The 144,179-nt window shown below is 46.4% G+C and overlaps 1 protein-coding gene and 1 long non-coding RNA gene across 4 annotated transcripts; one reads left to right on the forward strand and one right to left on the reverse strand.

Moving 5' to 3' along the window:
* The first annotated feature begins 14,585 nt into the window (after positions 1 to 14,585).
* On the forward strand, positions 14,586 to 111,994 carry LOC147017174 (uncharacterized). Of its 3 annotated transcripts, XR_015049382.1 has the most exons (26): positions 14,586 to 14,718; positions 15,858 to 15,968; positions 20,271 to 20,381; positions 22,180 to 22,290; positions 27,188 to 27,349; positions 28,634 to 28,723; positions 34,015 to 34,176; positions 39,418 to 39,528; positions 40,806 to 40,913; positions 41,719 to 41,829; positions 50,398 to 50,559; positions 51,968 to 52,057; positions 60,629 to 60,790; positions 62,199 to 62,288; positions 67,651 to 67,812; positions 68,942 to 69,070; positions 69,920 to 70,015; positions 71,121 to 71,169; positions 82,586 to 82,651; positions 83,748 to 83,813; positions 92,719 to 92,942; positions 103,699 to 103,759; positions 106,163 to 106,434; positions 107,429 to 107,577; positions 109,994 to 110,098; positions 111,272 to 111,994. XR_015049382.1 is itself a non-coding variant. In XM_085846613.1 (23 exons), the coding sequence occupies exons 1-23, from the start codon at positions 14,662 to 14,664 to the stop codon at positions 106,291 to 106,293; spliced, it is 2,622 nt and encodes an 873-aa protein (XP_085702739.1). In that variant the 5' UTR covers positions 14,586 to 14,661; the 3' UTR covers positions 106,294 to 107,415. The 3 variants fall into 3 exon arrangements, 1 of the variants encoding a protein (XP_085702739.1); XR_015049383.1 differs by lacking the exons at positions 107,429 to 107,577; positions 109,994 to 110,098; positions 111,272 to 111,994 and adding an exon at positions 106,536 to 107,416; XM_085846613.1 differs by lacking the exons at positions 107,429 to 107,577; positions 109,994 to 110,098; positions 111,272 to 111,994 and having other exon boundaries at positions 106,163 to 107,415.
* On the reverse strand, positions 78,287 to 79,517 carry LOC147017175 (uncharacterized). The gene is made up of 2 exons (XR_015049384.1): positions 78,970 to 79,517; positions 78,287 to 78,917 (listed from the first exon to the last, which is right to left on the reverse strand). It is a non-coding gene; the product is annotated as an uncharacterized LOC147017175 (long non-coding RNA).
* Positions 111,995 to 144,179: the final 32,185 nt, after the last annotated feature.

The following is a 144,179-nucleotide window of genomic DNA, read 5'->3' on the forward strand; positions in this document are numbered from 1 at the left end:
TAGATGCTCTGACTGAGGCAAGTGATCTCAATGCGAAGGATGCATTCTATGCCATCCAAGAGTCTATGACTGATCAGTGCCCCAGGTGAGATACTCTTCTAGTCTTGGGGATTTCAATGCATCAACTGGAACTGATACGGATGGTTATGAGACGTGTGTTGGTCCCCATGGGTCTGGAACTGTGAACCACAATAGCACAAATTTCCTTGACTTTGCAAGAAGTCGTGGTCTTAAAGTGGCTGGTTCATGGTTTCGGCACCCACAGGCCCATATCTGGAATTGGAATTCCAACAATAGCGGTGTGGCAAAGGAGATTGACAATGTGCTCGTTGATGGTCGCTGGAGGATGATCCAGAACTGAAGGTTCGACTGAAATGCTCAGTTCCTCAACACCGACCACCGGCTTGTTGTAGCAACTCTGAAGTTGCAGCTTAAATCTGGGAGAATGGGACCATCTCAGCCGAGGCTGGATGTTGGCAGTCTCAAGGATGAGGGGGGCAGCTGAGGAGTTTGCAAACAGGCTAAGTGGGGATTTAGTGGGTCTGGGTGCTCTGGGGAATCCTGAAGAGTTGTGGAGTGCCTTCAAGACTACCGTCCTTGATATTGCCAGTGGATGTATTCGAACTCACAAGAGGGTGAAGAAGAATTTTGTCTCTCAAGGGACACTGGATACCATTGACCATAGTCGCAGAGTCAGGCTTGATGGCAGAGCTGAGCTGTTCAGGGAGCCGAGCATAAAATTGTCCATGGGCTAAGGGTGGACAAGGAGGCATACGTGTGAGAAATCTGTGAGAAGGAAGAGCACCACCTGTGGTCAGGTGATTCTCGTCCTGCATACAGGGGAATTCGTGTATTGCGTTCCTCCAAGCCCTTCCCTCAGTGCACTGCAGTCAGAATGGAGGATGGTGGACTCTTGACAGAGGAGTCCAAAGTGAAGGCTCACTGGGCCGGTTACTTTAAGTGGCTGTACCAGGCTGATCCACCAGCTGTCGAGTTGGATGTCAGGGGTGTTACTACCCCTATTGCTGACCCTCCAATCAATGGGATCCACCTTTGTTTGTGGAAACACAGGCTGTGGTGAACTGGTTGAAATGGGGTAAATCTCCAGAGATCTGTGGCAACCACGCTGAACTTCTCAAGGCTGGTGGAAATGCTGTATTCATGTCAATGCATGCAGTTCTGTGCTCTGCCTGGAACACAGGCATCATCCCGCTCAAGTCCCTGATTGTCCCTCTCTGGAAAGGGAAGGGTGATCGCCTAGACTGCAACAACTACCGAGGGGTGACGCTGCTCTCATTGCCAGGCATGGTCTTTGCTCGGATAATTATTGAGAGGGTTCACCGTCACATGCTTGAGCACCAGCATCCAGAGCAGTCAGGCTTTACACCAAAGAGGTCAATGATTGAACGTATTCTTGCTCTTCGGGTTGTTACCTGATGCAGACGAGAGTTTCAGCAGGGGCTGCTTGCAGCCTATGTTGATCTCTGCAAAGCATTCACTTCAGTAAATTGGGATGCCCTCTAGAGGATTCTTGGTCTTCATGGGGTACCACCAAAACCGATCAATCTCATGTGTGAACTATACTCTGGTACTGAGAGTGCTGTGAGATGTGGTGATGCCATCTCTGACTTATTTATAGTTGTTGCTGAAGTTCGTCAGGTGTGTGTCCTGGCGCCCACATTTTTCAGCACTTGTGTAGACTGGATTCTGGGGAGGATGTTGGAGATCAATCTGCGGTGCATCATTTGGGAATGTCAAGATCTCTGACCTTCATTTTGCAGATAATGCAGTAATCTTTGCAGAGACTCCAGATATCCTTTTGGGGCCCTCAAAATATTGAATGAGGGAGTCAAAGCCACTGGGACTATGGGTTTCCTTTGTCAAAACTAAGATCCTGGCTTTCAATGACATATTGAATGCTGCTATCTTGTCTCTTCCTGTTTGTGGTGAGGATGTTGTGGTCACGGAGAGATTCACTTTCCTGTCTCTGCTGGCTTTGAGCCAGAGGTCAATGGATATATGGGTTGGGCCTGGGGTCGCATGGATTCACCGGATCATGTGGTGTGACTCTGCCAGTACCTGTGCAAGTGGATGGAAGCCTGAGTCTTCAGGTCCTTGGTGCTTCCAGTCTTGCTCTATGGATGTGAGACTTTGACTCTGACCAGGGATCTGAGATGGAGACTTAATTCCTTTGGTACCAGGTCTATTCAGAGAATCCTTGGCTATCGCTGTTCGGACCTTGCGTCCAATGAGCATTTGCTGAGAAAGATTCAAATGAGATTTGTTATTTGCACAGTCTGTGAGCACCAGTTGTGGCTGTAATGACATGTGGCTCATTTTCCTGACGCTGATGCTGCTCACCAGATTCTCTCAGCGAGGGAGCCTCGTGAGTGGAGGGAGCCTCGTGAGGCCAATGGGCCGACCACATGCCTCATGGTTGCAGCAGGTTGATCAGCATCTCAAGGAGATGGGGATGGGCCAGGCATTTGCCTGGGGGATGGCCAGACAGAGGCCCCTGGAGTGCAGTGCTCCACAGGAAAGTGGATGGAGGCGGAAAGTGGAGGCAGCGATGCATTGCTCCAGTGCATGCTCCCATACCTGATCTGACCAGGCCAGTGTTCAATATGCTGTATTTCTTTCCAAATGCAACTAAAGTCACATTGGACAACTAATTGCTTGCTTAGCTAAAGGTGTAGTGACCCTCTTCGGGAAATTTACCTTTTTTGCACTTCGTCAATTTTTTTATAATGCTAGTGATACCTTGCCTACTCCTGCAAATGACTCCATTGGATCCTCATAGTTACTCCTGCCGTTTACCTCGCCTCTGTGGATCTCTTCTTTTTGACATTCTGAGAAGTGGGCAGGAATTACATCACATCAACACTCGGTAACCAGCCATCGCGATGCTCTGTTTTTATGAAGCAGTCGTAATTCCCAACATCCACAAACTAATGCCAGCAGACGGAACATCCACCCAACATCCATCTGAGGGATGGCACACACGTTGACGTCTTCTTTGCCTGTGAAACACAAGGATTACAGTCTCCAGCTCTGCTGAGATTCAAACACAGGCCAGACAGTTTAGTGGAGAGTGTGCCTGTCTTTCGACTAACAGGCCACCTCAAGACTACGATTTATGCATTATTTATATGATTTCATTTTTATAACTACCTGAGCAATGATGTTCATAAAAGGACCATCTATACATATGCAAATTTGTGTACTCACATCACATCATCACCTCCGCTCCTCAAGGTGGACGGTGGTTACGTTATCACCCCTGCTTGCCTGTCTGTTTGTGATCATCGGACCCACGTCTCCGGTCTGATGTCCCCCACCCACAGCCAAAGCAACGTGCAGTGAGCGTTCAAGAGAAGGGGAAGGTTTGAGATTATTTTATTATTTTATCAAGTTCCAAGTCCCTCAAAACATTTGAATGCACGGATTTCCAAAACCCGATCTTCAGTCTCCAGCTGATTATTCAAACGAATTGTCCCAGACTCATGTCACCCAGTCGGTTTAGAGGCAAGGCACACAAGTTGGTGGATGCAAAACCAATAAAAGGGACAGAGAAAGGGATCTCCATCCAGAACTCCATTTTCCTGCTTTCTTAAGTGGCCACTTGTGTCAGCATCGCCTCATGAAAAATCACCTCGTTCTCCTCTCCTTCTGGGATATTGCGAATGCTGCCCGACTCTGCCAAAATTTGTGGTGGAAAACTCAAAACCTTATTCAATGCAAGTGATTGCTTTCTGGCTTGATGTTCCAAACAGAGTTTCTTCTTTAGGGAAGAGAAATGGGGAGGGTGGTCCACTCACATGTAAGATAATTGACCAATCACATTCTGATAAGAAACAAATAGAACGGTTTCAAGGACGTGGTCATGACTGTTTCAAATGCCAATTCCGATGTTATGTCCTCAAGCACTTTCAAGCTTCATCAGATATTTGCATTGCTTTGCTGTCCTCCCCCTTCATGACTATTGCATTTTTCATTTCAACATCACAATGCCCTGTGTATGCCTTGTGTTGGCTTAATGGTTAGGGTGGTGGGTTTGGGATCCTCGGATCCTGAATTGAAATCCCACTTTGCTGTTGAATTAATACCAGGTGGGGTTGACTCTGCCTGTCATCCTTCTGAGGTTGGCAAAATGAGTGCCAGGTTGCTGGTATCCTGTGTTGGAGTGGAAACTTATCCAGGATTGTGCCCAATCGTCAAAGAGACTGCTTAGGCAGCACCAATGCTCTGTACAGAGGATGGCCCCAATGGATGGGTGGATGTCCTGTGTTCACAGCAAACTTGTGATTAGAATTAAGTGTTTCTGTGCCTCACTGGTCCCAACCAAAATGGCTTTATTTAATTTAATTTGCTAACCAAGTGAAATAAAGAAAATATAACATTGTTACACAGTTAACCAACACACTATATTCATTGTAAAACAACCATCAGGATGCAATGATCCAAGATCAAGTATATTTTAAAGTATCAGAGCAGCAAACATAACAGAGGGGTACACATTTAATTTAACTAAGCATGGACTAACAATCAGATCCTCCACCAGGCCAGGACGGGGATTATACATTCGTCATTATTATTGCCATCTGGTTTGAATTGTTCACTTTGAGTGGTACAGTGGTGGTGTTGAGCATTTATGACTGGATTCAGGAGTGCAATTTCTCTACAATGACAAAGGCAAACAATATATGAATCAATGATCCGAAATTTAAAAAAGATATGTGACAGTATTATGGAATTAACAAGACCACAGTATATTTGAACAGATTCCATTCCACTCACTCATGGCCTGTCAGGCAAACATTGCAACAAAGAAACTCACAAACCATGGGCAGTCCACTCTGCAAACGTAATGAGTTCTGATGAGACAAGCAAACAAAGAAACTCACAAACCATGGGCAGTCAGTCCACTCTGCAAACGTATTGAGTTCTGATGAGACAAGCAAACAAACTCACAAATCATGGGCAGTCCACTCTGCAAACGTAATGAGTTCTGACTTTCTCATTATCTGAGACCTAATAAGCATGTTTTTATGCTGCAGGCAATTCAAATCTTCATCTCAATTCTGTCTCAGTAACTTTACTCATGATCTTTTCTGGCAAACCATTCCTTACATGGTGACAAAGTGACTTTAGCCAATACTTTACAACAGATTATATACCTCCAGATTGTTTCGTATTTGAAAGCAAATAAAGAGACATGAATATGTAATTTGTGGACAAAGAGCAATTATCCCAATGTGAAAAAAAGTGTCTCAGCATAATCAATACAGAAACACCAATGCTTTGTGATTGTCATGTGATCCAAAGAGCTTGCTGACACCATATATGTCCATGTTCACATTTCACAAGATGGGATTAATGATTTTACTTCCAGACACTCTTCCACGAACTAAGATCATGTAAAAAAACAAAAATTATAACAAAAAAAAAAACAACCCCCCCTCCCCCCCGCTAAAAAAAATGGCCTGACATTCGTGGATCCAACATTCATGGATCTGACATTCGTGGATCCGACATTCACGGATCCGACATTCGTGGATCCGACATTCGTGGATCCAACATTCGTGGCATTTTTCAGGAACGCATCCTCCGCGAATGTCGGGGTCTGACAGTACATAATATGTATAATATGTGTACAATCACAATCGTGCATGTGTTTTTGTAAATCACGATTTGTGTGTGCAGTGTGCGTGTGTGTGTACAGTTGTAACTCTGTGATAATACATTAAATCCACGAGGGAGTAAAGTCTGATTAGTGATTTTACATTGATGGGTTGACTGACTGCCTGGATGAAACTGGTGTTGTGGATCTACTGATGTGGATCCATGACCAAGGTTGTGGATCCACCGTTTGGAGAGGTCCTGTGCTGAAAAAGGATCGAAACCTCGAGGAAGAACGGTGCCCAGCTGATGATCTGTGTGGTGGGGAAACCAGTCAATTGCTTACAGGTTAAGGTTCTTACTGTGGGTGATGGAACTATGTTTTGACGTCAATGAAACGGAAGCCCAAGAAGAAACCCAAAGAAGTAAAGAGCAAAGATGGAGTCATCAGTAGGAACATGAATCAGAGTGGGATGATTTCCAGCAATCTTCTAAATTAGGGATTCTTAACCTGTGGTCCTTCTTCACAATCCTTCGGGGTCCGTGGATGGGCTTCAGGGGGTCCATGAACTCGGCGCATAAAAATTGCTTAAAATTTATTTTCGCTACCTTTTTATAAAAAGTTTTATTTTTTGTCAATGTACAGGTTGTTATGTACTTATTCTTGCTTATATTACTGAAGACTAGTATATCTGGAAGGTAAGTTGAAATGGGATGCCACTTAATGTACACAGTCAGGTAACATACAGTCGTCATCGTCATCAAGTTATGACTTCTAGAATAATTCCCATGGATAGAAATTGAAGAAAATGTACCCTGCTACAGATTTTAGCACTGACAGCTCGACCTCGTGTTTACAGTTTGGTATTGTCGTCTGCACGACCGCCACCCAGTGCCACTCCATAACTAAGTGCTTATTTCTCACTTTCCACGGCTTGTCATGACTCAGGAATCTTCTCATTTGCTGGTGAGGTTTAAAACTTTATAGTATCTTCAGATCCATGTTTTATTTTCTATACAATTATACTGTATATTCAATTACCCATCAATATAATTTTTCCATCTACCTGCGTCACGCACTGGCTCTGATTTTCCTTCCTGCTTGCCATGTTTTTATCTGCATTCATTTTCTCCATTACAATATATTGTATATCTTTCATCCATATTTTAATCGATAAATAATGCATGAAACTGAATATAAATATTGGGGTACCATGTTTTTCTCCATTTCCTTCCATTCGAATATATTTACATACCCCATACCCAGGTATTATCATTAATTTGGAGTAGAATCAGTGAGCTTGTCTCATATTTCAGGGGACTCAATCTTAATGTATGCTCATGTTGACATATCATGTACCCAGGATGAGTGAACAATTCCTTTGAGCATGCCATTGTTGTTGTCTTTTGACCCAGTCACGAAAAAATGTGTTTTTGTTTTGTTTTGTGTGTGACCAGCAGTTGATCCAGCAGATCCGAGATTTAATAAAAAGAATGCCTCAATTATGTTTCGTACACACAGCTAGCCTAAACTTATTAATTTAATTTTTGTTCACTGGTTACTGTTTTCCAGAAAATTACATCACAGTGTTTTATTTATCTTAGTATTATTATTATTATTATTGTTTTTTTTTTGCAGACCAAGCTCAAGTTGGAAATGTCGAAAAAAAGGAAGTACGATGAAGCCTACGTATCATTTGGCTTTACTTACATCACTGAACGTGATGGGAAACAAAAGCCACAGTGTTTCTTGTGTGGCAAGGTTCTTGCCAATGGAAGCATGAAGCCAACAAAGCTGAAGGTGCACCTCACGTCTGTCCATCGTGAAAATACATTGGACAGTGTGAATCTTTTTCGTGCAAAGAAGGCTCGATTAGAAAAGGTTGGAACTTTGCCAAAACTTGGAATTGCCCCAACACAAAAGTCTTGTCTTGAAGCATTCGACAAGGTTGCTTATCACATTACCAATCAAAAAAAGCCACACACAATTGGAGAGACTTTAGTAAAGCCATGTGTCCCTGGACATGGTCAAGCTGGTTTGTGCATTTGAGCCGAGGAAGAAAATTGAAGCAGTGTCTTTGTCAAATGATGTCATACATTCCAGAATAGTTGATATTTCTTGTAATATTTTGAAGCAGGACATGGAGGAATTGGCAGCTACGCCATTTCCCTTCAGTATGCAACTGGATGAACATACTGACATCTCTCAGTGGAGCCAGCTCCTTGTTTTCATCCGTTTTGTGCATGCTGATGCCATCAAAGAAGAATTCCTATTTTGTGAGCCCCTTGTGGAAACTACAAAGGCCATTGACATCTTAGAAATGTTGAAAAATTTCTTTGCCAAGCAAAACTTTGACTGGAAGAAAAATTTGGTACTCTGTGCACAGATGCAACACCTGCGATGCTTGGCAATACATCTGGTTTTACTGCTCTGGTGAAGGAAGAAGCTCCTCACGTCATCGTGACTCACTGTTTTCTACATCGGCATGCACCGGCATCAAAGACTCTGCCAACAATCCTGAAAGAAGTCTTGTCTACCGCCGTGAAAGTTGTCAACTTCATTATTGCCAGGGCTCTGAATCGTCACGTTTTCAAGAGGTTTTGTCACGAAATGGGAGCAGAATATGAGGTTTTTCTCCACCACACAGAAGTTCGCTGGCTTTCCAGAGGACAAATCTTGAAGCGCTTGATGGAACTTAGGGCAGAAGTTTCACTTTTTTTGAGAGAAAAGGAAAGTCCACTCTCAGAACAGTTTGCCAGGGAGGAATTAATTCACGGCTTGGTTGATTTGACGGATATTTTTGGCCATATGAATGTGGTAAGTCTTTCGATTCAAGGCCCTGCAGTCACCATTATGGATGCTGCTGAAAACCGACAAGCTCTTTTGGCCAAGCTTCCACTGTGGAAGAGGAGATTGGAGGCAGACAACTATGCAAACTTTCCAATGCTGGAGGAAGTGCTTCCGCAGGATGGAGTCGAGAGAGACAAAGCCCTGTCAATTTCTCTGCAGGCAGAAATGTGCAGACACCTGGAAACACTGCAGAACCCTTTCGAAGGTAACTTCTGCTCAGATGACCTTAAAGTTTAAACGTAGATTCGTAATCATTTCCTTGCTGATAAAAACTGTATTACTGATGCAGACCTTGCCAAAGATTATCTCATTGACCTGAGGACAAAGGAAATGATACGACAAGAGTTCAACTCGAAGAGTCTTGGAGAATTTTGGTGTTCCTTGACTCAAGCCTTCCCTCGTCTGGCAGAGCGAGCTATGGGAGTTCTGATTCCGTTTACAACCACATATGTTTGCGAGTCAGGATTTTCAGCACTTGTTCCCATCAAAACGAAAAGTAGAAATTGATTGGACATCAAACATGACGTGCGTGTTGCCTTATCAAAGACCACTCCACAATTTCGTCTTTTTATTGCAGCCAAACAACAACAGCCTTCTCACTGAAACGTACTTTTGAGCAGAATTGAAGTTTATTTTTTGTTTAATTTGCACAATTTGGATATATTTCGTTTCATTCAGAGAATGGTCGTTGAATTTTTTCATGAAAAAGTGAGATATATTCTTTGTAAAGATTGTTTTTGTATTCTGATTATGACTGAATGTGAAGAAAATAATTTTCCTTCGCAATAAAATTTATTCATTGTTTGCAAAATTTTGTGTTTATGTGTTTAAGTGTATTTTTCTGGGGAGGGGTCCGAAGCTTTCACGAGATTCTCAAAGGGGTCCGTGACTCAAAAAAGGTTTAGAACCGCTGGTCTAAATTATCTTATATTTCAGGAATAGACGAGACTGTGCAATTAAGGGTGTGCGTGTGTGTGTGCGTGCTTGTGCATACGTGTGCGTGTGTGTGCGTGCGTGCGTGTGTGTGCGTGCGTGTGTGTGTGTGTGTGCTGCTTGTGCGTGCATGTGTGCTGCTTGTGCGTGCGTGTGTGTGTGTGATGGAATTGTTATGAACAGAAAATGAAAAAACGAGATGTGTTTGCGCCGTCGTCCCCGTCGTCATTCACTCGTGAGTCTCTCAGACTGAACGGAGCCTTCCCTGGTTCAAAAACACTTTAACTGCAAATCGTTTGTAAATGATACTTAGCACAAAGTAGAGTGTACGAGGTGCAGTGGGACGCAAGAAGCACGCGGGCCAGCATCTACTCCGCTTTATTGCGCGACCAGAAGCACACTCCTGCCACCCCTAGCGGACGAGGCATGATATACGAAAACCCAATCACGTGACACAGCACACTCCTCCCCTCGTAAAATGACCTGTCACACGATGAACGGACAATCACAACATGACCATCTGAAACCCATCAACACTCATAATCCTCCAAGTACCGCGGCCGCACCCTCACCCGCCTCGGACGGGCAGCGCCACCAGACAGCCCAGGCTCAGACGCCTCCCGGCTCGGTCGAGGTGACACCCTCGCCGGACTCGCACTTTCCGCAACACCAGCCACCCCTGACCGCCCAGCCTGCTCGACGTCCCCGGGTAGGACGGCATCAGGCGATGACCCCCTTGGCGTCGGCCCAACCAGCCCCGGCGATACAACGTCAGGTGCCGGCGATACTACCGGTGGGGGTCCCGCATCGTTCGGCCCGGGGAGGTGTGGGGGGGGGGTGACGCTGAACAGCGATCATGCATTTGGTCCACGTGCCGCTTCCACACATCCCCACCATCAGTCCGCACCATGCAATTCGCCGGCCCCAGCACCAAAGAGACCACCGCCGGCACCCATTTGGAACCGTGGAAATAATCGCGCACCATTACCCGCTGCCCCACCTCGAAGCTGCGCAGCCGCGTCGGACGCGACATTGCCCCACTCCCCGACCCTCCAGGTCGCAGCAAATCCAGCCTGGACCGCAAAGCCCGTCCATAGAGACGAATGGCAGGCGAATCACCCGTGACAGGATGAACTGCGTTCCTGTAATGGAGCAAAAAGACATCGACCACCGTCTGCACAGGTGCAACACCCCCCCTGCGCAAAGCCCGCTTCAACATCTTGACAAACGACTCAGCTTGGCCATTCGTCTCAGGGTGATACGGTGCAGACCTTAGATGTCGAATACCATTCTGGCGCATAAACTCATCAAATACACCCGCGATGAACTGCGGACCATTATCAGAGACCAGGATCTCCGGCAACCCTTTATTAGCAACGATCGTCCGCAGTTTCTCTACTGTAATGTTTGCTGATGTATGCTGCATTACTACAACCTCCGGCCATTTAGAGAATGCATCAATCACAATCAAAAACATTTTGCCATTAACCGGTCCCGCAAAATCTACATGGACCGTCTGCCAAGCTCGGTCTGGCACAGGCCAGAGACCCGAAGCTCGACGCGGGTTATCAGCATCTGTCTGGCACGTGGCGCAACGCTTAACCAACTGCTCAATGTCTTTGTCCAACCCCGGCCACCACAACAGGCTACGAGCAAGACTCTTGGTCTTCACGATGCCAAGGTGACTGACATGCAGTTCTTCCAAACACCGCTGCCTGAACCTCGGTGGAATCACCGTCCTCATTCCCCACATTACGCACCGTTGGACCAACGACAGCTCCGCTGCGCGTGACGTGAAAGGTTGAAATGCCGGTGTCGAAGGTAGATCGCTCCAATTCCCCGTAGAAATCGCCTGGACGACACGGGCAAGCACCGGATCACGAGCCGATTCCACCGCGACCTGCCTGGCCGTGACCGGCCCGCTTTGGACCTGGCCCAGTGCGAACACATCGACCCGGTCGCCCAACTCAGACGCTGCTGGACCCTCCCCACCGGCAAGCGTGAGAGCCCGTCGCAGTTAGCATGCTTCTCGGTGCTTCGGAACTGAATATCATAATCGTAAGCACCCAGAAACAGACACCACCGCTGTATTCGCGCGGCTGCTACCACCGGCACCCCGCGTTCGGGTCTCAGGATGAATTGAAGCGGTTTGTGATCCGTCTGCAAAGTGAAATGCCGCCCCAGCAGATATTGATGAAACCTCCGCACACCCCAGACGAGGCTGAGAGCCTCACGCTCAATCTGGGCATATCCGCGCTCTGCTGTGGACAGGGTCCGGGATGCAAAACAAACAGGCCGCTCGGAACCATCGTCCATCCTGTGGGAGAGCACTGCCCCGATGCCATATGCAGAGCTGTCGCATGCCAATAGGAGCGGACGCGCAGGCTCGTAGTGCACGAGGACCGTATCCTATGTGAGCAGCCGCTTGACGCGGTCGAACGACGCCTGGTGTGCAGGCCCCCAAGCCCAGCGCTCGTCCTTCTTGAGCAACCACGTTAACGGCGCAAGTTGAGAGCTGAGCCCGCGCACGAACCTTTGGTAATACTGGGCCATACCAATGAACGAGCGCAGCTGCGTCTTGTCGTGAGGCGGTGGCATGTGCTGAATCGCCTCCACCTTCCGAGGACCTTTCAACAGCCCCTCCGGCGTGATGATGTGCCCGAGGTATTCCAAGCGCTGCTTGAAGAACGCGCACTTGTCCCTGTTCAAGCGCAGGCCGCACGCTTCTAGCTTTGTCAGCACTTGGGCAATGTTCGCAAGATGCTCGTCCGCTGTTTTCCCCGCAATGAGCACATCGTCCAGGTAGGTCTGAGCGGGCAGGCCAATGCAAACCTGATCCATAGCTTTCTGCCACAAGGCTGGGGCCGAAGCAATCCCAAAACAGAGTCGGGTATATCGATAGAGTCCTTGACACGTGTTGATTGTCAAAAGCTCGCTACTCCCGGGATCCATCGGCAGGTGAAAATATGCATCACGCAGCTCTAGCTTCGTGAAGTATCGACTCCCCGCCAATCGCGCATATATTTCATCGATCGACGGCAATGGATATTGCTCCACGCTGAGCCCCCTGTTAACCGTGGATTTGAAGTCCCCGCACAATCGGACGTCTCCATTCCGTTTCAGCACCGTGACAACCGGGGTGGCCCAATCCGAGCACGACACCCGTTCGATCACTCCACAGGCCTCCAGCCTATCCAGTTCACCCTTGACCTTGTCCCGCAGGGCATACGGCACCGGACGTGGTTTACAAAACCGAGGAACCACCCCCTCCTTCAAGAAGAGTTTCGCCTCCATGCCCTTGAGTTTCCCAAGGTCTTCGCAAAACAAACCTTGATGTCTTTGAAGAATCTTCTCCAACTGATTCTCCCATCGGCTCGGCACGGGTTGCACAAGGTGAACGGCGGCCCAGTCTTGCCTGATGCGGGCCAGCCAATCTCGGCCGAGGAGAGACGTTCCCCTCCCCCGCACGACGTACACCCGAAGCGTGGCGACCTGGCCTTGGTACCGCACAGACACGTCTGCCATCCCGACTGGCGTTATCGTCTCGCGGGTGTACGTGAACAGCGTGAGGTTTGACCTGATAAGCTTCAGGCCGTTGAGTCTACGTGCGGTCTGTTCGCCGATGATCGACACAGCCGCTCCCGTATCGACCTGGAACGTGATCGGCGTTTCGTTCACTTCGACTTCCACCGTCATCGGGCGCGCCGTCGCCGGGCCAATTGAAAACAGGTCCATCAACGGCCGCCGGTTCCGCCCCGAGTCGCCTCGCACATCGCCGTCCATGACCTTAACGGTGGCCGTCGCCCCACGGCACACACGCGCCAAATGACCCACCTTGTGACAATTCAAACACACGGTGCCTTTACACGGGCACGCACGGCGCAGGTGTCGACCTCCACATCCCAAGCATGTCCGCGGGGTCACCTCTCCGCACGCGCGGCCGCGCGGCGATGTCCGACCCGCATCGAAGGTCGTGCGCGCGTCCCGGGGTGCTCGCGACCCCGCGTGGCCGGTGATGGCTCGAACATCCCCGCGGGTCTGCTCGACCGCTGTAGCCGTGCTGATCGCCGAGTCGAATGTAATGGCTTCATCCTTCAGCCGTAAAACCGCTGAAACCATCTTCGCACCTCGTAAACCAGCGATAAAACGATCTCTGAGCCGAGCTGGCTCCGTATTCAACTTTTTTCTTTGTAAAATTTGTCTGTAGACTTGGGTCGATGGATTATAAAACGCCAATGGACTCCACGCTCGGGACAAACAAAGCATTACATGCAGTTGTTATTTTGGGGGTCTCAAGATGGCGGCGCGTTGCCTTCAACATTCAGCTGTGACAGCCAATCAAGTTTGGAGAGAAATCGAGGGGTATTGAAGTGTTCCATCACAAATTAGTTTGCTTTTGCTTGCCAATCCAGCCGTGCGTGAGAAACCGTTGCATTGGAATGCTTGCTTGAGTTGCTTAAGCCACTTGGCGAGCGCTATACAAGCTGACTGGTAATGGAACGCACCTCAGACAAAGCGATAAACGGAGTTTACTTTATATAAGTTATTATTTGACACACACGAGGCCAAGCTAACGAGCTGTGAAGAAAAATCGCAATCGAAATCCGAAGAACACTACCTCGAACTACTTCATCATGACGACAGATAGTGTACCAATTGGAAACAAAAACGACGATAATTTGAAATTATCCAGTGCACCAACCGAATCCATTTACATATTTTGAAGGTGACATCTGGTAATTTCGGTAAATTAATGAGTTTTTATTGAAGATGTCAGCTTAACATGACAATATTATCAAGCGAAAGGAGAAACTCCACAGTTGCAGAAATGAAAAAGCAAAAAAGGGACAAATTCCATCAACTGAACAGAATTAATTTTTTTCATATTTCCCACCATTTATTGATTCGACAAATAATTTGTTTCTTTTTCACCGGATTACCTCAATATATGGATAAATAAGCCTCCGATGGGTGGGGCAATATATTTTTTTGTGTTCTTTCTATTGCGTCACACGCTTTCCGTTTTGTAACCACGGGAGACAATGAAAAGTGGGCGGGACGAAGAGGCTTGTTCCCTTTGTAACCATGGGAGATAATGAAAAGTGGGCGGGACGAAGAAGCGCGTTCCCTTTGTAACCATGGAGACTATGAAATGTGGGCGGGACAAAGACGCTCATTGGCTCATTTGAGTGGAGGATGCGTTGCTGAGTGGCGGCGTTTTTGAACGTTCCGTGTAAAAGTTTTTCTTTTTCATTCAAATGAGCATGGAGAGAGAGAAATTATACAAGTTGAGATCTCGTCCTCAGGGACCCAATGTGAGTTTGTGGGGTTTTTTTGTTTAAAAATAAAACATGTTTCCTCACAACGATCTTCAATGTGGAAAGAGGCCATGAGGCCCGTGAAAACCTGTGCGATGTTTTCGAGCTTGTTCGTCGTTGTTTGTCCGTTTTTATATCCTTTTTCAATGTTGGGCGACAAGCAAGGAAGGAGCTCGTACCATTAATTGTTCGAGTGTTGAATGATTCGGCCGTGGTTCGAACCCTTCCACACTCAGAGTGGACCTTTTAACCACCACCACAACCACCACCATCGAGTGTGGCTTCATAGTTATCATTATAACACGTTGTTGTAATTGTATGGTGTAAAGGAATTCTTCTGCCCGCTCGCTGTGGTGAAATATCCTATGGGAATAATTGTAGGGAATGAGGAAAGATTGAACATGACTGAACGTTCATGGCCTCTGTGCTTCGGATTTCAGAGATCAATCCTCGTGTGAACAACATCAAATTTACAAAATGAACACCGATGCACAACCCCCATTGTGTATTCCCTGTCGAACACCACGCTTAATGGACACCTACCATCCTTTAGAAGATGGTAAATATCTGATTAATCGTCACCAGTCGAACTTCACAATGCCATGTCGTCATCAGTTCCCGAATACTGGTTTATTTTACTTGTTTGTTGTTGGGTGCACAAGGAATCCATGTGGAGCTCGTGCTGGTGGTTGTACCCTTGTACTTGCTGCGGCCAATGGTAGACTAATGTGAGATTGTTGTGTTGTCACGTAAACGAGACACCACAATGGGGATCGATGATGACGCAATGTTCAAAATGGTGGTGACGAGGAGTCCCTGCTGGTTCTGAGCTAATGCTGCAGGTGAATGTTCTGAACCGATGTCATCCTTGTTCACCCACAATGAAGTGGTTCGCTGACCTTGGGCAATACAATGACAGCAATGACCTTCCACGAGAAGAGGAATCGGATAATTTAAAATCCCAGCTGTCACAGTGTGTCTGTCCCGTCACTCATTGGTTCACGTACTTGGTGTGGCTTTTCATGTTCATGGTTGTTTTCTGTCTCCTGACTGTGTGAATTGGCCATTTATGTAATGAAGATTTAATTTGATCCTCATCCCACTCACCGATTTGTTATGTTCCTCTTGCTGTGCAGAAACGTCCAAAGCATTTCCTTCCTCCCATTGACAATCAGCCGATGGTTGCGAATGGTCGTGTGAAGCCGAAGCCACGGGAAATATATTCTCCTGCTCACCTCACTCAAAAGGTAATTTTCGTTCTATTTTTCTCCTTCACACACGTCAAGGCTCATGGGATAAGGAAATGACTTGGTGCTTCTGTTTCTTCATTTTTCCTCTTTTATTAACCTCCGCCATCGAAGATCAGAGGTTACTGTTTTCACCCCTTTCTGTTTGTTTGTTTGTTTGTTTGTTTTTGAACAGTATTACGGAAAAACTCCTCGACGGATTTCGATGAAACGTGGTTGGGGGTTAGGTATGGTCCAAGGATCATGCCATTAGATTTTGGACTTGGTCCAAAATCCAATATGGCCGCAATGGCGGCCAATTTGAAAAAAATTTGAAATTTTTTTTTTGGATTTCTACATGTTTTAAGTGATTTCCAACCCCCCCCCCAAAAAAGAAATTGTTAGAGGAAAAAAATTTTTTGCAACTTTTTTCAATAAAATTTGGATTTCTTTTTTTTGCATTTCTACATGTTTTAAGTGATTTCCAACCCCCCCCCAAAAAAAAATTGTTTGAGAAAAAAAAATGTAAATTTTTTTTAACAAAATTTTGGATTTTTTTTTTGCATTTCTACATGTTATAAGTGATTTCCAACTCCCCCCCCCAAAAAAAATTGTTGGAGAAAAAAAATGCAAATTTTTTTCAACAAAATTTGGATTTTTTTTTTGCATTTCTACATGTTATAAGTGATTTCCAACAAAAAAACATGCCAAAATTATAATTGTGGCTGATTTTGGAACTTCAGGTGGATATACCCACGTAAAATCAATTTCTGTCTCAAGGAATCTAGTTATGACGAATTAATTGAGTATGAAAAGTTAAAATAAAAGCAAAAGGGAAAGTTGCAAACTATAACTCTGTGAGCACTGTTGACGTCAAATTGAATGAATAGGATATCAGGTTCACTTGAGTGACCTCGCAGTATTGGCGGCAGAGGTTTTGCACTCTACCGAGTGCTCCCCCTCTAGTCTTTTGTTTGCTTTTAATTTATCTCCTTAATTCTTAAAGTTCTGGACGGATTCGAATGAAATTTGATGGGCAGGTTGGGTGTGTGACAAGGACAAATTGATTCGATTTCGGTGAAGATCCGAATCCAGATCTGGATACGATAATTATTTATTTTTTGAAGTGATTGTTATGTCACTTTTGTCCATTCTCTTATTTAACTTTCATTGCATCTCTGACTTCAACATTGTTAAACTCCCAGTTTGTAATGCATGTTCATGTTCCATCAATCGTCATTTTTTTCCAACTTCAGTGTCAATTCACCCCACCGACTTAAATCTACCTCCTCCTAACCCAGCGTTTCTCAACCTTTGATGGCCCATGGCCCCCCGACTGAGACGCTTAACATTCCTGGTCCCCTGCCCTTCAATAGAAGATGCAGATTTCGTTTTATGAAATTTATTTACTCAGTCTTAAAAGATAAATCAGAGTAAACATTTTTCTTAGCAACACAATCAATGAGACACTTGCTGTTGGGCTTGTCTGACGAAGCCTCTTATGTCCGGCTCTGTCTTGGACACAGCAAGGCGAATGTCGTCCCCAACGTCAAGACGGTTTCTGGACTTCGTTTTAATGGTCGCAAGGTCAGAAAATCCAGATTCGCAAAGATATGTTGTGGCGAATTGAATGAGCATTACGGATGCCTTCTTGCTGAGTAGTGGATACGCATCCTGAACAGACAACCAGAAGGTGGAGTGGTCTTCTTTGTTACTGAAGACCAGCTTCATTGCTTTTGAAACCTTCAACTCTGCCAGCTCCTCTGCTTCGTCTTCAGTCGGTTCGATTTTGGCGTTAAACGGGTCTTTGTGCCACGGAACATCCAACGGTGCATCGTTGAAATACGATTTGAACTCAGCAGAGAGATTGTCGAGATGTCTAGTGATGCAATCTTTGATGCCGACGGGAAGCTCAATCCTCTGCGTCTGCAGGTGCTCGATCAAAAAAGGAAACGAGGCAGTGGACCCGGCCTTGATTCGTGCCTGCCAGACTTCCATTCTAGCAGACAGTCCGGCAAGCTTGTCTTGAATGTCACTGACTGTCACATCACGGCCTTGCAAGGACTGGTTCATTTCGTTGTCGGCCGAATATATCGGCCAGGTAGGCGAGCATCATGACGAACTCTTCATTGTTGAAGTGGACATGGATTTTGTTTTAGTTGTCTCGCAGGAAGATTTCCACCTCAACCCAGAGTTCATACAGCCGAGAGAGGCATTTCCCCCTCGATAGCCAACGGACTTTGGTGTGGAACAGAAGTCCAACATGTTCCGCTACCATTTCGTTGGCCAGGAGTTGGAAGAGCCGATGATTTTTGGCCTTCGCACGAATGAAGTTGATCACTTTGACCATGATGTCCATGACTTCCAGCAAATGAGGCGGAAGAGTCTTTGACGCAAGAGCGTATCGGTGTAGCGAACAGTGGGAGGACGTCACATGGGGCCATTCGTTCTTCACAAGCGTGACAAACCCTCCTCTGACGCCGACCATCGCTGGGGCACCATCAGTACAAATGTGCTTGAAATTCTGCCAACCGAGTCCACTAGCTTCAAAAAAAGAATCCACAATAGCTTTGATATCTGCCGCTGTGGTTGTGGTTGGTAGGATACTGCAGAACAAGAACTCTTCCTTCATCTTTCCCTTTCTCTCGTAGCGAGCGAAGGCGATCAACTGGCTCTCCAGGGCGGTGTCGGTAGACTCGTCTAATTGAAGGCTAGCCTGGAGCGTGCTTTGTTTGATTTCGGAGCAAACTTGACGGCACACATCAGCAGCCATGTCGTCAATCCGTCGTCGGATCATGTCATTAGAGAGGGAAACTTGCTGGATCTTCTCTTTCGCCTCTGGTCCGATCATCAATTTCACCATTTTCTCTGTACATGGCTTAATAAGGTCCTCAGCAATAGTGTGCGGCTTCTTGCACTGCGCAATTCGGTATGCCACTTCGTAGCTAGATTGAAGAGCAGGTTTTTCTTCTGGCCAGAATCCAAATTTGGGAAGTGTCGCTTCACGGTCATATCGTGATCGTTTCGCAGACAGAGCGTCGATATTATCTTGCTTCCTTCCGGGATGCATCTTGTCGCGATGGTTTGAAAGTTTGGAAGGACTTAGTGATGAATTTGACATCACGACTGAGCAGTGCAGACATTGCGTGCAGTCCACGCCATCTCGACTGACATTCGTGAATCCAAACTTGACATAGCTGTCATTCCATTTTCGAACCTTCGACATCTGAGAAAAAAATTGAAAAAAACAATTCTTACGTTTTTGTAAACATTGGTTTACTATGAATGCTCTGTGGGCTCCGCCTTCTCTTTTAAAATCGTGGTTAAACTCATCTACCCTTTTTACTTTCATACTATGACCGGAGAGTCGTCACCTTAATTGTACATTACAAGCTTCTGCATTCTGAATCGCAGTTTTTTGGCGTCCGCCCATGGCCCCCCGGTCAAAGGCCGATGGCCCCCTTAGGGGGCCACGTGCCCCCAGTTGAGAAACGCTGTCCTAACCCCTCACGTGTTATCCCCACTCCTTATACTTCCCGTTTTGCCCTCATCCTACCTCTGCTCTTGGCATCTCTTCACTGTCTTCTATTTCGGTATCATCTCCTCCTCTATTGTCCCAAAGTGTGTGGTGTTCTTACATGTGTGGGCTCCATTCTAACCTCACAGATATCTCACTCTCTCAATCAGTACACTCATCACCACAAACATGCTCCTTCCTTCTTGTCAGCACACCTCCCCCTCTTCCCAACCCCTCAAATCTTGTACCTCTCCCTGTCCGCTCCCTTCTTCACCAGACCTCTCCCAAGTCTCATCCTTACCTTCTCCTCACCTCTCCCAACAACCTCCTGCAACTTGGCCATGCCTGCTCTCATCAGTTCCTCTCCTTCTCAAAGAAACCGACACACTCTTCCCCTTCCAAGCTTCTCTCTTGCCTTTCACAAAAACTTCCCCCTCACCCTTCTGCCTCAACTCTCCCCTCTCACTTTTCTGCCTCCAATGTTCCCCTCACTCCCCCTTCCCAAAGTTGACCCCCCAACCATGTTCTGAACCGGCATCCTTTTTCACCCACAATGAAGTGGTTCACTGACCTGGGCAATACAATGACAGCAATGACTTTCCACGAGAAGAATAATCGGAGAACTTAAAATCCCAGCTGTGACAGTGTGTCTGTCACTCATTGGTTCACTCACGTGCTTGGTGTTGCTTTTCATGTTCATGGTTGTTTTCTGTTTCCTTCCTGTGTGAATTGGCCATTTATGTAATGAAGATTTAATTTGATCTTCATGCCACTCACCGATTTGTTATGTTCCTCTTGCTGTGCAGAAACGTCCAAAGCATTTCCTTCCTACCATTGACAATCAGCCGATGGTTGCGAAAGGTCATGTGAAGCCGAACTTACGGGATATATATTCTCCTGCTCACCTCACTCAAAAGGTAATTTTCGTTCTATTTTTCTCCTTCACACACGTCAAGGCTCATGGGATAAGGAAATGACTTGGTGCTTCTGTTTTTCATTTTCCTCTTATATTAACCTCTGCCATCGAAAATTGGAGGTCACTGTTTTCACCCCTTTCTGTTTGTTTGTTTGTTATTTTTGGAACAGTATTACGAAAAACTCCTCGACGGATTTTGATGAAACTTGGTGGGGGGGGGTTAGGTCTGGTCCAAGGATCATGCCATCAGATTTTGGACTTGGTCCAAAATCCAATATGGCTGCTATGGCGGCCAATTTAAAAAAATATTTGAATTTTTTTTTGCATTTCTACATGTTTTCAGTGATTTCCAACCCCCCCCCAAAAAAAATTGTTGGAGAAAAAAAAATGTTGCAAATTTTTTTCAACAAAATTTGGGGTTTTTTTGCATTTCTACATATTATAAGTGATTTCCAACAAAAAAAAACATACCAAAATTATAATTGCGGCTGATTTTGGAACTTCAGGTGGATATACCCAATTTCTGTCTCAAGGAATCTAGTTATGACGAATGAATTGAGTGTGAAAAAGTTAAAAGTAAAAGGGAAAGTTGCAAACTATAACTCTGTGAGCACTGTTGACGTCAAATTGAATGAATAGGATATCAGATTCACTTGAGTGACCTAGCAGTATTGGTGGCGGAGGTTTTGCACTCTACCGAGTGCTCCCCCTCTATTCTTTTGTTTGCTTTTAATTTATCTCCTTAACTCTGCCACTGATGGTCGACAGAGGTTACGTTTTCACCCCTGTTTGTCTGTGAACAGGATGTCTCAAAAAGTTGGGACGGATTCGAATGAAATTTGATGGGCAGGTTGGGTGTGTGACAAGGACAACTTGATTCTATTTCGGTGAAGATCCGAATCCAGATCTGGATACGATAATTATTTAATTTTTGAAGTGATTGTTACGTCACTTTTGTCCATTCTCTTATTTAACTTTCATTGCATCTCTGACTTCAACATTGTTAAACTCCCAGTTTGTAATGCATGTTCATGTTCCATCAATCGTCATTTTTTTCCAACTTCAGTGTCAATTCACCCCACCGACTTAAATCTACCTCCTCCTAACCCAGCGTTTCTCAACCTTTGATGGCCCATGGCCCCCCGACCGAGACGCTTAACATTCCTGGTCCCCTGCCCTTCAATAGAAGATGCAGATTTCGTTTTATGAAATTTATTTACTCAGTCTTAAAAGATAAATCAAAGTAAACATTTTTTTAGCAACACAATCAATGAGACACTTGCTGTTGGGCTTGTCTGACGAGGCCTCTTATGTCCGGCTCCGTCTTGGACACAGCAAGGCGAATATCGTTCCCAACGTCAAGACGGTTTCTGGACTTCGTTTTAATGGTCGCAAGGTCAGAAAATCCGGATTCGCAAAGATATGTTGTGGCTAGAATTTCATTTTTTGACAATTTCATTGTTGTATTTTCTCCCGTATGCGCACGTATGTATTGTATTAAAGATTCTCTTTTGCGTGCTGAACCAGTGTTGAAATTGAGTTCTTTTCCACCACACTTGTAATCACAATATTTTCCTCACATTGTACTTCATTGCTCTCATCCATTTTGGCAATTTAATATCCAATCTTTCATACAGTATGAAATGAATAGCTCATTGGAAAAAGTACCTGATGAACTGCTTGATGTTGATGTTCATCTTATGTTTTCCCACTCATGCAAAATGGATTTTTGTGTTTTGCTGGTGGAGTTCAATCTCTGAACCATTGACCGAGTGTTAAATCCCCTTTGTGCCGTGCAGAAACGACCAATGCAGTTTTTACCCCGATTGGTCAATGAGCCGATCGGTGTGAAGCTGGCGGTGAAGCCAACATCGGAGGCAACGTTTTGTCGTGCTGGATTGTCACAAACGGTAAACTCCTTTTTATTTATTTATTTGTTTATTTATTTATTTATTTATTCTATCCCTCTTTCTTTCTCTATCACTCTCTATCTCTTTCATCTCCCTCTATCTCTTGATGTATCATATATATATATATATATATATATATATATATATATATATTTATATATATATATATATATATATATATATATATATATATATATATATATATATGTATATATATATATGTATATATACACGAGGTGTGTTCAAAAAGTATTCAACCTTAATTTTTCGTGTGTAAACAAATGAAGCTAGGTAGTCGTGGTTTGGTGCACGTATGTAGGCGATCCTAATCTATATGCGTGAATATTTTCCCGCCTGCAGAAGCTGTCAGTCGCCGACAGACCGCCGATGAGTGAGGAAGTGTAAGTGAGCGCCGTCGGATTTTCGTTTTTGACAAAATGACGGAAAAACTTGAACAACGCTACTGCATCAAATTTTGTGTAAAGCTTGGCGATTCCCAAGTGGAAACGATCCGCAAGATTCAACAGGCCTTCGGGAACGAAGCAATGGGCACCACACAGATAAAAGAGTGGTACAACCGCTTCAAAGATGGTCGCACATCAGTGGAAAGCGAATCACGTTCTGGTAGGCCCTCAACATCCCGAAATAAGATCGTCATTGACCAAGTGAGGACCCTGTTGATGCACGATCATCGAATCACGATCAGAGAACTTGCAGACGAGGCGGGCGTCAGCAATGGATCCGTTCATTCCATTGTGACTGAGGATTTGGGCTCAAGGAGAATCTCAGCGAAGTTAGTGCCAAAGCTGCTAACGATCGAGCAGAAGCAACTCCGTTTGGAGATCGCACAGGACATGCTGGAGACTGTGAACAGCGATCCCAACTTCTTCAACACAGTGATCACTGGCGATGAGACCACAGTGATCCGTCATTTTGTCAAAAACGAAAATCCGACGGCGCTCACTGACGCTTCCTCACTCATCGGCGGTCTGTCGGCGACTGACAGCTTCTGCAGGCAGGAAAATATTCACGCATACGGATTAGGATCGCCTACATACGTGCACCAAACCACGCCTCCCGAGCTTCATTTGTTTACGGACGAAAAATTAAGGTTGGATACTTTTTGAACACACCTCGTATATGTATACATATATATATATATATATATATATATATATATATATATATATATATATATATATATATATATATATATATATGCTGGCCATTCATATCTACTGCCAACTGTGTCTGCGAACATCCTCCTGCAGTTTGGTTACTTTTTTATGAGGAGGTTGGTGGCAGGATTTGCATTCCGGCCACCGTAAAACCCTTCATTCCGCAAAAAGTACCAAAAGCAAAAATAAATCTGAAAAACCATTCCGTCGGAGTACCTCGTGTGTGGCTGCCGTCCGCAGGACAGCTCACTGGATGACGGGATTGGGGCAAAGCTTTCGGGACCACCACTCTTTGATGAAAGGAGGAAAACCATGGGGTAACCTTCCCTGGTCAGATTGCGGTAGTGTATGTTGGCGTAGTGCTGAAGTGTCGTTCACCAGACAGTGGTCTCCTTGGGTTAACCTGTGGCAATCCTTTTGGTTGGAAGCCTGGAATGTGCGATCCCTCAGAGAGGATGATCACCTGCCTCTGTTATCATCTGAGCTCAAGTGTTCGGACATCGGTATTGCAGCACTCTCTGAGGTTCGGAGAACGGATTGCTTCGAGATCATGGTGTGTGGTTCCACCTACTCTTTCCTGGTCACTCTGGTGGTGACCATGTCCTTGGAGTTGCTGTAGCTGTGTCCAAGAAGCTGACTCCAGTGATAATTGAGGTAACAGTGGTGAACGAGCGTATTATAAGACGAAGGATTCGTCACTCCTTGGGTGTGATTTCCCTGGTTTCTGTATAAGCTCCGACTGAGGTGACTGATCTCACCGTGAAGGACACATTCCATGCCGCGCTCGAGTCTATGGTTGATCAGTGTCCCAGGCGAGATGCTCTTATACCCCTGGGGGGATTTAAATGCATCGACTAGACTTGATACGGATGGTTATGAGACACTTGTTCATCCCTATGGGTCTGGAACTGTGAACCAGAATAGCACTAAGTTCCATGACTTTGCAAGAAGTCATGGACTGTGGGTGGCTGGTTCATGGTTTCAGTGCCCACAGGTTCATCGCTGGACTTCTAACGCTGGTGGTGTGGCAAAAGAGATTGACCATGTGCTCGTTGATGGTCGCTGGAGGATGATCCAGAACGGCAGGGTCGACTGGAGTGCTCTGTTCCTCAACACTGACCACAGGCATTTGGTGGCAAATCTGAAGTTGCAGCTTAAATGTTGGAGAATGGTACAATCCCAACCAAGGCCGGATGTTGAGAGCTCAAGGATGAGGGTAGCTGCTGAGGAGTTTGCGAACAGGCTAAGTGGGGATTTGGGGGTTTGGGTGCTTTGTGGGATCCTGAAGAGTTGTGGAGTGCCTTCAAGACCACCGTCCTTGATGTTGCCGATGGATGTTTTTGAACTCACCATTGGGCGAAGAAGAATTTTCTCTCTCAACGGACACTGGATACCATTGACCGGAGTTGCAAGGTCAGGCTTGATTGCAGAGCTGAGCTTTTCAGGGGGTTGTGGCATAAAACTGTACGTGTGCTTAGGGTGGACAAGGAGGCTGATGTGCGAGGAATCTGTGAAGGGGTGGAGCATCACCTGTGGTCAGATGATTCTCGTCCTGTTTGCAGGAAAATTTGCGCATTGCGTTCCTCCAAGCCCGTCCCTCAGTGAACTGTAGTTGGAGTGGAGGGTGGTGGGCTGTTGACAGAGGAGTCTGCCGTGAAGGCCCGCTTGGCCGGTTACTTTGAGTGGCTGTACCAAGTTGATCCACCAGCTGTTGAGTTGGACGTTTGGGGTGTTGCTATCCCTACTGTTGACCTTACAATCAACTGGGATCCACCTTCGTTTGTGGAACCACAGGCTGCAGTGAACCGGTTGAAATGGGGTAAAGCTCCGGGGATCTGTGGCATTCCTGCTGAACTTCTCAAGGCTGGTGGAAATGCTGTACTCATGTCGTTGCATGCAGTTCTGTCCTCTGCCTGAAACACAGGCATCATCCTAACTGACTGGAAGAGGGGCCTTGTTGTCCCTCTCCCGAAAGGGAAGGGTGATCACCAGGACTGCAACAACTGCCAAGAGGTGATGCTTCTCTCATTACCAGGCAAGATCTTGCTGGGCTAACACTTGATAGGGTTTGCCACCATCTGCTTGAGCACCAGTGCCGAGAACAGTCATGCTTTACACCAAAGAGGTCAACGATTCATCGTGTCCTTGCCGTTCGGGCCCTCACTGAACGCAAACGAGAGTTTTGGCAGGGGTTGCTTGCAGCCTTTGTTTATCTCTGCAAAGCGTTCAATTCAGTGAATTGGGATGCCCTCTGGAGGATTCTTGGTCTTCGTGGGGTGCTAATAAAACTGATCAATCAGATGTCTGAACTGTATTCTGGTGCTGAGTGCTGTGAGATGTGGTGATTCCATCTCTGACTTATTTCCAGTTGTTACTGGTGTTCGCCAGGGGTGTGTACTGGCCCCCGCACCTTTCAGCACTTGTATGGACTGGATTCTGGGGAGAATGCCGTGGAGATCAATCTGCGGTCCATCGTTTGGGAATATCTAATATCTGACCTTGATTTCACAGATGATGCAGTCATCTTTGCGGAGACTCTGGCTATCCTTTTGGGGTCCTTCCTTGAAGTGCTCAACGAAGAGTCGGAGCTGATGGGATCATAGGTTTCCTTTGTCAAAACTTAGATCCATGCTTTCAGTGTTAAATTGGATGCTGTTGTCTTGTCTGTACCTGTTTGTGATGAGGATGTTGAGGTTATGGAGAGATTCACTTATCTTGGCAGTGATATTCATGTCGCTGCTGGCTGTGAGCCAGAAGTCAAAAGACATCTGGGTCGGGCCTGGGGAGTCATGGATTCACTGGATCATGGGGTGTGGTGCTGCCGGTACCTGTGCAGGAGGACAAAAGTCTGAGTCTTCAGGTCTTTGGTGCTTCCAATCCTGCTCTATGGATGTGAGACTTGGACTCTGACCAGGGATCTGAGACGGAAACTGAATTCCTTTGATACCAGATCTCTTCGGAGAATCCTTGGCTTTCGCTGGTCAGACTTTTCATCCAATGAGCGGTTGCTGAGAGAGACTCAAATGAGATTTGTTACTTGCATAATCTGTGAATGTCAGTTGTGGCTGCATGGACATGTGGCTCATTTTCCTGATGCTGATCCTGCTCACCAGATTCTCTCAGCGAGGGAGCCTCGTGAGTGGATGTGGCCAGTGGGCCGACCATGTGCCTCGTGGTTACAGCAGGTTGATCGTCATCTCAAGGAGATGGGGATGGGCCAGGAATCTGCCTGGGGGATGGCCAGACTGAGGCCCTGCAGTGCCAGTGGAAAGTGGATGGAGCGAAGCGCTGCTCTGGCCCATGCTCCCAGAGCTGACCTTACCTGACCGGAGCTTGGTCTTATTTTTCACAGGGGTTCCAAGAAATGTAACCCCCGCATAAAAGAATGGTTTGGTGTGTGTGTGTGTGTGCGTGTGTGTGTGTGTGTGTGTGTGTGTGTGTGTGTGTGTGTGTGTGTGTGTGTGTGTGTGTGTGTGTGTGTGTGTGTGTGTGTGTGTGCGCGCGCATGTGCGTGTGCCTCGAAACATCTTTAAATATTTGTACAGAAGTTGAGACTGATTAAAGAGATAAAAATACAGAGGAGAAAGGAAATGGGTGACAAAATTTCACTGATGCATTACATGAGTGAGCAAATAATTCACTGGAAGGAAAAGGAGTGAACACTGAACCTGTCCACAAAATTTCAATAATGTTAACTGTTCTTCTTCCATACTTTACAGCTCCACAAGCCTTCAAAAGGATTCAACCTTGAGGATCCGAACATGTTCTTGTTTAAGCCAGTATATAACAAGCTGCATGATAAATTTCTTAAGGAATATGTTCAGAATCCGCAACAGATGAAATTTTTGAAAAAGGAAGGCGACCTAACAAGCGATAACAAGGTGGGATGATATTCCCTGCACCAACATGAATGTGCTATGACTTCATGTGAATTGCAGTTTTGGATGTGTAATGTTTATTTCCAGATTTTTGGATGTGTAATGTTTATCAGCTTTAGATGCTATGCTTATCCTGTGTTGTTCTTATTGTGTGTTTACATTTGATTTATAGTATGTTTAATTTTTGTGCATTTCTATTCGGCATCCCGAAGATGCGTTCTATGATGTAGACTTGTCTCGATAAATTGTTATTTCTAAGAGTGACATTCGTGTTTGTTTCACAGCATTTTGCCAAGTTGCGTTAGTGTTTCATCGGATTGACTGGGAGAGGAATAAAATAAAGATAATCTTAATAAGTTGCCAACGTTATTTAGATCATGCTGAAGGATGGATCAACAGAACACCGCTCACTACCAGTTTGTGGTTGGAATACCTCATTGGTCATTCACAGGCTCTATTCCCCCGGCTTGTCCGCCTTTTGCCTGACATTGGTGAAGCTGATTTGGTGTGGGGTTCATAAACGTGACAGTGTGAGGTATTGAAGCCTGCGCACTGGGGGAAGTGTCTGCACCCAACATGTGTGCCTCCCATACATTGTGTTCAAGCTTCCACAGGGTTAAATTTAGGATTAGTCCCAAAGAATCCATTTGTAAAACTTTGATAGGACTTCTTCAGTTAGTCCATGAAACGTTTTCCCTTTTAATCAATCTTCCGTACTTCATGCGCAGAATACGCTTTCCATTCGATGGTGGTCTCCCCCTCCTGTATGCTCCAGTTTTCCTCATTGTATTAGTCTGGAGCTCATTTCTTGTTTGGTTTTGGGGCAGACAGCACTTCTTCAGCTTTATTTTTCAGTTTCAAGCTCTGTCTCCTGGTGATTTGGAATCTTCTTCACTTGTGAAGGTGCAGTCTTTATTCGTTTTGGCACACATACTGGCTGCTCGGTGTGGTTGCATCGACTTAAGTCTCAGCCTTCTAGGAGGAGTCTTTACCCTTTTAGTGACTTTATGTCATGGTTTCCAGTCAATGATGGACATTTTTGGTTCCAGCCAGCCAGACGGCTTTTCCACAATGGTTGGTGGAGCCCCAAATGCTCATGGGTCACTGTTGACACTGGGTGGTCGTACCATGAAGGTAAATGTGTGAACCTTGCTGAGCTGATTCGTAACATCACTCTCCTATAATAGTTTCACGGGGAATGCAACAATATTCAGCGTAAGTGTTGCAATATGAATTTAGAGTAAATGTGCACATTCCCTGACAGTTTTGAAACCTCTTTCATTTCAGGTCACTTGTTCATTAGCTGAATATAACAAGTATAACGATTACTTGAAGAGAGTGAAGGTGTTCAATGCACGAAAATGTGGAGGAACTCAGGTGAGTTAAAACTCCTATTTTAACCTCTGCCACTGAAGGTGGATGGAAGTTGTGTTTTCTCTCCCGGTCTTTCTGTTTGTTTGGTTGTGTGTGAGCAGGATATCTCATAAAGATATGGAGGATTTGAACAAAACTTGGTGTACAGCTTGGTGTGTGATAAGGACAAATTAATTCAATTTTAGTGAAGATATGGATCTGGATTTGGATACAAGACTTTTTAAAGTGATTCTTCACCACTGAGATACGGGGCCAAAAACGATAGACATCACGAAATCTCAAAAAAACTGTGGACGAGTTGTGACAAAACTTTGGTGGATGAGTTGGGGAGGTGACAAAAACAAGCCGATTTGATTTTGATGTCCGAAAGCAGATCCGGCATCTCAGTGGGATACAAAACGTAAACTTCAACCTGTCGGAGGTGTGTGCTCTCCTGAGTGCTATTCTATTTATAACCTGCATTCTGTCCAAATGGAAGGGTGAAAGTTTAAGGAGCTGGACCGGAGAAGAGGCAGCACAAAACAAAACAGGAAGGTGACCAATCTGTCGGCAAAAGATCAAGAAATCAGAAGGAAAATCTCGCACTCTATTTCCATCGTCCACTTGTCCTTTCCATTTCTATATTTCTGCACATCTTCCTATCCCAATCATTCCATCAAGCTCTTTCTCCACAGTCAGACACTGGAAGAGTTTCCCTCTCTTGAACCTTTAGACGATGAATTTCATTTTCAGGGATGTATGTTGCCTGCATGTTAAATTGATTTGAAGTTGCGTTGTTAATCAATCGGTAACCAGGCTTTGGATTACGTCTCCTGATATCGAAGTTAGGTCGTACAAGTCACGTGCATTGGCTTTTTCCGTCGCCAATTTTCCTCTGCTGCCCAGTCTCACGCCGAGACGTTGAGATCATTGACGTCATGAAGCTTGCAGACACACACACAGCCACACATGCTTTGCCGTTTCAAGACATGTTGGCATGTACCTGTAGTCCTGTGTGGTATGGAATGTAAATTTAGACTGATTATGCAGCACTGCAGTTGGACACTGTGCCACCATGGCTGATGTTCATAGTCTTTATTATTGTCCACCTAAAACATGGAAATTTCAATTTCCACCACAAACTACAAATGGCAATTCAATTCATGAATTTGGAATCCACGCCCGCACAGTGAGGCTCGGCGCGTGTGGCCCGGCGTGACAGAGGTTGAAAACGATCCATGCCAGGGAACCATCCGAGTGCAGACTATTGAAAAAGTTAACTACTTTTGGTTCTGGTGAGTGCAAACCACCTGTCTGCGGACGATTGGAAAATTTTAAATTGTAAATGGGTTTTGTTTTGATGCCGGTCCCAGGGGATCAAGTGTGCGATGAGCAGGGGGTGAGGGGGGGAGCAACGGTGTACTGCAGGGCTTAAGCAGTGAAAGAGTCAGTGTGGAAAGGCCTCAAGACTGCTCGTGTGCGTAATTGTTGTGAGAAAGGCCTCAAGACTGCTCGTGTGTGTAAGTGGTGTGAGGAATGACGCGAGAATGCTTGTGTGTGTTCGTGGTATGAGAAAGACTACATGGGGCGACCGTGTACAGAAAGCGGGAGGAGCAATAAGCATGAGTAACACGGCTGGATTCTCCGTATCGTGGGGGAATCCCAGTCGGGAAGAGGAAAGAAAGAAAAGGTTTGGAACCCACATGGGGCACTCGTAAATTTGTGCCTTAATGGGAGTACAGTAGCAATAGCCTTATGGGGGAAGGATTGCATTAGTTAAATGAAATTGGAGATTAGATTAGTATTATATGGGAGTGTTAGCGATGGGATGGAACATAGTGGATTCGAGATTGCTGACCTTTCGTGGGTACGTGGAGAGATTAGTGACATAGTGTTAAAAGGAGTGTGCATAGTTTATGGGATTCACTATAATAAAATTATTTGAACTTTTTACTGTTAAAATATGTGTTGGAATGAGTGTTTATATTGTCTCTGTTTATGGCACAAAAGTAATATCACAGACGACATTTACGACATCCCCCACCCAGCCTTATTCCATTGATGTATTTCTTATGGAAAAAATTGATTCAATTTAAGTCACATATTTCAAGAACGCATCCTCGATGTAAAGTGAGGTATCCCTGCAGTTGATTGAGAAAGTGAAGTATGGAAAGGAATCCAGATGAAAATCAGAATCTGTGGGACTTGGGAGATGCAGAAGATGTGGTGTTGCAGGCTGTGACAATTACAGAACTTCCAACTCACCTTGGAAAGATCAGTGATGAAAGTCAGAAATTTGGTTTGAAGTGGATTGTGGTGACAAGGTGGAATCAAAGTGGAGATGAAGAATTGAAGAGCCTGCAAACCAAGATGAGGTTACACAATGCTGCAATTTCTGTGTTGAGCTGTATGGGTCGGAAAGTTTGACTTGCAAGAAGTAGGGTAAAAGCAGACTAATTGATTTTGATCCTGGATGCTTGAGATGAATGCTTGGGATTCACTGGATGTAGAGAGTAACCAACAAGGAAGTGAGGATAAAAGCTGGACAGAGGAAGTTGTTAGCTTGCCGAAGAGCAGTCTGACGTGGTCTGTTCCTGTGTGGACAATGGAGGAAGATTGGAGAGCCAACTCCAGAGAGATGGTTACTGGAAGGAAGGAGACCAAGAGGAAGGCCAAAAAGAAGATGGAAGGATGTGATTAAGGAAAGGCCTAATCAGAAAGCAATCCAATACTTAGAAATGGAGGCTCAGAATTGGAAGCTTTGGAGATGAAGGATTCACAGACGGCGACACAGCGCTGAACCGGTGGCAGCGTCTTACATGAATGAACCTTTATGTCCGTATGTTCGTCCGTCATACCATGTGTTCCTAAACGGTTGTGCAGAAATACTCCAAACTTGGTAATTATGATCACCCCTTGCCACATGGCAAGAAGGTGTAAAGCAGTTATTTTGGCTCCACCCACTGGTGTGTTGGTTCCACCCCCTTAGGGTGGAGCAAAAGGTCAAATACCAAAAAAATGCAATTACGGGCACATTTTTAGATGAAATTTTGTATATGCAATCAACATTTGGAGACGCATGGAAGATATAACGAATTTTTTTTTTATTTGACCCCTGGTTCATGCTCCAGAGGGTGAGGACTTGAGATCATAGGGATCAAAACAGGAAAAAAAAACTAAAAGGGCAATCGGTGTCACGCATACCTCAACCATGTAATGCCTGATTCAGTAGAACATATCAGGCACAATAGATTTTTGAAATTTCATGCTATACATAGTTTTTGACCCGATCTCTCAATAGTGAAGAATCACTTGAAAAATTCTAGTCGCCGGATCCAGATCTCAACAAAATCTCATCAGTTCGTCGTCGTTACGCACCCAACCTGTCCACAAAATTTCATTCGGATCCGTCCACAACTTTTTGAGATATCCTGCACACAAACACACAGAAAGTGGTGAAAACATCACCTCCTTCACCTTCTGTGGTTGAGGTAATTAGATGTCGGGTTATTCCTGGTGGAACTTTTCACCATCTTTCAACTCTTCTTTCGATGGGAAGTGTGATTTAGCATTTGCGATGGCGTGCCATGGACTTCATTGTCGTTTTGATTTGGGATCATGTTTTTATTTTTCACTTTGTACACCAGAAAGGCATGGGGACTGATAAATCTGCAGTCTTCATACAGACCTGGAATCAGCAATTCTCATTCCTGCATTTGTTTTGATCTTAATCATGTGATTGTTTGCACAAACCTTCCAACCCATCATGGCATGAATCTCACCATCAACTCTCTTCTTTTGGCATGATTCACTTAAATTTTTAACACCTTGTATTTATGGGAGCTGCAGTGCAGAAACAGGACTCAGTAATACTATGTTTACCTCCACAACCGGAGGTCGATGGAGGTTGTTTTCACCCCTGTCTGTTTGTTAATTTGCAAAAAAGATGTTTTTGCCAAGTATGTTGATCTGTTCAGTTTGTTTGTTTGTGTCCGCTCACCGACTGCCCAAACTGCTCAGCCAATTGTTCTGGAACTTTTGGAGATTGTTGGGTCCGTCCCATAAGGTTAACATCAGCCAAAATATGCCATAAGGTTAACTTTGGCCAAAAGGTCAGCATCGGCCAAATATCTAAAATTGTCAAATTTCATCGTGAAATTTGATTGACGTGAAATTTGAACGGGATTTTCATTTCAGCTCACTGAATTCAACCACCAATTATTGTTGAGGTCAAAAGGTCAACGTAGGCTGCATTTCGAAAATTGAGAGATGGGGCCCAAAGCTATACATTATACTGTACACAAGGAAATACAAGGAAATGAGACACAGGTGGAGTCCATTCAGCCCATCATGCCTGTGCGAACACCATACTAATTTGATTTATGTTGATATGATATCTCAAAAAGTTGTGGATGAGTTTGACAAAATTAGGTGGATGAGTTGGTTTGGTGACAAGATCAAGCTGTTCGATTTTGGTTCAGATCCAGCCCATCAGTGGGATCCAAAACGTAAATTGTTCAGTCTGGTGGAGGGATGTGCTCTACCTCGTGCCGTTCCAGTGTTGCAATGAAATCTTGGTTCATGGGTGAGAAAAATGACACGGCAGCAGGTTCACTATCTGACAGAGCATCTTTGGGGAACAGTGAGACAAAGACAATTGATGTCTTGCCCAATGATCTGTGATGACTGACTGTAGATGAGATGACTGCAGAGTTGGGCTGACTGACTGCAGGTGAGAGTTGGGATGTCTGACTGCAGGTGAGAGTTGGGATGACTGACTGCAGGTGAGAGTTGGGATGACTGACTGCAGATGAGAGTTGAGATGACTGACTGCAGGTGGGAGTTGGGATGACTGACTGCAGGTGAGAGTTGGTATGACTGACTGCAGGTGAGAGTTGGGATGACTGAATAAGAGAGGGTCAATGGAGTAAAACTTTCGTGCAGAACATTTTCTTTCGCCAATGATGTCAAGGCCGCTTTGAAGCGCTGCTTTCGTCAGCAGGATGCATGGTTCTATCATGACACATTCACTAAACTATTTGAATGTTGAGAGAAACGTGCAGACCGCAGTCGTGATTATGTTGAGTAATAAATTTACACCGTATTAAAATAAATATTAATGTTCATATCAGTGTTTGTTTCATTAAAATATGTTTCCCTCTTTTGGAAAAAAGAATAGGAGGCATTATTTCTCGACACGCCCTCACACATCTGTATTTGCAGTGTGATGATTATTGGTATCCCCGATGATAACTTTTTAATTCAGCTTCCTCGATTTCTACACCTGTTTGATCATGCTGTTAATGTTCCAACAGCATTCTCTCACCAAAAGCGATGTGAGGGAGAAAAATTCAGAGGTTGTAAAGGTTGTGGAAGCATCCAGAAATGAATTGGTTTCCAAAAAGCTGTTGGAAAAGAATGGCAGCTCGAAGGTGAACTTGGATTCAAGTGACATTACCTGCAGTAAAGGGAGACAGGTATTCCTTTTATTATTTGCTCTGAAAGTGAAGAAAATTGTTTTCTCTTTGCACTCTTGGAGATATCTTCATGTACAATAGGATGAACTTCTTCTGCTTTGTGAGGCCCCTTATTGGGATTTGCACATTGCAGTTGTGGAGAGAATAATTATCTTGGATAGTTTATTGGAAAATTAATTTGTCATACTAAACTGTTTGTTCTTTACTTGTATTCTGTGTTCGCTTGTTCATATGATTACACTGGTCAACAACAAATTTGTTGTCTGCATTTTTTAAGCTGATTTAGGACGAATCTGATGCGCTGAATCCAAAACTCACATTAGTTTTGTTCAATCAGGTCAAGTTTTTGAGATATGGCCACATGTCGTTTTTTACATTTTTGTTCACATGTACGCATGTGTGGAGCATTTTAGAAGAAGTTGGTGGGGGTAAAATGTCATGTCAAATAATTGTTTTGATTGGAAATAATTATTTTAATGACAAGAAGTATTCAGGTACGATAGTTCTGGGTGATTATGTCGAAAAGGGATCAGTTTGAAGTCATAAAACCTCAAAATCTTCCAAAAATTGGTGAGGCAAAGCATAAAGTTCGTGGATCAAAACTAAAGTTAATGGGGCAGATTTTGTAATAATGTGATACAAAAAAGTTGTATTTCTTGAAATAACGAACTCTGAAGAATAATAACGAACAGAGACAGAATACTCTTCCCACCGCTGCACATCAAGCTCGGCTTAATCAAGCAGTTCACCAAGGCTCTGGACAAAGATGGTGACTGCTTCACTTACTTGTGCCAGGCTTTTCCAGGATTGACCATGGAGAAGTTGAAAGCTGGCATCTTTGATGGTCCTCAGATCCGTCAGCTCATCAGAGATCCAGAGTTCAAAAACTCAATGAACGAAGTGGAACTGGAAGCGTGGAAGACATTTGTTTTGGTAGTGAAGAACTTTCTTGGCAACAATAAGGCCAGAAACTACGCAGAACTTGTCAACAACATGCTGACTGCTTTCAGAAACCTGGGCTGCAACATGAGCATCAAGATGCACTACCTATTTTCACATATGAACCGGTTTCCTGAGAACTTGGGTTCAATGAGTGACGAGCAGGGGGAGAGATTCCATCAGGACATGAAGGAGATGGAGACCAGGTATCAGGGTCGCTGGGACGCAGTCATGATGGCTGACTACTGTTGGAATCTGAAGAGAGACCTCCCTGCCGCTGAACATTCCAGGAGTTCGAAGAAACGGAAGTTCAAGCCCTGAAGTTTGAACAGTGGTGACGCAACATGCAATTTACTTGTACTTACCTTTATCAATGCCCACCATTCAGATGACAGTAATCGATGTTTCTATCATGTAATCAATAAATGTTGTTGGCAAAACATTTTTTTTTCTTAAAAACATGTTTAGGATGATATGTGTTGACAAAAATCAGCTGATAATGCCACAAAAATGTAATTGATTTTGTCACAAGATCTGATTTTTTCAAATCAACTTAGCACAAAAACCTGACCTGATGGAGAGAAACGGATGCCATTTCCTGATTCAGCAGTGCCAGAATACCCGAATTCACTTGTAGAAATTTAGACAACATTCAGAAAGTAAAAAATTGTTGACCAGTGTTATTAAGAACCCAGCTGTGACTGTGTTTGTCACTCATTGGTTCACGTACTTGGTGTGGCTTTTCATGTTCATGGTTTTCTGTCTCCTGACTGTGTGAATTGGCCATTTATGTAATGAAGATTTAATTTGATCTTCATCCCACTCACCACCCGGTGTGTACCCCGGTCAGAATAGGTACACCGTATCCCTGCGTGTCATAAAAGGCGACTAAAAGGGTTGGCGTCAGGAAGGGCATCCGGCCATAAAAACATCGCCTCAAAAGGAAACCATGATGAGTACAACTGATGGGCAGGGTACAGCCCGAAGTACCCCGTGGGGGTCCTCACCCCCTCTCGTTAAAACTCAAGGTGGGGAACCCGATCGAAGCAAGGGAGGAAATTTTTCCATTTATGATGACCAATCGTCTGATGCCCCACGTGGAGATCGGTTTCTGAGGTTTGGTACATGGAATGTAGGGACAATGACACAAAGATCTGGAGAAGTGGTTGAAACATTGGTCAGAAGAAGAGTGGACATATGTTGTGTGCAGGAGACACGGTGGAAGGGAAGTGGTGTGAGAATGGTGAAGGGAAGGCAGGGGCAAAAGTACAAGTTTATGTGGCAAGGGTGCCCGGAAGGCGTACATGGTGTTGGTGTAATGTTTTCTGAGGAGTTTGTAGACAGTGTAGTGAGTGTGACTAGAGTGAGTGAAAGGTTGATGATGGTGAGAATTGTGATCGGAAATCTCTTGGTGAACGTCATCTCGGGATATGCCCCGCAGGTCGGTCGAAGCGATGAAGAGAAGAACATGTTCTGGTGTGCGATGGAGAAGTTGATGGAAAATGTGAAAGATGAGGAAGTTGTTGTGGTTGGAGGAGACTTGAATGGACATGTGGGAAGGAGTCCAGACGGTTTTGAGGGAGTCCATGGGGGTTATGGATATGGTGTGAGAAATGGAGAAGGTGAAAGGATCTTGGAGTTTGCTGATGGAGCTGATTTGTTGCTCTGTAATACTCAATTCCAGAAAGCGAATAATAAGCTTATTACATACACGTCAGGTGGGTTGACGACAACCATTGACTACCTGATGGTGCGTCAGCGAGATAGGGGAAACCTCCGGGACACAAAAGTGATCCCAGGGGAGGAGACTGTTTCGCTGCACCACCTGGTTGTCTGCGATTTAAGGGTGAAAGGTGCGCGGAGAATTTGGCGGGTGAAGTACCAACCGAGGATGAAGGTGTGGAGGTTGAAAGAGGCGACAGTGAAGGAAGCATTAAGAGAGAGGCTGAGTATGGTTGAAGATGATGTGGTTGAGCTTGAAAGTGGTTGGATGTCAATGAAAGATAGTCTATTGGGAGCCGTTGGTGAGGTATGTGGATGGACAAAAGGACCACCGAGGCACTCGGAAACATGGTGGTGGGATGATGAAGTTGGAAAGACGATTGAAGAGAAGAGGAAGAAATTCAAGGAATGGCAAAAGGCAAAGGATACGGTGGAAGAAGAGGCAGCACATGAAAGTTATAAGGAAGCCAAGAAGGCTGCAAAGAAAGAGGTTGCAAAGGCGCAGGAGGCCCATAGGAAAATGTTTGGAGAACGCTTGGATTCGGAGGAGGGTAAGAGAGCGGTATTCAGGATTGCAAAGCAGATAGCGAGAGAGAGATTTGATGTGACGGGGGTGAGTTGCTTGAAGGATGAAGTGGGACAAATTGTTGTGGATTCAGATGGAATTAAAGGAAGATGGAAGAGATATATGGAAAGGCTGTTGAATGTACAAAATGAATGGGATAGCAACATCGAGAGTAACCCAGTTTTAGGACCAGCAGAGAAGATAACTGAGAAGGAAGTTGAGGAAGCTATAAGAGCAATGAAGAGTAGAAAAGCAGGAGGGCCGACGGGAGTTGTGGGAGATATGTTGAAGGCAGCGGGAAGTTGGGGTGTGAAGAGAATGACAGAGATCTGTAATCTGGTGGTGAAAGAAGGCCGCATTCCAGTGGATTGGGAACCGAGTACCCTCGTCCCTCTGTACAAGGGGAAAGGTGACCCTCTGGACTGTGGCTCCTATAGAGCAATAAAGTTATTGGAGCATGGAATGAAGGTATTGGAAAGGGTGTTGGAGAAGAGGATAAGGAAGAAGGTAAAGATTGACGAAATGCAGTTTGGATTTATGCCAGGAAGAGGAACGACAGATGCAATTTTTATTGAAAGGCAGGATTGTTTTATTGTTCACCAGTTGCAGGAGAAGTACATGGAGAAGAGGAAGAAGTTGTTTTTTGGGTTTGTTGATCTGGAGAAAGCATTTGATAGGGTCCCACGCGAAGTAATGGCATGAGCATTGAGGAAGTTAGGAGTGGAGGAATGGTTGATCAGAGTAGTGATGGCCATGTACGAGAGAGCACGCACAGCTGTAAGGACGAAGGATGGGAACAGTGGTGAGTTTGAGGTGAGGGTAGGAGTGCACCAGGGGTCGGTACGAAGTCCACTTCTATTTGTAGTTGTGATGGAGGTGCTGGCTCGGAGGGTAAAGGAGGGTTTACCGTGGGAGCTGCTGTATGCAGATGATCTGGTGTTGATTGCAGAGAGTATGGATGGACTGAAGGAGAAGATGAACAAGTGGAAGGAATGTATGGAGGCAAAAGGTTTGAAGGTGAATATCGGAAAGACGAAGGTGATGGCAAGTGGTAAAGCATGTGGTGAGGTGGAAAGGACTGGGAAGTGGCCGTGTGCTGTGTGCAGGAAGGGTGTCGGAGTGAACTCCATTCAGTGTACAATGTGTGCTGAATGGGTTCATCGAAAATGTAGTGGGGTGAGAGGGTCATTAACCAGTGTGGCAGCTACATTCACGTGTAAGGTGTGCATCGAGGGAGCAGCAGATGAAGGAATTGTTGAGTTGGATCTTGGAGATGGTGTGAAGCTGGAAGGGGTGAAAACATTTTGCTATCTCGGAGACATGCTGAATGGAGAAGGTGGATCAGACTCTTCGATGGTTGCTCGAGTGAGATGTGCATGGAAGAAGTTTCGGGAACTGAGTGGCGTGCTGACAGAGGGGAGTGTCGTTGAAGCTGAAGGGAAAGGTGTATGCTACATGTATGAGGAGTACGATGATTTATGGGAGTGAGACATGGGTACTGAACATGGAGCAGCAACAAAGGATGGAAAGGGTGGAAATGCGAATGGTTCGGTGGATGTGTGGAGTATCGTTGAGAGAGAGGAAGACAAATGATGACTTGCGGAAGATGATGGGAATAGAGTCTGTGATGGATGTTGTGAAGAGAAACAGTTTGAGATGGTTGGGTCATGTGTTGAGGAAGGATGAAAGTGACTGGGTGAGAGGAGTGTTGGAAATGAGTGTAGTCGGAAGTAGAGGACGGGGAAGACCGAGAAAAACTTGGCTAAATGTGGTGGAAGAGGAAATGTGGGCAAGGGGATTAAGAAGGGGAGATGCAGAAAACAGGGTAAAGTGGAGAAGATTGTCATGGGGCCCGCAACGCTAACCCCCGCTTTAGCGGGGAAAATGGCCTCTAAATGCTTGTGTGTGTGTGTGTGTGTGTGTGTGTGTGTGTGTGTGTGTGTGTGTGTGTGTGTGTGTGTGTGTGTGTGTGTGTATCCCACTCACCGATTTGTTATGTTCCTCTTGCTGTGCAGAAAGGTCCAAAGCATTTGCTTCCTCCCATTGACAATCAGCCGATGGTTGCGAAAGGTCATGTGAAGCCAAAGCCACGGGAAACATCTTCTCTTGCTCACCTCACTCAAAAGGTAATTTTCGTTCTATTTTTTCCTTCACACATGTCAAGGCTCATGGAATAAGGAAATGACTTGGTGCTTCTGCTCTTCATTTTCCTCTTTTATCTTTTGATTGCTTTTAATTTATCTCCTTTACTCTGCGACTGAAGGTGGACATAGGTTACGTTTTCACCCCTGTTTGTCTGTGAACAGGATGTCTCAAAAAGTTCTGGACGGATTCGAATGAAATTTGATGGGCAGGTTGGGTGTGTGACAAGGACAAATTGATTCGATTTCGGTGAAGATCCGAATCCAGATCTGGATGCGACAATTATTTAATTTTTAAAGTGATTGTTACAATGTTACTTTTGTCCATTCTCTTAATTCTCTTTCATTGCATCCCTCATGTAATGTCTTAAATTGCATCTCTGACTTCGACATTGTTAAACTCCCAGTTTGTAATGCATGTTCGTGTTCCATCAATCGTCATTTTTTCCAACTTTAGTGTCAATTCACCCCACCGACTTAAATCTACCTCCTCCTAACCCCTCACGTGTTATCCCCATTCCTTATATTTCCCGTTTTGCCCTCATCCTACCTCTGCTCTTGGCATCTCTTCACTGTCTTCTATTTCGGTATCATCTCCTCCTCTGTTGTCCCAAAGTGTGTGGTGTTCTTCTATCTGTGGGCTCCATTCTAACCTCACAGATATCTCACTCTCTCAGTCAGTACACTCATCACCACAAACATGCTCCTTCCTTGTACCTCTCCCTGTCCGCTCCCTTCTTCACCAGACCTCTCCCAAGTCTCATCCTTACCCTCTCCTCACCTCTGCCAACAACCTCCTGCACCTTGGCCATGCCTGCTCTCATCAGCTCCTCTCCTTCTCAAAGAAACCGACACACTCTTCCCCCTCCAAGCTTCTCTCTTACCTTTCTCAAAAACTTCCCTCACCCTTCTCCCTCAACTCTCCCCTCTCACTCTTCTGCCTCCAATCTTCCCGCTCACTCCCCCTTCCCAAAATTGACCCCCAACCATGTTCTGAACCGATGGCATCCTTGTTCACCTTCAATGAAGTGGTTCACTGACCTGGGCAATACAATGACAGCAATGACTTTCTGCGAGAAGAATAATCAGAGAACTTAAAATCCCAGCTGTGACAGTGTGTCTGTCACTCATTGGTTCACGTGCTTGGTGTTGCTTTTCATGTTCATGGTTGTTTTCTGTCTCCTTCCTGTGCGAATTGGCCATTTATGTAATGAAGATTTAATTTGATCTTCATGCCACTCTCCGATTGTTGTGCTGTGCAGAAAGGTCCAAAGCATTTGCTTCCTCCCATTGACAATCAGCCGATGGTTGCGAAAGGTCATGTGAAGCCGAAGCCACGGGAAACATCTCCTGCTCACGTCTCTCAAAAGGTAATTTTCGTTCTATTTTTCTCCTTCACACACGTCAAGGCTCATGGAATAAGGAAATGACTTTGTGCTTCTGTTTCTTCATTTTCCTCTTTTATCTTTTGTTTGCTTTTAATTTCTCTCTTTAACTCTGCTACTGAACGTTGGCAGAGGTCACGTTTTCACCCCTGTTTGTCTGTGAACAGGATATCTCAAAAAGTCATTCCATTGATCTGTGTAACTGTCTGTACCTAAAAACCCTGGGGGACCTCGAAGGGGCTGTTGTGCTCTTTTCTGATTGGCTGTACTTGGGCCTTGTCTGCATTGTTTAGCATGTTCTCACTCCTTTCTCAGGAGCAGAAAGCAATTATTTTGATTTTGAACTGTGGGAATAGTTACTCTTTCACAGATGAAAAGCTTTTTCTCTTTTATCCTGCTTGTTCAATCATCTCCCCCACTCGTCCCTGTTTCATGTGTTGGGCTTGCATTGGTGTGGTTTATTGTTTGACAATTTCATTGTTGTATTTTCTCCCGTATGCGCACGTATGTATTGTATTAAAGATTCTCTTTTGCATGCTGAACCAGTGTTGAAATTGAGTTCTTTTCCACCACACTTGTAATCACAATATTTTCCTCACATTGTACTTCATTGCTCTCATCCATACAGTATGAAATGAATAGCTCATTGGAAAGAGTACCTGATGAACTGCTTGATGTTGATGTTCATCTTATGTTTTCCCACTCCTGCGAAATTGATTTTTGTGTTTTGCTGGTGGAGTTCAATCTCTGAACCATTGACCGAGTGTTAAATCCCCTTTGTGCCGTGCAGAAACGACCAATGCAGTTTTTACCACCATTGGTCAATGAGCCGATCGGTGTGAAGCTGGCGGTGAAGCCAACATCGGAGGCAACGTTTTGTCGTGCTGGATTGTCACAAACGGTAAACTCCTTTTTATTTATTTGTTTGTTTATTTATTTATTTATTTATTTATTTATTCTGTCCCTCTTTATTTCTCCATCATTCTATCTCTTTCATCTCCCTCTAACTCTTGATGTATCATATATATATATATATATATATATATATATATATATATATATATATATATATATATATATATATATATGTTGGCCATTCATATCTACTGCTCAACTGTGTCTGCGAACATCCTCCTGCAGTTGGGTTACTTTTTTATGAGGAGGTTGGTGGCAGGATTTGCATTCCGGCCACCATAAAACCCTTCATTCCGCAAAAAGTACCAAAAGCAAAAATAAATCTGAAAAACCATTCCGTCGGAGTACCTCGTGTGTGGCTGCCCTCCGCATGACAGCTCACTGGATGACGGGATTGGGGCAAAGCTTTTGGGACCACCACTCTTTGATGAAATGAGGAAAACCATGGGGTAACCTTCCCTGGTCAGATTGCGGTGGTGAATGTCGGGGTAGTGCTGAGGTGTCGTTCACCAGACAGTGGTCTCCTTGGGTTAACCTGTGGCAGGTCCCTTTGGGTGGAAGCCTGGAATGTGCTTTCCCTCAGAGAGGATGATCACCTACCTCTGTTATCATCTGAGCTCAAGTGTTTGGACATCGGTATTGCAGCACTCTCTGAGGTTCGGAGAACGGATTGTGTCGAGATTATGGTGTGTGGTTCCACCTACTATTGGTCTGGTCGCTCTGGTGGTGACCATGTCCTTGGAGTTGCTGTAGCTGTGTCCAATAAGCTGACTCCAGTCATAATTGAGGTAACACTGGTGAACGAGCGTATTATGAGACGAAGGATTCGTCACTCCTTGGGTGTGATTTCCCTGGTCTCTGTATAAGCTCCGACTGACGCGACTGATCTCACCGTGAAGGACACATTCCATGCTGCGCTCGAGTCTATGGTTGATCACTGCCCCAGGCGAGATGCTCTTATACTCTTGGGGGATTTCAATGCATTGACTGGACCTGATACGGATGGTTATGAGACACGTGTTCGTCCCTATGGATCTGGAACTGTGAACCAGAATAGCACTAAGTTCCATGACTTTGCAAGAAGTCATGGACTGGGGGTGGCTGGTTCATGGTTTCAGTGCCCACAGGTTCATTGCTGGACTTCTAACGCTGGTGGTGTGGCAAAAGAGATTGACCATGTGCTCGTTGATGGTCGCTGGAGGATGATCCAGAACTGCAGGATCGACCGGAGTGCTCAGTTCCTCATGTTGGAGAATTCCTCATGTTGGAGCAGCTTAAATGTTGGAGAATGGTACAATCCCAGCCAAGGCCGGATGTTGAGAGCTCAAGGATGAGGGTAGCTGCTGAGGAGTTTGCGAACAGGCTAAGTGGGGATTTGGGGGGGGGGTTTGGGTGCTTTGTGGGATCCTGAAGAGTTGTGGAGTGCCTTCAAGACCACCGTCCTTGATGTTGCCGATGGATGTTTTGGAACTCACCATTGGGCGAAGAAGAATTTTCTCTCTCAAGGGACACTGGATACCATTGACCAGAGTCGCAAGGTCCGGCTTAATTGCAGAACTGAGCTTTTCATGGGGTTGAGGCATAAAACTGGATGTGTGCTGAGGGTGGGCAAGGAGGTCGATGTGTGAGGAATCTGTGAAGGGGTGGAGCATCACCTGTGGTCAGATGATGCTCGTCCTGCTTGTAGGAGAATTTGCGCATCGCGTTCCTCCAAGCCCGTCCCTCAGTGAACTGTATAGTGAAGCAGACTGGGGCTGAAAAAAATGACCTACCCCTCCCTAGTGGTAGAACAAAGGGAAACCTGTTTTAAATGGAAGGTATGGATGTCTAGTAATAGAAAATCATGGTTGGATAATTTTTAAAAGTGTACAAACGTGAATTAACCCCTTGTTTGCCACATACCGTTAAATGTTGATTTAATCAAATTAATAAAAAAGCTCTATATGGACTACTTTAAAGGCATGTATACTGCCTTCCATTTAAAACCGGTTTCGCTTTGTTCCACAACCGGGAGGGGTAGGTCATTTTTTTCAGCCTCAGTCTGCTGCACTACAAGGAATACACTCCTGAGATTGTTGAGGGCTGACAGAGAGGCAAACTTTCAACTCCACCTTGACGCTGTTCTAGAAGCAATTCCATTCTTTCATTTCGCCGGAAGGGTCAACTACGCTAGATACACGCCCGTCTACGTGTCCGAGATGAAATCCCTGGAAACTGCACAACCAGACATGTTCCAACATCTAATGAATGGAGGGTTTGTCGTAAGACGCAAGCAAGAGACAACTTTCAACTGCGTGCCAACAGACCAGGCACTCGAGCAGGCTATAAACCGGGAGGCGAAGAGCGATAGAGGTATAATAGGTTTTACACTCCGGAAAGGGGCCTTATTGCGTTGGTTGTTGACACGACATATAACAGGGGAATATGCTGAAAGGTACAAGGAAATGTGTTTGTCAAACCCCCAGAGTCGGCAGCATGAAGAGTTGGGACACGCAAGAATGATAACAGATGTAAAAAATGTCAAGCAAGTACGAGATTACATTCTGAATCATTGCTAGGATCCATTTGACCTATCCGATGTCCCAGAAAAGCTGATCAACATCGTGAGCGGGCAAGTCGCATCAGCAGCTGTCGAAAAATCTCTGGCTTAATTCCTATCAACAGGTAAAGCCTTGTCCCAGGGATTTGTCGACGAGCGATTGGTCGAAGGAAAAGAGAAAATTAAAGGTATCTGGGATGCTCTACCACGGAAAACGGCTTTGACATTCGCAGACATGAAAAAAAATGTTACCAACGACAAAGGCAAGAAAATCACTATGAACACAGAGGTCCTCTTCAGGCGCTTGTTGGCAGTGTCCCAAAACAGAGAAGTTGATTTGAAGAAGGTGCTTGCCTTCGAGCTGGCAGCAGTACCTCCTATGTTTCACGACGATGGAGCTCTGAGAAAAACGAACAAGGCAGACCTGGCGAAGAAGATAGAGTCGGTCTCAGAAGAGCTAATCGAACTTCCACCAGACAATGGCAGAGATACAGCCAACATCATTGATGGAATGGCATTGGTTCAGGCGTTGAATGACGACCATTTCAAGACATTCAACGACCTTGCCGAGATCGTGCAGAAGCGCCTGGTGAGAGTTCTGAAGAATACGCTCTTTGACACGGCAATAGTCACCTTGGTATTTGACAGGTACCAGGAAGCCTCTATCAAACCTGCTGAGCGCCAACGCGGGGAGCCACAGACAACGTGACAACTCACCAAATCATTGGAAATCGGAATGTGCCAAATTACAGACAAGTTCTGAAGGGAACAGGGAACAAAGTTGACCTTGTGCAGTTCGTTAGTGAATACATCATGGAAAACTCCAAGGCCACAGTTCCACACGGCAAATCAATCGTGATTGCGGGAGGATTCCAAAATGGAGAGTAAGTTCGTAGCATCTCTTCTGTTGCTTTGGACAATGTAGAAGACCTATACAGCACACACGAAGAGGCCGATACACGTATGATACTGCATGCGATTAGCCTTTCTTCCCTGTACCAACGGATCATTGTCCGATGTGATGACACGGACGTTCTCGTTCTCCTATTGCATTATATGAACAGAGGATTGTTGGCCAAAGAGACCTTTATGCACACAGGTCATAGCGGCAAATGCGTCACAAGAGAACATTTTATACCAATCCACATCTAGGCGACGAACTTGGGGATATGTTCTGCCAGAGTTTGCCTTCAGCCCATGCCCTCACTGGCTGTGATTCCACCAATGCATTCTTCGGAGTTGGTAAAAACACTGTCTTCACTGCCCTTCAGAAGCAGATTGAATCTGGGGCAGTTGATGGATTGGCCGATCCTGGTGGTCCAGATTGGATTGAAGCAGCGAGAAAGCTTGTCCTTGGCTTACATGGAAATAAGGGACAAAATGTGCTACACTTAATGAACTACGCTACCTCCTTGCCACCACAAGTGACAAGCAAGCCAGCCAACTGCCCCCAACAGAAGATGCGTTCAAGCAGCATTCCTTCAGAGCTCGATACCAAACAGTGATCTGGTGCAGCAGCTACATCGCGAAACATGAGTTGGAGAGTCCAGTTGGCAATGGTTGGTACCGCGATACTACAGGACTGCACACAACCATGTTTACACAAGAATCCGCACTGGCAGAAGTCAGGGACCTCACACATCTCTATTGCAGAAATGGAGCCTGTACAGATGGCACCAAGTGCACATGCCTGATGGCAGGAGTGTGCTGTATTGACATATGTGAATGTGACCATGAAGCGTGTCAAACCACCATCCCTAATGATGCAGACTCAGACGCAGACGATCAGTAAGAAAGTAGACTCATATATTACTATTCCCCAACTTTGACTGATCTGAACTTTGACACATACAAGTGTCTTCTATCTGGCATTGATGCATTGTTAACCAAGTGTATGAATGTGCTCTGATGCGCATGCATACCAGGGAGATAATAATCTAAAGATGATCGTGTTTCGAGGCATTTGACATTTTGGAGTGTATTGTCTCAATATGATGAAGGGGTTAAATGTGTCAAAAGGGGTTAATAAAGGTTTAAATAGGGGTTAAAATAACAATAGACATCATATAATATGACATTTCTGCTTTTACTAATCTACTGTGGTTCACCTTTGATGAACTGGATTGATTTCAACATTTGTTCTTCAAGATACATAAAGAGCCGCCTTTGGTCAGAAAAAGTCTTTACTGCCAAATAGGGCCACATCGTCCCTTAAAACCACAATAGCATAAGTGTAAGTGATATATTTTTAATGTCGTATATAGTGCCATCAATACCATATAGGATAACTCAAAAGGAAAGTATGACATTTCTTTATATTAGTTATATGGTGTCTTTTATAGTTAATGTGCACAAAAATGACAAAATGTTGTGGTAAAAAGGGGGTTAAAGTCTTTTTAAAGGCATGCATACTATTGAATAAACATTTAAACATATTTTATGTGTTGTTCCTCATTCAAAAATACCTATGTAGTGAATCATATAACTGATATTCAGTTACAAGAGCAAGTAATATGCATTAATTTGATTATATCAACATTTAACGGTATGTGGCAAACAAGGGGTTAATTCACATGTTTGTACACTTTTAAAATTTATACAACCATGATTTTCTATTAGTAGACATCCATACCTTCCATTTAAAACAGGTTTCGCTTTGTTCTACCACCTGGAGGAGTAGGTCCCCTTTTTAGGCCTCTTTTCAGCCCCGATATGCTGCACTAGTAGTTGGAGTGTAGGGTGGTGGGCTGTTGACAGAAGAGTCCAACGTGAAGGCCCGCTTGGCTGGTTACTTTGAGTGGCTGTACCAGGCTAATCCACCAGCTGTTGAGTTGGACGTCAGGGGTGTTGCTATCCCTATTGCTGACCCTACAATAAACTGGGATCCACCTTCGTTTGTGGAACCACAGGCTGCAGTGAACCAGTTGAAATGGGGTAAAGCTCCGGGGATCTGTGGCATCCTTGCTGAACTTCTCAAGGCTGGTGGAAATGCTGTACTCATGTCGTTGCATGCAGTTCTATCCTCTGCCTGAAACACAGGCATCATCCTAACTGACTGAAAGAGGGGCCTTGTTGTCCCTCTCCTGAAAGGGAAGGGTGATCGACAGGATGCAACAACTGCCAAGAGGTGATGCTGCTCTCATTACCAGGCAAGATCTTTGCTGGGATAATTCTTGATAGGGTTCGCCACCATCTGCTTGAGCACCAGTGCCGAGAACAGTCATGCTTTACACCAAAGAGTTCAACGATTGATCGTGTCCTTGCCGTTCGGGTCCTTACTGAACGCAGATGAGAGTTTTGGCAGGGGCTGCTTGCAGCCTTTGTTTATCTCTGCAAAGCGTTCAATTCAGTGAATTGGGATGCCCTCTGGAGGATTCTTGGTCTTCGTGGGGTGCTAATAAACTGATCACTCTGATGTCTGAACTGTATTCTGGTGCTGAGTGCTGTGAGATGTGGTGATTCCATCTCTGACTTATTTCCAGTTGTTGCTGGTGTTCGCCAGGGGTGTGTACTGGCCCCCGCACCTTTCAGCACTTGTATGGACTAACTTCTGGGGAGAATGTCGTGGAAATCAATCTGCAGTGCATCGTTTGGGAATGTCTAGATATCCGACCTTGATTTCGCAGATGGTGCAGTCATCTTTGTGGAGACTCTGGCTATCCCTTTGGGGTCCTTCCTTGAAGTGCTCAACGAAGAGTCGGAGCTGATGGGATCATGGGTTTCCTTTGTCAAAACTAAAGGCCCTGTCACACCTTGACGATTTAGCCAGCGTATGCCTGACGTATGCAAAATTTGGCTAAAACGCTGGCACACGTCGAATACATTATGGATCAGTTTGTATACGTTAAGAGCACGCTGGTATACGTCGTAGTACGCTGGCATATGTCTTTGTATGCTGGCATACGTCGTAGTACGCCGAGGTGTTAGACAAATTTTCCATGCTTGAAATTTTTCGACGTATGCCAGCGTATGACTCACACATTCCGCATACGCTTGGCCATAAGTTGTAGGCACGTTACGCGATCATTGACACACGTCGACACACGTTACTTGTAAGTTACTCAAAAGTCGAAACACATCGAGGTAATGTTTAGCGTACCCGAAACTTATTTCTAACCTATGAGTAACGTGTTGTAGGCATGTTACGCGATCGTTGACACACGTCAACACACGTTACTTGTACGTTACTCATAAGTCGAAACACATCAAGGTAATGGCTAGCGTCAGTGTTCCAGGCTCCCTGTTTTTTTTTTATTCGGTATGACTGTGATGTTGACACTTTAATTTCTATTGCTGTTATGATATAATATAATTAATAGGCTGCCGCTCAACGATTTAAATCATAACCGCACTAGAAATCGAAGTGTCAACATCACCGTCATACCGAAGAAAAAAACAAGAAAAAAACCAGGGAGTCTGGAACACTGACGCTAACCATTACCTTGACGTGTTTCGACTTATCAGTAACGTACAAGTAACGTGTGTCGACGTGTGTGAACGATCGCGTAACGTGCCGACAACTTATGCCAGCTTATGCGGAACGTGTGTCATACACCGAGTACGTCGAGAAATTTTCAACATGCTGAAAATTTCTCGACGTACTCGGCGTATGATGACGTATGCCAGCATACTACGACGTATGCCAGCTTGCTATTAACGTATACAAAACTTACCCATAATGTATTCGACGTGTGCCAGCTTGGTTCGGCAAATTTTTCATATGCTGGCTAAAACGTCAAGGTGTGACAGCGGCTTCACACTTCGATGTCTAGTGCGGTTATGATTTGAATCGTCGAGCCACAGCCTATGAATATCCTACGCCACGTGATCGTCGGCGATATGCATAAGTTAGACTATCGTTGGGCATAGGTTCTGAACGCCGACAACACGCTCAGCATTCGTTGGTATAAGTTATCTATATTTGATTGAAACGTTTTGTGTACGTTACTAATACGTTATGCATACGTCAAACACGTTACTATACGCCCAAAACTTAAAAAAAACATCAATAGTTCAGCATACGCCAGCGTTTTACATACATTTTGATACCTTGCCATATGCTGGATAAAACGTCAAGGTGTGACAGGGCCCTAAGATCCATGCTTTCAGTGATAAATTGGATGCTGTTGTCTGTGCCGGTACCTGTGCAGGAGGACAAAAGTCTGAGTCTTCAGGTCTTTGGTGCTTCCAATCCTGCTCTATGGATGTGAGACTTGGACTCTGACCAGGGATCTGAGACGGAGACTGAATTCCTTTGATACCAGATCTCTTTGGAGAATCCTTGGCTATCGCTGGTCGGACTTTTCATCCAATGAGCTGTTGCTGAGAGAGACTCAAATGAGATTTGTTACTTGCATAGTCTGTGAACGTCAGTTGCGGCTGCATGGACATGTGGCTCATTTTCCTGATGCTGATCCTGCTCACCAGATTCTCTCAGCGAGGGAGCCTCGTGAGTGGATGAGGCCAGTGGGCCGACCATGTGCCTCGTGGTTGCAGCAGATTGATCGTCATCTCAAGGAGATGGGCCAGGAATCTGCCTGGGGGATGGCCAGACTGAGGCCCTGGAGTGCCAGTGGAAAGTGGATGGAGCGAAGCGCTGCTCCGGCCCATGCTCCCAGAGCTGACCTGACCTGACCGGAGCTTGGTCTTACTTTTCACAGGGGTTCCAAGAAATGTAACCCCCGCATAAAAGAATGGTGTGTGTGTGTGTGTGTGTGTGTGTGTGTGTGTGTGTGTGTGTGTGTGTGTGTGTGTGTGTGTGTGTGTGTGTGTGTGTGTGTGCGCGCGCGCGCGCGTGCGTGTTTTCTGTGTGCCTCGAAACTTCTTTAAATATTTGTACAGAAGTTGAGACGGATTAAAGAGATAAAAATACAGAGGAGAAAGGAAATGGGTGACAAAATTTCACTGATGCATTACATGAGTGAGCAAATAATTCACTGGAAGGAAAAGGAGTGAACACTGAACCTGTCCACAAAATTTCAATAATGTTAACTGTTCTTCTTCCATACTTTACAGCTCCACAAGCCTTCAAAAGGATTCAACCTTGAGGATCCGAACATGTTCTTGTTTAAGCCAGTATATAACAAGCTGCATGATAAATCTCTTGAGGAATATGTCCAGAATCCGCAACGGAAGAAATTTTTGAAAAAGGAAGGCTACATAACAAGCGATAACAAGGTGGGATGATATTCCCTGCACCAACATGAATGTGCTATGACTTCATGTGAATTGCAGTTTACATTTCCAGATTTTTGGATGTGTAATGTTTATCAGCTTTAGATGCTATGGTTATACTGTGTTGTTTTTATTGTGTGTTTACATTTGATTTATGGTATGTTTATTTTTTGTGCATTTCTATTCGGCATCCCGAAGATGCGTTCTATGATGTAGACTTGTCTCGATAAATTGTTATTTCGAAGAGCGACATTCGTGTTTGTTTCACAGCATTTTGCCAAGTTGCGTTAGTGTTTCATCGGATTGACTGGGAGAGGAATAAAATAAAGATAATCTTAATAAGTTGCCAACGTGGTTTAGATCATGCTGAAGGATGGATCAACAGAACACCGCTCACTACCAGTTTGTGGTTGGAATACCTCATTGGTCATTCACAGGCTCTATTCCCCCAGCTTGTCCGCCTTTTGCCCGACAGTGGTGAAGCTGATTTGGTGTGGGGTTCATAAACGTGACAGTGTAAGGTATTAAAGCCTGCGCCCTGTGGGGAAGTGTCTGCACCCTACATGTGTGCCTCCCATACATTGTGTTTGAGCCTCCACAGGATTAAATTTAGGATTAGTCCCAAAGAATCCATTTGTAAAACTTTGATAGGACTTCTTCAGTTAGTCCATGAAACGTTCTCCCTTTTAATCAATCTTCTGTACTTCATGCACAGAATAGGCTTTCCAGTTGATGGTGGTCTCCCCCTCCTGTATGCTTCAGTTTTCCTCATTGTATTAGTCTAGAGCTCATTTCTTGTTTGGTTTTGGGGCAGACAGCACTTCTTCAGCTTTATGCTTCAGTTTCAAGCTCTGTCTCCTGTTGATGTTGAGATCTTCTTCACTTGTGAAGGTGCAGTCTTTATTCGTTTTGGCACACATACTGGCTGCTCGGTGTGGTTACATCGACTTAGGTCTCAGCCTTCTCGGAGGAGTCTTTACCCTTTTAGTGACTTTATGTCATGGTTTCCAGTCAATGATGGACATTTTTGGTTCCAGCCAGCCAGACGGCTTTTCCACAATGGTTGGTGGAGCCCCAGATGCTCACTGGTCACTGTTGACACTCTGGGTAGTTGTACCATGAAGGTATTAGTGATATTGGCAGTGATATTCATGTCGCTGCTGGCTGTGAGCCAGAGGTCAATAGACATCTGGGTCGGGCCTGGGGAGTCATGGATTCACTGGATAATGGGGTGTGGTGCTGCCCGTACCTGTGCAGGAGCTCTGTGTGAACCTTGCTGAGCTGATTAGTAACATCACTCTCCTATAATAGTTTCACGGGGAATGCAACAATATTCGGCGAAAGTGTTGCAATATGAATTTAGAGTAAATGTGCACATTCCCTGACAGTTTTGAAACCTCTTTCATTTCAGGTCACTTGTTCATTAGCTGAATATAACAAGTATAACGATTACTTGAAGAGTGTGAACGTGTTCAATGCACGAAAATGTGGAGGAACTCAGGTGAGTTAAAACTCCCATTTTAACCTCTGCCACCGAAGGTGGATGGAAGTTGTGTTTTCACTCCCGGTCTTTCTGTATGTTTGGTTGTGTGTGAGCAGGATATCTCATAAAGATATGGAGGATTTGAACAAAATTTGGTGTACAGCTTGGGTGTGTGATAAGGACAAATTAATTCAATTTTAGTGAAGATATGGATCTGGATTTGGATACAAGACTTTTTAAAGTGATTCTTCACCACTGAGATACGGGGCCAAAAACGATAGACAGCACGAAATCTCAAAAAAACTGTGGACGAGTTATGACAAAACTTTAGTGGATGAGTTGGGGAGGTGACAAAAACAAGCCGATTTGATTTTGATGTCCGGAAGCAGATCCGGCCTCTCAGTGGGATACAAAACGTAAACTTCAACCTGTCTGAGGTGTGTGCTCTCCTGAGTGCTATTCTCTTTATAACCTGCATTCTGTCCAAATGGAAGGGTGAAAGTTTAAGGAGCTGGACCGGAGAAGAGGCAGCACAAAACAAAACAGGAAGGTGACCAATCTGTCGGCAAAAGATCAAGAAATCAGAAGGAAAATCTCGCACTCTATTTCCATCGTCCACTTGTCTTTTCTATTTCTATTTTTCTGCACATCTTCCTATCCCAATCATTCCATCAAGCTCTTTCCACGGTCAGACACTGGAAGAGTTTCCATCTCTTGAACCTTTAGACGATGAATTTCATTTCCAGGGATGTATGTTGCCTGCATGTTAAATTGATTTGAAGTTGCATTGTTAATCAATCGGTAACCAGGCTTTGGATTACGTCTCCTGATATCGAAGTTAGGTCGTACAAGTCACGTGCTTTGGCTTTTTCCGTCGCCAATTTTCCTCTGCTGCCCAGTCTCACGCCGAGACATTGATATCATTGACGTCATGAAGTTTGCAGACACACACACAGCCACACATGCTTTGCCGTTTCAAGACATGTTGGCATGTACCTGTAGTCCTGTGTGGTATGGAATGTAAATTTAGACTGATTATGCAGCACTGCAGTTGGACACTGTGCCACCATGGCTGATGTTCATAGTCTTTATTATTGTCCACCTAAAACATGGAAATTTCAATTTCCACCACAAACTACAAATGGCAATTCAATTCATGAATTTGGAATCCACGCCCGCACAGTGAGGCTCGGCGCGTGTGGCCCGGCGTGACAGAGGTTGAAAACGATCCATGCCAGGGAACCATCCGAGTGTAGACTATTGCAAAAGTTAACTACTTTTAGTTCTGGTGAGTGCAAACCACCTGTCTGCGGACGATTGGAAAATTTTAAATTGCAAACGGGTTTTGTTTTGACACCGGTCCCAGGGGATCAAGTGTGCGATGAGCAGGGGGTGAGGGGGGGAGCAACGGTGTACTGCAGGGCTTAAGCAGTGAAAGAGTCAGTGTGGAAAGGCCTCAAGACTGCTCGTGTGCGTAATTGTTGTGAGAAAGGCCTCAAGACTGCTCGTGTGTGTAAGTGGTGTGAGGAATGACACGAGAATGCTTGTGTGTGTTCGTGGTATGAGAAAGACTACATGGGGCGACCGTGTACAGAAAGCGGGAGGAGCAATAAGCATGAGTAACACGGCTGGATTCTCCGTATCGTGGGGGAATCCCAGTCGGGAAGAGGAAAGAAAGAAAAGGTTTGGAACCCACATGGGGCACTCGTAAATTTGTGCCTTAATGGGAGTACAGTAGCAATAGCCTTATGGGGGAAGGATTGCATTAGTTAAATGAAATAGGAAATTAGATTAGTATTATATGGGAGTGTTAGCGATGGGATGGAACATAGTGGGTTCGAGACGGTTAACCTTTCGTGGGTATGTCGAGAGATTAGTGGCATAGTGTTAAAAGGAGCGTGCATAGTTGATGGGATTCACTTTAATAAAATTATTTCAATTTTTTACTGTTAAAATATGTGTTGGAATGAGTGTTTATATTGTCTCTGTTTATGGCACAAAAGTAATATCACAGACGACATTTACGACATCCCCCACCCAGCCTTATTCCATTGATGTATTTCTTATGGAAAAAAATTGATTCAATTTAAGTCACATATTTCAAGAACGCATCCTCGATGTAAAGTGAGGTATCCCTGCAGTTGATTGAGAAAGTGAAGTATGGAAAGGAATCCAGATGAAAATCAGAAACTGTGGGACTTGGGAGATGCAGAAGATGTGGTGTTGCAGGCTGTGACAATTACAAAACTTCCAACTCACCTTGGAAAGATCAGTGATGAAAGTCAGAAATTTGGTTTGAAGTGGATTGTGGTGACAAGGTGGAATCAAAGTGGAGATGAAGAATTGAAGAGCCTGCAAACCAAGATGAGGTTACACAATGCTGCAATTTCTGTGTTGAGCTGTATGGGTCGGAAAGTTTGACTTGGACGAAGTAGGGGAAAAGCAGACTAATTGATTTTGATCCTGGATGCCTGAGATTAATACTTGGGATTCACTGGATGCAGAGAGTAACCAACCAACAAGGAATTGAGGATAAAAGCTGGACAGAGGAAGTTGTCAGCTTGCCGAAGAACAGTCTGACGTGGTCTGTGCCTGTGTGGACAATGGAGGAAGATTGGAGAGCCAACTCCAGAGAGATGGTTACTGGAAGGAAGGAGACCAAGAGGAAGGCCAAAAAGAAGATGGAAGGATGTGATTAAGGAAAGGCCTACTCAGAAAGCAATCCAATACTTAGAAATGGAGGCTCAGAATTGGAAGCTTTGGAGATGAAGGATTCACAGACGGCGACGCAGCGCTGAATCGGTGGCAGCGTCTTACATGAATGAACCTTTATGTCCGTATGTTCATTCGTCATATCATGTGCTTCTAAACGGTTGTGCATAAATTCTCCAAACTTGGTAATTATGATCACCCCTTGCCACATGGCAAGAAGGTGTGAAGCAGTTATTTTGGCTCCACCCCCTAGTGTGTTGGTTCTACCCCCTTAAGGTTGAACAAAAGGTCAAATACCAAAAAACTGTGGGCTCCTAATGCAATTACGGGCACATTTTTAGATGATATTTTGCATATGCAATCAACATTGGGGGACGCATGGAAGATATAACGAATTTTTTTTGGGATTTGACCCCTGGTTCATGCTCCAGAGGTGAGGACTTGAGATCATATGGATCATAACAGGAAAAAAACTAAAAGGGCAATCGTTGTAGCGCATACCTCAACCATGTAATGCCTGATTCAGTAGAACATATCAGGCACAATACATTTGTTATTACACAATACATTTGGAGCCACAGACAACGTAACAACTCACCAAATCATTGGAAATCGGAATGTGCCAAATTACAGACAAGTTCTGAAGGGAACAGGGAACAAAGTTGACCTTGTGCAGTTCGTTAGTGAATACATCATGGAAAACTCCAAGGCCACAGTTCCACACGGCAAATCAATCGTGATTGCGGGAGGATTCCAAAATGGAGAGTAAGTTCGGAACATCTCTTCTGTTGCTTTGGACAATGTAGAAGACCTATACAGCACACACGAAGAGGCCGATACACGTATGATACTGCATGCGATTAGCCTTTCTTCCCTGTACCAACGGATCATTGTCCGATGTGATGACACGGACGTTCTCGTTCTCCTATTGCATTATATGAACAGAGGATTGTTGGCCAAAGAGACCTTTATGCACGCAGGTCATAGCGGCAAATGCGTCACAAGAGAACATTTTATACCAATCCACATCTAGGCGACGAACTTGGGGATATGTTCTGCCAGAGTTTGCCTTCAGCCCATGCCCTCACTGGCTGTGATTCCACCAATGCATTCTTCGGAGTTGGTAAAAACACTGTCTTCACTGCCCTTCAGAAGCAGATTGAATCTGGGGCAGTTGATGGATTGGCCGATCCTGGTGGTCCAGATTGGATTGAAGCAGCGAGAAAGCTTGTCCTTGGCTTACATGGAAATAAGGGACAAAATGTGCTACACTTAATGAACTACGCTACTTCCTTGCCACCACAAGTGACAAGCAAGCCAGCCAACTGCCCCCAACAGAAGATGCGTTCAAGCAGCATTCCCTCAGAGCTCGATACCAAACAGTGATCTGGTGCAGCAGCCACATCGCGAAGCCTGAGTTGGAGAGTCCAGTTGGCAATGGTTGGTACCGCGATACTACAGGACTGCACACAACCATGTTTACACAAGAATCCGCACTGGCAGAAGTCAGGGACCTCACACATCTCTATTGCAGAAATGGAGCCTGTACAGATGGCACCAAGTGCACATGCCTGATGGCAGGACTGTGCTGTATTGACATATGTGAATGTGACCATGAAGCGTGTCAAACCACCATCCCTAATGATGCAGACTCAGACGCAGACGATCAGTAAGAAAGTAGACTCATATATTACTATTCCCCAACTTTGACTGATCTGAACTTTGACACATACAAGTGTCTTCTATCTGGCATTGATGCATTGTTAACCAAGTGTATGAATGTGCTCTGATGCGCATGCATACCAGGGAGATAATAATCTAAAGATGATCGTGTTTCGAGGCATTTGACATTTTGGAGTGTATTGTCTCAATATGATGAAGGGGTTAAATGTGTCAAAAGGGGTTAATAAAGTTTTAAATAGGGGTTAAAATAACAATAGACATCATATAATATAACATTTCTGCTTTTACTAATCTACTGTGGTTCACCTTTGATGAACTGGATTGATTTCAACATTTATTCTTCAAGATACATAAAGAGCCGCCTTTGGTCAGAAAAAGTCTTTACTGCCAAATAGGGTCACATCGTCCCTTAAAACCACAATAGCATAAGTGTAAGTGATATATTTTTAATGTCGTATATAGTGCCATCAATACCATATAGGATAACTCAAAAGGAAAGTATGACATTTCTTTATATTAGTTATATGGTGTCTTTTATAGTTAATGTGCACAAAAATGACAAAATGTTGTGGTAAAAAGGGGGTTAAAGTCTTTTTAAAGGCATGCATACTATTGAATAAACATTTAAACATATTTTATGTGTTGTTCCTCATTCAAAAATACCTATGTAGTGAATCATATAACTGATATTCAGTTACAAGAGCAAGTAATATGCATTAATTTGATTATATCAACATTTAACGGTATGTGGCAAACAAGGGGTTAATTCACATGTTTGTACACTTTTAAAATTTATACAACCATGATTTTCTATTAGTAGACATCCATACCTTCCATTTAAAACAGGTTTCGCTTTGTTCTACCACCTGGAGGAGTAGGTCCCCTTTTTAGGCCTCTTTTCAGCCCCGGTCTGCTGCACTAGTAGTTGGAGTGTAGGGTGGTGGGCTGTTGACAGAAGAGTCCAACGTGAAGGCCCGCTTGGCTGGTTACTTTGAGTGGCTGTACCAGGCTAATCCACCAGCTGTTGAGTTGGACGTCAGGGGTGTTGCTATCCCTATTGCTGACCCTACAATAAACTGGGATCCACCTTCGTTTGTGGAACCACAGGCTGCAGTGAACCAGTTGAAATGGGGTAAAGCTCCGGGGATCTGTGGCATCCTTGCTGAACTTCTCAAAGCTGGTGGAAATGCTGTACTCATGTCGTTGCATGCAGTTCTGTCCTCTGCCTGAAACACAGGCATCATCCTAACTGACTGAAAGAGGGGCCTTGTTGTCCCTCTCCTGAAAGGGAAGGGTGATCGACAGGATGCAACAACTGCCAAGAGGTGATGCTGCTCTCATTACCAGGCAAGATCTTTGCTGGGATAATTCTTGATAGGGTTCGCCACCATCTGCTTGAGCACCAGTGCCGAGAACAGTCATGCTTTACACCAAAGAGTTCAACGATTGATCGTGTCCTTGCCGTTCGGGTCCTTACTGAACGCAGATGAGAGTTTTGGCAGGGGCTGCTTGCAGCCTCTGTTTATCTCTGCAAATCGTTCGATTCAGTGAATTGGGATGCCCTCTGGAGGATTCTTGGTCTTCGTGGGGTGCTAATAAACTGATCACTCTGATGTCTGAACTGTATTCTGGTGCTGAGTGCTGTGAGATGTGGTGATTCCATCTCTGAATTATTTCCAGTTGTTGCTGGTGTTCGCCAGGGGTGTGTACTGGCCCCCGCACCTTTCAGCACTTGTATGGACTAACTTCTGGGGAGAATGTCGTGGAAATCAATCTGCAGTGCATCGTTTGGGAATGTCTAGATATCCGACCTTGATTTCGCAGATGGTGCAGTCATCTTTGTGGAGACTCTGGCTATCCCTTTGGGGTCCTTCCTTGAAGTGCTCAACGAAGAGTCGGAGCTGATGGGATCATGGGTTTCCTTTGTCAAAACTAAAGGCCCTGTCACACCTTGACGATTTAGCCAGCGTATGCCTGACGTATGCAAAATTTGGCTAAAACGCTGGCACACGTCGAATACATTATGGATCAGTTTGTATACGTTAAGAGCACGCTGGTATACGTCGTAGTACGCTGGCATATGGGTTTGTATGCTGGCATACGTCGTAGTACGCCGAGGTGTTAGACAAATTTTCCATGCTTGAAATTTTTCGACGTATGCCAGCGTATGACTCACACATTCCGCATACGCTTGGCCATAAGTTGTAGGCACGTTACGCGATCATTGACACACGTCGACACACGTTACTTGTAAGTTACTCAAAAGTCGAAACACATCGAGGTAATGTTTAGCGTACCCGAAACTTATTTCTAACCTATGAGTAACGTGTTGTAGGCATGTTACGCGATCGTTGACACACGTCAACACACGTTACTTGTACGTTACTCATAAGTCGAAACACATCAAGGTAATGGTTAGCGTCAGTGTTCCAGACTCCCTGGTTTTTTTTTTATTCGGTATGACTGTGATGTTGACACTTTAATTTCTATTGCTGTTATGATATAATATAATTAATAGGCTGCCGCTCAACGATTTAAATCATAACCGCACTAGAAATTGAAGTGTCAACATCACCGTCATACCGAAGAAAAAAACAAGAAAAAAACCAGGGAGTCTGGAACACTGACGCTAACCATTACCTTGACGTGTTTCGACTTATCAGTAACGTACAAGTAACGTGTGTCGACGTGTGTGAACGATCGCGTAACGTGCCGACAACTTATGCCAGCTTATGCGGAACGTGTGTCATACACCGAGTACGTCGAGAAATTTTCAACATGCTGAAAATTTCTCGACGTACTCGGCGTATGATGACGTATGCCAGCATACTACGACGTATGCCAGCTTGCTATTAACGTATACAAAACTTACCCATAATGTATTCGACGTGTGCCAGCTTGGTTCGGCAAATTTTTCATATGCTGGCTAAAACGTCAAGGTGTGACAGCGGCTTCACACTTCGATGTCTAGTGCGGTTATGATTTGAATCGTCGAGCCACAGCCTATGAATATCCTACGCCACGTGATCGTCGGCGATATGCATAAGTTAGACTATCGTTGGGCATAGGTTCTGAACGCCGACAACACGCTCAGCATTCGTTGGTATAAGTTATCTATATTTGATTGAAACGTTTTGTGTACGTTACTAATACGTTATGCATACGTCAAACACGTTACTATACGCCCAAAACTTAAAAAACATCAATAGTTCAGCATACGCCAGCGTTTTACATACATTTTGATACCTTGCCATATGCTGGATAAAACGTCAAGGTGTGACAGGGCCCTAAGATCCATGCTTTCAGTGATAAATTGGATGCTGTTGTCTGTGCCGGTACCTGTGCAGGAGGACAAAAGTCTGAGTCTTCAGGTCTTTGGTGCTTCCAATCCTGCTCTATGGATGTGAGACTTGGACTCTGACCAGGGATCTGAGACGGAGACTGAATTCCTTTGATACCAGATCTCTTTGGAGAATCCTTGGCTATCGCTGGTCGGACTTTTCATCCAATGAGCTGTTGCTGAGAGAGACTCAAATGAGATTTGTTACTTGCATAGTCTGTGAACGTCAGTTGCGGCTGCATGGACATGTGGCTCATTTTCCTGATGCTGATCCTGCTCACCAGATTCTCTCAGCGAGGGAGCCTCGTGAGTGGATGAGGCCAGTGGGCCGACCATGTGCCTCGTGGTTGCAGCAGATTGATCGTCATCTCAAGGAGATGGGCCAGGAATCTGCCTGGGGGATGGCCAGACTGAGGCCCTGGAGTGCCAGTGGAAAGTGGATGGAGCGAAGCGCTGCTCCGGCCCATGCTCCCAGAGCTGACCTGACCTGACCGGAGCTTGGTCTTACTTTTCACAGGGGTTCCAAGAAATGTAACCCCCGCATAAAAGAATGGTGTGTGTGTGTGTGTGTGTGTGTGTGTGTGTGTGTGTGTGTGTGTGTGTGTGTGTGTGTGTGCGCGCGCGTGCGCGCGCGTGCGTGTTTTCTGTGTGCCTCGAAACTTCTTTAAATATTTGTACAGAAGTTGAGACGGATTAAAGAGATAAAAATACAGAGGAGAAAGGAAATGGGTGACAAAATTTCACTGATGCATTACATGAGTGAGCAAATAATTCACTGGAAGGAAAAGGAGTGAACACTGAACCTGTCCACAAAATTTCAATAATGTTAACTGTTCTTCTTCCATACTTTACAGCTCCACAAGCCTTCAAAAGGATTCAACCTTGAGGATCCGAACATGTTCTTGTTTAAGCCAGTATATAACAAGCTGCATGATAAATCTCTTGAGGAATATGTCCAGAATCCGCAACGGAAGAAATTTTTGAAAAAGGAAGGCTACATAACAAGCGATAACAAGGTGGGATGATATTCCCTGCACCAACATGAATGTGCTATGACTTCATGTGAATTGCAGTTTACATTTCCAGATTTTTGGATGTGTAATGTTTATCAGCTTTAGATGCTATGGTTATACTGTGTTGTTTTTATTGTGTGTTTACATTTGATTTATGGTATGTTTATTTTTTGTGCATTTCTATTCGGCATCCCGAAGATGCGTTCTATGATGTAGACTTGTCTCGATAAATTGTTATTTCGAAGAGCGACATTCGTGTTTGTTTCACAGCATTTTGCCAAGTTGCGTTAGTGTTTCATCGGATTGACTGGGAGAGGAATAAAATAAAGATAATCTTAATAAGTTGCCAACGTGGTTTAGATCATGCTGAAGGATGGATCAACAGAACACCGCTCACTACCAGTTTGTGGTTGGAATACCTCATTGGTCATTCACAGGCTCTATTCCCCCAGCTTGTCCGCCTTTTGCCCGACAGTGGTGAAGCTGATTTGGTGTGGGGTTCATAAACGTGACAGTGTAAGGTATTAAAGCCTGCGCCCTGTGGGGAAGTGTCTGCACCCTACATGTGTGCCTCCCATACATTGTGTTTGAGCCTCCACAGGATTAAATTCAGGATTAGTCCCAGAGAATCCATTTGTAAAACTTTGATAGGACTTCTTCAGTTAGTCCATGAAACGTTCTCCCTTTTAATCAATCTTCTGTACTTCATGCACAGAATAGGCTTTCCAGTTGATGGTGGTCTCCCCCTCCTGTATGCTTCAGTTTTCCTCATTGTATTAGTCTAGAGCTCATTTCTTGTTTGGTTTTGGGGCAGACAGCACTTCTTCAGCTTTATGCTTCAGTTTCAAGCTCTGTCTCCTGTTGATGTTGAGATCTTCTTCACTTGTGAAGGTGCTGTCTTTATTCGTTTTGGCACCCATACTGGCTGCTCGGTGTGGTTACATCGACTTAGGTCTCAGCCTTCTCGGAGGAGTCTTTACCCTTTTAGTGACTTTATGTCATGGTTTCCAGTCAATGATGGACATTTTTGGTTCCAGCCAGCCAGACGGCTTTTCCACAATGGTTGGTGGAGCCCCAGATGCTCACTGGTCACTGTTGACACTCTGGGTAGTTGTACCATGAAGGTATTAGTGATATTGGCAGTGATATTCATGTCGCTGCTGGCTGTGAGCCAGAGGTCAATTGACATCTGGGTCGGGCCTGGGGAGTCATGGATTCACTGGATAATGGGGTGTGGTGCTGCCCGTACCTGTGCAGGAGCTATGTGTGAACCTTGCTGAGCTGATTAGTAACATCACTCTCCTATAATAGTTTCACGGGGAATGCAACAATATTCGGCGAAAGTGTTGCAATATGAATTTAGAGTAAATGTGCACATTCCCTGACAGTTTTGAAACCTCTTTCATTTCAGGTCACTTGTTCATTAGCTGAATATAACAAGTATAACGATTACTTGAAGAGTGTGAACGTGTTCAATGCACGAAAATGTGGAGGAACTCAGGTGAGTTAAAACTCCCATTTTAACCTCTGCCACCGAAGGTGGATGGAAGTTGTGTTTTCACTCCCGGTCTTTCTGTTTGTTTGGTTGTGTGTGAGCAGGATATCTCATGAAGATATGGAGGATTTGAACAAAATTTGGTGTACAGCTTGGTGTGTGATAAGGACAAATTAATTCAATTTTAGTGAAGATATGGATCTGGATTTGGATACAAGAATTTTTAAAGTGATTCTTCACCACTGAGATACGGGGCCAAAAACGATAGACAGCACGAAATCTCAAAAAAACTGTGGACGAGTTATGACAAAACTTTAGTGGATGAGTTGGGGAGGTGACAAAAACAAGCCGATTTGATTTTGATGTCCGGAAGCAGATCCGGCCTCTCAGTGGGATACAAAACGTAAACTTCAACCTGTCTGAGGTGTGTGCTATTCTCTTTAGTGCTATTCTCTTTATAACCTGCATTCTGTCCAAATGGAAGGGTGAAAGTTTAAGGAGCTGGACCGGAGAAGAGGCAGCACAAAACAAAACAGGAAGGTGACCAATCTGTCGGCAAAAGATCAAGAAATCAGAAGGAAAATCTCGCACTCTATTTCCATCGTCCACTTGTCTTTTCTATTTCTATTTTTCTGCACATCTTCCTATCCCAATCATTCCATCAAGCTCTTTCCACGGTCAGACACTGGAAGAGTTTCCATCTCTTGAACCTTTAGACGATGAATTTCATTTTCAGGGATGTATGTTGCCTGCATGTTAAATTGATTTGAAGTTGCATTGTTAATCAATCGGTAACCAGGCTTTGGATTACGTCTCCTGATATCGAAGTTAGGTCGTACAAGTCACGTGCTTTGGCTTTTTCCGTCGCCAATTTTCCTCTGCTGCCCAGTCTCACGCCGAGACATTGATATCATTGACGTCATGAAGTTTGCAGACACACACACAGCCACACATGCTTTGCCGTTTCAAGACATGTTGGCATGTACCTGTAGTCCTGTGTGGTATGGAATGTAAATTTAGACTGATTATGCAGCACTGCAGTTGGACACTGTGCCACCATGGCTGATGTTCATAGTCTTTATTATTGTCCACCTAAAACATGGAAATTTCAATTTCCACCACAAACTACAAATGGCAATTCAATTCATGAATTTGGAATCCACGCCCACACCGTGAGGCTCGGCGCGTGTGGCCCGGCGTGACAGAGGTTGAAAACGATCCATGCCAGGGAACCATCCGAGTGTAGACTATTGCAAAAGTTAACTACTTTTGGTTCTGGTGAGTGCAAACCACCTGTCTGCGGACGATTGGAAAATTTTAAATTGCAAATGGGTTTTGTTTTGACACCGGTCCCAGGGGATCAAGTGTGCGATGAGCAGGGGGTGAGGGGGGGAGCAACGGTGTACTGCAGGGCTTAAGCAGTGAAAGAGTCAGTGTGGAAAGGCCTCAAGACTGCTCGTGTGCGTAATTGTTGTGAGAGAGGCCTCAAGACTGCTCGTGTGTGTAAGTGGTGTGAGGAATGACACGAGAATGCTTGTGTGTGTTCGTGGTATGAGAAAGACTACATGGGGCGACCGTGTACAGAAAGCGGGAGGAGCAATAAGCATGAGTAACACGGCTGGATTCTCCGTATCGTGGGGGAATCCCAGTCGGGAAGAGGAAAGAAAGAAAAGGTTTGGAACCCACATGGGGCACTCGTAAATTTGTGCCTTAATGGGAGTACAGTAGCAATAGCCTTATGGGGGAAGGATTGCATTAGTTAAATGAAATAGGAAATTAGATTAGTATTGTATGGGAGTGTTAGCGATGGGATGGAACATAGTGGGTTCGAGACGGTTAACCTTTCGTGGGTATGTCGAGAGATTAGTGACATAGTGTTAAAAGGAGCGTGCATAGTTGATGGGATTCACTTTAATAAAATTATTTCAATTTTTTACTGTTAAAATATGTGTTGGAATGAGTGTTTATATTGTCTCTGTTTATGGCACAAAAGTAATATCACAGACGACATTTACGACATCCCCCACCCAGCCTTATTCCATTGATGTATTTCTTATGGAAAAAAATTGATTCAATTTAAGTCACATATTTCAAGAACGCATCCTCGATGTAAAGTGAGGTATCCCTGTAGTTGATTGAGAAAGTGAAGTATGGAAAGGAATCCAGATGAAAATCAGAAACTGTGGGACTTGGGAGATGCAGAAGATGTGGTGTTGCAGGCTGTGACAATTACAGAACTTCCAACTCACCTTGGAAGAATCAATGATGAAAGTCAGAAATTTGGTTTGAAGTGGATTGTGGTGACAAGGTGGAATCAAAGTGGAGATGAAGAATTGAAGAGCCTGCAAACCAAGATGAGGTTACACAATGCAGAAATCTCTGTGTTGAGCTGTATGGGTCGGAAAGTTTGACTGGACGAAGTAGGGGAAAAGCAGACTAATTGATTTTGATCCTGGATGCCTGAGATGAATACTTGGGATTCACTGGATCCAGAGAGTAACCAACAAGGAATTGAGGATAAAAGCTGGACAGAGGAAGTTGTCAGCTTGCCGAAGAACAGTCTGACGTGGTCTGTGCCTGTGTGGACAATGGAGGAAGATTGGAGAGCCAACTCCAGAGAGATGGTTACTGGAAGGAAGGAGACCAAGAGGAAGGCCAAAAAGAAGATGGAAGGATGTGATTAAGGAAAGGCCTAATCAGAAAGCAATCCAATACTTAGAAATGGAGGCTCAGAATTGGAAGCTTTGGAGATGAAGGATTCACAGACGGCGACGCAGCGCTGAATCGGTGGCAGCGTCTTAAATGAATGAACCTTTCTGTCCGTATGTTCATTCGTCATATCATGTGCTTCTAAACGGTTGTGCATAAATTCTCCAAACTTGGTAATTATGATCACCCCTTGCCACATGGCAAGAAGGTGTGAAGCAGTTATTTTGGCTCCACCCCCTAGTGTGTTGGTTCTACCCCCTTAAGGTCGAACAAAAGGTCAAATACCAAAAAACTGTGGGCTCCTAATGCAATTACGGGCACATTTTTAGATGATATTTTGCATATGCAATCAACATTGGGGGATGCATGGAAGATATAACGAATTTTTTTTTGGATTTGACCCCTGGTTCATGCTCCAGAGGTGAGGACTTGAGATCATATGGATCATAACAGGAAAAAAACTAAAAGGGCAATCGTTGTAGCGCATACCTCAACCATGTAATGCCTGATTCAGTAGAACATATCAGGCACAATACATTTTTGAAATTTCATGCTATACATAGTTTTTGGCCCGATCTCTCAATAGTGAAGAATCACTTGAAAAATTCTAGTCGCCGGATCCGGATCTCAACAAAATCTAATCAGTTCGTCCCTGTCAAGCAACCAACCTGTCCACAAAATTTCGTTCGGATCCGTCCACAACTTTTTGAGATATCCTGCACACAAACAGACAGAAAGTGGTGAAAACATCACCTCCTTCACCTTCGGTGGTTGAGGTAATTAGATGTCGGGTCATTTCTGGTGGAACTTTTCACCATCTTTCAACCCTTCTTTCGATGGGAAGTGTCGTGATTTAGCATTTGCGATGGCGTGCCATTGACTTCATTGTCGTTTTGATTTGGGATCATGTTTTTATTTTTCACTTTGTACACCAGAAAGGCATGGGGACTCTGATAAATCTGCAGTCTTCATACAGACCTGGAATCAGCAATTCTCATTCCTGCATTTGTTTTGATCTTAATCATGTGATTGTTTGCACAAACCTTCCAACCCATCATGGCATGAATCTCACCATCAACTCTCTTCTTTTGGCATGATTCACTTAAATTTTTAACACCTTGTATTTATGGGAGCTGCAGTGCAGAAACAGGACTCAGTAATACTATGTTTACCTCCACAACCGGAGGTCGATGGAGGTTGTTTTCACCCCTGTCTGTTTGTTAATTTGCAAAAAAATGTTTTTGTCAAGAATGTTGATCTGTTCGGTTTGTTTGTTTGTGTCCACTCGCCGACTGCCCAAACTGCTCAGCCAATTGTTCTGGAACTTTTGGAGATTGTGGGGTCCGTCCCATAAGGTTAGCATCGGCCAAAAGATGCCGTAAGGTTAACTTCGGCCAAAAGGTCAGCATTGGCCCAATATATAAAATTGTCAATTTTCATCTGAACAGGATTTTCATTTCAACTCACTGAATTCAACCACCAATTATTGTTGAGGTCAAAAGGTCAACGTAGGCTGCATTTTGAAAATTGAGAGGGGGCCAAAAGCTATACAGTATACTGTACACAAGGAAATACAAGGAAATGAGACACAGGTGGAGTCCATTCAGCCCATCATGCCTGTGTGAACACCATACTAATTTGATTTATGTTGATATCATGATATCTCAGAAAGTTGTGGATGAGTTTGACAAAATTAGGTGGATGAGTTGGTTTGGTGACAAAATCAAGCCGTTCGATTTTGGTTCAGATCCAGCCCATCAGTGGGATCCAAAACGTAAATTGTTCAGTCTGGCAGAGGGATGTGCTCTACCTCGTGCCGTTCCAGTGTTGCAATGAAATCTTGGTTCATGGGTTAGAAAAATGACACGGCAGCAGGTTCACTATCTGACAGAGCATCTTTGGGGAACAGTGAGACAAAGACAATTGATGTCTTGCCCAATGATCTGTGATGACTGACTCTAGATGAGATGACTGCAGAGTTGGGCTGACTGACTGCAGGTGAGAGTTGGGATGACTGACTGCAGGTGAGAGTTGGTATGACTGACTGCTTGTGAGAGTTGGGATGACTGACTGCAGGTGAGAGTTGAGATGACTGACTGCAGGTGAGAGTTGAGATGACTGACTGCAAGTGAGAGTTGAGATGACTGACTGCAGGTGAGAGTTGAGATGACTGACTGCAGGTGAGAGTTGGTATGACTGACTGCTTGTGAGAGTTGGGATGACTGACTGCAGGTGAGAGTTAGGATGACTGAATAAGAGAGGGTCGATGGAGGATAACCTTCGTGGAGAACATTTTCTTCCGCCAATGATGTCAAGGCCACTTTGAAGCGCTGCTTTCGTCAGCAGGATGTATGGTTCTACCATGACACCATCACAAAAGCATTTGAATGTTGGGAGAAATGTGCGGACCGCAGTCGTGATTATGTTGAGTAATAAATATACACCGTCATAGAATAAATATTAATGTTCATATCAGTGTTTGTTTCATTTTAATATCTTTCCCTCTTTTGGAAAAAAGAATAGGAGGCATTATTTCTTGACACGCCCTCACACATCTGTATTTGCAGTGTGATGATTATTGGTATCCCCGATGATAACTTTTTAATTCAGCTTCCTCGATTTCTACACCTGTTTGATCATGTTGTTAATGTTCCAACAGCATGCTCCCACCAAAGGCGATGTGAGGGAGAAAAATTCAGCGGTTGTAAAGGTTGTGGAAGCATCCAGAAATGAATTGGTTTCGAAAAAGATGTTGGAAAAGAATGGCAGCTCGAAGGTGAACTTGGATTCAAGTGACATTACCTGCAGTAAAGGGAGACAGGTATTCCTTTTATTATTTGCTCTGAAAGTGAAGAAAATTGTTTTCTCTTTGCACTCTTGGAGATATCTTCATGTACAATAGGATGAACTTCTTCTGCTTTGTGTAGCCCCTTATTGGGATTTGCACATTACAGTTGTGGAGAGAATAATTATCTTGGATAGCTTCTTTGAAAATTAATTTGTCATACTAAACTGTTTGTTCTTTACTTGTATTCTGTGTTCGCTTGTTCATATGATTATTAATATCCTGTTCACTGTTAATTGACAGTTCAAAATAGTTCTGCTGAGTTAGCACATTGATCTTTGTATTATCTTTTCTGGGTTTGATTCTGGGTTGATGCACCGTTCCTCGGATGGATGTTAACCTGGGGATTTGTTGATTCGCATGTGGTGTTGGATAAATATGATCCCATGGTATCTTTCATTACAGAGCTGTGAGTTATTGTCAGTACCCTTTCTTAATTCAGAAACTGTAGATTTAGTTGTTAAGGTTATCCATCTACCTGAAGTGGCAATGATGTAACCATTGTTTACCACTTCTGTGATGATATTTTATCGTCCCAGCTATGAAATGTCGTCCTGGTATTTCGCAAGCAGGGTGAGGCATCATTGTGTGCTCTATCCCTCGCATGGACGTTAACCTGGGTGTCCTGCCTGCTGTGATCATTTTGTGCACGTTAAAGATTTCATGATATTTTCGCGGAGTAGCAAGTTGTCACCGGCATCCTGGCAAAATTCCAAATCCCTGTCTTAACCATTCATCTTGTCTTCATGTAGTTTCTCGACCCCAGGTTTACATGTCTTGCTATCTCAGAATATGGTTGCTTACCGGGCAGCAACTTCTTTACTGTGAACAAATTGACACAGTTCATTTCATGTGACTGGCTGTCTTCAGCTATGAAGTGCAATCGACAATGATTCCGTCTTTCTAACACGCTGTCAGACAAACAAAAATACATGACGGCCTATTTCATCAATATCGTGTTGAAGATATAACCCTGTGTCATAATTATATGTTTCCCTTCCACCCTGACCTGTTTTTGTTTGAATATAATGCCCAAGTAAACATTTTTTGTTGCCACTGAAGTATGAGGTGTTGTTGGTTCACGTGAAGGTTGTTTACATTCCAGAATTTTTCCCATTTGGTGATGGCAAGACGGAAGGAGGCTTTGAAAAAAAAGGCACTTCCGAACATAGACATGGAAATCAAAGGAAAGGTTTTAAACATTGAAGAGGACATCAAGGAAAACGATGTCAAGGTAAAGTGAAAGAGCATGGGAGAGCCAGACTGTTGTTGAATGAGATGAGTAAATACGTTTTTAAACTTGCATTTATTTCTTGAAAAATCTTGTTTCTGTGTAAGTATTTTATTATCATGTTATATTTATGCTTTTAATTGAACAATAATGAAGGCTCAGGTGCGCTTCTACCTTAGCTATGACGTAAAGTGCATGGACACACAATGGTCAAAGAGAGTATATTGGATTTGAACCTGGGGTCACAACATCATGACCTCTGTGCTCAGTTAGGAACACCAAAGAAGGCAACTCAAAGGTTCAGAAAATATGAGCTTGTTGAATCCAAAAATCTGTTGATATTATTTACACCACAAAGATGAAACAAAAGTGGAGGATTCCAAAACAGTTCCACCAACTGCAGTCTTACACTCACTGTTGTAGGAACGACAACAACAACAACAATGATATGAGTTCCCACTTACAAGTAACTTCAATGCAGGAGGAGGCCATGAGGTCCATCAAAGCCTGTGCTATAATTGCCAACCTATGGTTGTCCATCCTCTACCCTTTTTAAATGTTGAGTGCCGAGGAAGAAAGCAGCACGTACCATTTTATAAATTTTTAGTGTTACTCGTACTTGATTTGAACCATCAAACTCCCTGATTTGGAGCGTACATTCCAACCATGACACCACCAGGTGTGTGAAAGCAATGCATAATGTTCGCAGTTTTCTTCACATTTCTTTTCCCACCACAAGGTTATCGCTTATAAATAATCTTTCAAGATTCCAAGCTGAATTATTGAGACAATTTGTGATGATGATCATCAACTTTGCTTTGCCATTCGTTTACATAAGACTTTGTTTTGCAGCTGGAAACGTACATGAAGCAGTTGAATGAGATATTAAAATCTCATGCCAAAAGGTCCACCCAAAGTTTATTCAATGCTGATGAAAAGCTGGCAATGGTATGTATATTTTGATCAAAATACATCACAATGCTGTTCTCTGTGAACGCTAGAGTGTCAGTCTACATCAGCGGAAAAGATAAAGAATACATTTTATCAAAGTTTATTTGATTGGAGTATGTTTAATACCAGAGGAAATTAGATGTGACCAGTTTTGATCATGAGTCCAAATTCAGAGCTCAGGTGCTTCAAGGAAGAGCATGTAGTCAAACGTCAGGCACACCTCATTGCATCTGCCAGTAAGGATATTCAAATGGATTTATATACTTCCCAACATGAATTTCTGCATCAAGTCTATTCTTCTTCCTCAAACTGGTCATGACTCACTTTACATCGATCCTCTCCTGATCCTTCTCTGCCGATATTCACTCCTCTCCCCATCTTCACTCCTCTGCCCATCTTGGCTCCTCTCCCAATTTGGCTCCTCTGACCATGTTCTTGTCAAAGCCTGTATCTGTCTCTCTTTTGGGAGGGAGCAACCTCAATGCCACAGAAGATGTCTGTTTGCACAGGACAACTGGCAGGGACTATATTCTGCTGTTTGCCAAAATGATTGGGCTGCCATTTACACAGAATCTGACATTTATTCAATCTGATAATATTGTCACAAAAGCTCGCTCTCTCACTCTCTCGCTCTCTCGCTCTCTCGCTCTCGCTGATGCATCTTTTTATGGTGCAGCAATACATCCTCTTGCAAATGGTACCATGAATCTTGTGGGGAAGCCATTCCAGTCAAGCAGCTCACTTTTGAACATGCAAGGCTATTTTGACTGAGGTAAATTTTCAGTGTGTAGCTTGCAACAACTGTGTCCATCCTTGGGCAAGCCAGAAAACATAACCTTACTGATGTCAAAGATAACCAATTAACCATTCTAATTCGTTGAAGTTATGGTGGTGCCTCATCAATTCCCTCTGTAGTGTATCCTCCCAATCCATCCCCTCTCAGTGGGATGGCCTATCAGTGGGAGACAAAATGCAAACTGTTCTACCTGGTAGAGGTATGCACTCTACTAAGTGCTGTTCCAGTTTATTTCTGTCATGTCTAATGCTGGCGAAGATGTAGAATTGTTCGAAGGAAATATTCTCCTTTTTTATTCTTCCACAGGCTGCAATCAACCGTGAAAGCACAGAGGATGAATTGTCTCATGACGAAGGTCAGAAAAATACTTTGTTGTAATGTACCTGTCACTGCAATGGGAAAAACAAGACAATCATATCTTGGAATTATTGTACAATATAAGGCAATGAATAACAGGCCCGTAGGTTGGTGGAATTTGGTGTGGTAGGTGGGGGGGGGGGGTGATGCTCCCCCCGCCGCTCAAGCGAGTTCTGCTTGCCACGTTAAAATACTGTTGCGGATTCGCGCCCGCCGGCGTGCGACGGCCACGTAACTCGAATCGCGGCACGTCGCCCACCGGACGGACAATCCAGTCGTGACCCTCTCGGACTAACGCCGGGAACCAGTCACGGGTGGACCTTTCGGTCTCACCGCGATCGAGCCAATCAGCCCCCGCGTGGGATAGGGTTGCTCGCCAAATTCGAACTACCTAAGTACCCACGCGGAGGGTAGACCGGGCGATCGCACCTCGCCGCAGGTCGACTTCGGACACGGGCCACTTAAGCGACCCGTTCCGTACTATCAGAATAACCGAGCGGTGTTATCGTCGACCTCGACGGTTCGATTAATTATCGGGCGTATTCAGCCCACTACCAACCCTTTACGTGAAGCAAGATGGGGATTCAATGGAGGAAAAGACGAAGCGAAGCGGGAAACAGTTCAACAATAAAGCACGTTTATTCGCGACGAACGGAAAGCACACAAATACAATTCCACCAAATGCACACAAAAAAGAAAACACAATTCCATTTACACAAAAAGCAAACATAAAAGTGAAAACACAGTGCAGAGCTAATACCGACTACCGAGCACACGGCAACACTTATACAATTCTACTTCACAGACGGCGCCGACAACACATACCCAAAACCAAGGAAAAGAAATACCCTCAAGAATGAGGTAGGCCTGGGGCCGAGACCTGGTCGGGCCTACCCGTCTGGTGATGAGACGCGGAGCGGCGATGGCCCCGCAACCCGCGAGCCTCGTGGACAGTGCCTGGCAGGGGGGTGGGAACGGGGCCCCCTTGGTCGCACTATCTCAGCGCGGGGGGAAACAGGAGGGGGGTGCTGATGCTCGGGGTATAGAGGATCTTTATTATGTGCGCGGCGAGCGTCTCCACCTCGGCCCGGTCGCGCTGCCGGCCCTCCCTCGGGCGCGCAGCTCCTTGCACGACGCGACCACCCTTCGTGCGACTCTCCGCCTCTCCACGGCTCGTCCCCTCCGTTCCGACTCTCCTTCGCCTCGTTCCGACCTTTACGACTCCTTCTTCCTCGTTCCGACTTCTTACTTCTCCCTTCTTCCTCGTTCCGACTTCTCACTCTTTCGCTCCGACTTTTACGACTCCTTTGACTGACGAACACCGTCCTTTTATCCCCCCGTAACTTCGCCTTTGACCCCCTCCCTTTGACCTTTCAACTCGCTCCCCATTGCCCCCAGACAAAGTGGGCGTGAAGGCTTCTTGATCCACAAATTTGCATATATCGATCGCCCTGGGGGCGGGGCCAATTCGCCCCTCGCTCACCGATTGGACGGCAAAAAGTGGGCGTGTGTCGTTTTGGATCCGTTTTTGAAGCAGAAAATCCGTGATTTTGTACACGCTGTTCAACGTGCGCCCTACACGAGTCCAGCATCGGTGCCCATGAGTGGCGCGAGATGACGGTGATGCGATGGTGGCGAGTTGCGACGGTAAAGGTCATGGCGGTTGTGGTGAAGCGGCGTTGTGGTTGGTGGTTGTTGTTGTGGTTGTGATGGTGGCGATTGGTCCAAAATAAAGATAGTAAAAGAAAAACGGCTATCCTGAAGAGTCGCAGCACGTATAAATGACATGTATTCCCACTAGACAACGGGTTTGGGCCTAACTACACATGCACTTACCGAGATACCTCACCTAAGGGACCTGAATGGTGGTTTGCGAATCTGGTAACCACAACACTACCCCCTTCCCTTTTTACAGACTCGTCCCGAGTCGTCAAATTTTCGTGTGCCATCATGTGTAGTTTTCCCCTAGTACATTTTACCTACGGATCCCTGAGTGCGACATTCATGGTATTCGTGTCCCCAAAATAAATAACCTGAGGGCTGCGTAACTATCTAAACAAACTCACTCATACGGACGACTTAAATAAAATTGCCGGCGCTAGACAGACATGCCGGGGGGCGCACTCATATGTACAGTACATCTTAACCTTAACTTACAAATCTTACACTAAACCATGGCCCAGGATCATTGAACTCTGCAAAAGAAAGCAGTTAGCAGGGAGCCAGGCTGCCCACATGCAGTCTCTGGCTCAAACAATGCAGGTGACAGGGAACGTGGCTGGCTGCTCACACGCAGTCCAAGGCCTTCCCTTTTGAACTGAACGCAGTGAACCACAACGGTGCATGGGCCGCACAAACTTAGTCTCCGTGCCAGCTCAAGTGGCACACGCAATGAACACAACGAATGGATGCATGAACACAAACACGGTGCACGGGCCGCCACTGCAGGCCCGTGTTGTAGCTGCCAACAGGGCAGTTCTCGCAGCTTGCAAACTGTTGCCTTGATCCTGGCGCACATGGAAATGAACAGGGGGGGGCAAAGCAAAAATTGAACGGGGGCTGGTGAACAGGGGCAGTGGGCATGGCATGGCAAAGGCAGCAGGCAAACGCAGCCCGCAGAAGAAGACCGTTGCAGGCAAACACAGCCGGCAGATGAACTGGCCGGCACAGGCCTTGAAGCAAACACGGCCAGCCGATGGCACAGGCCTTGCAGCAAAACAACAGCTGCCGATGAAGCTGGCCAGCTTTTGCCGTCAGTGGAAGTTGGTGGAGGGAGTGCGGTGGTGCTGGCCACTTGGAAGGCGGGCTCGGACCTACCTACCTGTCTCCCTCCCAACCTATCGCCTTTGCCTGTCACTGTACATACCCACTCCCTTAATTTGTCAAACGCCAATTTAGCCCCAACTTATTTTTTTGTTGTTTTTATTTTTACTTCCCCACTATAAATCGTCCCCTAACCCCCTTTATCGTCCTTGTTCGGCTAACCTATCCTGTCACCTAGCCTACTCCCAACCCCTACGTTCCCTTCCCGGAGGGGAATAAGGGAGAGCTAGCGTCCTGTGTCGAGGCCCAACGAAGCCTCAGAATGGCCTCCCCAGAGTTCGGCGATCTAACCCAAAGTGGGTCCAGCGGCCCACAACGACAGCGAGGGGATGGATGGTGCGGAGGGGTACATCTCCTAATCTACCCTAACCATTTAACTGTTAAACTACCCCGGGGCTTTCAACAAGCGCTTCTCGCTTAAACTATTGGTTCTAACAACCCAGATTCCCGTCGCCTGTGTTGGTGTCCTCACAATTTCGGGCCTCGCCCCCCAATTTTCTCTCCGTGCCCTCACACGGTCTCCTGGCTGGGACACGTGGCTCCCTTTGGCAGGCACGCCCCTCTGCCGAATCTCCCGCTATGGCACCCCCGGGCACTACACTGCCTCCGAGCCTACCAGCTCCCTAACACCGGGGAGTGCCCCCATGGCACCTCCCCTGAAACGCACACGTGGCAGGCCGGCCTCCCGGGCCCCTTTCCGAGGGTCACCCGTGCCCACAACACTGCCCACGCGGCCAATGGCGCTCCGGGCCCCCGCACCAAGCAGGCGCACCCGTGCCCACTACTCTATCCCGGCCCCCCATGGGCCCATGGCCTACCGCGGCCGACTAGCCTGGTGCCCGGGGTACCCACTCAGCGATACTCACCTTTCGCAGCCACGCTCCCAAGCCCGTCAACAGGGCTCCTGCACCCCTCCAAATGGGTCTCGAGCCTACATTCCCACCAACAACAAAACGACCTCCATTTTTCAATTTGACTAACCCCCTAACTCACTCTACACTGACCCCGGGGGTCCCTTGGGCGGGAGTCACTCCTCCCCCCAATCACTCATCGCACCATGCATTCCCCATTCACTCCACACACACAGACCCGCTGGCCTCACTCACTCACCAAGTACTCACCTCACAACTCACCAACTCTTCAACACACACACACCGCTGAACTCTGCCATCCTTCTAACTACATCCCCTAACTAACTCGTGCTCCCACGTCGTCCCTTACACTACAGCACGTTCCTTTTAACGCTACGTAGCTAAACTACGTCCCCTCTACACATCCAAAGTCTGTCTCTGTCTCCAAAATAATCCCATTTTATTTCCCAACCTAAAGCTCACTAAATCCCTCTAACTTATCCATTCCACGGACTCCATGAGGACTTACCCCTGCCCCATGAAGTCGGTCTAACTAAGCTAACCCTTCCCCCTAACTAGTTTCCATCCTGTGCCCAGGGTCAAGGGGGTCTTTCACCCCTTGCCCAGGAATCCTTTGCACCCGAAAGTGAGGCTTTCTTTTTTTTTTTTTCCCATGCGCAGTACCTGCGCGGCAACTCGCGCTCTTTGCACCTTGCAACTGCCCGTGACGTCATGCAGCTGCACGTGTTCCTCGTCCCTCCTTGGACGGGACCATCCGGCAGAGATACCCCTCCTGCCGGATTCCAACCCCACGTGCAGCCATGACGTCACCGTGCGCATATAAAAAAAAACACAAGCCCCACGTCTCGAGGGGTTTCCCACGCGAACACATGTGCTTTGCCCGTTGGAGCTTAACACACACGATCGCGTGGAGAACCCGTCCGGTCCAAATCCATTTACCTGCCTAAACTTTGTCCGTCCGCGGGATCGGCAAATCCACCGCGTGCGTTTCCGGACCGGGACTTCACTCTCGCAAGCGAGCACGTGGCGGTCTCGTGCGTTGCACAGCACGAACCGCGTGCTCACTGCTGGGTGAACCCGGCACGGTCCTCGAAACAACTACAGCCGCTACTCGGCTTTCGTTTCTCCCATGTCGCCGTCTCCGTCTCCATTCCACACACGCATACCTGCGTGTTACGACGCACACAGTCCACACCATTAAACTCACACCGGGAGACGCGGCTGCGTGCTCCCGCATGCCAACCGACATCTCCCTCACATACCGCTCTCTCACACACACGGTCTCCCTTGCACACAGCGACCTTGCACACGGCCGTTCACTCACGCATGCGGGGGCACTCACCCGCGGTGCCTCACTCGCACTCGCGGGGGCACTCAACCGCTGTGCCTCATCCACACACCGTGCCTCACTCATACACGCGGGGGCACTCACCCGCGGTTCCTCACTCATACTGGCCGTTTCACTCACACACACGGCCTCTTCCACACACGGTGCCCCATCCACACCCGGCGTGCTGGGAAGCACGCACTCTGGCACCATCGCCACCACACCACTCACACGTGGTGCCTCACTCATACAGGCCGTTTCACTCACACACACGGCCTCTTCCACACACGGTGCCCCATCCACACCCGGCGTGCTGGGAAGCACGCACTCTGGCACCATCGCCACCACACCACTCACACACGGGGTCGCTTCCACACACGGGGACGCACTCACACCTTGCACCACACACACAGGGACAACCACCCTGGGGATTCGAGTCCCCACAAGGGTCTCCGGGGCCTCTATACCCCCCAAGCTCTCCGTGCACCCGTCCACAGCACTCGTCCCCTCAACCTCGCAAAGCACGACCGAACTCACCTGGTCGTGACTCGCCTCAAGGGGGCATACTCCCTCCCCTCGTTCCTGGAGGAGGCCATCCAGCTGCTCGCACTGGGTCCCTGCACGGTCCGCGAGCTCACCCCCATTGTCCTCCACTACCTCCGTGTGTGTGTGTGCGTCACTTACCCCGTCTTCATCGTGTTGTCTCTCCCCTATTTTTTCTGTCTCCCGTGTCTCTATACATTTATAAATTTCTGTTGTCCCCTCCTGTCTATTAGTCTCCGCTTCTTTCTGGCGTCTTTCCCTTATCTTTAAGTAGGTCAACCTTGCTTTCTCTTTAAGTCGCTCCCGTCCTTCCCTGTTTTTCACTCCTTGCTCTTTCACGATCTCCGCGTACCTCATCCTTGCTCTCCGTATTAATTGTTCTTTTCTCTCCCTCGCAATTACTTTCACCTCGTCTCTTGTCTCCCGAATTACTTTTTCCTTACCCGCCTCCACCGCGGGCCTGTCAGCCGTTGCACCCCCTTCCAGCTCGTTTGTTCCGACACGTGGAGTCGCCATTTTAAGTTCCCTGCTCACGGCCTTCATGCCCGCCTGCAGGCATCGGCCCATGGTCTGCGTCTCACCCCGCAGCTTTTTCGTTTCTTCCCTCATTTGCTGTGTACTCGCATCAATCTTTTCGTTCATGCTTTTTATTTCTGCATTCATTTGTGCCAGCATGGTGAATAGCTGGGCCATGTCGGATGCACTCAAGTGAGCCGTTTCGGCAGGGGTTGGGGAAGGGTCTTGGTGGAGAGGGGGGGGGAAGGTGTCATACACCGCGGCCGCTGCCGCACCCACCTCGGGCCCTGGGTTCAGTTGGGCGAGTCCGTGTTCCTGCACAATCAACATTTCCTGCTCGGGGATTCCATCCTGGACCATGGATTCTACATTACTACACATATACATTTCTAATACCCCCGGCTCCCGCTCGCCTTGAGACGCCATCTTGCTTCTCGTGAAGGGTTAATTTGCTCGCTCGTAATTTGGAGGGAATCGGGGGTCGCTTCTCTCACCCCTGGACCGATTCCCGTGAATTTCGCTGGAGACAGGAGAGCCTGTTGTCCCGCTCTCCAATACCAGTGCCGCGAGGAGGGCGATGAGTTTATATCCCACTCCTGACACCAGTGTTGCGGATTCGCGCCCGCCGGCGTGCGACGGCCACGTAACTCGAATCGCGGCACGTCGCCCACCGGACGGACAATCCAGTCGTGACCCTCTCGGACTAACGCCGGGAACCAGTCACGGGTGGACCTTTCGGTCTCACCGCGATCGAGCCAATCAGCCCTCAAGCGTGGGATAGGGTTGCTCGCCAAATTCGAACTACCTAAGTACCCACGCGGAGGGTAGACCGGGCGATCGCACCTCGCCGCAGGTCGACTTCGGACACGGGCCACTTAAGCGACCCGTTCCGTACTATCAGAATAACCGAGCGGTGTTATCGTCGACCTCGACGGTTCGATTAATTATCGGGCGTATTCAGCCCACTACCAACCCTTTACGTGAAGCAAGATGGGGATTCAATGGAGGAAAAGACGAAGCGAAGCGGGAAACAGTTCAACAATAAAGCACGTTTATTCGCGACGAACGGAAAGCACACAAATACAATTCCACCAAATGCACACAAAAAAGAAAACACAATTCCATTTACACAAAAAGCAAACATAAAAGTGAAAACACAGTGCAGAGCTAATACCGACTACCGAGCACACGGCAACACTTATACAATTCTACTTCACAGACGGCGCCGACAACACATACCCAAAACCAAGGAAAAGAAATACCCTCAAGAATGAGGTAGGCCTGGGGCCGAGACCTGGTCGGGCCTACCCGTCTGGTGATGAGACGCGGAGCGGCGATGGCCCCGCAACCCGCGAGCCTCGTGGACAGTGCCTGGCAGGGGGGTGGGAACGGGGCCCCCTTGGTCGCACTATCTCAGCGCGGGGGGAAACAGGAGGGGGGTTGCTGATGCTCGGGGTATAGAGGATCTTTATTATGTGCGCGACGAGCGTCTCCACCTCGGCCAGGTCGCGCTGCCGGCCTCCCTCGGGCGCGCAGCTCCTTGCACGACGCGAGCACCCTTCGTCCGACTCGCCGCCTCTCCACAGCTCGTCCCCTCCGTTCCGACTCTCCTTCGCCTCGTTCCGACCTTTACGACTCCTTCTTCCTCGTTCCGACTTCTTACTTCTCCCTTCTTCCTCGTTCCGACTTCTCACTCTTTCGCTCCGACTTTTACGACTCCTTTGACTGACGAACACCGTCCTTTTATCCCCCCGTAACTTCGCCTTTGACCCCCTCCCTTTGACCTTTCAACTCGCTCCCCATTGGCCCGAGAAAAAGTGGGCGTGAAGGCTTTTTGATCCACAAATTTGCATATATCGATCGCCCTGGGGGCGGGGCCAATTCGCCCCTCGCTCACCGATTGGACGGCAAAAAAGTGGGCGTGTGTCGTTTTGGATCCGTTTTTGAAGCAGAAAATCCGTGATTTTGTACACGCTGTTCAACGTGCGCCCTACACGAGTCCAGCATCGGTGCCCATGAGTGGCGCGAGATGACGGTGATGCGATGGTGGCGAGTTGCGACGGTAAAGGTCATGGCGGTTGTGGTGAAGCGGCGTTGTGGTTGGTGGTTGTTGTTGTGGTTGTGATGGTGGCGATTGGTCCAAAATAAAGATAGTAAAAGAAAAACGGCTATCCTGAAGAGTCGCAGCACGTATAAATGACATGTATTCCCACTAGACAACGGGTTTGGGCCTAACTACACATGCACTTACCGAGATACCTCACCTAAGGGACCTGAATGGTGGTTTGCGAATCTGGTAACCACAACAATACGTTTAGGCTCAGGCATAATGTTGAATGAAGAGTGAATCGCGCTTCTTCTTTATACGTCTCGTCTGGTAAATTTGTAAAGAGCACCCTTCCCATTTTCAAACCACCCTCCATCCTCGAATAATGCACCTTATGAGTGCAGGAGATCGATTCAAGGTTTTGGTGTGAATATAAACAAAATGTAAAAATAACTACATTTATGAAACTGGAGGTATTTGGAAACATGATTTTGCATGTTATTGGTACTTTTACAATGATAAACTATTATGATGTTCATATTACATTATTGAGTCATGTCGTGCAAGCGTTAGATGTCTGACAGGTGGTATTTTATTGTTATTTAATATCTAGCCTGGTGATGGTGAGGTGGCTGGCTTAACATCTGAGGGTACTGAGTTTGAGCCCCTGTCGTGCTGTCAAATAACCCCAGGTGGGATGACTCAGCCTGTCAGCCTTCTGTGGTCGGCAAAATGAGTACAAGGTGACTGAAAACAGGGGGCACTGCATTAGTGGAACAGCTGCACTCCCAGCAATGATGTAACTCGCAGCCACAGGCTGCACTAAATTATTAGAATTGAATATCTACTTTTCTCCATAACTTGCACAACATGCAATTTCTGCTAGTGTGAGGGTGCATTCGGTTTATGAACATGCCTTTGTCGATCCACTCGCTTCGGCTAGTACAAACGAACAAACTGATAGAAGAGTGAGGGGATAAAATTTATAAAAGCAACAAATTAATACTTGGGCAGTTTGACCCATATGCAGTTGGACAGAAGAAACAGGGAAATTAATGAACAGGAAAAGAGAGAGAAGGGAGAAAACAGTAAACAGGAATGGAGAGGATTTGGTAAGGTGTGCTTAAATTCAGTAGAAATAATTATTTGTTGGAATGTCGATTGAGATGACATGGTTGTACACCACTTGCTTGAAGACCTGGAGGGAAGTGGGGGGTTGGACAGTCTGTGGCTGGTACCTCCTTCTCTTTCCAGAAGGTGATTAAGAGGAGGAGGAGGAGAAGGAGGGGGGGGGTGGGAGGCATAGATGTGGAGCAGTTCTGGAGCCTCTCTTGCGCTTCGCCCCTCCCTGCCCTGTTCAATACGAGAGACACGTGGCAATACATCCTTAATCTCTCTTGTCTAAAATAGATGAGGATACTCTCTCTCTCACATGGGCCATACAGCAGACAATTATCCCTTTCACATGTTCTTAATACATGTCCAGATTCTTCCAAACAACATGAACACAAATGGTGTTAAGGCCTTAAATTCTAACTGCAGACAACGACCCCATTAACGTAATTTTGCCTTTGGTAATTAAATAGGATGAACACATTCCATATTTATTTCAATCTCGGTGAGGAGACAGAATGAAAAGAAGCATAAAAATATTGATTTAAACCAAAATTGTAAATTTGTGGTGAAGATAGAAGTGTGTCCAAGGAAGAATCATGGAGCGAAGCAGCGACAATCTCAAGGTGTTCTGTTTGGATAGTTCTTTTATTGGTGTGGCAGCCATTGCCCAAATTTGTTACTTCTGTACCCACCCCCCACCTTTTCAACCCAAGCAAACTACTTTGTTTTTGGCTTAAAAATTGGATAAAATTGCACTCGCACTAAATATAAAGCTCATCAAGCCCAAATATTGCAATTATGTTTGCAAAATATTGCAATTATTGAAAATCATTCAATAATCAATATACATGAAGATTGAGTCCATTCGCAATGCCTTTTTCATCCACACTCATCCCACTCATTCCCTACTTCACACTTTTGTCCAATACATGATATCATTCGTCACAACCACTGAAGTTAAATGGTATCTTTACCAAGATCGGCAAAAGCACATTTTGCCGAAGATGTCGATGATGACTTGACTTCACTTGGGGGCTTTGCTGAAGGCTCAGTGTGGATGCTTCCAGGATAATATACTCCAACCTTTCTGGTTTGGAATGAGTTTAGGTGCAAGGATCGGGGTTCTGTTGGCTGCAATTAGAACCTGTATGATTGTCTCAGACCATATTTTTGGGGGGAAGATCCCGAGGGTGGCCCCAGCCTGCATGGGTTGGATTGAAATGATACACTGGGTAGTGTGATACATCTGCCAGCTTGTGACAAAAGTGTCCATATCAAACGATATCGTACTGTATAGCGTGATATTTACCCTCGCCAAAGGAGAGGGTATTGCATTTGGGTCCGTCTGTCTGTCTGTTTGTTTGTCCGCACAGAACTTTTGTGTTTTCTCCGCAAGTGCTTGTTGGATTGAGACCAATTTTTTGCCATTGGTGCGACTACTCATGTAGAATGTTTTAATGAGAATTATGTTGTCATTGGTCACGTGGTGTGGCAGCCATATTGGAAAATCGGAAAAACTTTGGACCACTGTATCTCTGAAACTGCACCAAGGAAAAAATTGAAACTTGACACATAGCAAGTACTCATCATGGGGAATGAGTGATTTTTTTTGATGTCATAGGTGCCTTCGTTATGTTTGCATATGTGGAACACCACATCAGATCAGTATGAAAATTTTTGAGGGTCATCGAGGGATAAAATAGTCCAGAGAAAAAAAATTTGATGACTTCATCGGTCACGTGATTCAGCAGCCGTATAATTTTTGTTTTTTTAACCTTCCAAATTCTTCTTCTCTGAAATAGCTGAACAGATTAAGACGAAACTTTAAATGCATGACCACCTGTCGATGAGGAACAAAAGGTTCACACATATGATCTAATTAGGTCACATGGTTTGGCAGCCATATTTGATTTACCCAATAACCTTAATAAAATACACCACTCTAAAGAAGTCCCGGTGAGGGTATGCAATCTCTGATTGCTCTTTTTCTTGTTCAAAAATATACTGGGCCTGAAATGTTCTCGTGGAGCAGGCATTGCGTGGCAGAGGTATGCCTTCTTCCAAGTGCCCTTCTCGTTTAATTTGTTATATTCATCAGACTCCAATTTATTTACCTTTTCACAAATGACATTGTCTAACTTTGTTCTACAACTTTTTCATTGTTCCACAGAGGATACAACGATCAAAGTTCCAGACCCAGTGGAAGTAACCTGTTTGGAGAATGCTGTGCCAGAAGGTTTGTGGTCGAAAGGAAAACTTTTCATTTCCTTTCGTTTATCCCCAAAGAGCTTTAATATTGTCAATGTTGTGTAAAATCTCTGCAGATTCTAACTCAGATAATCATTAATAAATACTTTATCAGAGCCAAGGTACTGCTAAACTACAGCTTCGTTTTCCGATTTGTGTTCAAAATATAACATTCACTTGAGATTAAGTTGTTCCTCGATCATAAACTGACGTTTGTGGATGGATGGACGAACAGAGAGAAATAAACCAATTGCTTCACCCCGCTTTCCGTTTTATGTGCTCAGTGTAAAAAGGAGAGGAGTTGCGACAGGAGTGAGGCAGAAGTCTTTCAATCAGTGTGGTGAATGCATAAATGGTCACCCTGCAGTGGTGGTGACAATGGAGTTGGTGGATTGTTTTAAAACATGAGTTTGATAGTTATCTGTAACTTGTGGGAATGAGAGAATACTCAGATGTTGGCATGATTGTGTCGCCATGATGGACGCCTTGGCCCCCTCCTGTGGTGAAGTTCCAAGTATTTCCTTGTAATAGCCACTGATTTTATGCTATTGTCTGATTTTGGCCAACACAGAGCATAATTTTTAATTACATCTTTCTAAATTATGTGCAACATTTGGGTTTGATGAGTTTGGTTTTCTTTCTAATCAATATAAGAACGACATCAACCCAAAATTCCGAGTCATTCCCTGACGGTTTAACACAAAATGAGAAACTAAAGACTTGAAAGAGATCGTTGCTTTACATCTTCGATAAAATATCTTCTGTACAATCACGTGTCACTCGTGTTTCAACTAAGTTCCTTGTTTGTTTCTTTGCTGTGTCTCTTCAACATAAACATTCTGAGATGATTGCTGTCAACTGATAACACGTGAAATATTATTTCCTTGTCTGAAGTGGGTGTACATCATGTTGTACCATCGTTTAAAATAATTTTCTTTGAAAAGTATCTTTCAGACATTGTAATTTGTCACATTCATCAGACTCCAATTTATTTACCTTCAAACATTTTCATTTCTCAAAGCAGATAAAGTTTTCACAAATGACATTGTCTGACTTTGTTCTACAAATTTTTCATTGTTCCACAGAGGATAAAACGATCAGAGTTCCAGACCTGGTGGAAGTCACCTGTTTGAAGATTGCTGAGCCAGAAGGTTTGTGATCAAAAGGAAAACTTTTCGTTTCCTTTCTGTTTCCCCGAAGAGCTTTAATTTTGTTAATTTTGTGTAAAATCTCCACAGATTCTAATTCAGATCATCATTGATTCACAAAATTCTTCCATCACCAGTTCGTCATATTGGGTGATTTCATGGAAAAAGCTGAAAAATATGTGACATAATCGTTTTTTTCTCGACAAGATTGAAGCTCATGGAAGAGCAAGATTGAGTTGGTGGGATAGCGGGTTAGCAATTGAAAGTACACTGCCTGCTGAAAGCCATGTAGGAACGAGTGGGGGGGGGGGGGGGGAGCCTCTGGAAGGTGATTCCCGAGACCGAAGTGAACAAATGAAAGAGTTGGATTTTTAAAGTTTAACCAAGAGAGGTTTTCTGGAAGAATGTGTGCATCCTGGCATTAGTGGGGTGCTTGTGGGGCCGTTCACATCGGTGAACTGATGGTGCAATGTTGGAGGATTTGTTCCTTTCATTTTTCATTTTGCATGTTTTTTCGTCTCTCCTGAAATCGACATCAGACACCCATTTCTAATTTTGATATTTGTTAACACTGTTCTGTCTGATTTGCATAAACATGAACATCATCCATAGGCGTGACATAAGATGTCAGGAAATACACTCATTGCTCAATTCACAGCACATTGTCCAAGAGTAAGAAGCTAATGAATGGACACCATGAGGATAACAGGGCACCATTCAATTGTAAACTAGAAAGTTCATCGAATATCTTATCCTGACATAGTGTTGAAGGAAAAAACTAAATTGAAGTAAAATAAAGTTTGTAAAGGTCATATATATGTAAGATAATTCTGGAAGTTTCTGGCCATTGACTCATTGGCCCTCTCCACCACCATATCTGACTTGTTTAATTGGTTATTTGTGCTTGTTTTTGTCCTTTATGATGTCCTTAAAACAGTAAGGTTCCTGATTGGAATTATTTTCAATTTTGTTTTACCGTCAGACGAGCGAGATAATATTTTAACTCTGTCTTGCCTCTCTCTGTCCATGCGCAATCGGGACAAATTCAGAGCCAAAGCACTGCTAAACTTCAGGTTCGTTTTCCGATTCGTGTTCAAAATGTATCATTCAATTGAAATTTAGTTGTTCCTCGATCATAAACTGATGTTTGTGAATGGATGGATGGACAGAGAGAAGTTAACCAATTGCTGAACTCCTCTTTCTGTTTCTCATGTGCTGGGTAAAAAGGAGAGGAGTTGGGAAAGGAGTGAGGCAGAAGTCTTTCAATCAGAGTGGTGAATGCATGAAATGGTCCACCTGCAGTGGTCGTGACAATAGAGTCGTTGGATTGTTTTAAAACCGAGTTGTATTGGTATCTGCAAGTCGTGGGGATGAGAGCATACTCAAATATTGCCATGATTGTGAAGACATGAAGGATGCTTTGGCCCCCTCCTGCGGTGAAGTTCCAAGTATTTCCTTATAATAGCCAATGATTTTACACAATTATCTGATTTTGGCCAACAAGGAGTGACATTTTCAAAATGTATTTTTTCATTACCTCTTACTGATTTATTTGCACTATTTGGGTTTGATGAGTTTGGTTTTCTTTCCAATCAATACAAGAAGTACATCTACGCAAAATTCAACTCTCTCAAATACATACGAGGTCCGTCTAAAAACTAACGGGACTGAGCCTGCTGTGTGCTCCACTTACACAACTTGAATGAACAGGTTCTGTCAGTCTTTCACAACATTCCAGTCATATACATGATTGGTGATGGTTGACTGCGCTCATTGTGTGATTTATTACAGGTTGTGCTTTACATGTTGTCTAGTCTGAGTCATCGTACTTTGAGTCTTGAGCAGAGAGCCAATCTGAAGTTTCTTGCCAAGCTTGGCAAAACACCTTCCGAATCCTTCGCAATGCTGCAGCAAGTCTACGGGGAAGAAACGATGTCACGTACACGTGCATTTGAATGGCACAAGAGGTTTAAAGAGGGACGGGAGGAGGTTGAAGACGATCCACGATCTGGAAGACCTTCAACGAGCAGAACGGCGAACAACATCGAGCGTGTGAAGCAGATGGTGTGCGTAGATTGTCGACTCATGGTGCGGATGATTGCTGAGGAACTTTCCATCAACGAGGACACTGTCTGGAGAATGATCACTGAAAATCGCAAAATGAGCAAGGTGTGCGAAAAGATGGTCTCCAAGCTGTTGTCCGAGGACCAGAAACAGCAAAGAGTCACTGTCTGTCAAGACATTATCGAGCGCCTCGAGGACGATCCAGACCTGCTCGGGAGAGTCATTACTGGCGATGAATCGTGGATATTTGAATACGATCCCGCGACCAAACGGCAGAGTCATCAGTGGAAAAGTCCGGCATCACCAAGACCAAAGACAGCAAGGATGTCGAAGTCAAAGGTGAAGGTGATGCTCATCGCATTTTTTGATATCAAGGGCATCGTCCACTTCGAGTTTCTACTACAGGGTCAAACAGTGAATCAATACGTGTACAAGGAGATCCTCCAGCACCTCGTGAGATCAGTCCGGGACAAGAGGAGGGATCTGTGGGAGAACAACGCCTGGGTGCTCTACCATGACAAAGCCCCTGCTCACAGTGCCCTGAGCATCCTACAGTTTCTGGTGGAGAGGAACATGCCAACTTTGGAGCAACCCCCATATTCGTCAGACTTGGCCCCTTGTGATTTTTTCCTATTCCCCAAGCTCAAGTGGGTGATCAACAGGACCCGATTTCCTGATGTGGAGGCCATCAAAAGGGCCGTGACGACGGAGTTCCGAAGGATTCCAGAAGAAGCCTTCCGGGGGTGTATCTAAACGTGGAAGAAGAGGATGGACAAGTGTGTGAGACTGCAGGGAAACTATTTTGAAGGGGACAAGCTGTGATTTCAATATATTTTTTGGAATAAAATTTCTGTGAAGGCAGTCCCGTTACTTTTTAGATGGTTCTCGTACATTCACCAGCCTCTTTGTCCAACTAACTCCGACTTCCTCCGCTGCAATTATCATCTCTGTACACACCTCATCAATGCCAGGCACTCTACCCTTCTTCATCATCTTCAATGCCATCCACACTTCCTCCTCTGTGATCTCCCCCAACTCTGCTGTCTTCTCACATAACACGGGAGCTCCAGTTTGCTGTTGCTTCCTTCCCAGTTCAACTGGTTCTTTGAAATACCCTTCTCACATCTTCACCACCGTCCCCCTCTCTGTCACCAGCCTCCCACCACCATCCTTAATCACTGCCCCCTTTCATGTCCTTCCCATCCTCATCCCTGACACGAGCCAGTTTATAAATCTTCTTCCTCCCATCCTCTTTCAACTTGTACACCTCATCTTCCATATAATTCCTCGCCTTATCCACAGCTCTCCTTGCTGCTTTCTTCTTCTGCCCGTACAGGTGTAGCAACCCTGCATCTGGCTGCCTCTCCCTATCCTTGATCTTCTCTATCCTCTTTCAAACCTCCTTTTCATGAACTGCCTTCGCGACATCCTCCGTCCACCATACCTGTTTTCTATCCCTTCAGGAGGCACCCCTTCCTGACATTTTTCCACACAAAACTTCTGCAATTCTCCGAAACGTTTCTCTATACGTCCACTCTTCCTCCAAACCTTCAACTTCTTCGCGAAGTTGCTCATGCTTAGTCCTCGACCTCTCCTTATACTCAACGGCAAAGTTTCCCCAACACTTGCCCTAACTAATGATCTGCTGACCCCAGCTCTGAACTTCCCTCCTTTCTCCATCCTTACCACAAACACCACAGGCTTGTGCTGGGTGGTAACATGCTTTCCCACCACTGCCTTACAATCCTTCACCCTCACCAAATGTTGCTTCCTTACCACCACCAAATCCAGTTATGTTCTCTGATGTCCACTCCTATAGGTAATCTTGTTGTTTTCCCACTTTTGAAAGAATGAACCAGTTGTGGCCATCCCATTCCACGCCACCAGCTCCACCATCTCTTGGCCCTCTCTTTTCCGAGTTCCCCAACCAAATTTACCAAAATATTCCTCTTCCCCCAGTTTCGCTACTCCCACATGCGTGATAAAGTCCCCTGCAATGCACAGCCTCACCTCCAGCTCAGCCATTCCCATCATCCTCTCCAATGTGTCCCTGAATTCCTGCTTCTCTGTGCTTGACACTGCTTGAAAACGTTTGACAATGAATTACTTTGTTTTCAATGCCAATCAATCGATGAAAGGTCACGTACAGTGATCATACATGCAGCTGAGACTTAGATTTGACTTGTAAATTCTCAACTATATGTGAGTTATGGAAAGGAGTATGATTAATGATTATGTTGCAAAGAAAGAATGTATTCCACAACTAAAAGAGCATTCGTTCTGCCGAAGCATTCTCTTGATGATTTATATGATTCTGGACGGATCGCCACAAGCAGGATACTCAAGCGAGGTTGCAGGAGTTTGTAATTTGGCCAGGGTACTGGCAGTAACTCACAATCTGTTCATGGAAGCACCGTGGGATCTTTAACATCCACCAAGTACTATGAACAGAGGGGACACCCAGTTTAACGTCAGATGGACATCGCACAGATTAACGGATCACCCTGCACGTGAAACACCTGAAAGGTATCCTTCCAGCACCATAAAGAGAGGCTGTATAAAACATTCAGTGATTGCATATTAGGCCTTCTGCTGCAATTGTCATGTTCCTTTACTGTTGGAGGGATTACTTGGACTTCAAATTTCAAACTGGATTTACTGTGTAGTTGGTTGAAGGTGTGTGTCAGATTTTACTGGTTTGTCAGTTCAGGTATGGGAGCATGCGCCGGAGCTGCGCGTCGCTGCGTCCACTTTCCGCCAATTCTCCAGGGGCCTCCGTCTGGCCATCCCCCAAGCAGATGCCTGGCCCATCCCCATCTCCTTGAGATGCTGATCAACCTGCTGCAACCACAAGGCACATGGTCAGGCCATTGGCCTCCTCCGCTCACGAGGCTCCCTCACTGAGAAAATCTGGTGAGCAGCATCAGCATCAGGAAAATGAGCCACATGTCCATTCAGCCGCAACTGATGCTCACGGACGATGCAGGTAACAAATCTCATTTGAGTCTCACTCAGCAACCGCTCATTGGTCACAAAGTCCGGCCAGTGATAGCCAAGCATTCTCCGAAGAGACCTGGAACCAAAGGAATTATGTTTTCATCTCAGATCTCTGGTCACAGTCTAATATAAGTCTTACATTTGAAGAGCAAGACTGGAATCACTAAGGATCTGAAGACTCATACTTTTGTCCTCCTGCACAGATACCAGCAGTGCCATACCCCAAGATCCAGTGAATCCATGACTCCCCAAGCCTGACCCAGACATCTGTTGACGTCTGGCTCAGAGCCAGCAGAGACATGAATTTCACTGCCAAGGTAACTGAATTTCTCTGTGACCTCACCATCCTCACCACAAAGATAGCAGCATTCAAGATGCCTTTGAAAGCCTGCATCCTCATTTTGACCCAGGAAACCCCTGATCCCAGCGGCTCCGACTCCTCATTCAACATCTCTTCAGCCCGAAAAAGGATGTCTAGAGTCTCCGCAAAGATGACTGTGAAATCAAGGTCAGAGATCTTGACATTCTCGAACGATGCACTGCAGCTTAATCTCTCCGACATCCTCCTCAGAATGCAGTCCATAAAAGCACTGCAAAGTGTGGGAGCCAGATCACACCCCTGACATACTCCAGCAAAAACTGGAAATAAGTCAGAGATGGTGTCACCACATCTCATAGCACTCTCATTACCAGAGTGTAGTTCAGACATCAGATTGATAAGTTTTGGTGGCACCCCATGAAGACCAAAAATCCTCCAGAAGGCATCCCAATTTACTGAATTGAATGCTTTGCAGAGATCAACATAGGCTGCAAGCAGCCCCTGCCGAAACTCTCGTCTGCGTCAGGTGACAACACGAAGAGCAAGAATACGTTCAATCATTGACCGCTTTGGTGTGAAGCCTGACTGCTCTGGACGCTGGTGCTCAAGCAGATGGTGGCGAACCCTATCAAGAATTATCCGAGCAAAGACCTTGCCTGGCACCGAGAGCAGCATCATCCCTCGGTAGTTGTTGCAGTCTTGGCGGTTACCCTTCCCTTTCCAGAGAGGGACAACAAGGCCCCTCTTCCAGTCAGTTGGGATGATGCCTGTGTTCCAGGCAGAGTACAGAACTGTATGCAATGACACGAGTACAGCATTTCCACCAGCCTTGAGAAGTTCAGCGTGGATGTCATAGATCCCAGAGCTTTACACCATTTCAACAGGTTCACCGCAGCCTGTGTTTCGACAAGCCTAGGTGGACCACAGTTGATTAGTGGGTCAGCAACAGGGATTGTAACACCCCTGACGTCCAACTCGACAGCTGGTGAGTCAGCCTGGTGCAGCCTCTCAAAGAAACCGGCCCAGCGGGCCTTCACTTCGGATTCCTCTGTCAAGAGTAACCACCCTCCGCTTGAACTGCAGTACACCGAGGGATGGGGCTTGGAGGAATGCAATGCGTGCATTCTCCTGTAAGCGGGATGAGAATTACTTGAACACAGGTGATGGTCTTCCCTCTCACAGATTCCTTGCACATTGGCCCCCTTGTCCACCCTCAGCACACATACAGTTTTATGCCTCAGCTCCCTGAACAGCTCAGCTCTGCCATTAAGCCTTGCTCTGCGACTCTGGTCAATAGTATCCAGTGTCCCTTGAGAGACAAAATTCTTCTTCGTCCTCATGTGAGTTCCAAGACATCCACCAGCAACATCAAGGACGGTGGTCTTGAAGGCGCACCACAACTCTTCAGGACTCCCCAAACAACACAGACCCATCAAATCCCCATTCAGCCTGTTCGCAAACTCCTCAGCTATCCTCTCATCCTTGCATTTGACAACATACATCCGAGGCGAGGATGGTACCATTCTGCTGGATCTATGCTGCAACTTCAGAGTTGCTGCAACAAGCCTGTGGTCGGTGTTGAGGAGCTGAACACTCTGGTAGACCCTGCAGTTCTGGATAATCCTCCAGTGACCATCAATGAGCACATGGTCAATCTCCTTTGCCACACCGCCAGCATTGGAATACCAAGTCCAGTGATGAGCTTGTGGGTGCTGAAACCATGAACCAGCCACCCCCAGTCCATGACTTCTTGCAAAGTGATGGAACTTAGTGCTATTCTGCTTCACAGTTCCAAACCCATGGGGACCAACACATGTCTCATAACCATCCGTATCAGTTCCAGTCGATGCATTGAAATCCCCCAAGATGAGAAGAAAATCTCGCCTGGGGCACTGTTCAGCCACAGACTCGAGCGCGGCATTGAAAGCGTCCTTCATGGTGAGATCACTCACCTTAGTCGGAGCATATACAGACACCAGGGAAAGCACACCCAAGGAGTGACGAATCCTTTATCTCATAATATGTTCATTGACCGGTGTTATCTCAATTATTATTTGAGTCAGCTTATTGGACTCAGCCACAGCAACTCCTTGGGTATGGTAACCATCAGAGTGGCCAGAACAAATTGTACATGCAACTACCGGCCATGATCTCACCACTCTCCGGTCTCCAAACCTCAGAGAGTGCTGCAATAACTATGTTCAAACGCTTGAGCTCAGATGATCACAGAGATGGGTGATAATCCTCTCTTGGAGTTAGGACATTCCAGGCACCCACCCGATGGGACCGCCTCAGGTTAACCCAAGGAGAACACCGTCTGGTGGATGACACCTCAGCTCCACTCCACCACACAGCACTGCAATCTGACCCTGGACGTTTACCCCATGGTTTTCCTCGTATCATCAAGGAATGGGGGTCCCGAAGGCTTTGTCCCAATCCCATCTTTCTGTGAGCGCAGCACAGAAGATTCTCCCACAGAGTGGGATTTCAGATGTAACATTTGTTGGTTTTGCAGAATAATGTGTTTTACGGTGGCCGGAGTGCAAATCCTTCCACCAACCTCCTTAAAAAAAGTAACCCAACTGCAGGAGGACGTCCGCAGATACAGTTGGGCATTATAAATGGATGAGATTTGTTTTTGGGCAGGTTTTGTTTTTAATCCTGCTGGGTGTCCATATCTATAACACCCTCCTCTCCAGAAAACCTGGTGGGGGAGACGGTTTATTTCCCGACAACCCGACTATGAAACAGGTTAGTACAGGTTTACCTGGTACCTGCAGCAAGTGACAGATCTAATCTGGCTTGACCTCTCTCAAGGTTCCTCTCTCAATGAAGAGAGAGGTATTTTACACGGTACCTTTCTCAATGAAGAGAAAACATGCCATACTGGTTTGGATGACACGTTTTCTCTTCATTGAGAAGGATTTTAGGCATTGCTGCCTTTTAGTCGGTTATATTTTTCTCTCCATCCTTATTTCTGTGTCGGAGTGTCGACCCATGCAAGATTGTGCTCAATAGCCAAAGAGGCTGCTTATGTAGCACCAACGCTCTGCACAGAGTGTGGTCCCAATGGATGGATGGATCCTTATTTGCCTTGAAGGCATGAGGAGTGAGCACAAAATATAGATCGGCATCACCAGGCAAGTTAGACCTGGCCAGGTGGGGCAAGCATTGAACCACTCCTTGGAGATCATTATTCACAGTTTTTTTTCTTCTTACATTGTAGTTCCTCAGAGACGAGCTTGTTTCTAGAACCACAGAATTCGACTTATTGATACTTCTGCCTTAAACTAGATTTGATTCTTCAATTGAATACCAATTTCATACCCTCAACACTTTACCACAACAATGTTCAAGAGTGTTTCCATATTGTGATTCCTCATGCAAGCATCAAGTACATCACAATGATTACTTATCCCCTTCGGTTAAATAGCACAAAAATGGGGGCAAATGAGTTTGTAAATCACCTCTATTTATTTTCTATTTCAGTTGTTATGGAAAATCAAAGCATTGCATCATTTCCAACAGACATAAACTCTGAAAAGGAGGACCGACACCGACGCAGCACCAGCAGCAGCAGCAGCACCAGCAGCAGCAGCAGCACCAGCAGCAGCAGCAGCAGCAGCAGCAGCAGCAGCAGCAGCAGCAGCAGCAGCAGCAGCAGCAGCAGCAGCAGCAGCAGCAGCAGCCTCCCTGAGTCTTTCAAGGGTTTAAATATGAATGTTAAATTGGAAAACTTGACCCGAAAAAAGGTGGGTGTTTTCATTTTGGATCGCTTTGTTGTTTTCCACGTATAACATAATGAAAGCATGGGAAGGGGGTGGGGGGAGAGGGTGGGGTTGATCAGGGTAACTGTCATGCATATGGGAAGGGGATGACCTGAGGTTGTGGTGAACACCCATCTTGAAACTTTCAAAAAAAACCTCCTCTCTTTCATGGAAAGAGGAGAGGTTCTTTGACAGTTAAAGATTTCTCAAAAATAATCTCACAAATGTACAATGCCCTCCATAAGTATTGGAACAATGAAGTCAAATTTGTTAAAATTGCTATATTCAAGAAATTTGGATCTGAGATCAAAAGATTAATACGAAGCAAAAGTACAGAAGGTGAGTTTATATTTCTTGGTAATTTTATGTATATATGTTTCATCATTGAAGAACAACAGCACTTTTTATGTTCAATCCCCCCATTTTAGGTAAGCATCGGTATTGGAACAAATGACTGGCAGGTGTTTCTTATTGCTCAGGTTTTTATCCCCCGCCGCGTGGCGGAAGGGGGATATTGTTGTTATTGCATTAATCGTTCACACATAAAAGAGCTGTGAATGTCTCTTTTTGGTTTTCGCCTTTGCTTTTGCCTTGGGAGTCTGCCTTTGGAGTCAGTGGGCATGAACCAACATGATTACCAGAGCACTGTCCATGAAAGCAAAGCAAGCACTTTGGAAGGTGAAGGAACAGAAGAGTTTAATTATAACCATAGCACAAAAATTTCGCCGAGCAAATACAACAATTTGGAATATCTTGAAAAAGAAACTACTGGTGTACTTTGCAATAGACAATGGCCAGTCAGCCAAGGAAAACAAATGTAATTGATGACAGAAAAATCATCAGAGCTGTGAAGAAAAACCCTGAAACAACTGTCATTGACATCACTAACAACCTCCAGAGTGCATGGGGTGAAAGTATGACAAGCTGCTGTTTGCAGAAGGCTTCAACAGCAGAATTACAAAGACAACGCAGCAAGATACAAACTCCATCAGCAACAAAAATAGAATGGCCAGATTTGAATTTGCCAAGAAGTTCAGAGGTGAGCCAGGGGAGTTTTAGAACAAAGTTTTTATGTTGAGATGAGACCAACATAAACCTTTTCCAAAGCAATGGAAAGGTGAAAGTGTCAAGAAAGGAAGGAACTGCACATGATCCAAAGCATATACCTCAGTTGTGAAGCATGGTTGAGGTAATGTCATGGCTTGGAATTGTATGGCTGCCTCTGAAACTTGGTCACTCATCTTTATTGATGATGAAACTAATGACAGCAGCAGAAAAATTAATTTGGAAGTGAACAGAAACATTGTGTCTGCCTATGTACAAAGAAAGTAACTCCAAATTCATTGGGTGGCACTTCACCAAGACAATGATCCAAAACACACTGCCAACGCAACCAATGAGTTCATCGGTGGGTGGAGGGAGTGGAAGATTTTACACTGGACAGGTCAATGTCCTCCTGATTTAAATCCAATGGAGCATGCATTTCACTTGCTGAAGAGGAGACTAAAGTCAGAAACCCCTCAAAACAAACAATTGAAAATCGCTGCAGTAAATGCTTGGAAAAGCATCTAAAAGGAAGATACCAAGAGTGTTATGTGGTGATGTCAATGGGTCACAGGTTCGATGCAGTTATTGCATGAAAGCGATACGCAACCAAATACGAACTTTGACACTACTTTAATTAATCCGTTGCAATACTTATGTTTTCCGAAAATTGGGGGACTGAACATTAAAAGTGCTACTGTTTTACAATGGTAAAACATATGCATAGAAATCCCAAGAAATATGTGCTGACCTTCTGTATTCTTGCCTCGTATTCATTTGTTTTTATCTCAAATCCACATTTCTTGAGTAGATAGCAATAATAACAAACTTGACTTCACTGTTCCAATACTTATGAAGGGCACTGTTTATCTGTGTATTATTACATTGAGGGGTAAGTGCACCAAGGTGTATTATTATTATTCCTGATGATTATTTGTTTACCCTGTTTACCCTGTGTCTACACCGAGTGCATTTTCATTTGAATCATCTTATGCATCTTGTCTTGTTGTCTTGGTTTGATTTCTAAATGGTTTCACTCAATGCATCTTGATGGTTTGTCTAATTTCTAAATTTGATTTCTAAATGGTTTGACTAAATGCATCTTGTCTTGGTTTGATTTCTATCTCGACCACAAACTGTCATGTGGGGGCTTCGCAGGCAGGGCATGACATCACAAACTGTGTTGTCCCTTGGATGAGTACCAAGCAGGGGACCCATCTGTTCGCATTAGTTGGTGGATATTAAATATCCCAAGGTGTTTTTTTGAACATCCCAAGGTGTTTTTTTTTTATCATGGAATGACATAATCAGCCCCCGAGCCTTTTTCTAAATTATGGCTAGCCTTCGTCAAACTTCATGCCAAGCCAGGCCATTCAGGAATTAAATGGGCCAAGAGTGCGTACCGATGTGCCGATGATCTCAACTTGATGGGAAAATAGTGTAAGGACAAGGGTATATTTTTGTTGTTGCCATGAACAATGACTAAATGCTGTGTTGTGTGAGAAATTATTTGCGGCCTTTGATATACAGTACAGTGCTGCCGGACCCCACATATTCACGGTTTATAAAATGCGACCTGCTTTGACATTCGAGGCCCTGTGCTTCACGTTTTCGCAGTTTGTCACGGGCGTATTCAGTTTTTCACGGGATTTTTGATTTTCCCTCATGAATAGCTTTTGACCAGGAACCTATCCCCCCTTCTTCCATTGAAACAATGCTCCGCTATTCGCAGTATTTGTCAGTTTGCAGTATTACGTACACTTTTCACATTTGGACAGTATTAATAAATAGAACAGGAAATTGAGGAAAATATTTGAATCGGAGGAGCGGAGATGGAAAGGGAGAAAAGAGAGTCGGTTGAGTGGAACATAGATATTTTTAGAATGCAATAAACAAGTGAAAAACAAAGTTTTTGTTTGGTGTGGGGAAGCACACTGAAGGGTTGATTCGTCATGTCAAAACAATTCAGAAAGATAGTCTTCCCTCAAAGTGGTTGAGTGACTGTGTGTGTGCACGCATGTGTGTGTGTGCGTGTGCGCGTGAGTGTATGCGCGCATGTGTGCATCTGTCTGTGTGTTTGTGTATCTGTCCACGTCTGTATATTTTCCCTTGAAAATTTTTTTCTTCTTCTCTGCAACAGCTTGTCTGATCGATGTGAATCTTTATACATCGGAGGGACTCCCCATGGAAAATATTTTATTCTTGACTTTGATGTCATAGTGTTGCGAATCTGGAAGTTTACTGCACTCAACATTCAGGTCCCCATAGATCAGTTATATCGGTAAGTATGTGTTTCTAGTTAGGGTCCCGTCCCTAGTCTAATGGGAATTAAACGTTCGTGTGCTGCAGTTATTTTGATAGTTAGGGTTTTCTTTTACATTTTTATATCAACAAAAACAACGCCATCTTCACTCTCACAGCAACAATGCTCTGCTCACGGCATTCTTCCAGAGCTCGCCAGCGAGCGCGTGCGTGGGTGGGGCTAACAGGGGCATGGCGTCCCTCCTTGGCCAATCGGCAAGGGGCGGGCATCTCGCCCACCCCGTTTCCGATTCCACACGACCGCCATTACGCACGCCGCCAGAGGTGAGGCGGTGGGCAGAGCCACAAACGCCTCCGCTCGGGACTCCACCCAGAAGGGTGGGAGTTGCCCCGCCTACCGTGCGCCTGTCCAATGGAGGGTGGCCAGGGAATCGCGCGATGGTTCCGACCAATCAAGAGGCGAGTGGTCAGGAGAAGAGGCCCCTCCCTCCAAGAGAGGAAGGGTGGTGATTGTTTGGGACAAACGCGAAGAGATTGGTCTGATCATGTCGCCGGCGTCTGTCTCATCTCATCCCCACGCTCGCTGATCTGTTCGAGCGAGGAGAGCAAAGATAATTGCGGCGGATCTGCTCGAGCGCGGAGAGGAAGAATTTGCGCCCGTATGCTCGCATCTAGCTGGCGTCTGGTTTGTCAGCTCGCTGGCGCCTGGTTGGTCTGCTCGCAGCTCGCTGGCGCCTGGTTCGTCTGCTTGCATCTTGACGCTTGACTGGTCGCCTCTCGACGCCGGTCTGGTTCGCTCATCTCGGCCAAGCCGCACGAGATGGGAAGTTCCTTTTTCTTTCTGGGTATTTGTGTGTGCGTGTGTATGTCCTGTGGGCCCCGTCTTTAAGTAGAAACTGGATAAGTACTTTTGCTTGTACATTACATTTCATTTCTTGTTGTCGGTTAACTCTGCTCCTTGCATGCTCCCCCCCTCCCCCCATTATAAATAAATCCCCTGTTCCATGGATTGTATCAGCTCGTTTCTGTGTTTTCTTCATTGGCTTAGCATGGTGCGTGTTGGTGAATTAAAACCACTGTTGCTGCTGTAGATGTACGTTTGGACCGACGGTACTTTGGTAACCATCCGCTCGGGTTACACACGGTTTGAGCACGCTAACGGCTAGACTCGTACGAGTGCCGTTGAATGTGTGAATCCTCGGGAGGTCGCCACGTGGTCCTCCAGTTATTTTGAAGATTGGCAAATAACCCTGTTCCACGTGGCTGAATTATTGACGATTCACGGTTCTGTAAGGGACCTGTACCTCCGGAGTTTTCCGAACGGTACGATCTAGATCCCGGGTGTTCGGTAGAGTTGACCGTACTGCTCCACCTAGCGGTCGTACTCGCAGCCGATACCTGGATCCACAACAAACTGGTGTTCAGGAGCGGGATTCGAACCCCTCCGTCTCCACGAAATTCACGGATTCGGATCAGGGGTGTAGGGAGCGACCCCCCCCCCCCGGTTCCCCCAAATTACGAGCATTTTAAATTATCTTCCCAACACGTAACATGGCAAACCAAGATGGGCTGAAGCAGGTGGGTACAGGTTTAGAGGTAGGTTTAAAAGAACCCGTGACCCAGGACATAGCGATCCCCACGGGATCAACACCCGATCGTGGAAGGCAGCAGTTTATGCAGGAACCGACAGCGCAGCAGCTTATGGAGTCGGTGGAAATAATGAGGAACATGACTGATGAGATGAGGAGTGATTTATGAGCAACAAATGCCGAAATGGATGCGAACACGTAGGCGCTGAGGGGCGATATGCAAACACTGAAGGGTGATATGCAAACCCAGCAAGGGGAAGTGCAGACCATGGGGTTGAGCCTGCAGGCGAGCATGAAGGGCAAAATGGCAGCACCACGTGGCGGAACGAGCGAGCCATGGGGGAGTGTAACGGCTGTCGGGCCCGCGATGGAGACGGTAAGGTCGAGGGGACGAGCGACGCCATATTGATGGGGAGACGGGTCAGGTGAGACACGAGGGGATAATGGAGAAATTAAAGGAGGTAGAAGGGACGACGGAAAAATTAAAAGAGACGGAAATCCGGGAAGTAACGGGGGTAATGAACAAGGTGACGGAATTAACAGAGACACAAGGAGAGACGCAGGAATGAACAGAAATGGCAGAGACACGGGAGATGGAACATGTAGAGGAGAAACGACAGGAAATTGACGAACACACACACATAGAGTTCATGAGGGACAATGGGGTTGAGCATGAGGAATGTTTCGTGACCCTGTGCGAGCAGCAGGATAGCCTCCTTAAGGAACAAAGGGAGACGGTGTTCCCCCTTGAAGCAGATCGTGACGAGGTGAGTCCGGTCGGGCCGTGCGAGGGTAAGGGAATGGCTGAGGTGAACGGGTCCATGCAGCGTTTGGGGGGAGTAGAGATCCCGGGACCCCTTGTGGTAGCACGAATCCCCGATGTGAATGTCCCGGTGTGTGTGGTGGAGAGTATGAGTGCTACGAGTGTGTCGAAATGTGTGTCAAAAGGTGAGTATGGTATGAGTGCCATGGTGTGCGTGAGTAACATGGCATGCGAGGAATTGAAACAGACCGATCCAGACGGGAGACTTGAGTGGCGGGCCTGGAAGGCCGCAAAGGGTTAATTTGGTTACCGCGCCGGGTCCGCTGGACGGCTCTTACAAGGTCTATGGCGCGCTTCGCGCACGGCCTGCACGTGGGTATCTGCGCGATTGCGATCCGGCGCGAGAACGTTCCACGTTGGATACAAGCCGGCCACCTGGACGGCAAAAATGAAGGCGAGTGTTTGAATTTGAAATACAGGGGTCCCCATGCGTGTGCGAAGCTCCACATGCTGCATGCCGCGTGTTCTGTTCGCGGAACGCGTGGAGCGGGTTTCCGGGACGATATGCTCAGGCTGGCCTGCACGGCAAGCCGCGCAGGTTCGGCGTACGAGTGACGTCATCAGCCCGGACTTCGCGGCGCGAGCTTCGGGTTAACGGCACACGTTGACGCGCGTGGGGAATTCCCCAAAAGTGAGCGCTTGTTGTAATTGGCAGGGCGACGACAAGGCCTCAATTAATTATCGGCCATCGGAGGGGACGTTATTATCGCCCATAGGGACGAGTGAGTGAGCCGTAAACCACCGCCTTGGCGGTACAAAAAAAAAAAAAGAAGCAAAAAGCCTCGCTCCAAGTCCACAGCCCGGCAGGAATGTGGAAAGCATCCTGATTGGGCAAAGGAAGCACGAGTTAGTGGGAAGGGTTATCGTTAGATAGACCGGCCTCATGAGGCATGAACAGTTCCTCATGGGGCCCGTGGAGTAGTTAGAGGGAGTTTAGTTTAGATTTAGAATGGGAAACGGATTTTTGAAGACATTGACAGACATGGAATGTGTCGTGGGGACGTTGATTAGCTACGTAGATTAAAAGGAACGTGCATTAGGATAAGGGATGACGCGGAGCACGAGTTAGTTAGGGGGATTTAGTTAGCAAAATGGCAGAGTGTGGAGTGTTGGTATGAATTCAAAAATGAAAATATCTGTACAACGAATGAGTATGGGTCAGCGGGCCCGAGTGAGTGAGTGGAGTGAATGGGGAATGCATGGTGCGAATTACTGAATGGGGGGGGAGGAGTGAAGCCCACCCAAGTGACCCCGGGGTCAATGTAATGTTAGTTAGCGGGTTAGTAAAATTTACCAAAAGGAGGTCGTTTTGTTGTTTGTGAGGAAAGAAGGCTCGAAACCTGTTTTGTAGTGTGCAGGAGTCCATGGACCGGCTGGGAGCGTGGCTGTTGAAAGGTGAGTATCGAGTAGAGGGCACCGGACTAGTCGGCCAGAGTAGGCCAAGGGTCCAAGGGACCGGGATAGTGTAGTGGCCATGGGCGACCCTCGGAAAGAGGCCCGAAGTGCCAAAATGCCACGTAGGCATCGGTGGGGGGCAATGCCGGGAAGGGCAACCCCCTACGTTCATCGGGAGCTGGTCGGCTCGGAGACAGCCTCAGGGCCCGGGGGTGCCGTAGTTTGAGATTCGGCGGAGGGGGAATCCCTGCCATGTGAGCTATACTGCCCAGCCACAAAATTGTGCAAAAGCACAAGTGAAAATTTGAGGGCTCAGCCCAAAGTTATAATGAACACCAACACAGGCGACGGGAATCATGGTTTTTAGAACCTATAGTTTAAGGTGACAAGCGTTTTGGAAAGCCCCGGGGTAGTTTAAAGTTAATAAATGCTAGGACAGATAGGAAATGTACCCCTTCGCAACATCCATCCCTTCACTCTCAGTAGGTCGCTGGACTCACTGTGGAGAAGACTGCTGAATTATGTGGGAGGCCATTCTGAGGCTTTGTTGGGCCTCGAGACAGGACGCTGGCCTCTTCCTTATTCCCCTCCAAAAAGGATTTTAGGGTTTGGGAGTAGGCTAGGTTGGCAGGCTAGGTTAGCCGGACAAAGACGATAATGCGGGTTAGGGAGACGAAATTAGAGAAGAAACTAAATAAAAAAATAAAAATGGGCTAAATTTGGTTGTTTTGTTGTTGCAAATTAAGACAGTGGGTATGGACAGAGACAGGCAAAGGCGATGGGTTGGGGGGAGACCATAGTTTAGGTCCGAGCCCGTTTTCTGAGTGGCCGGCACCACCGCACTCCCTCCACAAACCCGATGGAACCAGACCAGAGGCCGGCCAGCATCCTATGCCGGCCTGCTTGTGCTGCATTTGCTGGTCCACATTGCCTTGCCTTGCCATGCCTTGTTTGCCTGCCTTTGCCATAACCCCATGCCTGCTACCCTTTTTGCATTGCCCCTGTGCCAACCATCTATCCATGTGTGCCAGGAACATCTTCAAGTGTGTTTGCAAGGACTACCCCAGGGCAGCCACACCATGGGGACTGCAATTGTGCAGCTCATGTGCCCATTTTGTGTTTTTTGCATCCATCCATTTCACTGTGCCAGAGACTTCTTTTAAGCCAAGATGATTGACTGTGCAATGACTTTTACCTTTTCTTCACAGATCACAGGTCCTGGGCCATGGTTAGTGTAAATATTAGTTAAGGTAACAATTGTAAATAAGTTTGACCCACCTGTTGTTTGTCTTAGCGCCGGCAATGTAGTTAAGTTGTCCATGTGAGTCTGTTCGTTTAGTTACGCAGCGCACTAGGTTATTTATTTTTGGGACATGTATGAAAAAAGTCGCACTCAAGGATCCGTAGGTAAATCGTACTAGGGGAGAACTTACACATGCTGGTCACACACAAATTTGACGACTCGGGACGAGTCTGTAAAAAGGGGAGGGGGTAGTGTTGCGAATCTGGAAGTTTACTGCACTCAACATTCAGGTCCCCATAGATCAGTTATATCGGTAAGTATGTGTTTCTAGTTAGGGTCCCGTTCCTCGTCTAATGGGATTTCGATGTTCGTGCGCTGCAGAGTTATTTTGATAGTTAGGGTTTTCTTTTACATTTTTCTTTCAACAACAACAATGCCATCTTCACTCTCACAACAACAACGCTCTGCTCACGGCATTCTTCCAGAGCTCGCCAGCGAGCGCGTGTGTGGGCGGGGCTAACAGGGGCATGGCGTCCCTCCTTGGCCAGTTGGCAAGGAGCGGGCGTCTCGCCCGCCCCGTTTCCGACTCCACACGATCGCCATTACGCACGCGGCCAGAGGTGAGGCGGTGGGTGGAGCCACAAATACCTCCGCTCGGGACCCCGCCCAGAAGGGTGGGAGTTTCCCCACCTACCATGCGCTTGTCCAATGGAGGGCGGCCAGGGAATCGTTCGATGGTTCCGACCAATCAAGAGGAGAGTGGTCAGGAGAAGAGGCCCCTCCCTCCTAGAGAGGAAGGGTGGTGATTTTTTGGGACAAACGCGAAGAGATTGGTCTGATCCTGTCGCCGGCGTCTGTCTCATCTCATCCCCACGCTCGCTGATCTGCTTGAGCGAGGAGAGCAAAGATAATTGCGGCGGATCTGCTCGAGCGCAGAGAGGAGGAATTTGTGCCTCGTCTGCTCTCATCTCGCTGGCGCCTGGTTTGTCAGCTCGCTGGCGCCTGGTTCGTCTGCTGGCAGCTCGCTGGCGCCTGGTTCGTCTGCTCGCATCTCGACGCTGGGCTGGTCGCCTCTCGACGCCGGTCTGGTTCGCTCGTCTTGGCCAAGCCGCACGAGGCTGGAAGGTCCTTTTTCTTTCTGGGTATTTGTGTGTGCGTGTGTATGTCCTGTGGGCACCCTCTTTAAGTAGAAACTGGATAAGTGCTTTTGCTTGTACATTACATTTCATTTCTTGTAGTCGGTTAACTCTGCTCCTTGCGTGCTCCCCCCTTCCCCCCATTATAAATAAATCCCCTGTTACATGTATCAGCTCGTTTCTGTATTTTCTTCATTGGCTTAGCATGGTGCATGTTGGTGAATTAAAACGGCCGTTGCTGCTGTAGATGTACGTTTGGATCGACGGGACATTGGTAACCATCCGCTCTGGTTACACACGGTTCGAGCATGCTAATGGCTCGACTCGTACGAGTGCCGTCGAGGGTGTGAATCCTCGGTAGGTCACCACGTGGTCCTCCAGGTATTTTGAAGATTGGCACATAACCCTATTCCACGTAGCTGAATTATTGACGATTCACGGTCCTGTAAGGGATCCGTACCTCCGGAGTTTTCCGAACGGTACGATCTAGATCCCAGGTGTTCGGTAGAGTCGACCGTACTGCTCCACCTAGCGGTCGTGCTCGCAGCCGATACCGGGATCCACAACAATAGGTCACATGTTGGTATGGCAGCCGTATTGGATTAAAAAAAATTGGACATCTCCAAAACTGCTGAAAAAATATAATGGAAACTTGGCATTTGTGATCAACTCCCCATGGGGTATATGGAGTGATAACGTCAATGGTGAAGTGGTATTCCAGCCATAATTAGTTGAATCAAAATCCTTATCTCGAACTTCATATATCTGATCTGTGACCCAATGTGAGTGAAGAATTAAATTTATGATGTCATTGGCGTGGTCTGGTGGCCATATTGGATTGTAAAGAAAAACGTTAACAAAATCTTCTCCAGAACTGCTTCACAGTTCGTTGCAAAACTTCTTATATATTGATGGACTCGCCATGGGGAATATAGTTTAATAAATTTTTCATTTTCAATTTTGCCTTCATGTGCAAAAAAGTGGTCATGAATTATCCTAATATAATCAATCAATAGAGCTACGCATAATGGCAATCTACGTCACAAAGAGGGTGCATGGATGATCTGGGGACACCGGCTATAATCGTGGCATGTTCAGTTAACGATGGTATTTTTGTTCAGAATGAGTGCGTGAGGTGAGACTGTGCTCTGCCGAGTGCTGTTCTCATTATGTTTTGTCATGTCATGTCTCATGCGATTTCAGATTGATGTTTTATTCTGAAGTAGAATTCTCCATATTTTTTTTTCAGTCGACAACTGACCATGAAGCAATGGACACCAGTACGGATGGTGAAGTGTGCACTGGCAAAGGTAAGAAAAATATCTAATCGTTCATATTTCTCAAATTCACAGCAATAGAAACAATCTTCATACGTCAGAAAACCCAGTGCAAATATAAGAAAATGTGTAATGCTCCTCTCGGGTGAGTCAAATTTTAATTGTCAAAACAAACAACACAGTAAAACTCACAATAATGTTCTGATAGTGATGGTTTTCATTGTATTGTTCGTGGAATTCCATTTCGTGTTCCTCTTGTGACACTTCTGTTTTTGTGCAGCACGTGACTTTTTCATAATCATTTTCATGGTGCATCATTGGTTAAGGGGTGTAGCTTATGAAATGTTCCCCTCCAGGTTAGAGCAGGAATTTGTAGTTTGTTCAGCGTGCCAGCGATAGCTAATCTACTCTTCGTGAAAGACGCCCTTGGATATTTAACGTCCAACTAATCTCAGCAGACGGGAGGCAAAGTTGAACGTCCTTCCGAGGGATGACACACATTGATGAATTGCCCTGCCTGCGAAGTACCAGGATCACAGTTTATTGCTTGGCTGAGATGCAAACCTCGGCAAGACAGCTCACATGTAAGTGTGCATACGTCGATGCAACCCTGCAAGCCTGTTGTTGGCTTCGTGGTTCAGGTGGCTGGCTTGAGATCTTTAGCCCCTATCGGTCATTGAATTAACACCAGGTGGGGTTGACTCAGCCTGTCATCCTTCGAAGGTTGGTGAAGTGAGTACCATTGTGCTGGAAATAGGGACATTGCATCATCGGCACAGCCGCGCCCTCAGCCAATGATGCTACCTGCAGCCGTGTGCATCATACGAAGGAGGAGGAGGCAACCCTGCCAACCTGCTTTTGTGATTTTTCCATGAAGAATGTTCATATTACTCTCTGGATTGCTTGAGTCAGGCTGATTAATTATGAGGATGGTTCGAAGAGAGCTGAGTGTGGATTATTTGGAGAGACAATTTTATTAGTTGTGTCAAATTGAGAGAAAGTTAAGATAACAGGTTTCCACTCGACCCAATTTGCCATCTGAGCTCACATTTCAAGTGAGCTCCATCATTGGGGTGTGACTTACTGCCACCCAGAGGTAAATGACAATTTGAAGGTGTTTTTTTTTTCTTCTTTTTTCCGGACACCATTACTCGACGACTTAACTTTGTCTGATCAGTGCGAAATTGCCCTTTCTGGATAGCCTAGAGCAAGGCACATTTACGCTTAATTTACGCACATTTACGCATCTTGGGTGAAATTGTATTGGAGAAAAAAAATTCATGACGTCTTTAGTCACATGGTTCAGAAGCCATATTGTTTTGAACATTGAAACCTTCAAAAATCTTCTGTGAAACATCTGAATAGGTACGAAATTTTACAGCTTTAACCACCTATCCAGGACGAACAAAAAGTTCTCCTCTTTTGACATCATAGGTCACATGGTTTGACAGCCACATTGGATTTACCCTGAAATCTCGAAAGATCATCTTCTCCAGAACGGCTTCACAGATCAAGGAGAATCTTCAGCAACATGTTCACAAAGCTTGGCAGATACTAGAATGTTTACCAATAATTAATAGGTTACGTGGTCTGGCAGGCATATTGGTTTGAACAAAAATCTTGTTAAAATATTTCTCTTGAACTGTTAAATCAATTGAGGTGAAACATCCCAGTTATGATTCAGTAGTCATGGGGAGTATATGTGTTAAATTTCAACCTGAATCGATGCATGATTTGGCAGCCAGAATTATTTAATATTTTGAATCTGGGTTCAGGAATTTAAATCAAACTTAGTGCAAGTATGTGTGATGATGTAATAATCTGAGCAGCGGCATATCTTGCAACGTTGCTACGTCAGAGTGTCGTTCTATTATTTTTTTTCTGTTTCAAAATTCATGTATAATTTTCTTGTTTTGCAAGTCCATGGTAAAGAATGTATATGAAACGTGCTGAATGGAAATGAACATTATGCTTTTTGTTACAGATTAACAGCATTTCCTTCAGTGAACATGAACATATAAATATGGTCATGAATCCATTGATTTGTTCTAAAGTTAATGTTTTTGCACCAAACATGCTCTGAGTGGGGCAGTCACATTGAAATTTTACTGAAGTTTAAGATCAAGTAAATCTTTAAAACAATGATGAGAATTATATTATGGAATAAGAGAATGAAGTGATGCAGCAAAAAAATATCCACAATTTTCAATGGGATGTGTTTTGCCAAAACTTGGAGGTCATATTTCATTTTATAGATCAGCTTACTGATGATGCAGAGATTCGTTTCACAAGTACCTTATTACAAAGAAAATGTTTTTTTCTTGGGGGGGGGGGGAGAGAATAATATTTCCCCTTTTATACAGTTGTTAGGTTTTGATGTTTTAGCAAGACCACATCACTTGATTATGACCCAAAATCTGTGTGTACCTTTTGCAGTGAAGTCACGAAAAAAGCGTTCTTTCCTAAATCGTTTGAGAAAGAGGATATTGAAACTGTTCAGCAAACGCCGTTCATCATCAGAGGAAGATGAAGAAGTTCAGAGTGATTCGACTGGGGGAAGTCTTTAATTCATCAGAAGATCATCATCATCAGAAGACGAAAAAGTGAAGAGTGATAATTCACATTAACAGCGGCACAGCCATGCTCCCGACAATAATGCAACCAGCATCCACAGACTCCATCCGAAATGATGATTCACTTTAAGAAAGGTGGGTATTGAGGCCAACATATGATAAAATTCCCATTTTTATTAATCTGTCTGACATACCATTTCACCAACACAAGAATGTTTTTTGTGACTGCTTTCCAGTGGAGGATGCTCTGAATGACATTTTTTTTCCTCTGCTCTGAATGACACTTCCAAAGCAATGGATACAGATGTTTTGGTTTTCTTTGTTCTCGACTCTTGGTGTCCCCTTCTGACCATGTCGATTGTTAATGTTGTGTGTTCAGTGCCATGTTTTCTTGAGTACCTGTTTGCTGATTTTGATCTCAGATGCTTTACCTCTGCTGTTTTGGCCTACAAATAGACGTGGTAGGGTTAGAAACATTTATCCCCACTGCGCCTACTCCTCTTTCCCATTTAACCATCAACTCGTATCCCTATTCATTGTTTTAAGGTATTGATACTGCTTTTAATTACGGGTTGATATTGATAAGTACGATGACAATCTTTAAAATATGTCAGGATAATTTTGGAGAAATGTTTTGCAGAATCCCACCCCAAACATAAGATCATTCTCTGTTATCCTCATTTAAGAATTTAAATTTGAGAGATTGTGCAGTTTGAAGCCTTGCTCGAGGTTTCAGAATTTTTTTCTTCAAATTTCTGTTTCATGATTTGTACAAGGATTGTTGTCTTTATTGTGTGGTCATTTGGCATCAGGAAACATGACATACAAGTATGAACCACAGTTTTTTTTTTACATTGTATTTCATGGCTGGAACAGCAAAGCCACAGAAGTTGAAATGGCATTGAACTGATTGTGGGGCAACAGTTTGACACAATAATCAAGGGAAGTAATGAAATGGAAAAGAGGAGTAGAGGAAACACAATAACGTACAAAAAGAGACTTGCATCAGTGAGATGGGACTACTTGTTTAAATATCGGAAAATGTTGATCAGCTGATCGCAAAAACACAATCCCAAAATAAAACAGAGCGAAAAAGAACATTGTCACTTTGTCAAATTTGACCAAACAGCTGTCAGCTGTGGCGGATTTCAGTTCATCTGAGATGGGAGACGACGCGATATGGGAGTGCACCAACACCTTGAATCCCTGGAGGGAAGAGTGACATTGAACTGCTTCAGGAAGAGGATTCTAGGAATGTGAGAAAAGTGGAACGAAAAGGTAAGTCTGGAATTCACTTTAACTCGGATGGTTTAACTAGAATAACGTGTGTATACTAGAGATTCTGGGGAAGGTTGGAAGACTTGGTGAGATAGAGTCGGAGAGGTGGTTAAAAATAAAATAATTAGGGGCCATTGACCAGTCTGCTATGTGAGTGAGACAGGCATTCTGCTTTTGCCTCATTGCAGGAAATGCCGTTAATGTTAAAAGCTTCTGATCTCTCTCACACACACACACACACACACACACACACACGCACGCACGCACGCACACACACACACACACACACACACACACACACACACACACACACACACACACACACACACACACACACACACACACACACACACACACACACACACACGATGTAGGTGTCCTCAGGCCCACCCATAGGTGAGAGCAACACTCTGTTGAATGATGCACAAAGGTCTTGTGGGGTGTGAGTACAGGAAGCCCTCCAATATCTCATGGATTAGGTTCCTGGAAAATGCTGTGATAGTTGAAACAGCAATCGTGGAAACCAAGGGCCAATGGCAAAGTGGGGGTTCGGTTCCTGGGCTTCGAGAAGATATCGAGGAAGATTGACATTTGCCATAAATAAACACATGACTGTTGAAATAAACATGAAAACTCAATAAACACAGTGTAAACTAGAAGGGCACACGGTGGAGCGCATACCTCTGTTTTGCAATGCCTGATCCATGTGAACATATCAGGCCCAATACATTTTTGGTGTTAAAAACCTGTTCCATAATAAATCCCTTCGCCTCGATTTGCTTCCTGAGCTGTGCATGAGAATGTGTGTTTGAGAATGGGGGTTTGAATCCGGGAGTCGGAAATTAAGTGTTTGGCTGTAATGTTCGAATACGGAGTTGGAAAATGAACGTTTGGTGATGAGATGTGAAAGATAATGAAGGTTTACGAATGTGGAAAGAGTACAATGGGGGAAGATTCTCCCTACGATCATTGACCCCACAATGGCAGCCTATGCAGATGCCGCATTTTCTCCTCGAACCAACTTATACAACAACTCAATCGTTTCGCCCAATGTCGTAATTTTTCTCTGGCTTTTGGCACAACTAACTTTGTCCATCACTCCACATTTGGGCTCATTAAAAACTGTGCGCGAGAAACACCACAAGCCTCGTAGTGGGAGGAAATCGTTCACACACGGGATGGGATGTAAATCTTCCCTGCTTGGAGACCAAGGATCCAAGATGACATAATCTTCCAGAATAATCCTGTCTCGTTGGTGTTAAAGGCCTGTTCCATTATAAATCCCATCGCCTTGATTTGTTTCATGAGCTGCACATGAGAATGTGTGTTTGAGAACAGGAGTTCGAATCCTGGAGTCGGAAATTAAGTGTTTGGCAATAAGGTTTGAAAACGGAGTTAGAAAATGAACGTTTGGGAATATGGTTTGAAGGATAATGAAGGTTTGAAGGACAATGAAGGTTTATGAATGAGGAGGAGTGGAATGGGGAAGATTCTTTAACGTTTAAATTTATTACAACATTTTATTTCCCATTGGACCCGACAATTATTGACCCTGTAATGGTGGTCCATACAGATGCCAAATTTTCTCCTTGAGCCAAACGATGCAACAACTCGATCTTTTCGCCAACATCATAACCTTTCCCTGTCTTTTGGTACAACTAACTTTGTCCATCACTTTACATTTGGCTCATTAAAAACGGTGTGAGAGAAACATCACAAGGCTCGTAATGGAAGGTAACCGTTCATGCACAGGACGCAAACGATGACTCATCTCAGCTCAAAAACCACAATTGGTCGAAATGACATCCCACGATAACAGAATCGGAACACAATTGGTTTCCTGCAATTGGTAGAAACCCGTGATAGTGGAACCCACAATATTAGAGGGTTTCCCACTGATGATTTAGAATGATGCGAAGCATGTGCAGTATGCGGATGGCTTTGCAGACTTTGCTTTGCTATGTGGGTTGCACAGCAGGTGTTGGTGGCCGACATCAAGGCCTAGATATTCAAGTGAATGGACCTCATCCTGTTGCTGTCCATCTTGATTTTTTTTTTGATGATTCTTTCAGAGCAACAGAATAAGACTGAAATGTCCCAAGATTTAAAGGTTTAGATTTGAATCAATTTCAGATCAGGAGAGAGTGGTACAGCTGATTTCTTCCTGTCATTGGGATGTGGGTACTGCATGATGTAATAGTAAGTTAGCTGCAAAAAGGAAGAGATGGTTTTCCTGAGCATCGGATGGTTGGTTTCTGAAGATGACAAACAAGATTTGGCCCAAAACACTTCCTTGGTGTACTCCAGCCTCTTCTGGGAGAGGAGGGGAGGGGATTTATTGATAGCAAAGTGATGACTGTTTTGGTGCAGGCATCCTGAAAGCCAGGTATGAAGTCTTGCTCTCTCTCTGCCACAGGTAGGAGTGAGCTTGGAAAGATGAGCAGAAGTATGCAAACAAGCTCCGCTCTGGTATGTCTTGGCCAGGATTCGAACCACTAATCTCCCAGACTCGAAGACTTTGGTACGTGCTGCTTCATTGCTTCATGCTCAGCATTTAGGCCTAAGTCACATTTGCCACGGCAGCCGTGGGGTCTCCAAAATCTATGGCCACTAGCAATTATACGGCAGCCTCAGTATTTCCACGGTCACACAATGTAGCAGTCACATATGTTTTTATTTTTCGGGGAGCTGCACGGCGTATTTATAAATTGTGGAGACCGAAAACGTAGGGTTGCCGTACGGTCTTTGATTTGATGTCGCACGGTGACCTTAGGGCGTTCCTGCGGCGGCCATATAATTTTCAAGGCAGACGCAAGGTGCCCGCAAGGCGAACGTGTGGCCAGATGGACGGTAACGAATGGGTTAATTTTTTTATTTTTTTTTTACCAGTTTTTTTTTTCGGCTTGTCGAATTGCTATGGCAAATGTAGAAATGAAAAAAGTTATAACTCCGCGTTATAATTCCACGGCGACCTTACAGCCTGTAAAATATAGCCATACGGCGTAGGGCCACCTTGAGGCCACCACAGAAACTCTGCGGCCGCCGCACGTTTCTGTCAATTCAGAGGGCGTATGGCCGCTGTATCCTCGCCGTAGAGCAAATGTGACTTAGGCCTTAGGTCTTAAATTGTGGAGACCGAAAACGTGGGGTTGCCGTACGGTCTTTGATTTGATGTCGCACGGTGACCTTAGGGCATCGCTGCGGCGGCCATAGAATTTTCAAGGCAGACGCAAGGTGCCCGCAAGGGGCCCTAAGGCGAACGTGCGGCCAGATGGACGGTAAAGAATGGGTTAATTTTTTTTTAACAAGTTTTTTTTCGGCTTGTCGAATTGCTACGGCGAACGTAGAAATGAAAAAAGTTATAACTCCGCGTTAGAATTCCACGGCGACCTTACTGCCTGTAAAATATAGCTATATGGCGGAGGGCCACCCTGAGGCCACCTCAGAAACTCTGCGGCCACCGCACGTTTCTGTCAATTCAGAGGGCGCACGGCCGCCGTATCCTCGCCGTAGAGCAAATGTGACTTAAGCCTTAAAGAGATAGAGCATGGACAAACAACGCTGGGAAGGCAATTGCAAATCCCCAAGTATAACTCTGTCCAAGAAACTGCCTCGGCGGTACCAACCCCTAACAAATCAAATCATGCAAACAAGCCCCTCACACCATTTTTTTTTGACTTTGGTCGTTTTTCAGAACAATGCTTTACAGAAAGCAAAGAATAATATCCTGAGAAAAGACAAGAAAAAGTGATGGAAAAACAAAACAAGTACCAGCTCCATCAAAGCTAAGTATTTTTTATTCAGCTAAAAAGTAAAACATGTTTTCTGTCATTTTTCACACCACCTATGATTAAAATACAGTTCTGGAAATGGTCGAAATTCTCGTGCAATGACTCTTACCTTTTGTTTTTGGATGTCAGGAACATTTTTTTGTATGTCAGGAAAAACACTGTCAGGTAAGTAATTGGAAGATGGAGATCATCTCAAGAAGACTGCAGCAAAAGCCAATGAAGCCTTTGCAGCTCCTGTGTGAAGCGGGGCCATCGCCGTTAAATACAAAACACACAGGAAATGGCTCTCTGTGCTGAGGCGCGGCGGTGATGGTGAATTGTTAACCCTCAGCCAGACAAAGATCCCCGGAGGGTTAATCGTGTTAAGTGAACCACTTCAAGGATGTGTGAACCATTTTGTGATTCTTGGAGGAATGTGCAGTGTGGCCTGAACATTACTTTACCTCTCCTCAGTAAAGCATTCGCTTTTAAATTGTTTTAATATGCAGGTTTAATTTTCAGTACTGATCAGGAAGTACGATTGTACTCCACGTGTTCGAATGGCATGGGGAAAAATGGCCACCCATTCAAATGTGTACAAAATTATACGCTTAAAAACTAAGAGAGTCAACTCATTTAAAGGACAAACATTTTATTCTGAAACATTTTCAATACTAACAAGATTGAAAAACACACCAAAATACATCGTCAACACACCAGATCAAAGATCGCAAAATCGCCACTTTGTTCATCCCCAAAAAGTTGACAAATGCCATCGTGCTGAGTACAATAATGGCTGAAACATAAACAATTATTCCAACAGAAAGAAGAGACATTCTCTCTTGGATATTGCACCTGTACCAAAAGAAAAATTAATTTTTTTAATCGGATTAAAAAATTTATACACCACAAAAGTGCACTGAGGAATGTCGCGTTGGCAGGACAACACATTGCGTGGTTTTGCACTCTTGTAGAATTTGGTCGCCATTGCTTTGTGGAGATGGATGGTGATTTTTCGCTTTTCTTCTTCGTCTTCCTCTTTTCTTGTGCTGTAGTCCTGCATAAATGCATGTGACCGACATTCACCCACATTTTTGTTTTCCAGCACAACATTTTTCAGCACAATTTACATTTTTGTTTCCAAATAATTTTTGATCAATTTCAGTCATAGGCAAGAACTTTTCAAAAAATTTCTTATAATAAATGATGGAGTCTGGCTGGTCCATACCCAGACTCCACCACTGTAGATGTATAATATATCATCAGTTCATTTAAGTTCTCTCAGGTCCATTGTTGGTTGGGGGCCCATTGTGGCTTCGTTTGTCTTATGCTCCAAGGGCAGTTTGCATTTTGGTAAGATTCGGCCTTGTACCTGCTTCATGATTGTGGGGAAAAGGACCGTGTTCACGCGAATAAGTTTTTCTAATGTTGGCGATGGATATTAGAAAGTTTCTTCAATGACAAACTCAGGATTCCAATCCAATTCCAAGCAAAACATCATACCCTCCACAGCCTGCAGCTATTGACATTGACACAAAATTATTCTTCTTCTTCTGCATGCTTATGGCAGCTTGGTTTCCGGGTAGCTATCATTTTGTTTGGGTGCGGCTGTGCCGCTGATACTTTGCCCCTCTCCCAGAATACTGGTACTCATTTTGCCGACCTCAGAAGGATGACAGGCTGAGTTAACCACAATCAAATACCACCCGTCACTTCGCTGACAGGAATACTGAAAGGGGGGGGGGGGTCGGAGAGAGAACGGGGAAAGTGAAGAGGTGGAGGGGAAAGGAGAGTGGTGGGAGGGGGGAGTGGAAGACAGTGTGAGGTGAGAGGAAGGGAAGGCAGACGTGAGGTGGAGCGTCAATTACAATTCATACTGTTTCATCAAAATGATTCTGCGTTGAATAACAGTGAAGATGGAAAGAAATTATGTCTGAAATCCATTTTCTACTGGTCATACTATATTATAAACACGACCCAGAGACAAACACTGCTCGGACACATCCAAAGATAAACTACCGTCCAGGCAAGTCCAGAGACAACCTCCTGTCCTTGAGTAGCCTTCACAGAAAAACATTGCATTTATTGAGACGTTTCAGGAGTATGTCCACAATAATATTTATAAACAGCTGCCAATCATGATGTGACGGGTGAAAAAACAAAATTGGCACTGCATGCACCCTAACGGAGCAAGCACCGCTCACTCGGGGTGACGGAGCATGCACCGCTCGCTCGGGGTGACATGGCATGGCAAAAGTGAGTGAACAACCCCTCCCCCTCCCTTCCCCCCTTCCTCCTCCTCCACTCTTTCCTTCTTCCTCCTTCTCCCTCTCCCCCTCCCTTCCCCTCCCCCTTTCCCTTTCCCCCTCCCTTCCCCTCCCATCTCTCCTCTCCACTCCCCCTCCCTCCTCTCCTTCACCCTCCCTTCCCCCTTTCCTCTCCCCCTTTCCTCCTCCTCCTCCCTCATCTCCTCCCCCTTTCCTCTCCCCCTTTCCCCTCTCACCCTCCCCCTTCTCCCTTCCCCCTTTCCTCTCCTCTCTCCCCCTTTCTCCTCTCACCCTCCCCCTTTCCTCTCCTCCCTTTCCTCTCTCCCTTTCCCCTCTCACCCTCCCCTCCTTCTCCCTTCCCCCTTCTTCCCCTTCCCCTTCTTCCCCTCCCCCTTCTACCCCTCACCCCTTCTACCCCTCCCCCCTTCTTCCCCTCCCTAACGCTCGAGGTGAGATGTTAGTAATTTTTCGTTGCAGTAAAAATATATAGGGGTGAGTAATTTTAGTCAGTCATTTGAAAAGCCGTTATCACTTTGATAACTAGAGGGGGAGCACTCGGTAGAGTGCAAAACCGCCGCCAATACTGCTAGGTCACTCAAGTGAACCTGATATCCTATTCATTCAATTTGACGTTAACAGTGCTCAGAGTTATAGTTTGCAACTTTCCCTTTTACTTTTAACTTTTCATACTCAATTCATTCGTCATAACTCGATTCTTTGAGACAGAAATTGATTTTACGTGGGTATATCCACCTGAAGTTCCAAAATCAGCCGCAATTATAATTTTGGCATGTTTTTGTTGGAAATCACTTTTAACATGTAGAAATGCAAAAAAAAAAAAAAAATCGAAATTTTTTTTCAAATTGGCCGCCATAGCGGCCATATTGGATTTTGGGCCAAGTCCAAAATCTAATGGCATGATCCTTGGACCAAACCTAATCACCCCACCAAGTTTCGTCGAAATCCGTCGAGGAGTTTTTCCGTAATACTGTTCACAAACAAACAAACAGAAACGGGTGAAAACAATAACCTCCGATCTTCGATGGCGGAGGTTAATAAATATATTTCTAAAGTAGCAGTAATAATACTTTTTTTTTAAACAAATATAAGTCCACAAGCCAGTGAGTTGTATTCTTATCACTGTGGTGTGATAATGGTGATGGATGCTCTTGGTACCGTCATTTTGATGGGCTTTACACCAGTAACTAGGTTACCAATTTGTAATTGGTACTCAAATAATAAAAGGCCAAACATCATCGCGGGAAGAAGAAGAAGAAGAATATTATTATGATGAAGAAGAAGATGAAGAGATATATTTCCCCGCCCTGTTTCTCAGTAACCGGAAACAAAGTTCTGCTCATTTATCGATTTTCCCGCGAAGGCTGTTTCGGGTTTCTCTTCACCGAAGTCTCGTCTGTGCTCTCAGGAGTTCCCTCGCCATTGAACGTGAAAATTCGAGGCAAGTCTGGGGAATTCGTCCTGGGGTGCCCGCTTACCGCGCTCAGCCTTCAGCGAGTGCAGGCCTTTCGTGGATCCTCGCCTTGCCTTGTGCTGCTCCCCCTGGTGAGGCCGCGCTTCTCCTGCACGGACGGCAAGGCAAGACGCGGGCCTCGAGGTTGCGGCATTTTCCTCGGCGTTTCCGTTGTGTTACGGAAGCTTAACTTTTCCGTTTCCTCGATGTCTCCAGGAATTTCGTCTGTCCTCGGATTGTTTATTTAAACAGGTATTGGGGGAAGAACGTTTTTCCCGGGGGGGGGGGGATTGTTTCCGGGATAATGTTGAACACTGATAAAGGTGGCGACGTGAGCAGGTAGCTTTGATAGCAACATTTGTACATGCCGAGATAAAATACTGTTGTGGCCACGGGTACCGAGACACGAGCTTGTCACTCAGGGGGAGTAATCCCCTGTTGTCCGGCCCTGGCAAAGAACCAATGTTATCTTGATTAGATTTTAATTAGGGCGGTGAACGTTTTAACCGCTGGTGCGTGCCGACTATTTTTGGTCAAATCTGTGGTAATTACCTCCCAGTCCATGTCGGTTCGGACAATGCGAGACCAATGGAAGGAAAGGCCAAACATGGACAGGCTGGAAGTCGACAAATAATTTATTAATAATAAAATAAATGAATACAAAAAAACTTTATTTTCTGAGGTAAATAAATGAATAAGTTTCAAAGCAACCGAAATGAATAATTACTCAGGAAAAATCAATCAAAATGCCAGGAAAGAGACAGAGAGCAGATGCTTATCGGGGGTTGACTTACAGCTAAACACAGACAAGGGTACCCAGCAGATTTTTCTGGGAGGCGGTGGGAGGAAGAGTCGTCTCGCTCACCAGAGAGTAGTCGTCCGTGAAGTGAAAACGTCCTGAAATGTGTGCGTGCGTGTCACGTCCGTCGCCAGCGAACAGCCTTGAACGCCAGTCGACGTCTGGGAGGGCACCGAGATCGTCTGTCGCGGGTTTAGACCCTGGTGCTGTGACACGGGCAGCTCCTCACACTTCACAAAACTGGTGACGTCCAGTGACCCACACGGTCCGTCTGTGACTGACCCGCGCCTCACACGTTGGTGACCGACCCGTGCCTCACTCGGCGCTGCTCACACCCACATGCGCACCACACCGCACGCTCGCTTGCTCAGGCACTGTGAAGGACAAATTGCGAATTGTCTCGTTGGCGCTGGTCAGACACCCACTCGCGTACCACATGCTCGCTTGCTCACTTGCGGGCTTGCACGCTTCCTCTCTGGCTCGCTTCTTCCCTCGCACGCTTACACTTGCTTCTTGCTCGCTTCTCGTGCGCTTCCTCTCTCGCTTACTTCTCATTTTCTCTTCTCGCGCTTACTTCTCCTTTTCTCTTCTCACGCTTTCTTCTCCCCTCAGAACTGACCTCCAATTCCTTTTTATACCTGCGGCCCGTCTCGGCGGCCACAGAGTCCCCCCAAGCTCACCCGCCCCACTTGTGCACCGTTACCATGACATCCCCTGCACTCCAAAAAAAGGCGGGCGTTGGCGCTTGCGAAAGAAATGTGTGCATAAACGTTGCTGAGGAAAACTAAGGGTGGGCACCAGCGCTTGCGAAAGAAATGTGTGTAAACATGTCGTAAAGAAAAAAGCTTCCCATAAGAGAGGGGATCTATTCTTCACCCTTCTGAACGCATCACATTTAAAATCCCATGAGACATGGGGATGGGGCTCATCTGAACATGCATTTTAGGAAATAACTGTCTGAGGACCTGGATGTGTGGATGCATTCATCAGACCGGATTCTGAAATCCGTAACAATACAATCTGTGCATCGCATATGAATTGACGTGTTTTTCAAAAGCGATGGATGTCAGAGCATCTGGAACGAGGAAATAATGAATTACCAACCTCGGGGGTGAGAGACAGAGACAGAGACAGAGACAGAGACTCAATGCCAGGTCAGTGGTTCGAACCTCAGCCGAGGCATATCAGAGAGTAAAAACCGTACGTGTTGCTTGACGCTCGGCATTTAAAAGGATAGAGCACGGACAAACAATCATATGGTGGTAACCCTTGATGGGCTTAATGGCTGCCTCCTGCGTTGAAATTCCTTCTCAGGGAACTCTTATTATTTATTACTTACGAAATCTTTAGATTTCGTAAGTATATTAATGACTTCCGTCCTCTGTTTGTTTGTTTGTTTGTGTGTTTGTGTGTTTGTTTGTAGGCACAATAACTCGAGAATGGAAGAAGCTACCAATGTCAAATTACACCAGGTGATTCAGGAGGGTGATGGCTAGCGCTAATTAGATTTTGGTCAAAATCAAAGGTCAAGGTCACAGTGAGGTCAAACATAATTCCGTAAATTCATGTTGAGAAATGGAGTATTTTTGCTTCGGTCGACGTTATGAGTTCGTTTTAATTTCGATTTTAATTTTGTCTGGTTTTTGCGATCGCTTGGGACGTTTAAAACTCGGTTGTCAAAATTATGTTAAAAATCGGATGTTTTGGAGACGTTTTAAGATTGTATAAAAAATATTTCACTCGCCGCGTCACAGCTCGTCACGTCGTGCAGCGCGCTCGAGCAGAGGCGTCCTTGATCACGTAAAGGTTTTCCGTGTGCGCGCTGACGGTGTTTTCAATAAAGATCGTGTTTAAAAGTCATTTTTTTTATCCCAATAAAGGTTATCGTCGCATGCCTGACTCGCGAAGCCGTCGGATTATGTAAAGATTGTTGGTGAATTGCCGAATATTACGGTTTTGTGACTTTGATAAAATAATATTAAATAATTGCGTGGAGAAATGGAGATTTTTGCTACGGTCGACGTTACGATTTTTGATGGTTTGGTACAGAATCATCGTAGAAACTTCTGGTTTGCGTCGTTACCTTCTCTAGAGACAGCTTTTATTGGACAAGGTCAGAGGTCAAGTTGACGATTTCGCAAGTACCAGTCTATGACTGCTTGTTAATTTATTTATTTAATAGAAGGGGAGTGGCGACTTTTTGCTTGTCTTTGTTTGTATACAGGATAGCTCAAAAGTTGTGGACTAATCCGGATTAAATTTTGTGGACACGTTGGGTGTGTGACAAGTACGAACTGATTCGATTTTGGTGAAGATCCGGATCCGTATCCGCCGACTAGAATTTTTAAAGTGATTCTTCACCATTGAGAGATTGGGCCAAAAGCGATAAATAGCACGATATCTCAAAAAGTTGTCGACGGATCCGGACGAAACTTTGTGTGTGTGTGTGTGTGTGTGTGTGTGTGTGTGTGTGTGTGTGTGTGTGTGTGTGTGTGTGTGTGTGTGTGTGTGTGTGTGTGTGTGTGTGTGTCAAGGACGCATTGATTCGATTTTGGTGAAGATCCAGATTCGGATCTGATAATTACCTCCACCTTATGTTTTCACCCCCTTTCTGTCTGTCTGTTTGTCTGTTGTGTACATGATATCTCAAAAAGTTGTGGACAGATTCGTGTGTGTGTGTGTGTGTGTGTGTGTGTGTGTGTGTGTGTGTGTGTGTGTGTGTGTGTGTGTGTGTGTGTGTGTGTGTGTGTGTGTGTGTGTGTGTGTGTGTGTGTGTGTGTGTGTGTGTGTGTGTGTGTCTGTGCGTCTGTGTGTGACACGAATTGATTCGATTTTGGTGAAGATCCGAATCCTGATTTTTTAAAAGTGATTCTTCACCATTGAGAGATGAGGCCAAAAACGATATAGTCCTGTATAGCATGATGTTTCAAAAATATAATGGGCCCGATATGTTCTCATGGATCAGGCATGACGTGGCAGAGGTATGCGCTCTACCGAGTGCCCTTCTAGTTTGTTGGTGTAAAGTGATTCTTCACCATTGAGAGACAGGTTTAAACTGATATATGGCATGATATTTCAAAAAGTTGTGGACTGATCCAGACGAAACTTGGTGGACACGTTGTGTTTGTGGCAAGGGCAAATTGATTCTATTTTTGTGAAGCTCTGGATCCTGATACGAGTGTTATTTAATTTTAAAGTCATTCTTCACCATTGAAAGTGCCAAGAACGAAACATAGCATGATATTTCAAAAAATGATTGGGTCCAATCTGTTCTTGTCGATCAGGCAATGTGTGCTGGAGGTATGCACTCCATTGAGTGCCCTTATTATTATTATTATTATTATTATTATTATTATTATTATTATTATTATTATTATCATTATTATTTTAAATTCTTACTGAAACGTGTGAGATTATAAACTGGTAAGAGTTTGCGGTTTAAATGACACAGGTCCAAGTGTGTGTCATACAGTGATTGACGCGTGACCTTGTTCTTTATCGAATGCCTTGCGTGTTGCGTGGGTAGAATCCTATCTGCGATGGTAGCTTGCATGATGTGTTTTGATAACAGCCAGAACACTGTCGAGCCACATTATGGGAAATCGTGGTATTGCAAAGTCTTTGTGATTTTGGCTTTTGGTGCACCTTCGTGTTATTTTTGATGTTGCTTCATGTGGCAGAGGTTTTGAGTGTTTTGTTTGGGTGTACTTCATGCTTATTGGAAGGTTTAATTTCTGGAATGATTATAGGATCATCGGCATTTCTCTATGAACCGCCTCACCACTTTATCCGCATGGTTTCTTGATGCCGTGGATCTCTGCTTGTCGGAGACAGATGACTTATTTCTTTGATGTTGTGATTGCTGATGCTCTGAAAATTGAGGTATCTCATTGAACAAGAAATATCAAGCAATTTGTGGGGTTTTGTCAGGATCTTTATGTGATTAGGTGGTTAAAAATGTTTTTTTTTTAAGTTACCATGTCTATCAATGTTTGTTTTGTGCCTATAAATGTATAGGTAATACATATATATTGTTGTGCGCCGGGGTCGGTGGCGAGAACGACCACGAGGTGGGGAAAGCTTGCGTCCTCTCCCACCAAACTCCCCGGAATTGTAGGCCATCGTTTGGATAACTCCGCGAGCCGGCGGGTCGTTTAACTGACCGTGGTTGCCAATATTTCAACCGCGTCGCGTAGGGTCTATTTGTCAATAACCAATTTACCGAATTAACTACGCGATTTCAACTACTGGGGAAACCACGCCCTCGGCACGTCTTGCTCGAACCGGATCACTCTACCGACTGCGGTGGAGTTCCGACGACCAACTCCGGTTCAGGTGCAGCCGAGCAGAAACTGCCAAAGCCGTGCCGGCTGGAATGAACGGATTATCGGGGATAAAACACTGCCTAAACTCAGATCCGAACCATGCTGGACCAATTGAAGAAGGGATGGAAACGAACTGGGAACATTTCTAACAAGTTTTATTTACAGTAAATGAAGACACAAAGCAAGATTTAACGTGAATATGCAAGAAGTATTTACAATGATCCAAAATCACTTATTCAGTTCAACTTAAAGACGGGCCCACACGCAGACACACACACACACACACACAAATGAAAAGAAACCCAGAGTTCTTTATTGGACCCTCGCAACTGAGGAGGGAGACAAGCTGTGGGTCAGAGTTCGGTTGAGTACCTGGCCTTTGGAGAAAGGGGGTACTCCATGCTGCGGCGCCTGACAATGGTCGCTGGTTTGATCCCCAGTCGCACATGTGGGACTCGAGGTTCGTGGCGGAGCTCGTGTGGTGAGTAGCGGGGTCCACGGGGGGGGGGGGGGGTCGGAGTTGCCCCTTCCTTCCTTCCTTGTCGAGGGCCAGCAGAGACACGTTCGACGCCTCGACGGCCTTCTTAACAGCAAAAACCCCTTTCGTGACAGCAAAAACTCTCCAAGACCCCAAAAAGACTCCTGTCTCAGAGTGCTCGGGAATTTATGGACCTCCCTCAGCGGGGAGCGGCCTTGGTGAACACACCTTGCTGTCCGCCTTTGATTGGACAGGGTCCCTTTCTGGCATACCTTTCCGGGGCGGGTCCTTGGCTCTTGCCGGGAAACCCCAGCCACTCTTCCACGCGGGTTCATACTTGACGAGTAACAGTATCAATGTTGCAAAGGTTGTCGTGAAAGAGTTACAACGTTCGTTGAAGCTGAGAAACCGGAACCGCGAGATCTTGCCTTGGCACGTCAGGGTGCGAGAAGGCAAGCTGGTTGGTGTTGGATCGTGATTGGCCGAGGGGTCATGCAGATGGGATGGTTCGTTGGATGTAAAGATGTAATAACCAAACTGAAAAGAAATTGCAACGCACGCCTTTGATTCTCCCACTAGACAAAAGGAAAGGGATCTGATTACACACATACTTAACAACATAACTGACTTTGGGACATCTGTATGTTGAATGCTTATGGTTTTCAGATCTGTAACGAGAGAGATGTATATACATGTGTGTATGTATATGTATATATATGTATATATATATATATATATATATATGTATATATATATATATATATATATATATATATATATATATATATATATGTATATATATGTATATATATATATATATATATATAATATATATTGTTGTGGTTGACGAAATTCGCAAACCACCATTCAGGTCCCGTAGGTGAGATATCTCTGTAAGTATATGTGTAGTTAGGCCCAAACCCGTTGTTTAGAGGGAATAAATGTCATTCATTCCGGCTGCGACCCTTTCAGATAGCCGTTTTTCTTTTACTATCTTTATTTTGGACCAGCCGCCATTACTACCACCACAACCACCACCAAGCACGTCTCAACAGCCATCACACAACAACCACCAACCGCAACGCCGCTTCACAACAACAGCCACGACCCTTGCCGTCACATCTCGCTCTCGCAACCATCGCATCACCGCCATTCCCGCGCCGCTTGTGGGCACCGATCCTGGACTCGTACAGGGCGCGCACCGAGCAGCGGGTGCAAAAACACCAGCCTTTCCGAGAAATCGGATCAAGAATCATTCACGCCCACTTTTCCTCTGTCCAATGGGGAGCCAGCCAGAGGTGGAGGGACGAAGGTGAAGGAGCGAAGCCCCGGGGGCTATAAAGGGCCGCGTTCGCTCGCCGAAAAGGCAGTTGTTGAGGGAGTTTCTGAATCGGGAGAGAAAAAGAGTTTCTGAATCGCAGTTGGACGGAGTTGAGAAGAGTGGAGAGTTGTGGCGGCGGCGAAGGCAGTCGTGAGGGCGCTCGTGTCAGAGTCGGGGAGCTGCGGAGAGGGGAGGCCGGTAACGCGACCGAGGTCGCGGTGGAGTCGCTCGTCGCGGGACCCAAGCCAGCGAGATATCCTCATTCCCCCGAGCATCAACAACCCCCTCCTGTTTCCCCCCCGTGCTGAGATAGTGTGAGAAGGGGGCCCTGTTCCCACCCCATTCCAGGCAGTGCCAGCGAGGCCCGTGGAGTCGGGGCGCCACCGCCATTTTGCGGATCATCACCAGACGGGTTGGCTCGACGCGGTCTCGGCCCCAGGCCCGTCTGCCCCCTCATCGTTGAGGGTGGCCCCTTCCTTTTTCTTTTGCTTTGAGTATATGTGTTGTCGGCGCCGTCTGTGAAGTAAAACTGTATAAGTGTTGCCGTGTGCTCGGTAGTCGGTAGTAGATCTGCATTGTGTCTCTTTTGTTGCATTTGCTTTTTGTGCAGAATTGTAGTGTTACTTTTACATTTGCTTTTTGTGCAGAATTGTAGTGTTACTTTTACATTTGCTTTTGGTGCATAATTGTATATGTGTGCTTTCCGTTTGCCGCGGAATAAATGTGCTTTATGTTGAACTGTTTTTCCCGTTTCGCTTCGTCTTTTCTTTTATTGAATCTCCATCTTACTTCACGTGAAGGGTTGGTCGTGGGCTAAATACGCCCAATAATTAATCGAACCGTCGAGGTTGACGATAACACCCCTCGGTTATCCCGATAGTACGGAACGGGTCGCTTAAAGTGGCCCGTGTCCGAAGTCGACCTGCGGCGAGGTGCGATCGCCCGGTCTACCCTCCGTGTGGGTACTTAGGTAGGTCGAATTTGGCGAGCAACCCTATCCCACGCGCGGGGCCGATTGGCACGATCGTGGTGAGGCCGAAAGGCCCACCCGTGACTAGTTCCCGGCGTTGGTCCGAGAGGGTCACGACGGGATTGTCCGTCCGGTGGGCGACGTGCCGCGATTCGAGTTACGTGGCCGCTCGCACGCCGGCGGGCGCGAATCCGCAACACTGGTGTCAGGTCGTGAGATACAAACCCATCCCCCTCCTCGCGACACTGGTGTCGGAGAACGGGACAACGGGCTCTCCTGTCTCCAGCTAAATTCACGGGAATCGGTCCAGGGGTGAGAGGAGCGACCCCCGATTCCCTCCAAATTACGAGCGATTCAAATTAACTCTTTACGAGAAATAAGATGGCGTCTCAAGGCGAGCGGGAGCCGGGGGTATTAGAAATGGATTTAGAATGTGGAGAATCCATGGTCCAGGATGAAAACCCCGTGCAGGAAATGTTGGTTGTGCAGGAACACGAACTCCCCCAACTGAACCCAGAGCCCGAAATAGGTGTGGCGGCGGCCGCGGTGTATGACACCTCCCCTCCCCCTCTCCACCAAAACCCCCCGATCCTTGCCGAATTGGCTCACCCAAGCGCACCCGACATGGCCCAGCTATGCGCCATGCTGGCGGCAATGACAGCGAGGATGGATACAAACACAAATGAAATGAAAAACGAAATAAAAGGCATGAACTAAAAGATGGATGCGAATACACAGCAAATGAATGAAATGGAAACAAACATGAAGGAAGAAATGAAAGAGCTGCGGGGTGAGACGCAGAACATGGGCCGAAGCCTGCAGGCGGGCATGAAGGCAGTGACCAGGGAGCTTAAAATGGCGATGCCACGTGTGGGAGCGAACGAGCTGGGAGGGAGTGCAACGGCTGTCGGGCCCGCGTTGGAGGCAGGTAAGGAGAAAATAATTCGGGGGACGTATTGGGCAAGAAGCGTGACGGAGACGTGCACGAGGGAGATAAGAGACGAGGTGAAAGGAATTGCGAGGGAGAGAAAAGAACAATTAAGACGGAAAGCAAGGATGAGGCATGGAGATCGTGAAAGAGCAAGGAGTGAAACACAGGGAAGGACGGGAGCGACTTAAGGAGAAAGCAAGGTTGACCTACATAAAGATAAGGGAAAGACGCCAGAAAGAAGCAGAGGCTAATAGACACGAGGGGACAACAGAAACGAATAAATGTACAGACACGGGAGATGGGAACGATAGAGGAAAGACTACACGATGAAAACGGGGTGGAAGAAACTAAAGACGAACACACACACACGGAGGTGGTGGAGGATAATGGGGGTGAGCTGGCGGACCGTGCAGGGACCCGGTGCGAGCAGCGGGATAGCCTCCTCCAGGAACGAGGGGAGGGAGTATGCCCCCTTGAGGCGAGTCACGACCAGGTGGGTTCGGTCGTGCTTTGTGAGGTTGAGGGGACGCGTGCTGTGGACAGGTGCACGCCGAGCTTGGGGGGTATAGAGGCCCCGGAGACCCTTGTGGGGACACGAATCCCCAGTGTGGTTGTCCCGGTGTGTGTGGTGTCGAGGTGTGTGTTCACGAGTGTGGCGAAATGCGTGCTGCAACGCACGCATAGCGCGGGTGCAAGGGCGTGTGTGAGAGTGACCGGGTGGGTGACAAAGACCCCGTGTGCGGAAGCGACCCCGTGTGAGTGGTGTGGTGGTAAGTGTGCAGAAGATCGTGCTTCCCAGCACGCCGTGTGTGGATGAGGCACCGCGGGCGAGTGCCCCCGCGTGTGTGAGTGGTGTGGTTTGTGTGAGGGAAATGGCACGAGTGAGTGGAGCCACGTGTGCGAGGGAGGTGGCATGCGTGAGTGAGCGGCCGAGTGTGAGAGAGACAGCGTGTGCAAGGTCGCTGTGTGTAAGGGAGATGTCGGTCGGCATGTGTGAACATGCAGCCGCGTCTCCCGGTGTGAGTTTAATGGTGAGGTGTGTTGGCGTCGTAACACGCGGGAGTGCGTGTGTTGAATGGCGACGGAGACTGCGACAGAGGAAAGAAAGCCGAGTAGCGGCTGTAGATGTTTTGCGCGCCGTGCCGGGTTCACCCAGCAGCGAGCACGAGGTCCGTGCTGTGCAACGCACGAGGCCCCCACGTGCTCGCTTGCGAGAGTGAAGTCCCGGTCCGGAAACGCACGCGGTGGATTTGCCGATCCCGCGGACGGACAAAGTTTAGGCAGGATAACGGATTTGGACCGGATGGGTTCTCCACCCGGGCGTGTGTGTTAAGCTCCAATGGGCAAAGCGCATGTGTTCGCGTGGGGAACCCCTCGAGACGTGGGGCTTGTGTTTTTTTATGCGCACGGTGACGTCATGGCTGCACGCGGGGTTGCAATCCGGCAGGAGGGGTATCCCTGCCAGATGGTACCGTCCAAGGAGGGACGAGGTACACGTGCAGCTGCATGACGTCACAGGCAGGTGCAAAGTGCGCGAGCTGTGAGTTGCCGCGCTGGTGCTGCGCAAGTGGGAAAAAAAAGAAAAAAAAAAAGCAAGCCTCACTTTCGGGTGAACAGGATTCCCAGGCAAGGGGTGGAAGACCCCCTGGCCAGGGCACAGGATGGAAACTAGTTAGGGGGAAGGGTTATAGCTTAGTTAGACCGACTTCATGGGGCAGGGGTAAGTCCTCATGGAGTCCGTGGAATGGATGAGTTAGAGGGATTGTAGCCAGATTTAGGTGGGGAAATGATTTTTTTTTTATTTAGGAGACAGATACAGACTGTGAATGTGTAGTGGGGACGTAGCTTAGCTACGTAGTGTTAAATGGAACGTGCTATAGTTTAAGGGACGACGTGGAAGCACGAGTTAGTTAGGGGATGTAGTTAGAAGGATGGCAGAGTTCAGCTTTGAGTGTGTTGAAGAGTTGGTGAGTGAAGTGGAAGCATGTGCTTGGTGAGTGAGTGAGGCCAGCGGGTCTGTGTGTATGGAGCGAATGGGGACTGCATGGTGCGATGAGTGATTGGGGGGAGGAGTGACTCCCGCCCAAGGGACCCCGGGGTCAGTGTAGAGTGAGTTAGGGGGTTAGTTAAATTGAAAAATGGAGGTCGTTTTGTTGTTGGTGTGAATGTAGGCTCGAAACCCATTTGGAGGGGAGCAGGAGCCCTGTTGACAGGCTGGGAGCGTGGCTGCGAAAGGTGAGTATCGCTGAGTGGGTACCCCGGGCACCAGGCTAGTCGGCCGTGGTGGGCCAAGGGCCCATGGGGGGCCGGGATAGCGTAGTGGGCACGGGTGCGCCTGCTTGGTGCGGGGGCCAGGGGCGCCATTAGCCGCGTGGGCAGTGTTGTGGGCACGGGTGACCCTCGGAAAGGGGCCTGGGAAGCCAGCCTGCCACGTGTGCGTTTCAGGGGAGGTGCCATGGGGGGTACTCCCCGGTGTTTAGGGCGCTGGTAGGCTCGGAGGCAGTGTAGTGCCCGGGGGTGCCATAGCTGGAGATTCGGCAGAGGGTCGTGCCTGCCAAAGGGAGCCACGCGTCCCAGCCATGAGACCGTGTGAGGGCACGGAAAGAAAATTGGAATCTGGGTTGTTTGAACCAATAGTTTAAGTGAGAGGCGCTTGTTGAAAGCCCCGGGGTAGTTTAACAGTTAATGGTTAGGGTAGATTAGGAAGTGTACCCCTCCGCACCATCCATCCCCTCGCTCTCGTTGTGGGCCGCTGGACCCACTTTGGGCTAGATCGCTGAACTCTGGGGAGGCCATTCTGAGGCTTGGATTGGGCCTCGACACAGGACGCTCGCTCTCCCTTGTTCCCCTCCGGGAAGGGAACGTAGGGGTTGGGAGTAGGCTAGGTGACAGGATAGGTTAGCCGAACAAGGACAGTACAGGGGGTTTGGGGACGATTTATAGTGGGGAAGTAAAAATAAAAAAAATAAGTTGGGGCTAAATTGGGGTTTGACAAATTAAGGGAGTGGGTATAGACAGTGACAGGCAAAGGCGATAGGTTGGGAGGGAGACCGTAGAGTAGGTCCGAGCCCGCCTCCCGAGTGGCCAGCACCACCGCACTCCCTCCACCAACCTCCACTGAACGGCGAAGGCTGGCCAGCTTCATCGGCAGCTGTTGTTTAGCTGCAAGGCCTGTGCCGGCTGGATCGGCTGCAGCTGTTGTGCTGCAAGGCCTGTACCGGCCGGATCGTCTGCCGCTGTTTTCTGCAAGGCCTGTGCCGGCCAGTTCATCTGCCGGCTGTGTTTGCCTGCAGCGGCCTTGTTCTGCAGGCTGTGTTTGCCTGATCACCTTTGCCATGCCATGCCCACTGCCCCTGTTCACCAGCCCCGTTCAATTTTTGCTTTGCCCCCCCCCCCTGTTCATTGCCATGTGCGCCAGGATCAGAAAGCAACACTTTGCAAGCTGCGAGAACTGCCCTGTTGGCAGCTACAACACGGGCCTGCAGTGGCGGCCCGTGCACCGTGTTTGCGTCCATCCATTCATCCATCCAATCGTTGTGTTCATTGCGTGTGCCACTTGAGCTGGCACGGAGACTGCGTTTGTGCAGCCCATGCACCGTTGTGGTTCACTGCGTTCAGTTCAAAAGGAAAGGCCTTGGACTGCGTGTGAGCAGCCGGCCACATTCCCTGTCACCTGCGTAGCTTGAGCCAGAGACTGCATGCGAGCAGCCTGGCTCCCTGCTAACTGCTTTCTTTTTGCAGAGTCCATTGATCCTGGGCCATGGTTTAGTGTAAAATTTGTAAGTTAAGGTTAAGATGTACTGTAAATATGAGTGCGCCCCCGGCATGTCTGTCCTAGCGCCGGCAATTTTATTTAAGTCGTCCGTGTGAGTGGGTTTGTTTGGGTAGTTACTCAGCCCTCAGGTTATTTATTTTGGGGACACGAATACCATGAATGTCGCACTCAGGGATCCGTAGGTAAAATGTACTAGGGGAAAACTACACATGATGGCACACGAAAATTTGACAACTCGGGACGAGTCTGTAAAAAGGGGAGGGGGTAGTGTTGTGGTTGACGAAATTCGCAAACCACCATTCAGGTCCCGTAGGTGAGATATCTCTGTAAGTATATGTGTAGTTAGGCCCAAACCCGTTGTTTAGAGGGAATAAATGTCATTCATTCGGGCTGCGACCCTTTTAGACAGCCGTTTTTCTTTTACTATCTTTATTTTGGACCAGCCGCCATTACTACCACCACAACCACCACCAACCACGTCTCAACAGCCATCACACAACAACCACCAACCGCAACGCCGCTTCACAACAACAGCCACGACCCTTGCCGTCACATCTCGCTCTCGCAACCATCGCATCACCGCCATTCCCGCGCCGCTTGTGGGCACCGATCCTGGACTCGTTCAGGGCGCGCACCGAGCAGCGGGTGCAAAAACACCAGCCTTTCTGAGAAATCGGATCAAGAATCATTCACGCCCACTTTTCCTCTGTCCAATGGGGAGCCAGCCAGAGGTGGAGGGACGAAGGTGAAGGAGCGAAGCCCCGGGGGCTATAAAGGGCCGCGTTCGCTCGCCGAAAAGGCAGTTGTTGAGGGAGTTTCTGAATCGGGAGAGAAAAAGAGTTTCTGAATCGCAGTTGGACGGAGTTGAGAAGAGTGGAGAGTGGGAGAGTTGGAGAGTTGCGGCGGCGAAGGCAGTCGAGAGGGCGCTCGTGTCAGAGTCGGGGAGCTGCGGAGAGGGGAGGCCGGTAACGCGACCGAGGTCGCGGTGGAGTCGCTCGTCGCGGGACCCAAGCCAGCGAGATATCCTCATTCCCCCGAGCATCAACAACCCCCTCCTGTTTCCCCCCGTGCTGAGATAGTGTGAGAAGGGGGCCCCGTTCCCACCCCATTCCAGGCAGTGCCAGCGAGGCCCATGGAGTCGGGGCGCCACCGCCATTTTGCGGCTCATCACCAGACGGGTAGGCTCGACGCGGTCTCGGCTCCAGGCCCGTCTGCCCCCTCATCGTTGAGGGTGGCCCCTTCCTTTTTCTTTTGCTTTGAGTATATGTGTTGTCGGCGCCGTCTGTGAAGTAAAACTGTATAAGTGTTGCCGTGTGCTCGGTAGTCGGTAGTAGATCTGCATTGTGTCTCTTTTGTTGCATTTGCTTTTTGTGCAGAATTGTAGTGTTACTTTTACATTTGCTTTTGGTGCATAATTGTATATGTGTGCTTTCCGTTTGCCACGGAATAAATGTGCTTTATGTTGAACTGTTTTTCCCGTTTCGCTTCGTCTTTTCTTTTATTGAATCTCCATCTTACTTCACGTAAAGGGTTGGTCGTGGGCTAAATACGCCCAATAATTAATCGAACCGTCGAGGTTGACGATAACACCCCTCGGTTATCCCGATAGTACGGAACGGGTCGCTTAAAGTGGCCCGTGTCCGAAGTCGACCTGCGGCGAGGTGCGATCGCCCGGTCTACCCTCCGTGTGGGTACTTAGGTAGGTCGAATTTGGCGAGCAACCCTATCCCACGCGGGGGGCCGATTGACACGATCGTGGTGAGGCCGAAAGGCCCACCCGTGACTAGTTCCCGGCGTTAGTCCGAGAGGGTCATGGCGGGATTGTCCGTCCGGTGGGCGACGTGCCGCGATTCGAGTTACGTGGCCGCTCGCACGCCGGCGGGCGCGAATCCGCAACAATATATATATATATATATATATATATATATATATATATATATATATATATATATATATATATATATATATATATATATATATATATATATATATATATATATATATATATATATATATATATATATATATATATACAGATGTTTGGAACTGCAGAACTTCAATCTGGATACAAACAAACACAACATAATAGTGACCGAGCTTTTCGTGCTGCACTCTTCAGGGTAAAAATTTCAGCAAGTGAAGGAGGAAGTGAAGGCATGTGCTTTATACGCAGATCTCAATAAGGTCGACACTGATTGGTTCAACCGTAATGACGTCACGGTTAATCCGAACGCCCACTGGTCGGCTCATCATCTTTTCCTCGAGCTCCCATTGGCTGGAGCAGAGTTCGTTGATTGATCTTTGCAACCGCATCCTGGAGAGAGGGTGGATGGGTTTCCGCAAAGGTCCACTCACCATTTGGTGCCGTACTTCCCTTGATCTTTCCATTCTGAAAGAAACACAGAGATCGTACAAATTCCTTTTGACAACATAATATTGGATCGTTGGAAAGGATGAAGGTTGCTTCCAATATAAGTAAATGAAACGAGCTCCAACCTCGGCTCAATATCCTGAACATGTCTGCACAGATAGGGTTGGCAACCATGTGCTGTGCAATGGCAGATGAAGCAGATACAGTGGCCGGTGGTTGCTGGATATTTCTACATGCTCGCACTGGTTGTGTTCTCACCCTCGCAATCTTTCTTCGAATCGCCAAGGGGACGTGTTGTTTTATCCGATCAGCCAATCTTGGTGTTGTGCGGCCCACGTACCGAGCTTCACATCATCACTTAAACTCGTAAATAACATTGCTGATTTGTGAGGTGGGTAGCACATCTTTGTTGACTGACGTCAGCAAATGGCGAGAGGTAAAGATTATTCGGGGTTGGATACAATATGTTTGATTTGTACTTCAAACCTTCGTGATGATTGCCCTTTCCAGGGCATCCTGATACTGACTGGACATTTGTCCGGACCAATCTTCCGATCTTTTGTCGTGTTTAGAAACTTGTGCATGAATCTTTTAACTATATGCTCAGGATAACCATTCTCACAGAGTATATTCATGATTTTGTCAATTTCAGCAGGAAGATTACAAGGTGAACATGGACCTTAGGGGAAACCCACCCCCCTCTCTCTCCAGGATGCGATTGCAAACGTCGATCATCAATGAACTCTGCTCCAGCCAATGGGAGCTCGAGGTGAAGATGATGAGCCGACCAATGGGCATTCGGATTAACCGTGACGTCATTACGGTTGAAACAATCGGTGTCTACCTTATTGAGACTTGTGTATATAGCATGTGCCTTCACTTCCTCCTTCACTTGCTGCGATTTTTACCCTGAAGAGTGCAGCACGAAAAGCTTCGGTCACTATTGTCGTGTTTGTTTGTATCAATATATGTATATATATATATATATATGTGTATATATGTATATATATGTAATATATGTATATATGTATATATGTATATATATGTATATATATGTATGTATATATATATGTATATATGTATATATGTATATATATATGTGTATATATGTATATATATGTGTATATATGTATATATATGTATATATATATATATATATATATATATATATATATATATATGTATGTATGTATGTATATATATGTATGTATATATATGTATGTATATATGTGTATGTATGTATGTATATGTATGTATATGTATATATATGTATATGTATGTATATGTATATATATGTATATGTATGTATGTATATATATATATATATATATATATATATATATATATATATATGTATATGTATATATATGTATTGTTATTGATTTCCGCCGCGTTCGGTGTGCGGACGACCACCCCAGCCAAATCGCCGTCGCGTGCCACCGAAGGCCGCAATCCAGTCGTGGTTTTCTGGAGCAACCCTGGAAACCAGCCACGGATGCCTTAACTCATCATAAACTAGTCGATTATTCTGTCCACGCTACAGGGTTAATCGCCGAATTATTGATATACCTAACTATTCGCGCAGACAGAAATGCTGAGAGTTTATACCTCGACGGGACTTGTATGAAAATGAGCCGTTTAAGCATGCTCGTTCCGTGTGCGAAGCCAAGCGGTTTTAAATCGCGAAATCCCGTCGGACCAGATTATCACTTTTATCAGCCTTAATAGCCAGTTAACACCCCGATCGCACCGTGGCAGTCAATGGCAGAAAATGTCGCAACGAGCAGGTTGACATTCAAACAATGGGGGATTTATTTACAGTGAGCACGTAAGCAGTCAATGGGGGGATGGGAACAAGACACGAGCAAAAATCCTACAGCCGAGATCGATACGATAATGTACAAGCACGTACTTGATCACAATTCTACTTAGAGACAAGGCGCCACAAACTTTCATACAAAAACCCAAGGGAAAGAAAACGGGCTCACGAGCCTTTATTTCCAAACTCGGGAGCCTGGTTGACCGAGGGCTCCGAGAGACCGGGCTGATTACCTTGCCGCCCCTTGGTGGTGACTCTGTGATCTTCGCCTCCCTGGCCCGTTGCCAACGTGGAAGCGGCTTGAATGGCGACTTGGTTGGTCAGGCTGGTGGCGTGCCCGACTCTCCGTATTCCACGTCGAACCGCTGGCTTGGTTGGTTGGGTTGGTGGCGTGCCCGACTCTCTGTACTCCGCTCTCCGCGTCGAACCGACAAACTCCGACAAAACTCTGACCAACCCTGCGTCGAAACGCGCCTTTTTATAGCCCGGAGGGGTGATTTCGTTGTGGGTTTCGCCACCCGAAGCCGGCGCTTCCCCCTTTCACCTTTGAACCTTCATCCCAGGCTGGCTCCACCCCTTTCACCTCTGATTGGCCAGTTCCCTTCATGGCAGAGGTCTTTTTGATCCATTTATGCTAATCAGCCGTGAAACTGCTGACTGCACACGGAGGTTCTGATTGACTGGCTTTTTCCACGGCAAAGCCCGTTTTGATACATTTATGCTAATCAGCCATGAAATGGCTGACTGCACACGGAGGGTGGAATGTGGTTCTTCCTGTCGCGCGGTGAGTTCATATCAACGGCATTTTGCCGCTGAGGAGGATGTTATGATGTTTGTGGAGGAGTCGATGTGTTGTGGAGATGACGTGGTTGTAAAGTTGATGGCGTTGTGGTGGGGATGGCATGGTTGTAGAGTTGTTGGCGTTGTGGTGGGGATGGCATGGTTGTAGAGTTGTTGGCGTTGTGGTGAGGATGGCGTGGTTGTAGGGTTTGTTGGCGTTGTGGTGGAGATGGCGTGGTTGTAGAGTTTGTTTAAAATAAAAGATAGAAAAAGAATAACTGCGAACTCAAAGATACACAGCCCGGCACACGAAAAAATCCCTTTACACATCGGTGGGGGAACCTAACCTGAAACATGTACTTATTGAAATAACTGATCTCTGGGGAACCTGAATGGTGTTCTGTGAATTTCCACCACCGTAACTATATATATATATATATATATATATATATATATATATATATATATATATATATATATATATATATATATATATATATATATATATATATATATATATATATATATATATATATATATATATTTGTTTGTTGCGGATTCGCGCCCGCCGGCGTGCTGGCGGCCACGTAACTCGAATCGCGGCACGTCGCCCACCGGACGGACAATCCCGTCGTGACCCTCTCGGACTAACGCCGGGAACTAGTCACGGGTGGGCCTTTCGGCCTCACCACGATCGTGCCAATCGGCCCCCCGCGTGGGATAGGGTTGTTCGCCAAATTCGACCTACCTAAGTACCCACACAGAGGGTAGACCGGGCGATCTCACCTCGCCGCGGGTCGACTTCGGACACGGGCCACTTTAAGCGACCCGTTCCGTACTATCGGGATAACCGAGCGGTGTTATCGTCAACCTTGAAGGTTCCGATTAATTATCGGGCGTAGTTAGCCCACGACCAACCCTTTACGTGAAGTAAGATGGAGATTCAATTAGAGAAAAGACGAAGCGAAACGGGAAAAACAGGTCAACATAAAGGCCCGGTCACACCTTGACGTTTTAGCCAGCGATGGCAACGTGTTAAAATTTATGTAAAACGCTGGCTTACGTTGAACTTTTGATGTTTTTTTTTAAAGATTCGGACGTATTCATAGCGACTTGGTCTTATGTATAACGCATTGGTAACAACACAGAACGTTTCGTTGTGTTATAGATAACTTATACCAACGAATGCTGAACCTGTTGTCGGCCTACACAACCGATGCCCAACGATAGTCTAACTCAGGCATAGCGCGTTGCACGCATCGCCGACGATGTCGTGACGTAGCCTATTAAAAGGCTGACGCACAACGATTCAAATCATAACTGCCGTAGAAATGGAAGGGTCAAAATCGCGGTCACACCTTGGCGATCTTGCCAGCGTATGCCGACGTAACAAAAAGTGTGTCTAAAACGTTGGGGCACGTCGAATACGGTATGGGTAAGTTTGGTATGCGCGAGTAGAACGCTAAATACGCTATCATAAGTCGTAGTAAGTAGAGTACGTCAAGAAATTTTGAACATGTTCAAAATTTTACGACGTACTCGGCGTATGACACACGTTCGCATGCGAGGAGGATAAGTTTTACACACGATATTCGGACGCTTACACACGTCCACAAAAGCTACTCATAAGTCGAAACACGTCGCGGTAATGTCTTTTTTACGCGGAACTTATTTCTAACTTATGTTTGACGTGCTTTGAACCAATCCTTTACGTAGCCCCAACACACATCGACGTATGTAGACGTATTCCAATGACGTCTTCCGGTCGACAAAAAAAATAAATGAACGTGTTTCTAGCTTACAACTGCCATATAAAGACGTGTTCCCAGCGGTTTTGGGAATTGGTATATAAAAATGGTGTTCATAAAAGGGGAACCCAACAGTGTTTTCGAGTCCTTTTTGAGTCGATGTCCATGTCAGCAGTAACAGTATCAGTATCAGTATTACTATTAGTATTAGTATTAGTAGTAGTTTGTTCATGTTGGCAGTAGTAGGTGGGTGTGAGGGGGAGGGTGTGGGTTATGATGGATCGTCCTTGCGTCCGCGTGTCCACGGGTAGGTTCATAGGCTGCCACTCAACTATTTAAATGGCTGCATCTCCACTATTGAAAGTAGACGCTTGCGCTCAACAATTGGATTTTTTTTACACTCAACGACTTTTAAACGGTACCACTCAGCTAGTTTCATTGTTTACAATGAACGATTTAAATTGCTGTCACTCGCCTTTGTTTTTTTTTTTGTTTTCTTTTTTTGACGCTGGGGTTTGGAAATTTGAAGCGTTTCTTCTGAACGTGTTAAAACGCTCAAACTCGACTATTTTAAATAGACGCTGCCGATAGCAATTGGAATCATCGCCAAGCTCGACATCGAAGTGTGAACATCCTCGTCATGCCGAAGAAAAGTTTGAAGAATGCTGCAAATAAGTGTCCTGGCCGTGGCCGTGGACGCTGACGCAAGGACGATCCATTATACCGACGTCTTTCAGCCTATGAGTAACTTAAAAGTAACGTCTGTCGACGTGTGGCAACGATCGCGTAACGTGCCAACAACACATTAATCATAGGTTAGAAATAAGTTTCGGGTACGCGAAACATTACCTCGGCGTGTCTCAACTTATGATTAACTTACAAGTAGCATGTGTTGACGTCTGTCAACGATCGCAGACCGTGCCTACAACTTGTGGCCAGCGTAGCGGAACGTGTGAGTCATACGCCGGCATACGTCGTGAAATTTCAAGCATGAAAAAATTTGAGGACAACCGAAAAGTACAACGTTTAAAGCCAACGTACAACGACTTATGGCAACGTACAACGACTTATGGCAACGTACTACGACGTATGCCAGCGTGCTCTTAATGTTATCAAAACTTACCCATAACGTATTCAACGTTTGCCAGCGTTTTAGAAAAAAGATTCAAAAATCGGCATACGTTGGCTAAAACGTCAAGGTGTGACCGGGCCTTAAGGCACATTTATTCCGCGGCAAACGGAAAGCACACATATACAATTACAACAATTATGCACCAAAAGCAAATGTAAAAGTAACACAACAATTATGCACAAAAAGCAAATGTAAAAGAGAAACACAGTGCAGATCTACTACCGACTACGCGAGCACACGGCAACACTTACACAGTTTTACTTTACAGACGGCGCCGACAACGCATATACTCAAAGCAAAAGAAAAAGGGGCCACCCTCAACTACAAGGGGGCAGACGGGCCTGGGGCAGAGACCGCGTCGAGCCGACCCGTCTGCGCAGCTCCCCGACAGACTCCGAACCCCGTCTTGGCTGCTGCGCTGCTGCTGCCACGCTTCGCCGCCGCCACAACGCGCCCGAGCCCGAAACAGAAACTCTTCTCTCTGTCGCTGCCACACCTCTCCAACTCCGTCTTGGCTGCTGCGCTGCTGCTGCCACGCTTCGCCGCCGCCACAACGTGCCCGAGCCCGAAACAGAAACTCTTCTCTCTGTCGCTGCCACACCTCTCCAACTCGCCCGATTCGCTCCGCGCTCGGCGCTTTCAATCTCGTTTCGCCGCTCTCGTCATGACCGTTCCAGGGAGCTCGCCGCCAGAGAGCCAGAGCGCACGCGATCCAGCAAGCGCGCGCAATGCAGAGCCCAGAGAGAGACAATAACCTCAGCGTACGCACACCCTCACCAGAGCCTGCCACTCCTCCTTATATCTCGAGCTCCGCCCGCCCTCGCCTCCCGCCCCCTCTTCCAGCAAGCGCAGGAAACTTCCAGAAGAACGGCGTTTTTTTTTTTCTCCTGGATCGGGGCCTTTCTTTTGCTTTTTCCAGAGCTTTTTGTTCCTCTCGCAGGGTTATTCGTTGGGAGGAGGGGGTGAGGCCGTCGTCCATTCTCCCTCGATGAATGCCAGGCTTCTGGCAACCATATGCTTAGATGGAAATGCGATGGCGGTTGTGGTTGAGGCGGTTGTGATGGTGGTGTGATTGGGCGGTTTTGGTTAAAGTGGTTGTTGTGAAAGCGGTTGTGGAGAAGGTGGATGTTGTGAAGGCGGTTCTGGAGAAGGTGGCTGTGGTTGTCGAGATGCGGTTGGTGGTGGTTGTGGTGGTAGTAATGGCGGTTGTTCCAAAATAAAGATAGTAAAAGAAAAACGGCTATCTTGAAGGGTCGCAGCCCGAATGAATGGCATTTATTCCCTCTAAACAACGGGTTTGGGCTAACTGCACATATACTTACAGAGATATCTCACCTACGGGACCTGAATGGTGGTTTGCGAATTTCCTCAACCACAACACTACCCCCTCCCCTTTTTACAGACTTGTCCCGAGTCGTCAAATTTTCGTGTGCCATCATGTGTAGTTCTCCCCTAGTACATTTTACCTACGGATCCCTGAGTGCGACATTCATGGTATTCGTGTTTTCCAAAATAAATAACCTGAGGGCTGAGTAACTACCGAAACAAACCCACTCACACGGACGACTTAAATAAAATTGCTGGCGCTAAGACAGACATGCCGGGGGCATACTCATATTTACAGTACATCTTAACCTTAACTTACAAATTTTACACTAAACCATGGCCCAGGATCAATGAACTCTGCAAAAAGAAAGCAGTTAGCAGGGAGCCAGGCTGCTCGCATGCAGTCTCTGGCTCAAACAATGCAGGTGACAGGGAATGTGGCCGGCTGCTCACACGCAGTCCAAGGCCTTCCCTTTTGAAATGAACCCAGTGAACCACAACGGTGCATGGGCTGCACAAACGCAGTCTCCGTGCCAGCTCAAGTGGCACACGCAATGAACACAACGGATGGATGGATGGATGGACACAAACACGGTGCACGGGCCGCCACTGCAGGCCCGTGTTGTAGCTGCCAACTGGGCAGATCTCGCAGCTTGCAAACTGTTGCTTTCTGATCCTGGCGCACATGGCAATGAACGGGGGGGGGGGGGGGGCAAAGCAAAAATTGAACGGGGTTGGTGAACAGGGGCAGTGGGCATGGCATGGCAAAGGTGATCAGGCAAACACAGCCTGCAGAACAAGGCCGCTGCAGGCAAACACAGCCGGCAGATGAACTGGCCGGTACAGGCCTTGCAGCACAGCAGCTGCAGCCGATCCAGCCGGCACAGGCCTTGCAGCAAAACAACAGCTGCCGATGAAGCTGGCCAGCCTTCGCCGTTCAGTGGAGGTTGGTGGAGGGAGTGCGGTGGTGCTGGCCACTCGGAAGGCGGGCTCGGACCTACTCTACGGTCTCCCTCCCAACCTATCGCCTTTGCCTGTCACTGTCTATACCCACTCCCTTAATTTGTAAAAAAAAAAAAAAAAAAACAATTTAGCCCCAACTTATTTTTTTGTTTTTACTTCCCCACTATAAATCGTCCCCTAACCCCCTGTACTGTCCTTGTTCGGCTAACCTATCCTGTCACCTAGTCTACTCCCAACCCCTACGTTCCCTTCCCGGAGGGGAATAAGGGAGAGCTAGCGTCCTGTGTCGAGGCCCAACGAAGCCTCAGAATGGCCTCCCCAGACTTCAGCGATCTAAACCAAAGTGGGTCCAGCGGCCCACAACGAGAGCGAGGGGATGGATGGTGTGGAGGGGTACACTTCCTAATCTACCCTAAACACTTAACTGTTAAACTACCCCGGGGCTTTCAACAAGCGCCTCGCGCTTAAACTATTGGTTCTAACAACCCAGATTCCCGTCGCCTGTGTTGGTGTCCTCACAATTTCGGACCTTGCCCCCCAATTTTCTCTCCGTGCCCTCACACGGTCTCATGGCTGGGACGCGTGGCTCCCTTTGGCAGGCACGACCCTCTGCCGAATCTCCAGCTATGGCACCCCCGGGCACTACACTGCCTCCGAGACTACCAGCTCCCTGAACACAGGGGAGTGCCCCCCATGGCACCTCCCCTGAAACGCACATGTGGCAGGCTGGCTTCCCGGGCCCCTTTCCGAGGGTCACCCTGTGCCCACAACACTGCCCACGCGGCTAACGGCGCCCCGGGCCCCCGCACCAAGCAGACGCACCCGTGCCCACTACGCTATCCCAGCCCCCCATGGGCCCTTGGCCTACTACGGCCGACTAGCCTGATGCCCGGGGTACCCACTCAGCGATACTCACCTTTCGCAGCCACGCTCCCAGCCCGTCAACAGGGCTCCTGCACCCCTCCAAACGGGTTTCGAGCCTACACTCCCACCAACAACAAAACAACCTCCATTTTTGTTAATTTGACTAACCCAGTTAACTCACTCTACACTGACCCCGGGGTCCCTTGGGCGGGAGTCACTCCTCCCCCCAATCACTCATCGCACCATGCATTCCCCATTCGCTCCACTCACACAGACCCGTTGGCCTGACTCACTCACCAAGCACATGCTTCCACTTCACTCACCAACTCTTCAACACACACACCACTGAACTCTGCCATCCTTCTAACTACATCCCCTAACTAACTCGTGCTCCCACATCGTCCCTTATACTAGTAGCACGTTCCATTTAACACTACGTAGCTAAGCTACGTCCCCACTACACACTCACTGCCTGTCACTGTCCTCAAACCTAAAAAAAATAATTTCCCATCCCAAAGCTGGCTGCAATCCCTCTAACTAATCCATTCCACGGGCCCCATGAGGACTTACCCCTGCCCCATGGAGCCGGTCTAGCTAAGCGAACCCTTCCCCCTAACTAGTTTCCTCCTGTGCCCAAGCCAAGGGGGTCTTCCACCCCTTGCCTGGGAAACCTGTTCACCCGAAAGTGAGGCTTGCTTTTCCCTTTCCCACATGCGCAGCACCAGCGTGGCAACAACACAGCTCGCGCACTTTACACCTGTCCGTGACGTCATGCAGCTGCACGTGTACCTCGTCCCTCCTTGGACGGTACCATCCGGCAGGGATACCCTCCTGCCGGATTCCAACTCCACGTGCAGCCATGACGTCACCGTTCGCATCAAAAAAACAAGCCCCACGTCTCGAGGGGTTCCCCACGCGAACACATGTGCCCTGCCCGTTGGAGCTGAACACACCTGCTCGCGTGGAGAACCCGTCCGGTCCAAATCCGAAATCCTGCCTAAACTTTGTCCGTCCGCGGGATCGGCAAATCCACCGCGTGCGTTTCCGGACCGGGCTTCACTCCCGCAAACGAGCACGTGGGGGCCTCGTGCGTTGCACAGCACGGACCGCGCGCTCGCTGCTGGGTGAACCCGGCACTGTTCCCGAAACAGCTGCAGCCGCTACTCCGCTTTTGTCCCTCTGTCTCCGTCGTCGTCGCCATTCAACCCACGCACACCTGCGTGTTACGACGCTCATACACCATTCCATTAAACTCACACCGGGAGACGCGGCTGCATGTTCACACATGCCGACCGACATCTCCCTTACACACAGCAACCTTGCACACGCTGTCTCTCTCTCACTCGGCCGCTCACTCACGCATGCCATTTCCCTCACACGTGGTGCTCCATTCATACTGGCCGTTTCACTCACGCATGCCACCTCCCTCGCACACGTCGCTCCACTCACTCGCGGCCTTTCACTCACTCGTGCCATTTCCCTCACACAAACCATACTACTCACACACGCGGGGGCACTCGCTCGCGGTGCCTCATCCACACACGGCGTGCTGGGAAGCACGATCTTCTGCACACTTACCACCACACCACTCACACACGGGGTCGCTTCCGCACACGGGGTCTTTGTCACCCACCCGGTCGCTCTCACACACGCCCTTGCACCCGCGCTATGCGTGCGTTGCAGCACGCATTTCGCCACACTCGTGAACACACACCTCGACACCACACACACCGGGACAACCACACTGGGGATTCGTGTCCCCACAAGGGTCTCCGGGGCCTCTATACCCCCCAAGCTCTCCGTGCACCCGTTCGCAGCACTCCTCCCCCCGAACTCGCTCGACACGACCGAACCCACCTGGTCGTGACTCGCCTCAAGGGAGCATACTCCCTCCCCTCGTTCCTGGAGGAGGCTATCCCGCTGCTCGCACTGGGTCTCCACCCAGTCCGCCAGCTCACCCCCATTGTCCTCCACTACCTCCGTGTGTGTGTGTGTGTGTGTGTGCGCGTCTCTATCCCCGTCTTCATCGTGTAGTCTTCCCTCTATCGTTCCCATCTCCCGTGTCTCTGCCAACTCAGTCACCTCTTCACCCTTTACCTCCCTTGTCTCAACTATTATTTCCGTCTCTTCCCCTGTTATCTCCCTCATGCACGTCTCCGTCACCCCAATTAGTTTTTCCCTCTCGGTCACCGTCACTCTTCTCGCCCAACACGTTCCCCGAATTATTTTTTCCTTACCCGCCTCCACCGCGGGCCCGACAGCCGTTTCACCCCCTCCCAGCTCGTTCGCTCCCACACGTGGAGTCGCCATTTTGAGCTCCGCGGTTACTGCCTTCATGCCCGCCTGCAGGCTTCGGCCCATGTTCTGCGTCTCACCCTGCAGCTCTTTCATTTCTTCCTTCATTCCTTGCGCATTTGTTTCCATATTAGTTTTCATTCCGTTTATTTGCTTGTTCATGCCTTTTATTTCGTTTTTCATTTCATTTGTGTTTGCATCCATTTTCGTTTTCACTTCGTTCATTTGCTTGTTCATGCCTTTTATTTCGTTTTTCATTTCATTTGTGTTTGTATCCATCCTCGCTGTCATTGCCGCCAGCATGGCGCATAGCTGGGCCATGTCGGGTGCGCTTGGGTGAGCCGATTCGGCAAGGATCGGGGGGTTTTGGTGGAGAGGGGGAGGGGAGGTGTCATACACCGCCGCCGCCGCACCTATTTCGGGCTCTGGGTTCAGTTGGGGGAGTTTGTGTTCCTGCACAACCAACATTTCCTGCACGGGGTTTTCATCCTGGACCATGGATTCTACACATTCTAAATCCATTTCTAATACCCCCGGCTCCCGCTCGCCTTGAGACGCCATCTTATTTCTCGCAAAGGGTTAATTTAAATCGCTCGTAATTTGGAGGGAATCGGGGGTCGCTCCTCTCATCCCTGGACCGATTCCCGTGAATTTAGTTGGAGACAGGAGAGCCCGTTTTCCCGCTCTCCGATACCAGTGCCGCGAGGAGGGGGATGGGTTTGTGTCCCACTCCTGACAACAGTGTTGCGAATTCGCGCCCGCCGGCGTGCGAGCGGCCACGTAACTCGAATCGCGGCACGTCGCCCACCGGACGGACAATTCCGTCGTGACCCTCTCGGACTAACGCCGGGAACTAGTCACGGGTGGGCCTTTCGGCCTCACCACGATCGTGGCAATCGGCCCCCCGCGTGGGATAGGGTTGATCGCCAAATTCGACCTACCTAAGTACCCACACGGAGGGTAGACCGGGCGATCGCACCTCGTCGCAGGTCGACTTCGGACACGGGCCACTTTAAGCGACCCGTTCCGTACTATCGGGATAACCGAGCGGTGTTATCGTCAACCTCGACGGTTCCGATTAATTATCGGGCGTATTTAGCCCCTACCAACCCTTTACGTGAAGTAAGATGGAGATTCAATTAAAGAAAAGACGAAGCGAAACGGGAAAAACAGTTCAACATAAGGCACATTTATTCCGTGGCAAACGGAAAGCACACATATACAATTACAACAATTATGCACCAAAAGCAAATGTAAAAGTAACACAACAATTATGCACAAAAAGCAAATGTAAAAGAGAAACACAATGCAGATCTACTACCGACTACGCGAGCACACGGCAACACTTACACAGTTTTACTTTACAGACGGCGCCGACAACACATATACTCAAAGCAAAAGAAAAAGGGGCCACCCTCAACTACAAGGGGGCAGACGGGCCTGTGGCAGAGACCGCGTCGAGCCTACCCGTCTGCGCAGCTCCCCGACAGACTCCGAACCCCGTCTTGGCTGCTGCGCTGCTGCTGCCACGCTTCGCCGCCGCCACAACGTGCCCGAGCCCGAAACAAACTCTTCTCTCTGTCGCTGCCACACCTCTCCAACTCCGTCTTGGCTGCTGCGCTGCTGCTGCCACGCTTCGCCGCCGCCACAACGCGCCCGAGCCCGAAACAGAAACTCTTCTCTCTGTCGCTGCCACACCTCTCCAACTTGCCCGATTCGCTCCGCGCTCGGCGCTTTCAATCTCGTTTCGCCGCTCTCGTCATGACCGTTCCAGGGAGCTCCCCGCCAGAGCGCGCGATCCAGCAAGCGCGCGCAATGCAGAGCCCAGAGAGAGACAAAAACCTCAGCGTACGCACACCCTCACCAGAGCCTGCGCCTCCTCCTTATATCTCGAGCTCCGCCCGCCCTCGCCTCCCGCCCCCTCTTCCAGCAAGCGCAGGAAACTTCCAGAAGAACGGCGTTTTTTTTTTCTCCTGGATCGGGGCCTTTCTTTTGCCTTTTCCAGAGCTTTTTGTTCCTCTCGCAGGGTTATTCGTTGGGAGGAGGGGGTGAGGCCGTCGTCCATTCTCCCTCGATGAATGCCAGGCTTCTGGCAACCATATGCTGAGATGGAAATGCGATGGCGGTTGTGGTTGAGGTGGTTGTGATGGTGGTGTGATTGGGCGGTTTTGGTTAAAGTGGTTGTTGTGAAAGCGGTTGTGGAGAAGGTGGATGTTGTGAAGGCGGTTCTGGAGAAGGTGGCTGTGGTTGTCGAGATGCGGTTGGTGGTGGTTGTGGTGGTAGTAATGGCGGTTGTTCCAAAATAAAGATAGTAAAAGAAAAACGGCTATCTTGAAGGGTCGCAGCCCGAATGAATGGCATTTATTCCCTCGAAAGAACGGGTTTGGGCTAACTACACATATACTTACAGAGATATCTCACCTACGGGACCTGAATGGTGGTTTGCGAATTTCCTCAACCACAACAATATATATATATACACACACACACACACACACACACACACACACACACACACACACACACACACACACACGGTGAGTCAGAAGTAGTGCCCGATTTCTGTCAGCTGATCGTTTGTTTGACATTTGTATTGCAGTGTACAAGAAGTTAGAAATAAATGAATGACATGTTTATTTATCTAACCATTTATTCAAGAAAAAAATATTACGGAACTGTACCAAGCTGTTTTACTTGTAATTTTCAAAGTGCCCTCCCTCGTGATCGATGCACAGTTGCAGCCGAGCAGGCACAGAGCGGCACACACGTCTGCATAGTTCGATATAAATTTCCTCAAACTTTGCAGTGATTTGAGCCTTCAATTCATGAACGGTACGAGGCTTTTTAGGATAAACAAGGTCTTTCATGAGCCCCCAAAAAAGAAATCTGGAGGTGTAAGGTCTGGGGAGCGTGCCAGCCACTCGATCGGACCGCGGCGGCCGATCCACTTTCTGGGAAGTTTTCATCAAGCCACTGATGAACATAACGTCCATAATGAGGTGGAGCTCCATCATGCTGGAAATAGTCCTGATCTTGTACCCTGGGCCAAAAGAAGGTTTGCAGCATATCCAGGTAAATTTCTGCAGTGACATCCCTCAAAGAAAAAGGGTCCAATTATCCCTAATGGAGATATGGCTGCCCAAACTGTCACTCCAGGTAAATTTACCTCCTTCTCAACTGTCACTCTTGGGTTATTT

The sequence above is a fragment of the Eptatretus burgeri genome, chromosome 11 (genome assembly GCF_056783735.1).
Source record: "Eptatretus burgeri isolate ZD-2024b chromosome 11, Ebu_testis_v1, whole genome shotgun sequence".
NCBI classification, from domain to species: Eukaryota; Metazoa; Chordata; class Myxini; order Myxiniformes; family Myxinidae; genus Eptatretus; species Eptatretus burgeri.

Bases quoted from the DNA above. Each gene is read 5' to 3' on its own strand.
- LOC147017174 (XM_085846613.1), top strand. From the start codon at position 14,662: ATGAGCATGGAGAGAGAGAAATTATACAAGTTGAGATCTCGTCCTCAG. The intron at 70,016-71,120 runs GTATGTATATTT...ATTCTTCCACAG, and splicing joins CTGATGAAAAGCTGGCAATG to GCTGCAATCAACCGTGAAAG. The intron at 82,652-83,747 runs GTTTGTGGTCGA...ATTGTTCCACAG, and splicing joins GGAGAATGCTGTGCCAGAAG to AGGATAAAACGATCAGAGTT.